At 46.9% G+C, this 126,797-nt stretch overlaps 3 protein-coding genes and 1 long non-coding RNA gene across 11 annotated transcripts; 3 read left to right on the top strand and 1 right to left on the bottom strand.

The window, feature by feature from the left end:
* The first annotated feature begins 7,839 nt into the window (after positions 1–7,839).
* CBY3 (chibby family member 3) lies at positions 7,840–10,440 on the top strand. Its single transcript, XM_047729383.1, has 2 exons — positions 7,840–7,909; positions 9,075–10,440. The coding sequence occupies exons 1-2, from the start codon at positions 7,860–7,862 to the stop codon at positions 9,760–9,762; spliced, it is 738 nt and encodes a 245-aa protein (XP_047585339.1). The 5' UTR covers positions 7,840–7,859; the 3' UTR covers positions 9,763–10,440.
* A 5,247-nt stretch (positions 10,441–15,687) lies between these two features.
* Positions 15,688–20,516, top strand: LOC125099847 (uncharacterized). The gene is made up of 2 exons (XR_007127377.1): positions 15,688–15,972; positions 20,021–20,516. It is a non-coding gene; the product is annotated as an uncharacterized LOC125099847 (long non-coding RNA).
* A 19,903-nt stretch (positions 20,517–40,419) lies between these two features.
* On the top strand, positions 40,420–49,627 carry HNRNPH1 (heterogeneous nuclear ribonucleoprotein H1). 8 transcript variants are annotated; one of them, XM_047731745.1, is made up of 14 exons: positions 40,420–40,571; positions 41,056–41,184; positions 42,451–42,606; positions 42,818–42,961; positions 44,474–44,612; positions 45,551–45,729; positions 45,812–45,883; positions 45,940–46,073; positions 46,225–46,360; positions 46,769–46,828; positions 46,921–46,980; positions 47,672–47,764; positions 48,228–48,277; positions 48,878–49,627. In XM_047731745.1, exons 2-13 carry the CDS (start codon positions 41,088–41,090, stop codon positions 48,275–48,277), a joined length of 1,320 nt encoding a protein of 439 aa, XP_047587701.1. In that variant the 5' UTR covers positions 40,420–40,571; positions 41,056–41,087; the 3' UTR covers positions 48,878–49,627. The 8 variants fall into 8 exon arrangements, with proteins under 8 accessions (XP_047587701.1, XP_047587698.1, XP_047587697.1 ...); XM_047731744.1 differs by having other exon boundaries at positions 40,421–40,571; positions 46,921–47,010; XM_047731742.1 differs by lacking the exon at positions 48,228–48,277.
* Positions 49,628–52,310: 2,683 nt separating this feature from the next.
* RUFY1 (RUN and FYVE domain containing 1) lies at positions 52,311–118,454 on the bottom strand. Its single transcript, XM_047731739.1, has 18 exons — positions 118,157–118,454; positions 108,474–108,647; positions 106,323–106,440; positions 100,998–101,099; positions 98,783–98,906; positions 90,268–90,329; positions 87,767–87,832; positions 84,432–84,501; positions 81,982–82,083; positions 80,925–81,041; positions 79,711–79,878; positions 61,975–62,072; positions 60,044–60,163; positions 59,313–59,442; positions 57,234–57,328; positions 55,036–55,084; positions 53,874–53,951; positions 52,311–52,834 (listed from the first exon to the last, which is right to left on the bottom strand). Exons 1-18 carry the CDS (start codon positions 118,428–118,430, stop codon positions 52,691–52,693), a joined length of 2,091 nt encoding a protein of 696 aa, XP_047587695.1. The 5' UTR covers positions 118,431–118,454; the 3' UTR covers positions 52,311–52,690.
* Between the last annotated feature and the right edge of the window lie 8,343 nt (positions 118,455–126,797).

The following is a 126,797-nucleotide window of genomic DNA, read 5'->3' as shown; positions in this document are numbered from 1 at the left end:
GAGAGCCTGCTTCTCCCTCTGCCTGCTGCTCCCTCTACTTGTGCTTGCTCTCACTCTCTGACAGATAAATAAAATCACTCAACAAAAAAACCCCCATAAGCTTACCATACATTCATTTCCAACTTTTTAAAAAAGATTTTATTTATTTATTTGATAGAGAAATCACAAGTAGGCAAAAAGGCAGGCAGAGAGAGAGGGAGAAGCAGGCTCCCCGCTGAGCAGAGACCCAGATGCGGGCTCAATCCCAGGACCCTGAGATCATGACCTGAGCGGAAGGCAGAGGCCTAACCCACTGAGTCACCCAGGCGCCCCATCATGTCCAACTTTTGATTATAAAAGTATAATAAATGTATAAATTACCTAGTAACCAAAAATATTCAAATTCACATTTAAGTAGGATAACCAAAAAAAATTCTTTTTTTTTTTTTTCTGCTGGAAATAAGAGCCGCGTGCCCCATCTGGCTCCAGTGCCCCAAGGCAGGTGGTTTGGGGCGCCGCAGGTACGTGCTCTGTGCGCTGAGACATGACGCTCATGCTCAGTCTACTTTTGACTCTTAGGAAAGACTTTGAACTCCACTCACCATTGGAGCTTGGCGTTCCCACGCCTGCCTGCTCGCCTTCCCTTCTCCTTAACCTCCACCACTCGAACCCAGATGCAGACTCTCCCGTTCAGTGGTACTTCCTGGTTACAAGGTGGTTATCTAGAGCGGAGAGAATATGCATGGACATTTTTTTTTCCCAGATTTTTTTTTTATTAAAACAGAAAATTTAAACATTTTTTTCATAAAGTACTTACAGATTCCAAAGAACATGATGGAACTAATTTTAAGATCCAATTTTAAGATAATTGGAGAGGCATGGGGAAGAGGGGCAAAAGGAGTAGCCACCTCTGGACCACTACCGGGGGTCCATATGCGTGCTGCCCCGCCCCCCACTCCCCAAGGTTGTCTCCGCCAAGTGCCAGAGGATGGCTGAAGGAGAAGCTAGGGAAGAAACAGGCCGAGGGAAGGGTGACAGGTGGACATCCTTTCCGGTTTAATTTGCTCTTCCTAAAAAGGCAGAGTGAAGCATGTGCCTTCTTTATAACTGTGTTCTCCGTGCTCTGTACTATCTGAATGACTTTTTATTTTTTATTTTTTTTAAAGATTTTATTTATTTATTTGAGAGAGAGACAGTGAGAGAGAGCATGAGCGAGGAGAAGGTCAGAGGGAGAAGCAGACTCCCCAAGGAGCTGGGAGCCCGATGTGGGACTCGATCCCGGGACCCCGGGATCATGACCTGAGCCGAAGGCAGTCGTCCAACCGACTGAGCCACCCAGGAGTCCCCTGAATGACTTTTTAAAAAATATTTGCCAATCAAGAAATGGGCAGAAGGGCTCCTGGATGGCTCAGTCATGATCCTAGAGTACCGGAATCGAGTCCTGCATTGCGCTCCCAGCTCTATGCAGAATCTGCTTCTCCCTCTGACCTTCTCCCCTCTCATACTCTGTCTCTCTCTCTCTCTCAAATAAATAAAATAAAATCTTTTTAAAAATGGGCAGAAGACATGAACAGACATTTCTGCAAAGAAGACATCCAGACGGCCAACAGACACATGAAAAAGTGCTCCACATCACTCGGCATAAGGGAAATACAAATCAAAACCACAATGAGATACCACCTCACACCAGTCAGAATGGCTGAAATTAACAAGTCAGGAAATGACAGATGTTGGCGAGGATGCAGAGAAAGGGAAACCCTCCTACACTGTCAGTGGGAATGCAAGCTGGTGCAGCCACTCTGGAAAACAGTATGGTGGTTCCTCAAAAAGCTGAAAATAGAGCTACCATATGACCCAGCAATCGCACTACTGGGTATTTACCCTAAAGATACAAATGTAGGGATCCGAAGGGGTACGTGCACCTGAATGTTTATAGCAGCAATGTCCACAATAGCCAAACTATGGAAAGAACCTAGATGTCCATCAACAGATGAATGGGTAAAGAAGAGGTGATATATATATACGATGGAATACTATGCAGCCATCAAAAGAAATGAAATCTTGCCATTTGCAACGACGTGGATGGAACTAGAGGGTATTATGCTAAGCAAAATAAGTCAATCAGAAAGACAATTATCATATGATCTCTCTGATATGAGGAATTTGAGAGGCAGGGCATGGGGTTGTGGGGGGAATGGAGGGAAAAATGAAGCAAGATGGGAACAGGGAGGGAGGCAAACCATAAGAGACTCAATCTCAGGAAACAGACTGAGGGTTGCTGGAGGGGAGGGGGGTGGGATGGATGGGGTGGTTGGGTGATGGACATTGGGGAGCATATGTGGTGTGGCGAGTGCTGTGAATTGTGTAAGACTGATGAATCACAGACCTGTACCCCTGAAACAAATAAAATATCATATGTTAATTTAAAAAAATTTGAGAGAGAGAAAGCACCTGTGGGGAGGGGAGAGACTGAGGCAGAGGGAGAGAGAGAGAATCTCAAGTAGACTCCCCATCCATTGTGGAGCCCAATGTGGGGCTCAGTTCCACAACCCTGAGATCACAACTTGAGCTGAAACCAAGAGTTCAACTCTTAACCTACCTAGCCACTCCAGGCTCACCCGTACTATACAAATGACTTCTGCCATGTTTTATATATATGCAGAATTCTTTTTTTTAATTCACTATCTTAGCACAGAGAACATCTCGTCGTTTCAGGAAAGGGTAAATGTCACTAACAGTGACTCAGAAACCAAGTGAAATAGCCATGGGGCAAAACAAGTTTGCTTCCTTGGCTTTGGCAGTATTCATCTTGGTTGCCAAGAGAAGGGATCACTGACATTCACAGTTCCTATGGCATTTGCCTGTGGTGTGAGGAAGTGAAAATTAATTTTTACATCCTCTTCTCCTTTCCTCTGTCCCCTTAGAAGGAACTTTATGTCCTTAAACTCAGACCTGTCAGTACCTGGCACTCCTTTCCTGAAGGGCTCGAGGTCTCACCTTTTCAGTGTTGACATCGACACAAAGTTTCTTAATTCCTCAGAACCGAGGTCTTCTTGTAAAAGGGGTTAAGGTGTTAATTGTTCTTCATCTCTCTAAATTTCTCCTATTCAAATAATCAAACAAAGACTTCCTTGGGCTTTATAGCTTTCCCTTTTTCACAAGGAAATAAGGGAAATTGAAAGTTACTGTAGACTATGGCCACGCATTACCCATCTGAAATACTGAGATTGTTAATGAAAATGAGCCTTAATAACAGAGACACAATTTGGAGAGAGAGACAGAATGAATCACTGGGTCGATTAAAATATTCCTGGGCTCTGATTCCACGTCCATCAGACAACCTTCTGAGGGCTGATCTGAGCTTTCAAGTGTCCTTGTGATAGGAAGAGAGAGCTTTGAACAGTGAACATGAGGGTTTATTTGTGGAAACTGACATTCAAATTCTAAAATTAGGATGGAAATTCAATTATATGGAATTGCAAAGGACCTAGAAAACCAAAGCAATCTTTAAAGAATATTGCTGGGGGGTGCCTGGGTGGCTCAGTGGGTTAAAGCCTCTGCCTTCGGCTCAGGTCATGATCTCGGGGTCCTGGGATCAAGCCCCACATCAGGCTCTCTGCTCAGCGAGGAGCCTGCTTTCCCCTGCCCCCATCTCTGCCTGCCTCTCTGCTTACTTGTGATCTCTCTGTCAAATAAATAAATAAAATCTTAAAAAAAAAGAATAGATAAAGAGATTAATGGAAAGGAATAGAGAGCCCAGAAATACTCGGACAGTCACAGGAAGAATGACGGCAACTTGGGAGAAAGCCTAGTCTTTACTATAATTGGTGTGAGGTCAAATGGACATCTGTATGAAAAAAAAAATCAACTCTCACCTCACACTATAAACAAAAATTAACTCAAAAAGGGGCAACTGGTTAGTGTAGTCAGTTAAGCATCCAACACTTGCTTTCAGCTCAGGTCATGATCTCAGGGCCATGAGATCAAGCCCCATGTCAGGCTCCGAGTTCAGTGCGGAGTATGCTTCTGATTCTCTCTCCCTTTCCCTCTGCCCTTCCCACTTGAAGATTAAGAAATTAATCTTCAAAAAATTAACTCAAGGGGCACTGGGGTGGCTCAGTTGGTTAAGTGTCTGCCTTCAGATCCAGTCATGATCTCAGGGTCCTGGGATCCATCCCCATGTCAGTCTCCCTGCTCATTGGGGATTCTGCTTCTCCCTCTGCCTCTGACCTGCCCCCCCCACCCACTCATGCCCTCTCTCTCTCATAAATAAAATATTTTTTAAAAATTAACTCAAAATGTAGCACAGACCTAAATGTAAAGCTAAAACCATGTAACTTCTAGAAGAAAACAGAGGAGAAAATCTTAGTGACCTTAGATTTGGCAAAGACTTCCTAGATATGAAACAAAAAGCAGGAACTACAGGACAGAAAATTGATAAGCTGGATTTTATCAAAATTAAGAACTTTCACTTTGAAAGGCAAATCCACAGAATGGGAGAAAATATTTGCAAAGCATATCCATCATATCCACATATCCACTTTTATCTAGCATTACAGAACTCCTTATACTCAAAAAGACAAACAATCCAGTTAAAAAAAGAAGAAAGAATGGCAAAAGACCTTAATTTACAAAGAGGGTAACAAAGAAGCACACGAAGACACGGCCAACATCATTAGACGTTACGGAAATATTAAAACCACAATTTAGACATACCCACTAGAATGACAAGAATTAAAAAGGTTTACCATACAAAGTGTTGACAAGTATGGGGAAGAACAGAAACTCTCATGGCTGTTGGGAATGGGGTGCAACCATTCTAGAAAAAGTCCAGTAGCTTCGTAAAGAGGTAAACACACACCTACCATATGACCCAGCCATTCCACTCCTAAGTGTTTATTCAAGAGAAATGAAAGCATATGGCTGCACCAAGACTTCTACACATACATTCATAATAGCTTTATTCGTAAAAGCCCCCAAACTGGAAACAACCCAATTTTCCATCAAATAGATGTGAAAACAAACTGTGGTATTTCCATACAATGGGAAATACTCATCAATAGGAAATTGTTGATGAATGCGACCCCATGGATAAATCTCAATTATGCTGCAAGAAGTTGGTGCCCAAAAAAGGACATACTAAATTATTCTATTTATATAAAACTCTAGAAAATGTGAACTATTATGTAGTGATAAGCGCTGAGAAAATTTCTGAAGGTAATGGATGTCTTCATTATCTTGATTTGGGTGATGATTTCATACATCAAGTTATAAAGACATACCAAATTGTACATTATAAATACATTGTTTATGGGGTGCCTGGCTGGCTCAGTTGGTAAAGCATGGTACAGCTTGTGACTCTTGATCTCAAGGTCATGAGTTCAAGCCCCACACTAGGCATACAGCTTACTTAAAAAAAATTTTTTTAGGGGCACCTGAGTGGTTCAGTGGGTTAAGCCTCTGCCTTCGGCTCAGGTCACGATCTCAGGGTCCTGGGATTGAGCCCTGCATCAGGCTTTCTGCTCAGCAGGGAGCCTGCTTCCCCTTCTCTCCTGGCCTGTCTCTCTGCCTACTTGTGATCTCTGTTTGTGAAATAAATAAATTATAAAAAAATCTTAAAAAAAATTTTTTTTTTAAAGATTTTATTTATTTGTCAGAGAGAGAGGAGAGCGAGCGAGCACAGGCAGACAGAATGGCAGGCAGAGGCAGAGGGAGAAGCAGGCTCCCCGCCAAGCAAGGAGCCCGATGTGGGACTCGATCCCAGGACTCTGGGATCATGACCTGAGCCGAAGGCAGCTGCTTAACCAACTGAGCCACCCAGGCGTCCCTAAAAAAATTTTTTTTAATTTATTTGAGAGAGAGAGCACAAGTAGGCAGAGCGGCAGGCAGAGGGTGAGGGAGAAGCAGGCTCCCCATTGAGCAAGGAGCCTGACATGGGGCTTGATCCCAGAACCCTGAGATCATGACCTGAGCCAAAGGCAGCCACCCAACCAACTGAGCCACCCAGACACCCGTTACTTAAAATTTCTTTGAAATAAAGGTTATTTATTGTCAATTAAATTTCAAAAAAAGCTTTTTTTTTTTTTAAGGTTTTACTTTTGGGGAGGGCGCCTGTGTGGCTCAGTTGGTTGGCCCTCCGACTCTTGGTTTCGGCTCAGGTTGTCATTTCAGGGTCATGGGATCGAGCCCTGTGTTGGACTCCGTGTTCAGAGCAGAGTCGGCTTGTCCCAGCCCCTCCCCATTGCTAGATCACTTGAGCTCTCCCTTTCTCTCAAATAAATAAACTCTTAAAAAGAAGATTTTATTTTTTCAAGTAATCTCTACACCCAACATGGGGCTTGAACTCACAACTCCAAAACTGAGCTGCATGCTCTTCTGACTGAGCCAGCCAGGTGCCCCAGTCAGTGATACCTTCAAAGACTGTTCAAGAAAAAAATTTCCCAGGAGGCGGTGCTACAAATACACCTGGCTCTACTCTGGGATATGAGCTCCTCTGGAGCTGGCTCTGACTCCTTGGAGGGCCATGCTGAATTAACTGGGAAGGCCTTTGGGGTCAGGAATGCCAAGCTGAGGTGACGGCAGTCAACCTGATGTGCTTGGCAGATACAGTTGACTACCTTACCTCCCATTTTCTCAACACAAGATGCTTGTCCCTCCAACAGGCCCATTTCATTTCTGCCTCCAGCCCCCAATCTTCCTGTAGTCCCCTCATCATTTAGGTCTTAGCCTGAATGTCAGGCACCTTCACTGAATACCACGTGCTAACGTCACTTTCTGTATTTCTCTATTTTTTTTATTGTGCATATCAAAGTCAAATTCTTATTCATTTATTTATTTGCATTTTTTAAAGACTTCATTTATTCATTTGAGAGAGAGCGAGTCTGGTGGGGGCGGGCAGAGGCAGAGGGAGAAGCAGACTTCCCGCTGAGCAGAGAGCCCAAGACAGAGGGCTTGATACCAGAACCCAGAGCCTGAGCCAAAGGCAGAAACTTAACCTACTGAGTCACTCAGGGCCCCTTCTATTTATTTTTATTATTTATTCTCTTTCTCCCTCCTCTATGCATTTGGGGCCCCAGATCCCTTTTCCTGGTCATGCACCCACCCCATATGTGCCTTAAGTGTTGGCTGACAGCTCACAACTGCCCTGCCAGTAACTGATGGGAAATGAGGGGCAGGAGAGAAGGGAGAGGGTGAGAAAGACTGGCATTCCTGTGGCAAGGGGGCCTAACTCTGTGGTGTAATTTATGCAGTTACCTGTGGGACGGGTCTGAAGCTAGTTTCCACTTGAGGCCACTCTCCTGCTTGTTTTTGTTTGCTTCCCTGCCCTGTCCTGTTTCCCTCACACCCTTCTCCTGAGAGCACTTCCTCAGCAAATCACTCAAACAAGAATTCTCATCTCTGGGGCGCCTGGGTGGCTCAGTGGGTTGGGCCTCTGCCTTCGGCTCAGGTCGTGATCTCAGGGTTCTGGGATCGAGCCCCGCATCGGGCTCTCTGCTCGGCGGGGAGCCTGCTTCCTCCTCTCTCTCTGCCTGCCTCTCTGCCTGCTATGTGATCTGTCAAATACATAAATAAAATCTTCAAAAAAAAAAAAAAAAAAGAATTCTCATCTCTGGCTCTGCTTCTGGGAACCTGACCCATGACACCATAGGTAAACTTCAGGAGGGACTACCTTGTTCATTCCCTTACATCAAATTCCTATCACCGGCTCTGTAGAGCTGTATCTGGAACACAGCAAACACTCAATACATGTGTTGAATGAATATGGGGAGAGCCAAGAGCCCAGAGTCTAGCAGACTCTGGGCACCCCTTCTGTCCTGGGCTAGTCTGGCCTGGAGGCATTGTGAGTCATAGCTGGTGGACCGCAGCTGAGGGGTTCAGAGATGGGGCCAGGCCTGGGACAGCAGCTCAGCACCTCCAACACACCCTCCAGGTGAGGCACAACTTGCAGTGAGGTTTCCTGGGAAAAGGCCCTCTAGGAAGATGCAGCATTAAGGGTGGGCCTGGCTACACCCTCTTGGGCCCTCTTTGGGGTTTCAGAGATGTCGCCCTGAGTCAGATCTAGGGGATAGTACCATCCACTCAGCCTAGCTATGTGCAAGAGGAATATGCATGTACTGGATTGATGTAGGCATGACAGAGTGTTCTTTCCCTTTTCACCTTCCATGGGGGAGAAGAGGAATTTAAGAGAGAACATATAGTCCTTTTCCCATAGAATAGAGTCAGCACTTTCAGGTTTTGGGGGAGACAAAGAATGAGACTTGTTATCTGTCCTTCAGCTTCCTTGAGGATGTAGTCTGCTTGTGAGAAAAGTCACAAGTAGTCTACCTAACCGCTATGACCTCGAATCCTAAGCGTAGGTCCTAATCCGTGGCAAGTGCCCCTAGGATGTCACTGAATATACTGAACTACTGTCATCTACACACACATCTGCGTTCCAAGCCGGACCAGTAGCATCTTGAGGGTGGGCACAGACTAAGAACCCCTGCCCAGACCAGGCCTGGCCCACAGCCCGTTATGCCACTGGCTATTTTACACATCCTACTGAATACTTTTCTGAATCCAGAGCTAGCCCTGGCTTTGTAATGCAGTAGTACCAGGATGAAGTTTAGGCCCTGGTCTCCTTTCTGGCTTCCTCTTGTATTCCCAGCCGAGTCCCACACACCAGCCCTACTCCAAGCTCTTCCTCACATCTGGAACATTCAGGCTGTGCCTGGCTCTTAACTCTGCCTAGAGGCTCTCTCTCTTATCTACCCCCAATTCATCCAGCAAAGCCCTGCTCAACTTTTAAGTAGCGGCTCCACCGTTCCCCTCTCCTGGGCCCATGATCCCTTCCAGCAGCCCGCCCAAGGCTCAGAAAGACAGGGATGCGGTCATTCATCCGCAAATGCATCCCCTGCGCCTGACCTAGAGCGGTCTTTGGGAAAGGTCGTTTCAGAGACTACTGTCAGCGGCAGCGTGCAGGGATGGGCTCCTTGGCGACCAGCAGCTGGTTAGCCCTGGCGCCAGCCTCAAAGCTAAGCTCTGTCCACCGGTCCTCGCGGTTTAACGGGACAGCCTGTCCAAGCAGGCTGCTCACCCGGACTCTTGCTCCCCAGTAGTGCCCCTGGCTCGCCTTCATCATTCTGGACACCGGGGCTCCGGAGGCAAGGGCGTAGCCCCGGTCGCCCACGTCCTCGAGGTTCGGCACCGGGCACCCACACGCCCAACAAGGCCCACTCGGCCCTCGCCCTGGAGGCCTTCAGGTGCCCGGCGTCGGGCCACGCCGGCCGCCTGTGGGAACAGTTGCGGCAGTTCTGGGTTGACCACTTCTCGCGGCGCTTCTCGCCGCGGCGCCCGCCGCTGCGCCGCATCTCCTCCATGTCCACCTTCTACCTGCTGGACCACCGGACGCGCCAGGCCGAGCTGGGCCTCAGCTACGGCGCGCCGCGCACGCGCCTGAGCGACGAGGACTTCGTGTTCCGCAGCGGCCGCTGGACAGCCGAGGGGCTCCCCCTGCGGTCGGGGCCGCCGCTGTCCCCGCCGACCATCTCGGGCTGGGAGCCGCCGGTGCCGCGGGTCAAGAGCCAGGTGTTGCTGGAGGAGAACAACTACTTGAAGTTGCAGCAGGAACTGCTCATGGACATGCTGACTGAGACCACGGCGCGCATGCACCTGCTGGAGAAGAAGCTGGACACCGAGGCCAACCAGACGACGGCGGCCCGCGCCTGGCAGAGGAAGATGCGCAAACGCGAAGGCGCGAGCGGCGTGCTCATGATCGAGCCGCGCGCTCTGGAGTCGCGGTGACGCAATAAAGCCCGGGCGGCGCACGCGCACTTCGCTCCTTGTCCGGGCGCGTTTGTGGGCGGCGGAGTGGGCCTGTCCAGGGCTCCCGACTCGCGGGTAGGGACCGTCACTTAGTGACCACTGTGGACGGGTGACTCAGCCAGCAGCCGGGCTCGGGAGGGCGCGATAGGGCCTTGGCGGAAGGTGTCTGCGCGGCCCGCTCGCTGGGAACGCGGGGTGGGAGCCGGACTTGCCGCGGAGAGGGGAAGGGGCGCGCGGACGGCTAGCGGGGGGCAGGCAGTGGCATTCTTGTCCCAAGCGACCGAGGACCAAGTCGGGGAGGCCACGAAAGCTTGGGCGCTCGGTGATGGAGGGTGCGGTGAGGCGGGCAGGCGGACGGGGTCGGGGACCTTGCTCCTGGCTCCCCCTGACTTAGAGGCGCGGCGCGGGCCGGAGGGGTTTCAGCCTCAGTCCAGAGTCAGTAAGTTTGACTCGGCTTTCTCGAACGTGAGCGCAGCCGCTCCCACCTGGCTGTGTGGTATTTGGGGAGTCGCTTCTCTATTACAGGCCTTTTTCTCCTCCGTAGTCTCCCCCAGAGTACAAACAAGCACTCTCCAGGGCAAAACCTGTACACAGATAGGATTTGCTCCACCCACGTTGCTTAAAAATTTTGCATTCGTTGCCAACACTTAAGAATTCGGAGATTTCGGGGCGCCTGGGTGGCTCAGTGGGTTAAGCCGCTGCCTTCGGCTCAGGTCATGATCCCAGGGTCCTGGGATCGAGCCCCACATCGGGCTCTCTGCTCGGCAGGGAGCCTGCTTCCTCCTCCCTCTCTGCCTGCCTCGCTGCCTACCTGTGATCTCTATCTGTCAAATAAATGGATAAAATCTTTAAAAAAAAAAAAAAGAATTCGGAGATTTCACATTAAATATCCAGATATCCTGTGTTCTGAAAAAGAGACTTGGCCACCACCTGGACCTCCATTCTGTCCAGCCAGCAGTTTCCTGAGCTGAAGTGTGGCTGTCACCTGCTGGTTGCTTCATTCCTACCTTGTTGCAGGTGTCTGATTTTGATATCCTCTTAGATCCCTTCTGGATCAGTGTTCTTTCCCAGGACGTGGGGAGCCCATTTCCCCAACCTCCATACGTAATACCACGAGGTATTACATAAGGTGCTTTGGGGATTGTATTGTACTTGTGATGACACTTGTCCTTGCAATATCTAACCTTTTCCCTGGAATAGAGACAGTGCATTTCTGCATCCACTGAAACTTGAGACCGGGGGTGGGGGGGACCCATCTCCTGAGGGCCATATGACAGTTGTGAGAGAAGTGGGTGTCCTGCCTCAGCCCAATTTTGTTTCAGGAGTAAACTAGGGATTACTAAACAACTACTTTGTGTGAAATTGTGGCCTTATTCAAGCAGCGAAACAACACAAAACATGTCGTTAGACACAAAGTTGAGAAACATTTCTTCTTCGCAGTGCTTTTTTGTATTTTAATAAATATATATTTACATTAACATAGATTAAAGTACTTAAAATAGTTATGAGGGTGAAATAAATTCCCCTTTTAAAACAACTAGGAAAGCAGGGAGGCCTGGCGGGCTTAGTTGGAAGAGCAAGTGACCTTGATCTCAGGAGTTTGAGCCCTGCATTGGGAGTAGAGACTACATAAAAATAAAATCTTGGGGCATCTGAGTGCTTCAGTCAGCTAAGCAGCTGCCTTTGGCTTAGATCATGATCTCGGGGTCCTGGGATTGAGCCTCCCCACCACCCTCAAGCAGGGAGTCTGCTTCTCCCTCTCACTCTGCCCCTCCCCCCCTTCTGATTTCTCTCTATTTCAACTAAATCATAAAAAATAAGTAAATAAAATCTTTAAAATAAAATAAGAAAAAATATACACAGAAAAGGAAATGAGAAGGGAATCAAAATGATAGACTAGAAAAAAGATCAAACCCAAGAGAAGGGACTAGTGGAGAAACCAGACAAGTGGAAGAAGCTAGACACAAAGGATCATGAATTTCATGTTTCTGTTTATTTTTATCTTTTTTAAAGACTACATGAGCAGGACATGGGGAGGGCCAGAGGGAGAGGGAGAAGCAGACTCCCCACTGAGGAGGGAGCCCAATGCGGGGTTCGATCCCAGGACTCTGGGATCATGACCTGAGCCAAAGGCAGATGCTCAGCCTACTGAGCCAGGACACCCCTACATGATTCTGTTTAAATAAATTATCCATAATAGGCAAATCCATAGAGAGAGGAAGCAGGTTGGTGGTTACCAGGGACTGGGGGGAGTGGGAAGGAAGGAGGGACTGCTTCGCAGGTGAAGGGTTCCCTTTTAGAGTGATGAAAAAGGTTTTGGAACTGTTTGGTAATGGTGGCACAACATTGTGAATGTTCTAAAAGCCACCGAATTGTACGCTTTTTAAAAAAAAAAAAAAGATTTTATTTATTTGACAGATGGAGATCACAAGTAGACAGAAAGAGAGAGGAGGAAGCAGGCTCCCTGCTGAGCAGAGAGCCCGATGTGGGGCTCAATCCCAGGACCCTGGGAGCATGACCTGAGCCGAAGGCAGAGGCTTTAACCCACTGAGCCACCCAGGCGCCCCCCGAATTGTACGCTTTAGTGAGTTTTATGTTAGGCGAATTTTACCACCACCACCACAACAAAATTTCAAGGAAAGTGCTTTATGTAAAAACATGGAGTAAAAACTGTATGAGGTATGGGAAAATAGCCAAAATCATAACGGTGATCCAAGAATGCTTAAAGTTTAGGGAATATTGCTTTGGCCAGACTCCTTGAAAATAAATAGTTTAGAGTATCGGGCATGCTAGACCAGCAGCAGGCAGGCAGGCAGCCCCATGTTTAGCGAAAGGCATCCAAGTGGCTAAAGGGCCCGAAATAAATGGAGCAGGATGATATTTTGAGATATCTGACTTTGTTCTTTCTGCTGTGGAATTTCACCCCTGACGAAGGCAGCCAAGCTCATAGCCCCAGGGAGGGATGTGACAGAGCAGAAAGCAGGAACAAAGGACTCTTTGTGGCTTTCCCCTCCTACAGCTCAGAACTCTCTGAGGATCAGAGCTTTGCAAAAATATTTTTGGGCTTGAAGAGGGAGGTCAAAAAGGCCACAGATTTGTCGACAGCCAGAGGGAAGATGAAGGGAAATGGGAGTAGAGAACCTGGTAGATCTTCCATCTTGGTAAACCTGTCCTTTCTTGACCCGACAAGACTTTGCAGCTACTGCCCCATTTCTCTGCTTCCCTTTGTAACTAATCTCCAAAAAGTTACTTGTATTCACTGTCCTCAATTCCTCCCCTCCCTCTTTGCTCTTAATCCTTCTCTAGCTTAGGTGTCTCACCCTCCACTCCCCCCAGCCTGCTCTCCTCACAGATGCCATCATCCTCCAGTGTTAGTGACTTTGGCCAATTCTCCATCCTCCGTCTTGGTCCATCAGCCGCATTTCCTGCTCCTCCTCTTGGAAACACTGTCTTCTCCTGGCTTCCAAGGCACTGCGAGCTCCTAGGCACTATTTCCCTCCTCCCTCCGCATTCCTCAGTGTCTGGCTGATTTTACTCACTCTTCACTTCCTTCAGGTGTCTGCTTCAGTGTCACCTTTTCAATGAGGTTTTCCCTAATGACTCTGTTTAAAGGAGTCCGTCTTCTCCCCCATCCCAACCAAGGCAGGACAACGGATCCTCCTTTTCTGTTTTGTTTTCTAACATCTGTAACCACGTGGCATGCTGTCTGTTTTATTGTCAGTCTCCTCCACACCCCTATCCCGCACCACTAGGACATATGCTCTGTAGGGCTTTTCATTGTTTTTTTCCTGTATCTCAGTGTAGAACACTGAGTAGGCCCGCTCCACATATTTCCAGAATGCACAGAGGTCTACAGAGGCAGACACCTGAGTCCCAGGGAGCCAATGGTGTTTGGCCTTTGGCATTGTCCCAGATTTCTGATCCCCTCTAAGGCAAGAAAGGTGTACTAGATGTTTTGGAACTTTTGGTTCGGCCGATCAGCCCACTCTGACCCCAGCCACAGCTAGGGTAGATGACTCCGTGGACACTGGCAGTGCCTCATTTCCAGCATCTACTATGGCTTTCTCCTCAGCCTCAGGAGCTCTCTCAACCCAGCAGGCCTAGGCTGGAGTGCAGGTGAGTGAATGCCTTCAGCCCATAAGGGACAGGAGCCAAAATACACAGTGTTGAATTTTCCTTCTGCCCTGTGTCATTCTCCTCACTCCCTCTCTCCCATTTCCTGGATTCATCTACCAAAATGAGCTGCACCCACGTTCTAGGCTCAGGCTCTGCTTTTACGGGAATGCAAGCTAAAACAGTGGGAAGTAGCCCTAGAAGGGAGACTGTAGGAATAGGAGTCTAGAACTATGGCAACAGTGACCTCTCACCACCATTGGCCAGTGGACTGGTGTTATCCCCTCTGGTCCTGGAGTGTAAGACTCTTAACTTTGGTAGATTGGAATGAGATAGAAGTTGAAGGGAGAGCTGGGCTTATGAAGTAGCTTTGGCACTCGAAAGGAAGGCAGCTGTAGCTACAAGGATTATGGAGGTGGCTATTTTTCTATACCTGCTTTAGAAACTTTCCAGAAAAAACATCAGGCTCAGGTGAGCCCCGTCAACGAAGCCCATGATATGAAAGCCAGAAAGTCTCCTGAAGCAACATAAGGAAATGCTCACTTTTGCAGCAAGGAATCAGAGCATGCTGACAATGAGGCCCACGATGGAATCATAAGGGCAGCAGAGTTGCAAACAAGACCCATCTTCCTCAACAATTCTCCTGTGCTATAAAGTCAGGGCATCCAACCAGGGGTTGGAGGGGTAGCAAGGGAGGATAGGATCCTGAGGGGATCATGGGGATGTTTGGGTGGACATACCTAAGAATCTGGAGCTCTAGAGCCCCTGAATCCTCCTGGCCAGCAGCTGGTGCTCCCTTCCCCCTTGATAAAGAAAAGTAGCCTCGTTTTGCCTGGAGGCCATGCAGAGATCTCACCTGGGCTCAGTGTCTTATGAAATGATGCTAATCACTCTCTCGAGATCCCCTCCACTCGTTGCCTCCGGACTAGCAACTAGAATTGGGTCTCAGCCTAGCCTCAGCAGTGAATCACAATCTGTGATCTAGGAGGAAATAGTTCAGTCCCCCCAAAACGTTGCAGGACAGGTCTAACCACAGGACCTAGGGGAGCACATGCAGGAATGGATTTTAAGGGTACTGATGGGGGTAGGATATCTAATATGGGGCAGCGAGTTGATTGATATGGGAGCATTTCACAGGACTCAAGACCTAAAGTCCTGCCAAGAACACCCGGAGCTTATTCTAATGACTCCGGAAGTTTGGACACAATGGGGGCCTCAGTCAATGAGCTGGAGATGCTAGGATTGCCTTGGGCGAGTTTTGAAGAAGGAGCCTGGAGCCTCAAGGGAGTGGGGATCTGAGAATGGGTTTGTTATATAAAACTGGAAGATTCACCATTTTTTCCCTTTTTTAAAAGATTTTTAAAATTTGGGATGCCCGAGTGGCTCAGTCAGTTAAGCGTCTGCCCTCGGCTCAGGTCATGATCCCAGAGTCCTGGGATCAAGTCCCAGCCTGCTTCTCCCTCTGCCTGCCTCTCCCCCTTCTTGTGCACACTCTTTCTGACAAATAAAGAAAATCTTGGGGCGCCTGGGTGGCTCAGTGGGTTAAAGCCTCTGCCTTTGGCTCAGGTCATGATCCCAGGATCCTGGGATCGAGCCCCGCATTGGGCTCTCTGCTCAGCAGGGAGCCTGCTTCCTCCTCTCTCTCTGCCTGCCTCTCTGCCTACTTGTGATCTCTCTCTCTTTCTGTCAAATAAATAAATAAAATCTTTAAAAAAAGAAAAAAAAATCTTTTTAAAAAAATTCTTTAAAAAAAGATTTTGAAAATTTATTTGAGAACATGAGCACTAGCAGTGGGGAGGGGCAGAGGGAGAGGGAGAAGCAGGCTGCCTGCTGAGCAGGGAGCCTGATGCAGGGCTTGATCCTAGGATCCTGAGATCATGACCTGAGCCAAAGTCAAATACTTTTTGTTCTTCGGCAGCTGCCCAGAGGATTCTCCCTCTGCTAAGGCAGTAGGGGATGAGACAGTGAGGGGGCCATTGAGTCATCGAGAAGCCGTTGGTGGCTGACCCCTGTGGGCCAGAGTTGACAGAAGGAGATGCAGCCATGGAATGAGGTTTCCTAGTGTCATTGGAAATGGTGAGATTCTTGAATGGCTTCCTTCTTTCCTATTTATTTATTTATTTATTTATTTATTTATTTTTGGAGAGAAAGAGTACGAGCATGGGGAGCGGCAGGCAGAGGGAGAAGCAGACTGGGACTTGAGCAGGGAGCCCCGTGCGGGACTTGATCCCAGGACCCCAGGATCATGACCCAAGCCAAAGGCAGACGCCCAACTGACTGAGGCACCCAGGGGCCCTTCAAATGGCATTTAACTGTTTGGATGATGGTGACGTGATACTTAACAGAAGATAGAAGGGCATTCTTTTTTTTTTTTTTTTCCAAAGATTTAATTTATTTATTTGACAGAGATCACAAGTAGGCAGAGAGGCAGGCAGAGAGAGAGGGGGAAGCAGGCTCCCTGCCGAGCAGAGAGCCCAATGTGGGGCTCAATCCCAGGACCCTGAGATCATGACCTGAGCCGAAGGCAGAGGCTTAACCAACTGAGCCACCCAGGCACCCTAGAAGGGCATTCTTTTTTTTTTATTAAAAGATTTTATTTATTTATTTGACACATCACAAGTAGGCAGAGAGGCAGGCAGAGAGAGGGGGAAGCAGGCTCCCTGCCGAGCAGAGAGCCCAATGTGGGGCTCAATCCCAGGACCCTGAGATCATGACCTGAGCCGAAGGCAGAGGCTTAACCAACTGAGCCACCCAGGCACCCTAGAAGGGCATTCTTTTTTTTTTTATTAAAAGATTTTATTTATTTATTTGACACATCACAAGTAGGCAGAGAGGCAGGCAGAGAGAGGGGGAAGCAGGCTCCCTGCCAAGCAGAGAGCCCGATGCGGAACTCAATCCCAGGACCTTGATATCATGACCCGAGCCGAAGGCAGAGGCTGAACCCAGGCGCCCTAGAAGGGCATTCTTAACCATACTTCGCAGCAAGATTGAGGCAGCCGCTGGGGGTGTGTTGCTTCTCAGAGCTCTCTGGCAATGCCATCGTGTCCATAGGGGCAAAATAAACGGGCAGCCGAAGGAGGCAGAGAGTTAGCAGTAGAAGGCTTTGGGGAATAAGGACGAGAGACGCACCTGCAGAGATCTGACTGACTTGCTGCTAAAGTGCCTTCGTTACAGGTCAGGATTTAGACGCATTCTAGGGAAAGGCAGGGAGAGCCCCACACTGAAGTGAAGTTTCCACCACTGGAGTAGAGCGGCAGGTTTGACAACAGAGTAAGTTACAGAGAAACATTTAAAACTGCAGTCCGTGCATCCCTGAATATGTGGAGTGAGACACGTCCTGCCTACATAGCCTAACAAGGAAACCGGCCAGTATGAGATGCTGAGAAATGTGACTGTGAGGGAACAAATTCAGCCCCTTTGGGTGTGTCTCTGTTCAGGCCGCTGTCAAAATTCCACAGACTGGGTGGCTTTTATGAGACCAAAATAGGTGAGAAGTTTAAGATCGGTGCCAGTGTGACCGGGTGAGGGCTCTCTTGCAGACGAATCTCTTCCCCTTGTGTCCTCACCTGGCGGAGGAGGGAAGCAAGCTCTCTCATGACTCCTAATCCCATCACAAGGGCTCCATGTCAGGACCTGCTCTAACCCTGAACTCCCGAGGCCTCTCCTCTCAATGCCATCACATTGGGGGGTAGGGCTTCGCCATATGAATTTGGGGGAGTTGGGGGGACACAGTCCATAACAGGAGGCAAATGCCAGAATCAGAAGCAGAATCAGCAGGCAGCAGTGAGGAGCCCCAGGACCTGCCCCTCAACCCACACCACCAGTCCAGGTGACCGATGGCAGCTGGGCTGTAATAGCAGTCGGTAAAAACGCCCAGCCGTCCCATATGAACCAGAAGAGGAGAGATCCGGGGATGGATCGTGGCGATGGTTGCACAATAGTATAAATGTAGTTAACACCACTGGACGGTACGTGGAAAAGTTCTGGAGATGGTCAGTTTTTTGTCCCATGTATCTTACAGCCAGAAAAAGGAGGAACACGTGGTGTGTAGAGATTAGGGTCCAGAATGGAATATTAGCCAGAGGATCATGCACCAACCTCGAAGAGGAGAAACAACCTATCTGAAAAATAGTGTCCAGAAGACAGCCTGCAATTCCCAGACAGACGTGCTTTCGAGAACATGTGTAGGATCACAGGGGAGAGGAGCAGACATGATCACTGCACGAGCACAGACAGCAGTCCTGTGTCCAGGGGGGCCGGTGCCCTAGCCTCATGCTGGCTAGGATAGGACTGTATACCACCCCACCCTACCCCTCCTTCCAAAGGGGACCCAGCCTGGGCTGGGTGTTTCCCACACAACCAGCTGCTTGCCTGGTGTCTGGGAGTGAAGTGGCCACAGCCTCATACCAGCGAAATTTCTACTTGTCCTGCTTCCATCTGGCTCCGTGCCCCACAGCTGTCACTTTACCCTAGCTCTTGCCTCACCTGTCAGTTCTGACGCAGGCGTGTCTCCTCTGCTGCTCCGGGGGCCACTCCTAGCAGTGGCCTGTGCTGCTCCGGGGGCCACTCCCCCCTCCCCCAAGCAGTCTGGGAGGCCATCCGCCAGCAGCACCTGGCCTGCTGTCCGCCCTCAGGCATGTCCAGAATAAGAAGGAGCACACTCAGAAGCCTGTGCCCAGAATGTCCCTTGTGCAATCTGCACACACATGGGACACGATACCACAGAAGCCTGTGGCAACCAGAGGGGACTGGGGAGGGAGCAAAGGCCCACAGAACTCGCATGGTCACCAGGAACAGTGCTGTCAGGGAGAGAGAGGAGGCCTCGCAGGGGACCCTGGGGACCAGGGTGGGCTAGGGCTGCCCCTGGCACTGCTGTCCCTGGAGCCACAGAGCAGGAGCCTTGGCCCCTTCCCCCTTGGGAGCCACCCCAATGACCTGTCTGTTGCTTTCTTTCCCCTCCTAATATATTTAGCGATACCGTAATATCACCTACTCAGTCCGTTTTCAACTGGTCCATGTCCTAGTTCTGATCAGCCAGGGCTGAACTGAAGTCCGGGGACAAAGCAATGTCTCGGGGATTCTGTGGGCTCACTGGGGGTGGGCTGGGTGTGGACCTTTGACACCCATGTCCTGGGGCTATGCCAGCGGGTGCACAACTCTCCTGAGGAAAGTGCAAGGCCAGTCAGTGGCTTGGTGGTGTGGATGACTGTGGAGGGGGGCCTGTGCATGGCCAGAGAAGTGAAAACATGGGCCTGGGGAGCATGAACCCTCACATGCTGGGCAGGCCTCTGAAGACACACATTAACCGGTCACAATGTATGGGCATTAATTGGCTCCAGGTTTTCAAACAAACTAACTGAAACAAACAAAACCACCAACCCCAACCCCCAACACATGAGACAACTGGGGATAAATGAAAACAGACTGATGATATCACAGAATTGTTCAATTTGTAGGCATGATATATAAGGGTTACGTTTTGTGTTTTTGAAATCCTTATCTTTTGGAGCACCTCGGTAGCTCCGTCTGCCTTCGGCTCAGTTCATGATCTCAGGGTGCTGGGATCGAGCCCCACAACAGGCTCCCTGCTCAGTGGAGAGCCTGCCTTTCTCATTTCCCCTCCCCCTTGCTTGTGTTCTCTCAAATCTTTTTAAAAACAGTAAAATAATAAAATCCTTATCTCTTGGAGAAAATTAGTGGAATACCCTCAGATGAAATGCTAGGATGTCTGGAATTTGTTTCCAGGTGATCTAGGAAGTGGGCAGGGGAAGTGGGTGGGGGTACAGATGAGAAGATAGGGTTATAAGCTTGATTTTCAAAGCTGGTTGAGGGCTTACCATACCATTCTTTCTACTTGTGTATGGTGGATATTCTGTAATAAAATATTTTCAAAAGGATCAGGGCACCTGGGTGGCGCAGTGGGTTAAAGCCTCTGCCTTCGGCTCAGGTCATGATCCCAGGCTCCTGGGATGGAGCCCTGCATGGGGCTCTCTGCTCAGCAGGGAGCCTGCTTCCTCCTCTCTCTCTGCCTGCCGCTCGCTCTGCCTACCTGTGATCTCTGCCTGTCAAATAAGTGAATAAAATCCTAAAATATATATATATATATTTTTTTTTTCCCCAAAAGGAAAAAAAGAGAAGCCTGAATTTTCCCTGGAACCGTTAAAGAAATCTGATTAGTCTTACAAATCTCCCCACGCTGGCTTCCTCCACGGGCTCCACCAAACTGGCATCATCTCAACCATAAAAGAACAAACTTTTCCAGAGAACAGGAGGAGAACACGTTCCTTAGCACACGCCAGTATAGCTGAGAGCAAACTGTGTCCCAAAGAAAGCCACAGGCCATTCTCACCAGGACAACGGAAGCAATTAAATTAGCTAGTAATAAAAAGATAACTGCAAAAAAAACACAAAAAACCAAACCCTGCAAATTATTAGCAAATCAATTTCAGCAGCATATTAAAAGGACGGTGTATCATGATCAAGTTGCATCTATCCCAGGAATACAGAGATGAATTAGTGCTAGAGAATCTATAAATAAGCCATGTAAACAGATTAAATGAGGAAAAACCATATAATAGATGCCAAAAAAGTATTTGATATTCCACCTGAAAAAAATTCTTTTTTTAAAAAAATATTTTATTTATTTATTTATTTCACAGACGGAGATCACAAGTAGGCAGAAAGGCAGATAGAGGTGGGGGGAGCAGGCTCCCTGCTGAGCAGAGAGTCTGATGTCGGCTGGATCCCAGGACAGTGGGATCATGACCTGAGCCAAAGGCAGAGGCTTAACCCACTGAGCCACCCAGGTACCCCTCCACCTGAAAAAAATTCTTAACAAAAACCGAGAAATAGGAATTTTTGACTCTATGGAAGATATTGGGACGCCTGACTGGCATAGCCAGTGAGGCAGTGAGGCATGTGACTCTGGACCTTGGGGTTCGAGATTGCTTAATAAAATCTTGAAAAAAGAGAGACCGCCCAAGAACTTACATTGTTTTAAAATTTTTAAGTACTGTTTATTATCTCATCCTATTTTTGAACAATTAACTGCAAATACTCAAAGTGTATAATTTAGGGACGCCTGGCTGACTCAGTCAGTTGAATGTCTGAGTCTTGATTTATGCTCAGCTCACGGTCTCAGGATTGTGCGATCGAGCCCAACGCCGGGCTCCACGCTCAGTGGGAAGTCTGCCTAAGAATCCTCCCTCCCTCTCTCCCTCTACCCTTCCTCCCGCACCTGTGCTATAAAGATATAAATATTTTTTTAAAAACCCAAAGTGTATGATTTAACAAGTTCTTATGTATTTCTATACCCATGAGACCATCCACAATCAAGACAATGAACTTATTCATCACACCCCCAAAGTTTCCTCATGCCCCTTAAGGGGCACCCCTGCCCTCCTCCCCTTGCCCCAAGGCACCACTGATCTTTTTATCATTATAGATGACTTTTCAGTTTCCAGAATTTTCTGCAAATGGAATCATACAGGATGTACTTTTGAAAGTCTAATTTCTTTTACTCTTCCAAAGTATTTCGAGATTTATCTATGCCGTTAGACACATCAGCTAGCCTTTCTACTAGGGAATAGTATTCCGTCCTGTGGAAATACCACTATGTATCCATTCCTCTGCTGGCGGAAATTTGGATTGTTCCCAGTTTGGGGTTAATCTAAATAAAGCTTCTATGAACATTTGTGTTAAAGCCCTTGTGTGGACATGTGTTTTCATTTCTCTTGGGTATATTAACTCTGTTTCAATTTTTGAGGAAGCCAGACTGTTTTCAGAGGCGACCACACCATTTACATTCTCACTAGCAATGTGTGAGTGTTCCGTTTTTTTCAAAGCTAAGTTCATACTCGTTACTTTATGGGGTGGGGGGGGATTGTTTGTTTTGTTTTTTAATGTATTGGAAATCTCAAAGATCACCAACTCTCTTTGGGGGCACCTGGCTGGCTCAGTCAGTAGACATGCAACTCCTGATCTCAGGGTTTGTGAGTTTGGGCCCCACGTTGGGTGTAAATATTACTTAAAAATAAAATCTTAGAGGGGTACCTGGGTGGTGCAGTTGGTTAAGCGTCTGACTCTTGGTTTCAGCTCAGATCATGATCGGGGGGTGAGGTCAAGTCCTATGTCAGGCTCTGCAGTCAGCGTGGAGTCTGCTTGCGATTCTTACTGCCTCTGCCCCTTCTCCCTGCACCCTCTCTCTCAAATAAATATAAAAAAAAAAAAAATCACTAGACCCTCTAAGGCTATGCTTATGGAGATTGCAGAGAAAATCCAACAAACTCTATACTAATTAAGGTTTCAAAAAATTGTGTGCACATTTACGTGTTTCTGAATGCAGATGTATAAAACATGATAGGTATGGAGATGGGGCTCAGGTGCTTAAGCATCTGCCTTTGGCTCAGGTCATGATCTCAGGGTCCTGGGATCGAGCCCCACATTGGGCTTCCTGCTCAGCAGGGAGTCTGCTTCTCCCTCTCTGTCTGCCTCTCCACCTCCCTCCTCCCCCCCAGCTTATGTACTCTCTCTCAAATAAATAAAATGTTAAAAAAAAAAAAGTGAGTATGGAGAAGTCCAGCTGCACCTCTGTCCCATCTAGCCTGAAAGGATACCCACTAGGTAAACGTATTTTTTTTTAAGATTTTTTTATTATTTATTTGACAGAGAAAGATCACAAGTAGACAGAGAGGCAGGCAGAGAGAGAGAGAGAGAGAGAGAGAAAGAGAGAGCAGCAGGCTCCCTGCCGAGCAGAGAGCCTGATGCGGAACTCGATCCCAGGACCCTGAGATCATGACCTGAGCCGAAGGCAGCGGCCTAACCCACTGAGCCACCCAGGCGCCCCCGGTAAACGTATTTTTTAAAAAGATTTTATCTATTCATTTGACAGAGCACAGACAGGGAGAGCAGCAAAAGGAGAGAGAGAGCAGGCTTTCTGCTGAGCAGGGAGCCCGATGTAGGGCTCCATCCCAGGACCCTAGGATCATAACCTGAGCCAAAGGCAGGCGCTTAACAGACTGAGCCACCAGGTGCCCACTCCTCATTCTTTTCTTTTCTGTTTTTTTTTTTTTTTCAATAGTAGTATTGTACCCTGGGTGAATGTAGCTTGATCTATTCCTCTATGAATTCAAAGTTTCTTGTCTGTTTTTGGTTTCTTTTTAAAACATTGTGAAGTTCACATAACAGAATTTACCATCTTAACCATTTTTCAGTGTACTACGCAGTGGCATGAGGTCTTTTCACGTTCTTTGGCAACCATCCCCGTTGCCCATCCCAGAACACTTTTCATCTTGCAAAATGAAATTCTGTTCCCATTTCAGCATCAACTTGCCAGTCCACCACCCTCTCCCCACCCCCTGGCAACCACCGCTCTACTTTCTATGATTTTGACTATTCCAGGTGTCTCATATAAGAGGAATCATACAGTACTTGTCCTTTTGAAGGTTCCTACATACTGTAGCATGTGTCAGAATGTCAGAATGCTTTTTATGTCTGCATTATATTTCCCATATGCTACACCACATTAAAAAAATCCAGCTTTCATGCAAATTACCATTTTTTAAAAAGATATTTTATTTATCTGATGGAGAACAAGCAGGGGGTGGCACCAGGCAGAGGGAGAAGCAGGCTTCCTGCTGAGCAGGGAGCCCGATGTGGGGCTTGATCCCAGGACCCTGAATCATGACCCAAGCTAAAGGCAGACCCTTAACCGATAGAGCCACCCAGGTGCCCTGTTTTGTTTTTTAATAGTTGTTCTGATGGTCATGAGGCAGTGATATCTCATTGTGCTTTTGTGTTCCCTGTCTTCTCTTATTACAACTAATACTGCAATGAAAAGCCTCAGTGTTGCTCATGATAATAGAAATACTAAATAAAAATGCACTAAGATGTGATGTCTCACCTGTCAGATCAGCAAACACACAAAGGTCTGCCACATACTCTGTTGGCAAGGCTGTGGGGAAGCAGGAGCTCACTAAGTTGTAGGGAAATGCCAAATGGTACAACCCCATCATATCAAGATCTGACAACATGTAGCAAAATTGCAGGTGACTTTCCCCTTTCACCAAGCAATCCCACTTCCCAGAATCTTAGACACACACCTTAGTATAAACAGCCCTGAGATGAAGAGTCTGGGTAGTTACTGTGGATGACTTCCTTAGGGTCCCCTTGTCCCCTTTGTGTCCCTTTCTCGGGTGGGGTTCTGAGGTCATGTGCCCCCCTTCAGCCCTCTTATCCTGAATCCAGCCCCAGCTGGGAGAGTGTCCTGACCAGGCTTTGCACCCATGAACTGGACAAACTCTCCTGCAGGCCTGTGCTAGAGGAGGGGGTCTTGGTAGGTAATGTATAAATCCTTCTCTCCTCCTCAGGAGGGTAGTTCTCAGACATTCTGTAAAGTGGCCCGGAATGTCCTGGGAGGCGGAGCGGGGAAGGACCACCTCAGCAATGCGGAGTTGTGTTAGCTCTCTCTCCTCGCCTGGTCGCGCCCCTTACCGTGTCATCTCCCAAAGCAACTCCCCCCAGGCTCTGCTTTCTGGGGGACCCAGGCCAAATCAGCTACAGAACAGGCACTTTCTGTCAAATGAATACGAGCTTGCCCATGTGTCAAACAGTGTGTTTATGGGCGCCTGGGTGGCTCAGTGGGTTAAAGCCTCTGCCTTCAGCTCAGGTCACGATCTCAGGGTCCTGGGATCGAGCCCCGGATTGGGCTCTCTGCTCAGCAGGGAACCTGCTTCCCCCTCTCTCTCTGCCTGCCTCTCTGCCTACTTGTGATCCCTGTCAAATAAATAACGTCTAAAAAAACAACAGTGTGTTTAGTGTTTAAAGAGCAGGGTTTAAAACGAAAATCCGGAGTCCTCACCCCGCCCCGGTGCAATGCCACAGAAGGAACAGGTGAGAACAGTTTCCAAGCCCTTTTTTCAATGCAGGAGCCAGCAAGCCAGCAAGCGGAGGACCTCGGGCTGAACTCACCTCCCCAGGCGCCGCCCTCCCGCCCGCCTTCCCGGGTTTCGGGAGGGGATCGCGCGCCCCCTGCTGGTCACGCGGGGCCGGAGCCGCTGGTGCCTCCCGGAGGGGGACATTTTCCTCGGCGCTGCTGGGGCTGGGCGTGCTCTGTGCGCTCCCGCTCGCGAGGCTGCAGCCGCCTCCCTGGGGTAGCTCACTCTCACCAGGCAGGAGCCCAAGTCCTCTCCCCGCGATGCCCCGTGCCCCCGAAGTGCGCCCCCCCCCACACTGCTTTCCCTGGAGCTTGCAGGGGCCAGGGGCCCCCAGCTCTCCGACAAGCTGGAGTGGTGGAAGCGCTTGACGCGGGACTTGGACCCGGCCTGGAGTCCAGGTCCGCTCTGCCCGCTTGCTGGATCTCTGCGCATCTCTCTGAGCCAGTTTCTTGGAGATTTGGGACTGCTGAGAGGCCCCAAGGGACAGAGATGCAAAGCACCCAGGAAGCGGGGGGAGGGTGCTGACTCGGAAACAGCCCTTGAACCCAGCTGCCTGAACTTTGTGCGTTCCCCATTCTCCTCCCGGAACCCAGGCCCCCAGCTCCTGACTGTCACTCCCCGCAGTGCTTCTTTCTGCTCAGTTGGGAAGTTCCTCACCGTCCTCCCTCCCACTGAGAGTGACTCTGTCCTGCCCTTGGACTTGACCACCGACTGCCTGTGTCTTTCCTTCTAGCCCAGGACCAAGCGATGTCTTACCTAACTCAGACTCATTTGACTCTGTAATCACACAATTATCTGCCAAATGCCAGGACCCAACAACTACGTGTTTTGTGTGTGTGTGTGTGAGAGAGAGAGAGAGAGAGATCGAGAGAGAGAGAGAGAGAGAGAGACAACACAAGCTGGGGCAGCAGCAGGCAGAGGGAGAAGCAGACTTCCTGCTGAGCAGGATGCCTGACCCAGAGCTCAATCCCAGGACCTTGAGATCATGACCTGAGCCAGAGGCAGTCTCTCAATCACTTAACAGAATGAGCCACCCAGGCGGACCCCTCCTCCCCCAACAACTCCATCTTATCAGTTGGCAGAGTCAGCCCTGACTGGGGAAAGCCCAGAGGAAGGATGTGGAAGGGGGGAAGGGAAGGGCTTTGGTGCAGTGTTACCGATGGGGCCAGTCTTTCTGGGGATGCTGCTGCCTCTCCCCTGGTTGACTGATTGATTGATTCATTGATTGGGCAGATCCTGGCAGAGGTAAAGCCTGCAAAGGCTAAATGAAACTTGTCGATTCTACCAAGCAGGTGCTCTATTTTTACAGCAAGAGGCATTGCCTCTTCCAGGTGTGTATATAAACACAGGTTTCCCGCCCCCCCCCCCCCCCAGGATGGTCATTTCTATAGTTCATGGAGATTTCCGGTTCTTTTTCTAGGACCATGGGGAAGTTTCATTTCCTGGCCTCTTGAAGAAAGGTTTGGCCATGTGACTTACTTAATGAATGAGCTGTGTGGTCTGAGCTGTGAGAAATCAAGTTTGTCGTGTAAAACTCCTGAGACGTGGGGACGTTACTGCAGCATTTCCTAGCCCATCCTGCCTAATGCATCCTAACTCCTTTCTGGCACAAAAGAGAATACAGGCAAACTAGCAAGCAGGTAGGCAGATTATTGTTTCCTTTGAGACCATAAACCCTGAGAATCTAGAATTTATTCTCGAACAATGAATGGCAGGTCAAGGGGTCTTCAAATCGAGGATGGCACTCCATACTATGGTGTGAGCTTATCTGCTCTGGCCTGGAGGCCAAGGTCACAGTCCTTCAGTTAGGACTGGTGGATTCATTGTACTCATCTGCACCGCATGCCTGGGACTCTCTGAGCCTTCAGGCCATTCCACACCACCACAGGGAGAGCCTGCTCCCCCCTACCTCCAGTCCTTAGTCAAGCCTCATCCCTATCCTGTATGGTCTTCTGTCTCATATTCCCAAGTGGATGGTCAACAATGGTCGCAGCCTTCACGATACTGCCATCCGCGCCAGCATGTGTGTAAGGGGAGAGGGTGAGCTCAAGTGGGGCAAGTGCAACTCCAATGGGAAAAAAGTAACTTGGTTTTTGACTTGTGAGCACCCCCTGCTCTGAGCCCTATTTCTATTTTTTTTTTAAACATTCAATTTATTTATTTGACAGAGAGAGAGCAGGAGAGGGAGAGGGAGAAACAGGCTGCCCACTGAGTGGGGAGCCCAATGCAGGACTCGATCCCAGGACCCTGAGATCATGACCTGAGCCACCCAGGCGCCATGAGCCCTATTTCTACTAATGGTAAATAGCAAACTTACTCTTTAATGGTGACAATCTCTCTGAATTTATTTTAGTCTCTTCTGGGCCTTCCATCCTTCTTTTTTTTTTTTTTTAATTTATTTATTTGAGAGAGAGAGAGCATGAGAGGGGAGGTCAGAGGGAGAAGCAGACTCCCCATGGAGCTGGGAAGCCCGATGTGGGACTCGATCCCAGGACTCCGGGATCATGACCTGAGCCGAAGGCAGTTGCTTAACCAACTGAGCCACCCAGGCGCCCCAAGGGTCTTCCATCTTTCAAATGTCCTTCCTTTCTCCCGCGTCATCCCTGTCCCTGGCTTCTCTGCTACCAGAACCCTGACTGTTTGGGTCCCACCCTTGCAGAGGGAGCCCCTTGCCCCAGTTCAGGGATCAATCCTGACTTGTCTAACTCAATCCCAGCAGAGCCATCTCCCTGCCCTTGGTTGGCTGGGACGGAGCAAGGGATACAAATTCTGACCCAGGGTCAGACGGGAGGATATCTACGTCCCCTTGTGGTATGCTGGAAAAAAGAAACACAGGTAAAGAAATGGAATTTCTTATCCAAACCTTCCCGGGAAGAAAAATCCAGGCCCAGACGGTGTCTCATGAACACAAAGAGTAGAGGAGAGAGAGGAACACTGACCATTCAGTTCCTTTTCTGAGGCCAGCATAGCCCAGGACAGAAAGCTGGCAAACAGATTACAAAAGAAAGTCAGAGACCACTAGGCCAGGTGAATATGGACTTGAACATCCCTGTCAGGTATTAGCAAATCGAACCCAATGTTATATGAAAGGGTAACATGTCCTGACAAAGCAGGATTTATTCCAGGAATGCAAGGTTGTTTTAATATTTGAAAATTGGCCAGTGCATGCTTCTGTTACTGTTTCCCTGCAGATTACAGAGCTGTAAGCACCTATTCAAAATCCTTACATGGGTTTCACAACATAGTACCTTTCTGACTTTAGGAAATTATATGACACCCCCTCCCCTCCCTGCCATGTAGGCTCTGAGGCAGCCCATCCTAATCAGATGCTTTTGTTAATGCTTCTGCAGCAGAATATAGAAAAGATTCTCACCAAGCAAGATGAGTCAAGACTGCAAATAGCCTCGGGGTGCCTGGGTGGCTCAGTCGGTTAAGCATCTGCCTGTGGCCTGGGTCATGATCTCAGGGTCCTGGGATGGAGTCCCACATCGGGATCCCAGCTCGGTGGAGAGCCTGGTTCTCCCTCTCGCTCTACTGTTCCCCCTACTTGTGCTCTCTAGCTCTATCAAATAGATAAATAAAATCTTAAAAAGAAAAAAGGCTGCAAATATCCTCATATTAGCTCAGGTTAAAGTCCTGCTGCTGAATGAATTGGCCTCAGACTTAGCAAAGCCAAAACATCTTTCTGGTTTTCAAGACTTTGTGAAGTTGGGGTTAAAGATCAGAGATTTTGGATATGAACTGCTCTTTAATTTTGGCCAATCCTTTTGCTACTTTAATTTGAATCTCTCTGACTACTTGTGAGAACTTTGGGCCATTTATGTGTCTTGTTTTTCTTACTTGTCTGTTAAAAATTGCATATTAGGGCTTTTAACTCTTTGTCTTTCACAAATTTTTTTTTTTTAAAGTAAGCTCCATGCCCAGCACACAGCCCAATGTGGGGCTTGAGCTCACAACCCTGAGATCAAGACTTGAGCTGAGACCAAGAGTCAGACGTGTAACTGACTGAGCCACCCATTCGCCCCACATTTCTTTTTTTTTTTTAATAATTCAATAATTCTATACATTAGAGCTCATCGTGATAAGTATACTCTTAATCTTTATCTAATTTCTCCTATCCTCCACCTACCTGCCCTCTGGAAACCATCATTTTGTTCTCTGTATTTAAGAATCTGGGTGCTGGGGCGCCTGGGTGGCTCAGTTGGTTGAGTGACTGCCTTCTGCTCAGGTCATGATCCCAGAGTCCTGGGATTGAGTCCCGCATCGGGCTCCCAACTCCATGGGGAGTCTGCTTCTCCCTCTGACCTTCCACCCTCTCATGCTCTTTCTCTCTCTCTCAAATAAATAAAATCTTAAAAAAAAAAAAAAAAAGAATCTGGGTCCCTGGGTGGCTGATTTGTTAAGCGTCTGGCTTTGGCTCAGGTCATGATCCCAGAGTCCTGGGATGGAGCCCCGCTTCAGGCTCTCTGCTTGGAAGGGAGCCTGCTTCTCCCTCTCTCTCTGACCCTCCTCCCTGCTAGTGCTCTCTCTCCCTCAAATAAATTTTAAAAAAAGAATCTTTATTGTTCATCTCTTTTTTTTCTTTGTTCATTTGTTTCTTCAATTCCGCATATGAGTGAAATCATATGGTGTTCATCTTCCTCTCTCTGGTTTATTTCACTTAGCATTGTACCCTTTAGGTCCATCCATGTTGTCACAAATGGCAAGATTTCATCATTTCGTGTGGCTGAGTGATATTCCATTAGATAGATAGATAGATCAATCACTCTTCTCTATCCATTTGTCTATTGATGATTGGGTTGCTTCCATATCTTAGCTATCTTATTGAACTAGTATTTTTGTTTTCTTTGGGATAATACCAAGTAGTGGAATTACTGGGTCATATGGCACTTCTATTTTTAACTTTTTGAGGAAACTCCATACTGTGTTCCACATTGGCTACACCAGTTTGCATTCTCCCCAACAGTGCATGAGGGTTCCTTTTTCTCTACATCCTCACCAACACTTATTTCTTGTCTTTTTATTCTGACGGGTGTGAGACGATAGCTCACTGTGGTTAAGATTTGCATTTCCCAAATGATAAGCGATGCTGAATTCTTCTCATGTGTCTGTTGCCCATTTATATGTCCTCTTTGGAAAAATGTCTATTCAGGTCCACTGCCCATCTTTTAATGGGATGATGATGATTATTATTATTGCTGTTGTTGGGTTGTATAAGTTCTTTATAAATTTTGGCTATTAACCCTATATCATCTGCAAATATCTTCTTTCATTGAGTAGATTACATACTGGTATTTTGTTGATAGTTTCTCTTCCTGTGCAGAAGCTTTTTTTCTTTTTTTAAAAGATTTTCCTTTATTTCTTTTAAGATTTTACTTATTTTTTAAAAAGGTTTATTTATTTATTTACCTGACAGAGAGAGAGAGACAGCGAGAGAGGGAACACAAGCAGGGGGAGTGGGAGAGGGAGAAGCAGGCTTCATGCTGATCAGAGAGCCCGGTGCGGTGGGGGACTCGATCCCAGGATCCTGAGATCATGACCTGAGCTGACTGAGCCACTCAGGCCCCCAGATTTTACTTATTTATTTTTTTTAATGAAAACTCTACACCCAACGTGGTGCTTGATCTCATGAGGATCATGACCTCAGCCGAAGGCAGAGGCTTTAACCCACTGAGGCACCCAGGTGCCCCTCCCCAACACAATCTTAAAGAGAAGGGGGAACCCCTGTCTTGATCCAAATTTCAGCAGAAACAAATTGGATATATCATTTAATTTGTTTTATAATTTTGGGTTCTGGGGCACCTGGGTGGCTCAGTGGGTCAGAGCCTCTGTCTTCGGCTGAGGTCATGATCCCAGGGTCCTGGGATCGAGCCCCACATCAGGCTCTCTTCAGTGGGGAGCCTGCTTTCTCCTCTCTCTCTCTGCCTCCCTCTCTGCCTAGTTGTGATCTCTGTCAAATAAATAAAATCTTTAAAAACTAATTTTGGATTCTGGTAAGTAGTCTTTATCATATTTATATTCTTCTATTTCTTTTTAGCTTAGGACTTTATTAAGAAAAGGTAGAGGAGGGTCACCTGGGTGGCTCAGTTGTCTGCCTTTGGTTCAGGTCATGATCCTGGGATGGAGCCCTGTGTCGGGCTCCCTGCTCAGCAGAAAGTTTGCTTCTCCCTCTCCCACTCCTCCTGCTTGTGTTCGCTCTCTCTGTTAAATAGATATGTAAAATCTTAAAAAAAGAAAAGATAGAGGGTTCTAGCAAGTGCCTTCCTTTCTTTCCTTTCCTTTTCTTTATCAAGTGCCTTTCTGCATATCCATAGATATAATCACAAGATTTTTCTCCTTGATTTGCAAGAAAATGAATTACCCTTTTTATTTCCTGGAATACCTTCCTGTATTGTTTTCCTGTTACTGCTATAACCACAAGCAGTAAAATTACCACAAACTAGTGGCTCTTGTGTTCGAAGAAGAGTATGTGGGTGTTGCGGGTGCCCTCCCTTACTCTCCTCTGCACCCTGCTCTGCTTTCTACCCCTTCTGCTCAACCTAACCTGCTCTTGCTAAAGGCATCAGTGACTTCCGTGTTGCCAGATTCCAGGGTCTCTGTTTCTCTATCATCTGAGTCTTCTCGCTAGAATTCGATGCTGTGGGCTGCACTTTCCCACCCAGAACCCTGTACTTCCCAGGCTTTCCCCATCTCTCTAGCCACTCATTTTCAGCCTCCTTTGCTGTCTTCCTTCCTTTCCCTCCTTCCTTTTTTCCTTCCTCCCTTCCTTCCTACTTTCCTTCCTCCCTCCCTTCCCTCCTTTTTCTTTCTTCCTTTTCTTTCATTGATGCAACGTCCCAATCTTTAGCTCGTGCGATGCCCGATGTTGGAATGGAATACCATTCTCAAGGGTAAGCGCCTTTATTCATCCCTAGGTTTTAAATACCGTCTATATCCAGTGACATCCAGATTTTTATATCCAGCCTCGACGACTCTCGTTGGCTTCAAACTCATAAAACTCCAGCTGCTTGTATGACATCTCCACTTGGCTATCTTGGAGGATCTCGAATTGAGCGTGTCCAAAATGGAGTTACTGACATGCCTCCTCCTTTCTGCCTGCCTCCAGCCCTTCCCATCTCAGAGAATGGCATCTTCATCCACTCCGGGGCACTGATCTTCACATGTCATTCTCCCTCTTCTCCTTAATCCTTCTCTCGTCCAACACTCATTTGTTGTTGCCTATTACGTGCCAGGCACTCTGTCCCAGTGCTAGCAAGGGAACCAACATTCTAGTGCGGGGAGCAGCCAAGAAAAAGTCATCACGTAAATAAACAAGATGATCATGGTGTAGAAAAGGCATGACTGATTCAAGGAGAGGAATTTGATGGCGAGACACCCAAAGAAGGAGCTGCTGCTGATGGCATCTGGGGGAGAATGCTCTGGGCAGAGGAATCCCCATTTGCAAAGGCCTGTGATGGAAAAGAGCAGAAAGGAGGTCAGTGCTGCTGGGAAGCGGGTGAAGAGATCCTGAGAAGATGGGAGATACACAGGAGTCCCATGATGGCAAAGAAATGACTTATCTCAAACTGCAGTGAGAGCCCCCAAAGAATTCAAAGCAGGGGAGTTTTGTGATCTGATTTGAGTTTTGAAAGATGACTCTGGACTGATAATGGGCAAGGGGTTTCTTTTTGTGGGCGAGGACAATGTTCTAAACTAAGAAGGTGGTGACGGGGGCAGAAGTCTGTGACTACACCAAAAAATTGTATAGTATGTGAATTATATCTCAGTAGGGAGAAAGAAAATCACTCTGTGTTGAGAGTGACCAGGCAAAGGACAAGGGGATAGCCCAGGAGATCAACTGCCCTCATCAGATGACAGAGGGATGACAGAGACTGGGCCAGAGGGTGCCTGTCTGTGGGTGGGAGGCAGGATGTGGCGAACGATGGGTAGGGGAGGAAGGAGGAGTCCTTTATCTATTGGCAGCCCCACAGCAAGAAAAGTCTTTGGACTTTTCTTTGGATCGCTGTGCAGTGTGAGCCTTGAACCATATATGGCCTCAGGCCTCCCAGCCTCAAAGCTGGGTTGCCTCTGCCAGATCACTCTGCCCTGAAGCAGGCCCTCTCACCTGTCAAATCCCAGTTTAGGTGCCACTTTCTCAGCCACTTTCCCCAACCCCAAATTACGTTATTGTCATGGAGTGAAATGCAGAATTGTTCCTTGTTTTGGGCACCTCCCTCACTCAACTGTGAGCTCCTCTGGGGGCAGGGATCTTTTCTTCTGGGATTATGCCTCCAGTGCTCAGCCCAGAGCATGGTGTATGGAACGCACTGGAACATTTTTTGGGTGAATGAGTGTGTGAAATGAATGTATATGTGAGAAGCCAGTGGGCAACGGGTCAAAGAACCTTCTGAAAAGAGAATGAACTTACAAAGATTCAAAAGTGTCAGGGAGGATGTGAGGGCGATCTGGCTGCGACATCTGTCACCCCATTGATCGCCAGGGTTGATTCAGCTGATCTGGCTGGCTAGGCGGGTGTCCCCTTCCTCCCTCACCGCTCCATGTGCGTCCCTCCCGAAGCTGCGCGCTCGGTCGAAGAGGACGACCTTCCCCGATAGAGGAGAGGACCGTTCTTCGGTCAAGGGTATACGAGTAGCTGCGCTCCCCTGCTAGAACCTCCAAACAAGCTCTCAAAAGTGTCAGGGACAGGGGCGCCTGGGGTGGCTCAGTTGGTTAAGTGGCTGCCTTCAGTCCAGGTCATGATCCTGGGGTCCTGGGATCGAGTTCCCTGTCCAGCTCCCTGCTCAGCAGGGAGTCTGCTTCTCCCTCTGCCTTTACCCGTCCTCAAGTTCTCTCTCTCTCTTTCTCTCAAATAAATAAAATCTCTCTAAAAAAATGTAAGAAATCATCCACAGAAAGAGAAAATATTTGCAAATCACATATCTGATAAGGAATTAATATCCACAATACATAAAGAACCCCTAAAACTTATTGACAAACAGCAACAAACAACCAAATTAAAAGTGGGCAAGGAGGGGTGCCTGGGTGGCTCAGTGGGTTAAGGCCTCTGCCTTCGGCTCAGGTCATGATCCCAGAGTCCTGGGATCGAGCCCCGCATCAGGCTTTCTGCTCGGCAGGGAGGCTGCTTACTCCTCTCTCTCTCTGCCTGCCTCTCTGCCTGCTTGTGATCTCTATCTGTCAAATAAATAAATAAAATCTTAAAAAAAAAAAAAAGCGGGCAAGGAACTTAAATAGACATTTCTCCAAAGGAGACAGAGGCATGGCCACTAAGCGCATGAAAAGATGCTCATCACCACTATTCTTTAGGGAAATGCAAATAGAAACCACCGTGAGATACTCTTTTGGACAGCTACTCTAAAAATACAGAAACAAACACAAAAGCCAGAAAAGAACGAGTGTTGCTGAGGCTGTGGGCAAACTGGGAGCCTTGTGCGTTGCTGGTGGGAACGTTGAAGTGGCTCAGCCTGTAGCGAAAGAAAAGAAAGAACAGTGGTTCTTCGAAAAGGAAAACATAGAATTACATATGATCTAGCAACTCCCGCTCATAGGTAGATGCCTGAAAGAAGGGAAAGCTGAGAATCTTACAGATATTTGTACCCCAAGGTTCAAAGCAGCATTATTCACAATAGCTAAGAAGCTGGAGCCCAACTCCAATGTCCACTCATGGATGAATGAATAAATAAAATGTAGTATATACACATAACAATATTATTCAGTTTGAAAAAGAAAGGAAACTTACCTATGCTACCAGGAGGGTCCACCTTGAAAACATTGCATGGGTGAAATGAACCACACACCAAGGGCAAATGTCCTACCATCCCACTTACATCGGGTACCAGGTAGAATTAAGGTCACCGGGGACCGGAGAGGGAGAATGGGGAGTTAGTGCTTAAAGGGAAGGTAGCCTTTCGGCTTGAGAAGATAAAGACCGTCTGGAGATGGACGGTGGTGACAGCTGCACCACACTGTGAATGTGTTTAATTCCACCCAATCCTATGCTTAAAAGTGGTTAACATGGTCACTTTTTTGTGATGTATATTTTACATTAAAAAAAAGTTTTTAAAAGATTTTATTTATTTATTTGACAGAGAGAGATCACAAATAGGCAGAGAGGAGGAAGCAGGCTCCCCGCTGAGCAGAGACACCCCACCCCCATGTTGGGCTCGATCCCAAGACCCTGAGATCATGACCCTGAGCCGAAGGCAAAGGCTTTAAACCACTGAGCCACCCAGGCGCCCCTAAAAAAAATTTTTTTTTCCTGAAGATTTTATTTACATTTTTGGAGGGAGAGGGACAGGCAGGCTCCTGGCAGAGCCTTCGCAGGGCTGGATCTCACACCCTGAGATCGTGATCTGGGCCGGAACCAAGCTGGGAAGCTCAACCTACAGAGCCACCCAGGCGCCCCCACTGTAAAACATCCTTCAATGTAAGGAGTGGCGTTAGCCATCTGGTGTTCTCAACACCTGGCTTCAGGATGCAACCGCAGTGGGTGCCTGGGTGAAAGCCCTGGAGACCACGGTCAAGAGGGAGAGAGTTCAAAACGCACGTGGTTGCCTTCAGCATAACAGGAGATGCGCTAAGCGCACCGGAGGGGGCGTGTTAGGATCCCCTTTTCCTGGTAGCGGCCTGCAGGGCACCCAGCTCCTCCCGGAGAGCCAGCACCCTCCCCGGGTACGCTCCGCCTCCGCCTTTGTTTCTGCCGCACCAGATACTCCAATTCAGAGCTGGTGGAGTGGTTTCCGAGTCCGCACGAGGCGTGGGAGGAGCGGTCTCGCTTAACACAACGGTGACCCCGCGGCTGCAAGGGCAGCGCCACGAGGCATGGGGGCTTGGGCGCGCAGTCCCGGGGTCCAACCACTGGGCCGCCGCGGCGTTCAGTCTCCATTTCCGAAACGCGGTGCCGGCCCCCGGGCCCGTTTGGGAGGCTGCTGGTGCTGAGCTGCTGCGAGGATGAGAAGCAGCTCCTGACCCGATGTTCTGTCTGACCACGCAGAGGACTGTGAAGTGCTCTAGCCACAAGTAACAGGTGTTGAGCATTAAAACGGTGGGAAATACCGAGAAACAAAACAAAACAGGGCCATTCACCCAGGCCCGCGCCATCTAAAGACCCTGTGAGCGTTTCGGATTTATACGTGTGTGAGGATGCATATTCCAGAAAAACTGAGCCATACGATTATTGTTCCATGAATTGTGTTTCATTCAACGAATACTGTAAACGGCTTTTCAGAAATGTACCCCTATATCACCATCATATTATTATTACTGTTAAATTTTTTAAAATATTTTATTTATTTATTTGACAGACAGAGATCACAAGTAGGCAGAAGAGAGAGAGAGAGAGGAGGAAGTAGGCTCCCCGCCAAGCAGAGAGCCCAATGTGGGGCCCGATCCCAGGACCCTGGGATCATGACCTGAGCCGAAGGCAGAGGCTTTAATCCACTGAGCCACCCAGGTGCCCCATTACTGTTAAATTTTTAAAGATTTTACTTATTTTGAGAAAAAGTTTGCGAGCAGCGGGGAGAGGCAGAGACAGAGGGGGAGAGAGAATCTCAAGCCGACTTCCCGCTGAGCACTCAGACGGATTTGGCAGGGTGGGCTGGTGCTAGATCCCACAACCAAAAGATCATGACCTGAGCAGAAATCAACAGTCACAGTTGGAGGCTTAACCAACTGAGCGAACCAGTGCCCCCGCCATTTTTAATAACTATGGAGTATTCCATTATACAGATCAGTTTTTCTCAAAAAAAAAAAAAAAAAAAAAAAAAAATTTTTTTTTTTCATCGTTGCCACCCAAGGGAGACTTTTGGACAGTTTTCCCCCTAATGCTTCCCCATATGAAATGTTAATAGCATAGATCTCTTTTTAGGTGGCCATAAACCATTGTAATAGTGAAAATGTTATTAGGCGCCCCCCCAACTCCAGAACCAGTTTTTGCCCCCTGCAGAGGAAACATCACCCCAGGCGAGAATGCACAGTAAAGCTGTACCACAGTTTATTTCCTACAATAGCCATTTAAATTGTTTCCTAAGATTTCCCTATTTCATGCTACAATGAACATTCTTGTAATTTTTTTTTTAAGGAAGCTCTTCCGGGACGCCTGGGTGGCTCATTTTGTTGAGCATCTGCCTTTCTCTCAGGTCATGATTCCAGGGTCCTGGGATCGAGTCATGCATTGGGCTCCTTGCAGCGTGGGGAGTGTCTTTCTCCCTCTACCCCCTGCTCACCCTGCTTGTGTGATTGTGCTGACAGATAAATAAAATCTTCAAAAAAAAAAAAAAAAAAGTAAAGCAAGCTCTAGGCCCAACACTGGGCTCAAACTCACCACGCCAAGATCAAGGGTCCCATGCTCTACTGACTGAGCCAGCGATGTGTCCCTCAAAAGGGACATCTATATATATATAAAAGATTTTATTTGACAGCGAGAGAGAGAGAGAGAGAGAGAACACAAGTAGGCAAAGAGGCAGGCAGAGGGGGAGAGGGAAGCAGGTCCTCTGCTGAGCAGGGATCCTGAGATCATGACCTCAACTGAAGGCAGAGGCTTAACCCACTGAGCCACCCAAGTGCCCCAAAAGGGATGCATATTTTTAAGATTTTGAATATATAATATATTGCCGATAGCCCTCCAGAAAGACTGTACCAATTTACATTCCAACCGCAATGCAATGCATGTGGGCCCCTGGGTGGCGAAGTTTGTGTATGTCACCTGCGTGCATTCTTTCCAGCTCTTTATTACTCTTTTTAACATTGATTATTTTGAAAGTCAGTGGCAAAAGGTGTTGGATTGTCATTCTATTCGTATTTCTGTGGTCACGGTGTTTTATTTTAACATTAGGATAGTTGTACATGGTCTATATACTACTTGTTAATATTGTTTTCTGCTTTCCCCACATATAGTTATATCACAAACATTACTTTACAATAGCAAAAAAATCTATAAAAACATAATTTTATTATTTTTTTTAAAAGACTGTATTATTTGAGAGAGAGAGAGAGAGGGAGTACACAATCAAGGGGGGCAGAAGGAGGAGAGGGAGAAGCAGGCTCCTTGCTGAGCAGGAACCCCAACTTGAGGCTCAATCCCAGGACACTGGGATCACCACCCAGGGATCATGACCTGAGCAGAAGGTAAGGCTTAACCGGCTGAGCCACCCAGACACCCCTAAAACATAATTTTAATGGCCCACAATGTGTCATCACAAAAATTAAAAAAGTGGAATATACCACTTTCCATCAAAACTAAAATGTCACCAATTTTAAGGCATTATTTTAGGTAACACTAAGAAAATAAATGCTGCCAATTAAAACATGCCACTGGTTTTTAAGACACATCCCTATTTTAGAGAGGATAAACTGTGAAGAAATGTTATTTTAAAATTGATGAAAGAGATAGGTGATGAATCAATACATCTTTTATCTCTGCATAGGAAGTATCTTTCTAAGCTTAAAGATGAAACAGAGTACTGGGGGGGGGCAAGGAGAGAAAGTCAGGGCTTTCATCACGAACTTTGACACATTTTGTTGTTTGTTCCTTGTTAAGGTCAATAAAGATTACCTGAATGTCAGTGCACCTGGGTGGCTCAGCAGATTATGTGTCCAACTCTTGATTTCAGCTCAGGTCAAGATCTCAGGGTTGTGGGATTGAGCCCTGTGCTGGGCTCCTAGCTCCGTGCAGAGTCTGCTTGGGATTCTCTCTCTCCCTCTTCCTATGTCCCCCCAAATGAATAAGAAATAAAATCTTTAAAAAATAGATTACATAGCTGTCATATTTAAAGAAAAAAGACAAAAAAGTAAAATAGAAAAGGTAAAAGAAACTATCCATGGCTTTGACTTCATCAAAATTAAAAACGTCCTTGTTTCTAAATACTAAAACAGGGGCTCCTGGGTGGTGAAGTTGGTTAATTGTCCCACTCATGGTTTCAGCTCAGGTCATGATCTCAGGATCATGAGATTGAGACCCAAGTCAGCTCTGCTCATCAGAGTCTGCTTGAGATTCCTTTACCCACTCTCTCTGCCCCTCTTACTCATGTCTTATCTCTAGAATAAGTAAGTCTGAAAAAAATAATTAAAACAGGTAGAAGGTAGAACCTTCTAGAAGGTAGAAGAAAAACAGGTTTTCTTCTGTTTTTCTGAAGCAAACAGAAAAATATTTAGGGCAGCTGTGGCCGAGGGCTGATAGCCTTAATAAAATCCAAAAGATCACTGAAGAAGTCAAACTGAGGGGTGCCTGGGTGGCTCAGTGGGTTAAAGCCTCTGCCTTCCGCTCAGTTCATGATCCCAGGATCCTGAGATCTAGCCCTGCATAGGGCTCTCTGCTCAGCGGGGAGCCTGCCCCCCGCCCGCCTCTCTGCCTACTTGTGATCTCTGTCAAATAAATAAATAAATAAATAATCTTAAAAAAAAAAAAGTCAAACTGACAGTCTATATACCAGGGAGTTGGCTATAAATGTATAACATTCTACCTCGCTAGGACTCAAGCAGATGCCAATTAGAGATGTGGCTTATCACATTAGCAAAGATTAGTGGAAAGGAAAATTTAGTACCAGTAAAAGAAGGGATATGGAACCCTCACACACCACAGAGAGGGTTGTCCAGTGCTGTAACCTTTGTCAGTGGCCTTCAAAAAGACTTAGCTCCTTTTTGTTGAGTAATTTACATCTGCAAATTTATGCTTAGAAATGATCTTGCCTTTTTCTCTGATCTAGCCTTTCTATGTAATCATAGAATTACATTTTTTTAAGGATTTAAAAAAATATTTATTTGACAGTAATGGTGGGACTCGCGAAACTCACTCACCTTTTGCCACATGCGCACCGGAGGAGACCCGGGGTCATCCTCCCAGTGTCTCCGCCCGGGAAACGGACCAGGCGTTACCTAGTTCGACTCGGAAGAATTGAGCGGGAACCCGCTGCGGCGAGCGGAGTCTGGCGCTCACGAGGCGCAGCGGGACGCGGCATCCGGCCACCCCTTCTCGTGCGAGCGCCCCGCGGCGTTCAGGGCCCGCCTACCCCGGGGCGCCGCAGCGGGAGTCGCGGGGTGCGAGTTCGTTAGGGCAAAAGCGGGGTACAGGACTGAGGCACGGGGACCCCGCGCGGGTCCGGGCTCCAGGCCCGACGGTGGCAGGTAAGGGGAGTGGAGGCATACGCGGCTCGGACGTGCTCCTGGTGTTGCAGCCCCCCAGGAGAGGCCCAAGTGGTCAGGGGCTGGCTCTGCGGAGAAATGGGGTACAGGCAGCGCCAGGGCCGGGAGCGGCTGTCTCTTCAGGTCCGCCCAGAGCGCGGGTAATGGGCTAAGGTAGGCGCAGCAACACGGCCCCCTCACCACAACCCAGAGCTCGGGACTGCCTTACATACGGCCGCCATGGGGAATTGATTGCCGCCATTCCCCTCCCCCACTCTGGCGGGTAAGGCGACAGAACGGTTTGAAAGAAGACGCATGCGCATGAAACTAAATCCTAAACCGCGGAGGCTCCAAGTTCAATAATCGCGGCTTGGCGCAGGCGCAAAAACGCCCAGCGGGTTTATGGAGGTGGGAGGGGAATGAGCCCAAAACGCATGTGCAAAATAGTGCGCCGGCTGTAGGGGCCCGGCTCGTGAAATTACGCATGCGTCTCAGTTCTGTGTGACTCAAGGGGGCGGTACGGGCACCTAGCTGCGCGTGCGCAGAGCTTGTTCAAAGGGCCTTATTTAGGTTGCGCAGGCGCTTGCTGGCCATTTCTTCTCAGCCACGCCGAAGTCGTGTGTTCAGGTAAGTGTTTGTCGCTCTGTGTTTGCCGCCCAGGGGTCCCCGAGGGTGCCATTTTTGCGAGGATCGCCTGCCCCTAGAGCTCTATAGAGCCTGGGGGGCCCTGGCAAGGTGCGGGCTGCCGCTTGGATCCAGGAAGAGCTGGCTGAGTAGCGGCGGGGCCGCCGAGGCCTGCAGGCCGCGTCGACTCTATTGTGTGAGATGTCGGAGGAGGCGGAGCGGAAGCGGCCGCCGCCATTTCCTTGCCTCCACGCTGGCGCTAGGCCAGGGCCCCCTCGGCTTGGGGCAGCGGCCCCTGGTGTCCAGAGTGGTTTCGGGGGCCCGGCCGCTGGCCGGAGGGGTGTTGAGCGTTGGTATCGCCGGGGTTCGGGCGTCCGCACGGGCTCGGGTCTCCGTCGGGCCCCGCGGGCGGGCGGGCGCCTTGAGGGCGGGGGGGCAGTCTATTTTGCTCCTTTTCCCGGTCTGACGCTCGTCTCCCGCCTTGCAGTTTGTGTGGACGCCAGGACGCACTAGGAGACGATGATGTTGGGCACCGAAGGCGGAGAGGGATTCGTGGTGAAGGTCCGGGGCTTGCCCTGGTCTTGCTCGGCAGACGAAGTGCAGCGTTTTTTCTCCGGTGAGTTTGAAGCGGAGGCGGGAGTTCGCCGCCGGGGCTGGCCGGCGGGCGGACTGTAGGGCCGGGGGGCGGGCGGGCCGGGCCTGGGGCGCCCCCTAGTGGGGCGCGGGCGGCAGACGTTCCCGCTGGGTGGCTCGCGCCTGGCCTGCCGCTGTTACGCAATGGAAATTGCGAAAGCCCCGCCCGCCCTCCGAGCCCTCTAGGGGGTGGGGGGAGTGCGGCCTCTCCGGCGGATTTTTTGTTCTCTTTGCCTGCCCGTAAGCACCGGTCTTCCTACGGCTGTCTTTTCTGAAGGATAAATGGGATTTTTCTCCATCTTGGGAAAATTGTCCAGCTAACTGGGCAGACAATGCTAATAACCTTTTGCGAATCCTTAAAGTACAACAACTTTACAATTTCGGTATGTACCTGAAGCGGGGCTTTCGACTTCAGAAAGTTGAAATGTCGCTAATTTCAAAAAATTTTCCTGATCCAGATAGGGTAATTGTGAAGAGTTCTTGCTCCACTAGTTCTTGATCTGGCTCACAGTAGAGGACACTGCAGCCCAGGGAAGTTCACTTGTCTACGTAGCTTTTTTCCAGTGTGCATAATTTTTTTTATGAATAATTTTTACCAAAATGTCCTCTTCCGCATTGTTAGTGTGAGTTTAGAGTGATATAGTTATATTTGGAAGAAATTTACAGGTTTTGGAAGGACACTTGTAGGATTGATTTACCATCTGAATTTAGCGTTGGTAACAGAAAACGACCTGTAAAACCAGAACCAGGTACACTGGAAGCCACCTTGCAGTGAGCAAGACTGGGTTTGGCTTCAGCTGTGCAGCTTGGAGCATTTTAGCTTGCTAACATTGATCCCCTTTTAGGTGAGTATTGGCCCTGCAATTTGGATTCGCAGGAGAGATTGTATGTTGCTGCTAGTAAGGTAAAACCATGAAGTGCCCCAGACCAAAACTTGGAACCAGACTCAGAAAATGGCATAAAATGAAAGTCCAGACTCGTGGATGTTCAATGGAGGGGACTTGGAGATAACTTTGATAAGAAATTGCCTGAAGAAAATCAATACAATGGGAAGGTGTCCAGGGAATAAGAATGATTGGGGGAAGATAAGTGTTAAAGTACTGGACGGCCCCGGGAGTTGGTACTACGGTCAATCTAGGCTTTGTGGTAGCTTGCTTTGTAGCAGGGGAGTGAATAGGCGTTTCATCTGTATCACCCAGAGGTGGTTTTTTAGTTTTAAATTCTGTATTAACGGTTGTTTTCTTTCCAGACTGCAAAATTCAAAATGGGGCTCAAGGTATTCGTTTCATCTACACCAGAGAAGGCAGACCGAGTGGCGAGGCTTTTGTTGAACTTGAATCAGAAGATGAAGTCAAATTGGCCCTGAAAAAAGACAGAGAAACTATGGGACACAGATATGTTGAAGGTTTGATTTATGTTGCCCTAGTAACAGTAAATAAAATATTAAACACATAGAGCTCTATCTTACCCCTTCTGAATTTTAGGTATTTGACCGCATGGAAATGGTCAGCTAAGGGAGTTTATGGCAGCTCTTCCTAGATTATCTAAAGACCCAGGAAGTCTGAACTTTTTTCTCTAACTTTCCAAAATTGACTAATTCTAAGCACCTTTTTCAGTATTCAAGTCAAACAACGTTGAAATGGATTGGGTGTTGAAGCATACTGGTCCAAATAGTCCCGACACGGCCAATGATGGCTTTGTACGGCTTAGAGGACTCCCCTTTGGATGTAGCAAGGAAGAAATTGTTCAGTTCTTCTCAGGTATGTAGTTGTGTTTGATGCTGAGCAGTGAGTTCTGGCTAGCTTCTGGCAACATGTGACTTAATAGACCTTAAAGTCCATTAGCTTAGATACTTAAACAGGTATGAGTATATGCAGATGAATTAAATGTTTTCTTCTTCCTGGAGACCTTCAAATAATTTAAGCCCATCTTAAAGGTGGAAATTAAGTACTTCCAAAATGCTAACTTTGCTTGTATTTAGTGTTTGTAGTTCAGAGTAGATCTTTGAGGATTGTCCTCAACAGCTTAACTACTTTTCCTCACAATGCTGTTCAGCAAGGTACTTCAAGTTAAAGGTAAGATCCCTTAACGTTAGATTAGTATCAGGTTGTTATTTCTGGCAAGTTTCTGTGTCTTAAGACACATTGGGTCGTGGGCCCAGAAATGTCTCTAATGGTCTAATTCTCTTTGTGGGAGAAAAAAAAAACTTTTAGGATTGGTTTAGACAGGGAATTATATGAACTTACTAAAAGTCAGTCTAATGTAGGAGTAGTTTGAATATAGTCTAAGTATCTGAAATACATAAAGTGTTTTGAAATTATTCTGGGCCTAAAGTATTTGAATGTTTTTATGCTGAAGAGCTGATAAAATTGCATGTTTAGCAGAATGTTAAAACTTATTTTAAGTAACTATATTAATGTGATAAAGTGGAATTAAGAACAAATCCTTTCATGGTTCAGTGTAGTATGTAATAAAATCTTAGATATGTATCAAGTCCTAATATTTTGCCAGAATTTTTGAAATCAAGTCTGTTCTGATTGTTTTTGTCTAAATTGGTGAGAATTGAATGCTATCTGTCAACGTTAAATATGAACATAATTTCATATCTTCTAGGAAAGTGCTTTAAGCCCTTTTTGTAAGCTTGGGAATGTATCCACGGAAAGGATTTTTCATAGACGGAATTTCCAGAAGTGAATCATAACTACTGTTAGAGCATAAGAGTGCATGATTGTGCTGTGTAGATCAGTTGTTTGTTGGAAAGTTTAGATTGTATGTGTGTCAATTATATGACTTAAAGCAATGTTTCAATTTGTATATAAAATGTTTAAATGTGTAACTTTTTTTAAAAGTTGAAGTTCCACTAACTTAAAACATTGAAATATAAAATGAGGTAAAAGGTGTGTTTTAAGTTTAGTAACTGTTGTATTTAATGCTTGAAACTTTATTAAATTCTTGTGTAATTCTCAACATTATTTTGCATAGATTAGAGTGTTAATTGTTGAATTCTTAATGCATCCTGTGTTTCAAGTGTTATTGTTTTTTGTTTTTTTGTTTTTACATACTATGCCATGGGGTGTGTTAAGAATTGAGTTATACTTTGTAATAATGGAACTTCATATTACTACAATGCATATGTAAAGAGTACTTGTTGAAAACATACCATTCGCCTAAAGTTAAAATTCTGGTTTATTTAAAGCTATAAGAAGAATCATTTCTGGGCTTGTGATGTTAATATTGCCCCCCTACTGGGGTTATTTGTCCTTGGGTTGAAGGGTTGGAAATCGTGCCAAATGGGATAACATTGCCGGTGGACTTCCAGGGGAGGAGTACGGGGGAGGCCTTCGTGCAGTTTGCTTCACAGGAAATAGCTGAAAAGGCTCTAAAGAAACACAAGGAAAGAATAGGGCACAGGTGGGGATGGATGGTTGGTTGGATTTGTCACTTTTCTTATGGTAAACAGTTAAATCCATATTCTCTCTGCTTAGAAGGAAGAAATCTATTTTCTAGTCCCAATTAATATTTTGCCACAATTTTCAAATTTCCTGTGTAAAGTCCCATAATGCATTGAGATGAAAGTTTAGGTTTTAAAATTGTCCCCAGTTAATTTGATCTCCCTGACAATATTGCAAGATTCCTAATTCTAAACAGTAGAGTTGAGAGACTATGGCTTTAAACAAATGTTAATGCAAACCTGGCTTTAGCTGTAATAACACCCACCCAGTAAATTAATATTACCATAAGAAAATGTGATACTTTCTGATCTTGTTTTTAAAGTTGAAATGCAACAAACTTTTCTTGCTGTATAAATATTCTGCATACGTATTAATAAGCATAGCTTTCAAGAAATTGTCACAAAAGGTTTTATTCTCTTTGCTTGTGACTATTTTTCATTGAAGCATGCGCTTACCTATGCTGATTCCTACTAAAAGCATAGGCCTGGGGTATTATTGGCGAAAGGAAATGTGTAGTGTGGGCTAGACTGTTGGTGGAGGCTGGCTTTTTAGCCCACTTGCTATACATACTGCCAATGGATTTAAGACCTGAAATGTTGAAAGTTGAGTGGAATTCTTTCCCTCCTAAGACATTTATTTCTAGTACTCCTCTCTACCCCTAAGGTTGGGCTCTCTGCCTCTGAGGAGTGAGTTTTACTCTATGAATTTTATGTTAAATCTTACAATTGAGTGAATTTCTGGTCATTGCCTATGCAAATATAAGAAATCTGGCTTTAAATATTAGTCAGTTTCATGGCTATGACTACATTGTTTTCTTGTGTAACTAAATACCTGTATGAAATGGACTAATGTTCTCTCTCCCTTCCCCATCCCCTTCCCTCATGAACAATGCTTTAGGTATATCGAAATCTTTAAGAGCAGTCGAGCTGAAGTTAGAACTCACTATGATCCACCACGAAAACTTATGGCCATGCAGCGGCCAGGTCCCTATGACAGACCTGGAGCTGGCAGAGGGTATAACAGCATTGGCAGGGGAGCTGGCTTTGAACGGATGAGGCGTGGTGCTTATGGTGGAGGTACGTGAGGACATGCAGGCATCATAAGATCTGTTCTCCTGTAATTGTTTTCATTTGGTTGATTGTACTTACTGTCTTTCAGGTTATGGAGGCTATGATGATTATAATGGCTATAATGATGGCTATGGATTTGGGTCGGATAGATTTGGAAGAGGTAAGGTAAGAATTGAATTTCTCAACTGAAGGATGCTTACACTCTCGTCAATCTAGACCTCAATTACTGTTTTTCAGGAATGTCTGATCACAGATATGGGGATGGTGGCTCTACTTTCCAGAGCACAACAGGACATTGTGTACACATGAGGGGATTACCTTACAGAGCTACTGAGAACGACATTTATAATGTAAGTGTAGGATAAACTTACCAGTTGTCTGGTTCAGGATAGCAGTAAAAATGTGGTTCTTAATCTAAGTAAGTGAAACAGTAGGTTATAAATGGTGCTTTTTTGTAATGGTAGATCTTTGACTTCGTTCTCTGAAATACCTTGTGTTTAGTTTTTTTCACCGCTCAACCCTGTGAGAGTACATATTGAAATTGGTCCTGATGGCAGAGTAACAGGTGAAGCAGATGTCGAGTTTGCGACTCATGAAGATGCTGTGGCAGCGATGTCAAAAGACAAAGCAAATATGCGTAAGTGTGGTTTTAAGTATTTTGGGGTCTCTCTAACAGACGGTTGAGTGACCAAGGTTTGTGATAAATAGTAAGGATGTATGAGAAATGCATTCTCCAAAAATGGATTAGTTTTTTGGTGTGTGTTGAAAAAGCATGTGGGTTTTAGAAATTAGTCTGATTGTGAAAAGGGGTTTGTGATAATCTGGTCTTTGAAGTATATCTTTAATTGGCAAACTTAAAGCAATTTAGGTGAATGTTTGAATCAGAAGGCTGGTTTTTGAAACCAGTGTAAGCTGAGAAGCAGCTAGAATTTTTTTTAACCAAAAGTATTGAAATTCACATATTGTTTAAGAACTTTAATTAAAGTGCTTATCTTCTTTTCTTTCACCAACAAACACTTTCAAACTTTTTTTTTTCTCATTTCAGAACACAGATATGTAGAACTCTTCTTGAATTCTACAGCAGGAGCAAGCGGTGGTGCTTACGGTAGCCAAATGCTAGGAGGCATGGGTTTGTGTAAATATCACTTTAGTGTCTTTTTTTTAAGCTAACCTTGTATGCCTTTTCTCTCATTTCAGAGCACAGATATGTAGAACTCTTCTTGAATTCTACAGCAGGAGCAAGCGGTGGTGCTTATGGTAGCCAAATGATGGGAGGCATGGGCTTGTGTAAATATCGTTAGTTTTTTTAAAAACCAAAACGTTTATATCTATATAAGTCAATTATGTAAGTTAAGTTAATTTGTATTTTAATGAGTTTAGCATAATTAAGTTAAGCAAAGAGGTTTCAATTTGAATTTTGTGTCTGGCTTGTTTAAATTCTTTTGAGTTAAAACTGTTTAGATAACTAGTTTTAAGTAGTTTTGGGGGAGGGAACTGCAGAAACTAGTTGAATTGTCTTAAGTATGAAGTAGAAGTTTAAAATGAATATTTAGTTAAAAGCACAAGGTCAGTAAAGTTTTGGGCATGGTTAATTGGGCATAATTAGGTATTCAGTGATAGCCTTTTATGACCTATCAAATTATGGGGGGAAAGCCCCACTAAATCCATTTAAGCAGTATCTTAAGGTGTTCTCAAAATGCCTCTACTTAGAGAATCGTGGATTTAGTCCTGATGTGCATACTGTTGGCCTTTTGGTTTATAAATGTTTGTTTAGTTCATATGGGTAGAAAGGTAGTTTGGTCATAGGCAATAGGCAGAAGGAGGCAGAGGGTTGTAGTGATAGGAGGTCAAGACTGGAAAAATCATAGATTTAGAATTAACAAGCCCGGTACCACCAGGTACCACATTACATATGGAACAAGGTCCTAATGTTCTCTTAACTTAACAGCAAACCAGTCCAGTTACGGCGGCCCAGCCAGTCAGCAGCTGAGTGGTGGTTATGGAGGCGGCTATGGTGGCCAGAGCAGCATGAGTGGATATGGTAAGTGTGTTTTTTTATGTACTTGAAATAAGTTTTAGGCAGGTTTCTTTAGTTTGGGGAATATGCAGGCACCTTTTTGGCAAAACTGGGTTAATGTTTGCTTTTGATCCAAATGTAACTTGTTCTTGATAGCTTAATTTTCAGCACCAATCATTGGGAGGGGGAAGTGTTTTATGTATTAAAACTAGTCATTGCAACTTGGAATAATGTCGAGCCAGCAAACATCTGCCTCCATTTATTAAAAAATTAAACTGTTGATTTTTTTTTTTCTGTCTTTTGATTAGCATTAAATCCATTTTAGATGGAGGGAGACTTTTAAATAGTAGAATGGTGGTTGGGTTTAGGACCGTATTTACTAGTCAGTTTTATCCTAGGATTGCTTTTATTTCTATTTTTTTTTTCAATTGGTCTAAAGAATGGTGATTTTGGTATGATAGTCTTACCCTACAAAATCCTTTTGCAGACCAAGTTTTACAGGAAAACTCCAGTGATTTTCAATCAAACATTGCATAGGTAAATATTTTCTCAAAAAATATAACTTAAATTCCCAATAGCAAATACTGATATGTTGTAATAACACTATTTCTATAGCAGTCAATGGCTCTGACTTAACTCCATGGAGGCTGCCATTTTGGGCACAGTGAGTTGCCTTTAGTCCCAGCTTTTGTCGTCTCACTCCCTGCCCACCGTCAGTAGGAAAAGCAAGAGACTGCCCCTGTCCTCCCTATTCATATATATGCCATTCGATGGACACATTGTGAATGTTTATGGTAAAATTTTTTTTAAAATGCCTTGCTTAGCTTTAAAAACAACATGAAGTAATTTTGCAATTTTTGAAAAACACTAGTTTTCCTTTAAACTTAATTTTCTATGTTGATCCTGAAGCATCCAATTAAATGGTAGCACAAGAGTCTGGCAAGTTGGTACTGCAGAGAAAAGGGGTTAATTGAGACTTGTTTGGAGTCGGGAGGCCCCTTTCCCAAACATGCTTCTCGCCACTTGGACAGCAGCCCTTTGTACTCGTATACTTTTTAAACTTTTTCTTGGAATGCTATATTTTGTTTGGCTGATGATCTGATGATTCTGCTGACTTGTTGATCGCTCTCTCTGCAGGCAGCCAAGGAGCAGTGAACAGCAGCTACTACAGTAGCGGAAGCCGAGCATCTGTGGGCGTGAACGGAATGGGAGGGATGTCTAGCATGTCCAGTATGAGTGGTGGATGGGGAATGTAACTGATCCTGATCACTGACTCTTGGTCACCGTTTTTTTAAAAGAGACAAAGTTTAACAGTTTTGCAATACAGGCTTGTGATTGATGCTTATCCTAAGTGGAAATCAGGATGTTTTAAAAGACTTGAGGTTCAGTATTTTTGAACACAAACATTCATCTAGGATGTAACAGCTGAGTAAACTATAACTGTTAAACAATTTTCAGCTTTTCTCTAGTTCTCTTGTAGGATGTACTTAAGCAGCAAGTGTATTTAGGTTAAAGCAGTTGAATTATGTTAAATGTTGCTCTTCTACATTACATTGAACACTGTTGGGATGCATGTTGAAAGACATGCTTTTTTTGTAAAACTCAATATAGGAGCTGTGTCTACAATTAAAAGTGAACACATTTGGCATGTTTGTTAATTCTAGTTTCATTTAATAACCTCTAAGGCACGTAAGTTGAAGCTTTTTTTTTTTTTTTTTAAGTTAATGGGGGACTTTGAGACGCAACACCATACGTTAGGATTTTGGTCTTGGTGTTTGTATGAAATTCTGAGGCCTTGATTTAAACCTTTCCTTGTATCGTGATTTCCTTTTAGGTGTATTGCGCTAAGTGAAACTTGTCAAATAAACCTTCCTTTTAAAAACTGCACTTTGTCTTGTCTGTGCTTCAGTGTCATGTGGACTGTTTCTTGGTGCTCTCTTCCTGCCTGGGGCGTAGGTGACAGTGGCCCACGTCTCTGGCTGTGGCAGAGAGGCTCGGCAGCCGAGGCTGTTGTGTAGATGTCGGCCGACTCCTCTTCCCTCCGGTGCGACTGAAGGTAAACATAGCTTTTAGGGGCCCTTGTGGAAGGGCTGCGTGTTTGGCCTGGCTGCACAGGACCTAACCCAAAGTTCTTTTGACTTGCTAAGCGCTTGCACAAAACCCAGGGAGAGGTGGCACTATTCTACTGCATGATCTGCATGTCCCCAGAGGCCCGTGGCAGGCATGGCTGAGAAGGCAGTGCCAGAGGCAAGGTGGGGGGGAACTCACTAGGTAGGTGACCTTCCCACTCCAGTGGCGCCTCTGAAGTTTTGCTTACATGGGGCATGGGGGAGGGTTCTAGGAGTTAGCTTATAAATGGCTTTCAAATGGAGTCTTTTGGTCCTATTTTTGATAGCTAAAGATCAGGTCCACTTTGGGCAGAATTCATTCCTTATAGTGTCTGAGGTAGACTACCAAGTTGCATTTCTGAGCAAGGACTAGTTTTATTCAGTAATTGAAATCCATTTGTTTTGGTAGACCTCTGAGTAGCTGGCATTAAGCACCTTTTAAAGGTGTCCTCTCCAAAGACCCTTCAGTCATCTTCCACTAAAGACTGAAGCTTAATAAGCCAAATTGAGGATCTGAATCCATTTTTCACTGACAGTGCTCAAGATTCTCCCCTTTGATCTCGGGTGAGATTTCTACGTGTCTGTATATGGCAGCGTTGCACAAGCGTGTGCCACAGGGGCCCTGGCAGACCCTGCCCTGCTCCATGGCCTCGGCCCAGGGGCATGGGGGCACTGCTCTCCTGCGTGGTGGAGGGGAAAGGTCTGCAGTGGGGCTGGGGTACCGGAGGGTTAGACTTGTCATGTGTCCTCTAGCTGGTCTGGTTTAGAGCAACCGTTTTGGGGGGAGGCACATCTGAGCGTTTGGTCTTCAGCTGTGTTCTCGACCTAGAACTGCCCCTGGGATTTTGGTGGGGTCACTCAGGGTCTGTGGAACTGACACATGTACTTGAGAAGACCCCAGGAGGGTTCCTTCCCTGGGTCCTTCGGTTTCTTTAGTATCTGTGTTGAGAAAAGGCCTGTAGATGGAAGAGGAGGAGGGACTTAACTAGAGGCGTGAGGAGGAAGGCTGAGTGTGAGCAGAATCATGCGGCTTCTGCAGAGTGAGTCTTTGGGCCATTCTGGTGCATTGGAACCTCCTGCTCTGTGGACAGACCTGCCTCAGAACTCCCCCAGGCGCTTGCTAGCCGGGACCAGGACCTCCAGATGCTGCTGGGAATTCACATTCTCAGGTGATCTCCGTCCCTGGGTAATGGCCCTGTGCGTGTCCACGAGCAGCACTGCCCCAGGCCATCTGTGGTTCCTCCGTACTCAGGAAGGTTGTCAGACCACAACCTGAGGGTTCCAAAGTCCAGGGGCATGTCTGATGTGTGAGAAGGAAAGTTCTTTCTCAAGCAGCTAAATAAATACTTGGTTCCTCGTGGCAGAGGGATACCTGTTGGCCATCTGTTGCTTGTGGGTGGGGAAGGGAGGGGAGAAGAAAACTGGTTATGATACAGGGAAGAGCACTGAGCGCTGTGTTGGGAACATCCCACTGAGTTGAACAGTCTAGGAGTCCGGTGTCTCCTGCTTGCTTTTCTGTGTGCAGATGAGCGCTAAGGCCCAGAGGTGAAGTGACGTGCCTAAGGCTCCCCAGCAAGCTGGAATCCAAATTGGGCGCAGTGAAAACAAGGTACTGACTTCTACTGCTAGACCAGCTGGGGGCAGTGCAGCAGCACGTTAAGCATTTTTGGAAAAGCTGCTTAAAGGAAGTGACGGAGGGGGAGAGGGGGGCCTCTGGCAGCTGCTTTTTTAAAATTTTATTTGACCAAGATCACAAGTAGGCAGTGAGGTAGGCAGAGAGGAGGAAGCGGGCTCCCCGCTGAGCAGAGAGCCCGATGTGGGGCTCGATCCCAGGACCCTGAGATCATGACCTGAGCTGCAGGCAGAGGCTTGAACCCACTGACCCACCCAGGCACCCCTGGCAGCTGCTCTTAATGCCATGTTCTTCCTACTTCGATGGGAAAACCAGCCCGGAAGGAAGATGGCTTTGGAGCTGGGCCTGCAGATCCTGGGACCTAACCTTCCTGAGTCAGGCAGTGGGTCGAAGCCCATGAACGGGTGAGGCACTGGGCAGTGAGCAAGGGGAGTTCACCAAGGCTCTGCAGATGGACAGACTAGTCTGGACAGCACTATGGCACTAGTTTTGGTTCCTTCACCTGAACATTCAAGACCTGGACCCGTCAGGTGGGGGTGAGCATGCGTGGAGTCTGTTTCCACAGCTGACCAGTGCCTGTCCCAGCACTGCTTGGAAAAATGGCTGCCTGGCAGGTGCTTCCCACAGGTAACACCACCTGGAGTGCGCTAGACGAAGCTCTGTCGTCTCTGGGTCAGCTTCCGGTGGCTAAAGGAACACCTTCTGAGCCGAGTGGGGGTAAGCTCACTTCCTCTGTGCCTACTGGTGGAGGTAATGGCCTGTCCTGACACGGGGGACACGGGGTGGGTCTGAGGCCTCCTGCAGAGGCTGACATTTTCTGCACCAGAGCGAAAAATAAAGGATTTTATTGCAGATCTTGAGATGCATTCACAAGGGTGTGACATGGCCAGACTTGGAAGCAGGGAAGGCACAGTGTGGGCAGGGGAGGAGGGGCACGGGGTGCTCACTACACTAGTGCAACTGCTGGAAAACTGCTCAACTGTGTGAAAAGTGAAAAATGACAGTAGCAAAATCCTGAAGTTACGTGGGAGCCAAAGCTGGTGATGCGGCCAAGGGAGAAGGAAAGAGTTTCAATCCAGACGCTCTGGAAAGGTGCGTGCCTCCCTGGCAGACCTTACGAGGAGTGGAGTCCTTCCTGTGATTCCCTCTGGCAGCAGACTCGCCCAGCCCCCGTCAGTCCCCGTCAGCTCCCGGGGACCCCTCCAACGCTCAGGAGCCGGTGGAGGAGCAGCGCTGCAGGAGCAGGGTGTGGCAGCTGTCGCAGACGCGCACCGGCCTGGGGTAGGAAGGCAGGGCCAGCTCGTTGCTAGAGCACGTGTTGCAGAAGATGTGACCACAGTGGCGGCAGTGGTGCTGGAGGACACAAGACGGGCAGTCAGGGTGGGCCAGGTGCCTGTTTGCCTAACGCCCTTAGAATCCTTCCCAAGAAGCTGGGGTCCATTGGGAAGGGGTCCTTGTAGACTTTGGCTCCTCCATGTAGAGTGTGGGTGGAGGGTGTGCAGTTAAGGCCCTAAAACGTGTCTTACCCAAGCTGCTGCACGAAGAGCCCTGCTTCACTCCCTGTCATCCCTGCGCCTGCTGGAAACTCAAGTTTCCGTGGCCAGTGCCTCCTGCTGGGCGAGGCTGGTTTTGTGCAGGCGCTGCAGAAGCCTCGGGCATGGAGGAGACAAGGTGGGGGCAAGTGTCCATGTAGCTTCTGCCAACTGGCCAGGCCATTCAGGTGTGGGGACTGTGAGGCCCTAACCTCCAGCAGGCCTTGGGCACGCATCTGATCTCAAAGGCTGCCTCAGGAGGCGGTTTCCACCTCTGGACCTACTGTGAGGCACAGGCCAGGATAGGGGAATTTTCCTTCTTTTCCAGAGAGGCCTGATGAGACGCGGACAGGGGAGAATGCACAGCCACACGGTGCGGGGTAGGGTACTTTGTGGGCTGTACAGGTTTCCAATTTTGCTAGGTATCCGTGTCCTGCTCCTGTCTTGCCCAGCTGGTCCATCAATGCCCCAAAGGCCGGGTTCAGGACCTCCTGCTCTGGAACTGGAAGGCAGAGGCCGAGGCCCTGGGGGCACGGGCCCTGCCCAGGTTGCCAGGGAGCTCTAGGTGCCATGTGGATGCCTGTCCCGAGACCCGTCAACCACAGGTTCGCTCTGGATTGTTTTTGCCTCATTTAACCAGGTTTTGGTCCTGTTGCTGACAATGAACCTTCATGTTCTGTATGTGAGCAGCCCCAACTCCCAAAGAAATCTGCCCATCCTTGAAAGGACGGACAAGCTGGGAAGCCATCTGTGTGGGCCAGCAAACCAGCGAGTGCCATGGTCATGCAGTGGCCCCGGTCCCACGGGAAAGGGTGGAAGGGGAGGCCGTGTGGGAGCTGGTGCAGGGCCACCCCATGTACCTTCCTCCGGGAGATGGAGAACTCCTTTTCACACTGCTTACAGTGCGTGGCTTCATCATCCTTCAGCCAGGTATGGCCCTGCAGGGGGAAAGACCACAACAGAATTCCATTTTCCAGCTCGGCTCTTGATGGCCCCGTAGCCATGTTCTGACTGCCCACCATCAGGGTCTTTGGAGGGGCTGGAGCTCTGGTGCTGCAGATCGCAGACCGGGGGGCGGGGGAGGCCCTGGTCCATATGCTAAGCCCCCACCCCTCCACACAATGTGGGGAGGTGGGACCTGAGGCTCTGGAGAGCTTTCTAAAGGACAGAGGATGGGCCATTTACTCAGCCGGAGAGACGGGGAGCTCAAAGGGGCCAAAAGCCTGATAAGCTTTTCTGGCTCCTTGGCATCTGGCGGCCATCACCTTCCTGGTGACAGAGTGACCTTAGGAGCTGCAGCGCAAAGCCCGACAGCTCATCCCTGTGGTGCCGCTGGCTGTCGCTGTCTGACACATCTGGGCAGGGAAGGGATGGAAAACATGCTGCTCACGGCAGTTCCGTTCAAGGAGATTTCCAGGTACAAGGCAGGGGAAGCGAGTGCAGCCAAGTTTACGTCCAGGCTGCTGCAAGTGGCTAGGACAGTCCACCGTCCCCGACCGGGCGGGCGCTAGGGTCTCCGATCCAGCGGAGAGCGGACTTGCCTGTTGCAGGTGGGCTGTCCCTCCTCTCTGAACTGCCCCCCCACTCCCATCGGCACCCTGCGCAGCGGGCCAGTCTGGCGCCCGCACCGGGTGACCTGGTCCACACGTTCCTGCTCTCCCTGGGTGGCGGGCATCCTCGAGAACGGGCCCCTCAGCTGCAGGGAGAGGTCTTATGCTCCCGGCTTAAAAATCCCTGGGTTTCTTTGGCCACTTTTCACTCCCTTCACTTGGGCACCTGTGACCTAGGCCTACTGTCCCAACTAGGGCCGAGAGGCTGGAATCAGCACCAAGGCTCCCGGCTGGGCCTCGCCGCCGTCAGTGTCACCTGTCCCCAGTTCCCATGGCTCTGAGCAGCATTTTTGGATGCCTCTGGGGCACACCCTCCCCTGACTCCGGAGAACCCGGGCACCCAGGGCAGGAGCGTGAGCTCTCTAAGCCAGGGGCAGGGGTTCTGAGGCTGACAGGGTTAATAATCCAGTACCTTCAGCGCCTTGTTCACTTCTTTGATGTCTTCCATCTTGAGCTTTGACCTTAAAAAAAAAAAAAGATAAAGATGATTTATGGCTGTGAGAGGCTCTCGAACTCAGCAAGCCCACTGGCCACTGCCTGACTAGCTGGCTTGGGGAGGGTGACCGGGAGCAGCACAGAGCAGCCCTGCACAGGAGCTGTTCCAGAACATGCTTTCTGCCTTTTACCATCCCAGAGTCAACTCATCATGTTGGCTCATGTCTGCTGCGCTCTGAGGCAGAGCCTGTGGACCAAACGGGGTCCCAAGACAGACTGTTGAGCCTGCAAGGCTTAAAAAGACTTTGAAGTAGTTACAACCCTTTAAAAATTGGAAGGGATGCCTGGGTGGCTTTGTTAGGCATCTGCCTTTGGCTTAGGTTGTGATCCTGAGGTCCTGGGATGGAGCCCCGTGTCAGGCTCCCTGCTCAGTGGAGAGTCTGCTTCTCCCTCTCCCTCTGCTGATCCCCCTGCTTGTGTTCCCTCCTTGCTGTCAAACAGGTAAATAAAATCTTTAAATTTTAGGAATAATTTCCTAAAAATCAGGTTCCTGGATTCTTTGGGCCACCATTCCTGCGTGGGACATGTGCCTAAAAGGGGCTGCAGGGACTCTCCTACGACAGGCACCCGAATCTGCAGGGCTCCCCCGGCCCCTTTTGGGCTGCCTGCTCCTTCTAGAACAGTCCTGCTCCGACGACAGGCTCCCTTGTTCTTGCTCCATTCTTGTTAGGAGAAGAACAATTCCTTACTTGTCCACCTAGAACACAGGCCTAAGCATGGTCTACATTGGCGGAATTAAACCAGAGAAAACGAAAACTTGATGTATTTGCAGTCTGGGTGACGTCAGCCTAAACTGTCACTGGATCAACCGAAGGGTCAAAGTGGCAGGGCTCTGAGACACAGACACAGACTTCCAGGCGAGGACTGGGAAACTGAGCATCGGGACCTTTGGTCTGCCCCGAGCAGCTCAGAGAGAGGCCTGCAGCCCGACAGGACTAGAAGCTGTCTGGGGGGAGACACTGGAGGACCCCAGGTCGAGACGGCAGCCTGAATGTGCAGGCAGGTCCCTGGAAAACACAACCTGGGAAGGATCCAGATGCTGCCCAGAGAGAGAAACTGGGCAGCTGCGTCTAGCTGGCGGAGGGATCTGAGGAGAGCCCTGTCCTTCTGTCACCTGGTGTTGGCTTGCAAGATGGAGAGAAGAGAGCAGAAGGCAGGGAGGAAGCACCAAGAAAGCTCCTTGGGGATCCCTGCCCACATCACAGTCCTCAACACAAGCCCAGCCCAGTCTGACTGATAATGCTTGCTGCTGCATTGTGTTTCTAGCCACTTCTCTGTTGGTCCCCGTGTCTGGACCTCTTCTGGTCACAGGCCCCATGAGACCCCCATCTCTCCAGTCACTGTGTTTGAATCAGAAGCCAGAACAGACTCTGCTAGGGGCCAGCCACCAGTGAGGGAGCAGCAGACAAGACGGCAGAGGAGGAGGGAGAGACTGAGTCCCGATGGCTTTTTTTTTTTTTTTTTGCCTTGAGACAGTCTGAGTTGGATTTCTGTCCCTCTGCAACCAGGAGTCCTGACTCCTAAGGAAGATAAAGCTCCCCAGTGGCTTTGAAAACACAAACATCAAACAAATGAGCAAATTCTACAATCTGCAGTGTGACCTATTGGACCGGCCAGAGCAACCTGGCAGGATGGGAACCCCGGGGAGGAGGGCTGTCAGGTCAAAGTAGAGACAAGGACCAAGGTCTGTGCTCCTTCAGCAGCACCCAGCAGGACAGACAGACAGATGCTGGTGGGCACAAATATCCAGAAGGGGAGATGGTGACTGCTTCCACTACAGCAGGTGGAAGCCCCCCCCGTCTGACTGTGGGCCCAGCGAGCATCCCGCTGCCGTCCCCCCGACTCGCCTAGGACCTAGAGGCTGATCTAGTGAACAGGAGAGCTCACTAGAAGGGACTTCCTAATTCATTAGTTCAACTGGCACTGTGTCTGCAAGGCCTCACTTCCTGGGGGGTGGCCCTCAAACACGTGGCCGGCCTCCTGCCTGACCACAACCCCCCACCACCCCGGACAGCAGAACTTGGTTTGGGGCCTGGTGGGCAGGCTGATGTGATTCTGGACAGGGGCCAGGTCCAGTGGTCATGATGCAGGTGGCAGGGGAGGGGGTGGGCTTACTGGCTGAGGTGCAGGCCCATTTCCTGGAGGGCTTGTTCCTGCTCATCACAAACCTTCTGCAACTCCGCCTTCTCGTCCTGGAGCTCCCGCAGCTCCTAAAATCAACCAACCAGAGGCCTGACACACTCATGTAATTGCAGCGACAAGCAGGTCAGAATGTTTTTCAAGAGCAAAAAGCAGTTTTTGTTGTGTTAATCTCATTCGAGCTGGGGTTATTTCATGGATTACTTCTCATTAGCCTGTTTCTCCAGAATGGGCACCTGCAGAAGGGACAGTGACATGGGACAGGAGAACAGCTACATGCAAAGCAGTCACCTGCACAGGACGACGAAACCCCTGCCCATCTGAGTTGCCATTAAAAGGCTGTGTAAACAGAGAACAGCTTCAGAACATGCACAGAGGAGCCTTATGCGGAAGTGGGGGACACCTGCACAGTGAAGGCTCATTTGAATAAATGTTTTGGAAAGGGCTGGTTGAAACTTCTTGAGAATGAACGAACGAGCCTGATGAAGCCAGGATGTGGGAGCTCATGCGCTGAGACCATGAGCGTGTGTGGGAAGTGAAGCTCACATGCTGATAAACACTGTAATCTGGGGCCAGTGACCCTTGAGGACACAAGCTGGTGAGGGCCCTAAGACCCAGGACAGTGATTTGGGGTTCAGGGCTGATGACAGGTAGCAACAGGGCTTAGGCCTGAGTGGTGGGCGCATCCCTCCCAACTGCCCCCTAAGCCTTCTGCCCTAGAGCCTGGAGACACAGGAGCTCAAGGGCACCCTAATGACGTCACATGTGTTGTTTCTCGTTTGTGTACTTAAGTGCGGAGGCGGGGGGTGGTACAATTCAAATCGTTGACTGAAGTGGAATAAAGGAGGCAAGAGGCAGAACTTTCTAGAAGTCCTCTTCTGCCCTCCATTTTTCCTCCCCTCTCAGAGACTGAGAGCCCTTGAGGAACGTCTCCCCTAACCAGTGGTCTCCACCCCTGGCCCACTGGGCTCCCCCGGGAGGGCTATTAGACATGTTCCCACAGGATCAAAGGCTCTTTGTGCGCCCATTCAGACCACGCAGCAGTACCCACCACCATGCTCAACTCAACGTAATCTCCAAGGAGCCTCTGCAGGTGTGTGGATGGCGTGCCGGTCCCACCGGGAGAAGCTACGGAGGCCAGACACACCCCAGGGCAGCCCAGGCCATAGCCGGCTCCCACCAGCACTGTGGGCACCTCCTGCCTTCAGGGGAGACCTTGCAGCCTGCCTGGGTTCCCCGGGAGGCCTAGTTCTGCGAGCAGACCAAGATGCTGCTCTGGGTCCCCAACACCCTCGCACTCTCTGAAGCTTTGCCACCGGTTCCAGGCCTCGCCTTCCCCAGAGGACGGAGGTGATTCCAGGGAGAGACGAGACTCGGGTCTCGTCTAGGGGAGAGGGAGGCTTTTGGTTCACTTGGCTTCCCAGGGGTGGCCCAGGACCAGGACCAGATGGCTCTGGGGAACCAGGATACCCGACCCTGGGCAGAGTGGCCAAGTCACTCTGAGGGAAGGTGTGGACTGGCACTCAGAATGTGCTCGTGCTTACTGCTCCCCTCTTGTGAGCCCCCCTCCTCCCAGGAGCTGGTGGACCCCTGCTCCGCTAGCTTCCTACTGAGCTCTGGAGAAGATCCAAATCCCTTTGCATGTCTTTGGGGGTCCGCGATCAGTCTGCCCGCCGGCAGCTCCCAATGCCTCCCTCCTGTGTGCGCCATGACTCGGCCTCACAGCCCTGCTCTTTGCTCCTTCACCGTGACAGACCCTCAAGCTTCTTGCAGTCTGCCTGAGCCGTCCTTTGCTCGCCTCTCCGCACAGCTGGCCCTTGCTCGTCCCTCGACTCGGCCTCCCTGGCACGGTTCCCGGGCCACAGCCGCCGCTGTGGGGTGTCTCCCTGTTTTATTCTCCTCACTGCGCTGCTCCCCGAGTGGCTGGTGTGCACACACCATCTGCCTCAAGCAGAGGCTCCACAGGGTGGCTTTGGCTGGGCTGAGGGGCCTCCGTGTGGCCCGGGGCTCCTGGAGATGCCAGCAACTCTTTCTCTCCCCCGACAGCTGCCTTACCTTTTTTAATCCTTCCACTTGCTGTAGTTCTGCTCGGAGTAGAGAAGAAGTGTCTTTCTCCTGCTGTAATTCTCGCTGAAGAGCCTGTCTCTGCTCTTTTTCTGATTTCAACTCTTTCTCTAGATTCGAGCTGTTTTCCCAAAATGACCTCGAGTTAGTCTTAGTGGGAGAGGTGCATGGAAAATGCACAATGTCCAACCCAGTTCTCTGGCCGGGAAATGGGGCACTGACAGGAATCAGAAGTGCCACACACACACCTAAACCCGTCAGCTCCCTCTCCGGCAGGGCCACCTGCCCCTCCAGAGGGAAGACCAGGACCCCATTAGGGGGAGCAGGGTGGACATGCACTCGACAACACATGAGCAGGCCAAGAAGGGTCTCGAAACACTTAGGACCACAGCAGGGGGATCCTCTACCAAGGTGGAGACCTGAGGGAAGAGACTGCAAAATGTCTTCCGCCTTTTTCCAACCCAGAGGCAGCTCCCACTGGAGGGCCGGTGGGGGGGGCAGGAGAAAGCTCCCACACTCCTCTCACCAGCTGAGTGGCCCTGGGATGTTCCCGAACCCCCTGAACCAGCACTCTCACTTAAAAAAGGGGGACACTGGCATTTCTCTTCATGGGGCCTGACACACACCCTGATTCCAGCCTCTGTAGGGGTAAGCTCAGGAGGGACGGGGCCTGTGCCCAATAGGGAGCTGCCCCCCGCCCCCCCAGGCCCGGCCCCGCCTACCACTGCTCGTGCAGCTGGGAGAGCTGCTGCTGCAGCGCCGAAGTCCTGCCGCCCAGCTCCTGCTGCAGCCTGTGGCTCCGCTCCTCTGCCCCGCGCCGCGCCCTCTCCGAGAGCTGTAACCTGCACCCCAAGAACCAGGTCTGTGTGAGAAAGGAGCTACCCTCGAGACTGAGGGCAGCATCTGTTCACATTCTTGTGGCTGGGGTTTGAAGACACACACAGTAAAACTGTTCTGAGGTTTAGCGCACGGAGAGACTCGTGTAACCACCGCAGCGGTCAGGAGCGATCTGGGGACAACAGCACCGTTAGCAGGAAAGCTCCCTAGTGCTGTCCTCTGGAGTCACCCCTAAACCCTGGCAACTACTGTGGTGATGATACCATGGCTTTGTCTGTTCAAGAACATCCTAGAAATGGAATTATGCCTCATACAACCTCTTGAGCCTGGCTTCTTTCGCTCAGCACGGTCTCTGAGGTCACTCCAGGTTTGTGTCTGTGGCTCATTCCTTCGGATGACTGAGTACTACTTCATGGTATAGGGTGCCAGGTTGTTCTTCCTTCAGTGATGAAAGACATCCAATTCACTTCTAGTTTTGGTAATTCAATGAACAGACCTGATCTAAACCTCTGGTCTGTGTGAACATCAGCCTTCACTCTTCTCAGGCACACACCCAGGAGAGGGGCTGTGGGGCCCTCTGGTAAGGGGATGTCTAGCTTTAAGAGACTGTTCTCCGGGGTGGCTGTACCATTTGGTAGTCCCGTTGGTACTGCAGGGGCGTTCTGGTCACTCTGGAGTCCCGTCAGCATTCAGTGGTGTCGCTGAAGAGATACTTAGCTGTTCTAATAGGTGCGCAGCAGCCCCCACCGTGACTGTAACACGCACGTCCCTGCTGGCTGGGGATACTGAACGTTTTTGTGTGCTGGTCTGCCATCCGTATGTCCTCTTTGGGGAGGTGTCTGTTCAAGCCTTTTGTCCATTTTTTTTTTAAAGATTTTATTTATTTATTTGACAGACAGAGATCACAAGTAGGCAAGGGAGGCAGGCAGCAGAGAGAGAGGAGGAAGCAGGCTCCCCGCTGAGCAGGGAGCCCGATGCGGGGCTTGATCCCAGGACCCTGGGACCATGACCTGAGCCGAAGGCAGAGGCTTAACCCACTGAGCCACCCAGGCCACCCGCCTTTTGTCCATTTTTAAACTGGATTGTTGAGTTCTGAGAGCTCTTTATACATTCTGGATACAAGTACTTTGTCAGTTATGTCATCTGCAAAAGTTTTCTCCCAAACTGTAACAGGTCTTCTTATTCTCTTAACCGTGTCTTTCACAGAACAAAGGTTTCATATTTTGATAAAGTCCTATTTATCAAATTTTTCTCCCATGGACCCCAGGCTTTCATGTCACGTTTAAGATCTCTTCGACTAACCCAAGGCCACAAACATTTTCTCTGACATTTTCTTCTAAAAGTTCGAAATTTTAAGTTTTCCATTTAGACCTGTGATGCATTTCCAGTTAATTTTTGTATAAGGCATGAGGTATAGAGTGAGATTCAGTTTTTTGCTTATGAATGTCTGACTGTTCCAACATCATTTATTAAAAAGACTTTCCTTGCTCTGCTGAACTGCCTTTGCACCTTTGTAAGAAAATCAGTTGCCATATTCATGTGAGTCTGTTTTCAGACTCTTGTGATCCACTACTGACTGATGTGGAAATGTGACCGTGATAAGGACCTCACTGTATCGGTATGATCCCGATTACGATATGATACAGGAACCCAAAAGTTGATTACGGGAATACACACTTAGTGCTGGGAATCAGCCCCTTTCAGCAAGACTAGGATCCCAAAGGACCATCACCCCCAGCTGTCTGTACTTCTAAGAGGTTCCAGGTCCAGAGAATATCCCTACCTTCTAGGGAGTATCTGTCAGGGGGACTATTACCTTTCTTCCATCTGTTTCATGCTGGACATAACTTGGTTGTTTTTTTCTTCGAAAGATGTGATGGCTTCATCCTTCTGCTGTAAACAGCTCTCTGCACTCTGCCAAGGCAAGGAAAAGGGGTCACACTTTGCCACTCCCTCACCGCCTTACCTGCTCAGGATTATGAGCAGGTGTGATTTCACCCTGTACTTTAATAGCGCTTTTAGGAGCATTTCATTAGTTGCTGCTCTTCCCCACAGCCCTGGAAGACAAACTGGGTTGAAGTGCCCAGTTTTATCAACAGAAAGAAAGGAGCAGAAGGAAGTAGTGAGCTCTCCTCTATGAAAGGTCCATGTTCCTTTTTTTTTTTTTTTTAAAGATTTTATTTGACACAGAGAGGGAGAGATCACAAGTAGGCAGAGAGGCAGGTGGTTGGGGGGGGGAAGCAGACTCCCCGCTGAGCAGACAGCCCAATGCGGGGCTCAATCCCAGGACCCAGAGAACATGACCTGAGCCAAAGGCAGAGGCTTAACCCACTGAGCCACCCAGATGCCCCTCTGCGTTCCTTTTTAAAAAGGAACTTCAGAGTGGGATCTGACAGCGTCACTGAGCTGTTCCCACATGCCCAGCACACATGTGAGTTCTCCAGCCCTGGCAGGGGTTGCTAGCCCCCCTTCTCTAGGCAAAGGGAGGGTCAGAGAAAACGCCGGGTGGGGAGACTGGCGCACATGCATGGGGCAGCACGTTCACACCTGCGCCTATGTGACTTCTGAATCCAGGGTTTAAGCCAATGCAGGTACTGAGGGACCAGGCAGGGCAAAAAGCACTATGTTCCTGCGTGACTACCAGAGACTCTTAAAAGAAAAGGGTACAGAAAGGCTGAAGATAGAAGGAAGTCCTAATAAATTCCCAAGAAAACGTATTCTTGGAGAGTAACGTGATACAATTAGACACCAACAATGAAAGAATGACTAAAAACAACTCGTATGTTGTTAACAAAACTAAATGGCGTATTACTAAAGCTACTGAGCTAAAAATATAAAGCAGAGGAAGGATTATGAAATACTCAGAGGTAAAAGCTAATGAAAACTATGCAATACTGTATGGTACTGAAGACGCACGTAAGGTGTGTCTTAATTTTCTACACCACTAAGAAAGAAAAACCTGTTACCTGGAACATGTCAGGCATTGACTGTGAGGTGCATCTAGATTTTAGAGATGCTAAGATGTGAAAAATGTGCTTCTTAGATGATATCTTTGTTAAAATTTGAGGACGACATCTAAATTAGCATCTGCAGGTAATTTTTAACTTTAAATAGCATTTCTGTTATTTATTTTTATTTTTTAAGTGACCCCGAGATCAGGAGTCACATGTTCTACTGAGCCCGCCAGGCCTCCCCAAATGACATTTTTTATTTTTAGGGGGGAAGCTAAAACAGATGAGCTAAGCATGCATTTCAACAGCCAAAAAGGAACTAGAGAGAAAACCCAAAGAAGGCTCTCCTGGGTGGCTCAGTGGCTGAGCGTCTGCCTTCCACTCAGGTCATGATCCCGGGGTCCTGGGATGGAGTCCTGCTTTGGCTTCTGGCTCAGCAGGGAGCCTGCTTCTCCCTCTCCCACTCCCCCTGCTTGTGTTCTCTCTCTCACTGTATCTCTATCAAACAAATAAATAAAATCTTAAAAAAAAGAAAACCCAAAGAAATCAGAAAGAATATAATAAAAGGAAGGCTGGAAATCAACAAAAGACATGGATCAACAGTGCAGAGTATTAGGGAAAAAAGGTGGTTCTCTTAATTACTAAAGAAGGTACACTTCTGGCAAGAATAAAGATAACAGAAAATGCAAGTAAGGAAACCTTGCACGAAAGAGTTTTAAAAACATTGTAAAAGAACATTATCAACAACCATGAGCTAAAACATTTTTTAGCTCATGTATTTTAAAACAAGATACATTTTGGGAAAAATACACCAAATTCTCCTGAGAAGAGACAGAATGTACAAGTAGGTCAGCGAGCATTTAATAACCAGAAATGCTCATCAAAGACCCCCTGCTCCCAAAGCCTCAGACCCTGGTGAATCCTATAACATAGGTGAGTTCTCAAAACTTTTTGAGACTAGACCCTTGCTACCTTGTATGAATTACTCCAGAGAAAGAAAGCTTTGAGACAGCATGAAAGCTCACAGTGCCAGCGCACCCTTGATTCTGAAGGCAAATAACGTTAATAAGAGGAAAGGTAACTAGAACTCCATCTCAAATATAAACTAATGTATTCTATAAAATATTAGCTAATAGCATCAAGAGTATATTTAAATATGCCATAATCAAGTAGGATTCCAGGAATGTTAATATAAACTACAACACAAATAAAAGGAAAAAAAAAAGAATATGATTATTAAAGTAGATACAGTGGGGCGCTTGGGTGGCTCAGTTGGTTAAGCCACTGCCTTCGGCTCCGGTCATGATCCTGGAGTCCTGGGATAGAGCCACGCATCGGGCTTCCCCTGCTCTGCAAGGAGCCTGCTTCTCCCTCTCCCCCTGCCATTCCCCCTGCTTGTGCTCTTTGTCTCAAATAAATAAATAAAATCTTAAAAACAACAACAAAATAGATACAATATAGGGGAAAAAAGCATTTAATAAATTCAACACTCATTCATGATAAAATTTCTAAGCAAACAAGAAACAGAAGTTATGTTCCTTAACTCACTGAGGATCACACAGCAAACATGGAGCATGCACATAGCTAATGGAGAAACTTAGATGCAATTCTTTTAAGAGCAGGACCACAAGTCTGCTCACTGTTTCTGCCACTGTGTAATTTAGTCTTAGAAAGCCTGGCTAATGCGCTAAGAAACAAAAATTGAGGGTAAAGAGATTAAACTCTATTTGCCAATGATGTGATCAATTACACCTAAAGGCAGGAGGATCAAGTGAAACTGTCAGCTCCGGTGGTGTGCAAGGCGGCTAACAGAAGATCAGGCCTGCAAACACACAAGCTCTTTTCTATACCAGTAAGACCTAACCTGATGATGAAGCCAAAATAAGGCACTGGCCACATGAGCAACAAGGACTACTATACAGGAACTCATCTGGAGAAAATGCAAGACCCTTACCCAGTAAAAAGGACAAAAAAGAGAAAAAAGAATTATTTGACTAAACGAAAATCCACCCCATTCTCCTGGATGGAATGACTTTATATGCTATAGAGGTAAACTTTTTCTCAAGTTAACCTATAAATTCATGTAACCCCCATTTAGGAAATCCATTTGTGTTTTGTTTTGTTTTAATAAATTTAGCCTGGGACCTCCCACCTGGATCCCGGCCTCTGCTCCAGTCTGGTCTTCCCCCCGCTGCTCATATTGCCCCTGTCTGGGGCCTGATCCCAGCTTGGTCCAGCTGGGTTTTTATTTTTAATTTTCTTTTTTTTTTTTAAAGATTTTATTTATTTATTTGACAGAGAGAGATCACAAGCAGGCAGAGAGGCAGGTAGAGAGAGAGGAGGAAGCAGGCTCCCTGCTGAGCAGAGAGCCCGATGCGGGGCTCGATCCCAGGACCCTGAGATCATGACCTGAGCCCAAGGCAGCGGCTTAACCCACTGAGCCACCCAGGCGCCCCTCTTTTTTTCTTAAAAAAGATTATTTATTTATTTATTTGGCAGACAGAGATCACAAGTAGGCAGAGAGGCAGGCAGAGAGGGGAGAAGCAGGCTCCCCGCTGAGCAGAGAGCCCGATGCTGGGCTCGATCCCAGGACCCTGAGACCATGACCTAAGCCGAAGGCAGAGGCTTTAACCCACTGAGCCACCCAGGCGCCCATTTTTAATTTTTTTTTTTTTTTAAGATTTTATTTATTTATTTATTTGACAGAGAGAGATCACAAGTAGGCAGACAGGCAGGCAGAGAGAGAGGAAGGGAAGCAGGCTTCCTGCTGAGCAGCGAGCCCGATGCGGGACTCGATCCCAGGACTCTGGGATCATGACCTGAGCCGAAAGCAGCGGCTTAACCCACTGAGCCACCCAGGCGCCCCTATTTTTAATTTTTATTAAAAACTTTTATTTTAGAGGGAGCGAGCGAAAGCGTGTGTGTGCCAGTCGGGGAGGGGCAGAGGGAGAGAGAGAGAATCCGAAGCAGACTCCCTGCCAAGCATGGGACTTGATCCCGTGACCCTGAAATCACGACCTGAGCCAAAATCAAGTCAGATGCTCAACCAACTAAACCACCCAGGCTTCCCTCAGCTTGATTTCTAAAAGGAACCTTATGAACTGTCCTAAAATTTTTACCAAGAATAAAGGTTTACAAACAGATAAGTCGATCTTAAAAAGAGGGGACAAAACAGGGGGCAAGGAGGGCAGGCTTGACCTCCGTAATGGGTTGAGTTCCATCCCTCCCAAATCCAAATGTGGAAGGCCTAGCCCCTAGTACCACGCAGTGTGACTGTATTTGGGAAGTGGGCCGCTGCAGGCATAATTAGTTAAGATGAGGTTAGGGTGGGCCCTTAATCCAGTACCTCTTGTGTCCTTATGAGAAGAGGAAATGTGGACACAGTCATGTACATGGGGAGCACAGCAAGTGAAGGATCGCCAGCGTTGGCCAGCAACCACCGGGAGCTAGGAGACAGACACGCTACCATCTTCCCCACAACCCTGTGCTGACACCCACCTGCAGTCACCTGGCCTCCAGACTTCGAGACAATGAAGCTCTGGCAAAGCCACTCAGTCTGTGGTACTTTGTTATAGCCAACTAATAGACTAGACATAAAACACACTACAAAGCTATGGTGATTAGGTAACTCAAACAGACGCAGAGAATAGACCTCAGACACAGGTCCACCTTATGGACAAACTTGATCTAGGATCCAGGTGGCACCACATACGAGAGTGAGAAGAGTGGACTAGTTTTGAAGCGGTGAACTAGATGGAGAAAGCCACACCTAGATCCCTTGGTAAGGCTGTGGAAGAAATTTAACTCTAGACATTGAAAACCTGTGTCAGGTTTATAAAACTAGCGTAGAATGTCTTTGCCACCTAAGCTTGAGAAAGGGCTTCTTAAAATCCCCAAACCACAGCCCATAATGTGAAAAGTCAGCACATCTGACTACACCAAAAATAAGGATTTAAGGATTCCAGAGAAAAGGTGGCTCAGTTGGTTAAGCATCTGCCTTTGGCTCAAGTCATGATCCCAGGGTCCTGGGATGAGTCCTGCATTGGGCTCCTTGCTCAGTGGGGATCCTGCTTCCCTTTCTGCCTGCTACTCTGCCTGCCTGTGCTCTCTCTCTGACAAATAAATAAATAAAATCTTTAAAAAAAAAAAAAGGGAGGGCACTTGGGTGGCTCAGTAGGTTAAGCCTCTGCCTTTGGCTCAGGTCATGGCCTCAGGATCCTGGGATTGAGGGCTGCGTTAGGCTCTCTGCTCAGTGGGGAGCCTGCTTCCCCCTCTCTCTCTGCCTACCTCGCCGCCTACGTGTGATCTCTCTTTCTGTGTCAAATAAATAAAATCCTTAAAAAAAAAAAAAAAGGATTCCAGAGAAGAGAGGAGATCTACTGTAGGTGAACCAGTAAGGGCCTAGTATTCATGCTATACATGTAATTACTGCTACCTCACAAGGACAAGGCAAGACAAAGAGAGGGTCTAAGATGGTGACATTGGAAGACCCTGAACTCTCCTCCTCCACAGACACACCAAACCCACACTTGCACCTATAGTGACTCTCCCTAAGAACTGAGGGCAGTCTCCACCCTAGCAGAGGGACCACCCGGAGAGAGGTAGGAGAGGTGGAGAGACAGTGAGGATGGGAACCCACCAGGGCTGCTGCATGTGCACGGGATGGGATGGCATTGTGGGGCCTGCGTGCAGATGTGTCTGCCCTGGGGCCTGGGAAGAAGCTGCAGTTCATTTATTTATTTATTTATTTTTAAAGATTTTATTTGTTTATTTGACAGGGAGAGATCACAAGTAGACAGAGAGGCAGGCAGAGAGAGAGAGAGAGAGAGAGAGAGAAGCAGGCTCCCCGCTGAGCAGAGAGCCCGATGCGGGACTCGATCCCAGGACCCTGAGATCATGACCTGAGCCGAAGGCAGTGGCTTAACCCACTGAGCCACCCAGGCACCCCAGAAGCTGCAGTTTAAAACGGCAACTAGACTGTGGGGGAACTAAACCCAGAGCACTTGCCAGGCGCTGGGGTAGTTGCTGGAATGCTTGCCTGGTAGGGAGGTGCTGGTGAAGACCACTGTTGTTGGACCCCCTCCATCTTGACAGCACAGACAGGAGCATGGTCTGGCCATTCTAGCCGGCCTGACACCTCAGTGAGCCTCAGTTCCCTAGCTTTCATCAGCCCCAGGCATTCCCTTGAGGCAGCCCTCCCATCTGAGCCCACCTAAGCTCCAGCTGTCCCACCAAGGTGGACCCAGGGCAGCACACACTGGGAAACCCTGGATGGTGCCTGCTACAGCTCCAGCTGTCTTGCCCACACAGCATGAGTGCAGAGGACCTTGGGACACCCCAGGCCCACACCTGCTTCAGCTCTACACAACCTGCCAGGACACCCGCTGCTCACCCCAAGTCTGTGCCCACTTCAGGTATCCCACCAGGCCCTCTACCGCATGTGGAGCACCTTGGGACCCCCTGGCCTGTACCCACATAAGTTCCAGCCATCCCACCAGGGCTTCCACTATGCAGAACACCCTGGGGCCCAGTAGCCTGCACCCTCTTCTCCAGCTGTTCTGCCAGGAACCCCCTGCTTTATGGAATACCTTGGGACCCCCTGGCCCCTGTCCCCCTCAGCTCCAGACTCCCATGAAGTGCCTTGGGAACCCCAGTATGTGCCTGCTACAGCTCCAGCCGAAGACACCAGGCACATGCAGACTACACAGGGCACAGTCCTAGACAAGGTCACTCACTCCTTTAAGACTGGGAGAGGTAGCCACTCTGCCTAATACACAGAAACAAGCAAGAAAGTCAAGCAAAATGAGGAAACAAAGGAATATATTCCAAATGAAAGAATAAGAAAAAATTTAGAGAAAGAACTAAATGAAGGTAAGTAATGAAGGTAAGTAATGAAATGAAGGTAATGAAGGTAAGTAATGAAATGAAGGTAAGTAATCCCCCTGAGAGAGTTCAAAGTCATGGTCATAAAGATGTTCACTGGACTTGAGAAAAGAGTGGATGAACTCAGTAAGAACTTCAAAAAAAAGAGAAATTATAGAAAAGAATAAGAGTTGAAGAACATAAGAACTGAAATAAAAAATACACTAGAGGGGCGCCTCGGTGGCTCAATGGGTTAAAGCCTCTGCCTTCGGCTCGGGTCATGATCCCAGGTTCTTGGGATCGAGCCCCACATGGGCTCTCTGCTCTGTTGGGAGCCTGCTTCCTCCTCTCTGCCTGCCTCTCTGCCTACTTGTGATCTCTGTCTGTCAAATAAATAAATAAAATCTTTAAAAAAAAAAATACACTAGAGAGAGGCAACAGCAGATTAAAGGATGCAGAATGTCTGGATCAGAGATCTGGAAGACAGATGGAAAATGGAAAGCACCCAAGCTGAATAGCAAAAAGAAAAAAGAATCCCCCCAGCCCCCCAAAAAAATTTAAAAAAGAGGTTAGGTCAAGGAACATTTGGGATAGCATCAAGCATGCTAACATCCACAGTGTAGATATCCCAGAGGGTAAAGAAGGGAGAGAAGGGGGCAGAAAACCCATCTGAAGAAATAACAGCTGAAAACTTTCCTAACCTAACCTGGGGGAAGGAAGAGAGCCCCAAACTAGCTCAAGCAATAGAGGTCCACACCACGATGCATAATAGTTAAAATGGCAAAGATGACAGAGAGATATCTTAAAAGCAGCAAAAGAAAGGCAAATAGTTACATATACAAGGGAAACCACATTAGGCCATCAGTGGATTTTTCAGCAGAAACTGCAGGCCAGAAGGGAGTGGCATGATGCATCCAAAGCACTGAAAGGCAGAATCCTATACCAAGAGTACTCTATCTGGCATGAGAGAGGAGTTTTCCAGACAAACAGAAGTGAAAGGAGTTCATCATCCCTAAACCAGCCTCACAAGAAATATTAAAGGGGCTTCTTTAGTGGAAAAGAGGAGGCCATAACTACACTAAGACAATTATGAAACGGAAATACTTTACTGGCAAAAGCAAACATTATTTTATAAAGGTAGGAGATCAATTACTTATAATGCTAGTAAAAAGCGTAAAAGACAAAACAGTACAATTATATCAAAAAGTAGTTAAGGAATACACAAAGTAAAAAGATATAAAATATTACATCATATATATAAAAAAGGAGTAAAAATGTAGTACATTTATTTATATATTTATTTTTAAAGATTTTGCTTATTTCTTTGACACACAGAGAGAAAGAGCACAAGCAGGGAGAGAGGCAGAGGAAGAGGGAGATGCAGGCTCCCCACTAAGCAGGAAGCCCAATGTGGGGCTCAATCCTAGGACCCAGGGATCATGACCTGAGCCAAAAGCAGATGCTGAGCCAACTGAGTCGTCCAGGTGCCCCAAAATGTAGTGCTTTTACAATGTGTTCAAATTTAACAGACCTTCAACGTAATATAAACTGTTATATACTCAGAATGTTATACATGAATCTCATGGTAACCGCAAATCAAAAACCTACAACAGATACACATACAGAAAGTAAAAAGAAAGGAACCTAAGCACAACACTAAAGAAAGCCATCACTCACAAGGGAAGAGAGCAAGAGAAGGAACAGAGAAGAACTACAAAACAACCAGACAATGAACAAAAAGGCAGTAAGTATATATACCTGTCAATAATGACTTTTTCATTTATTTATTTATTTATTTATTTATTTATTTATTTAAGTTTTACTTATTTGAGAGAGAAAGAGAGTGCATGTGCATGAGCAGGATGAGAAGTGACGGGCAGGGGGAGAAGCAGATTCCCTACTGAGCAGGGATGCCTGACATGGGGCTGGATCTCAGGATCCCAGGATCATGACTTGAGCTGAAGGCAGATGCTTTACCAACTGAGCCAGCCAGGCACCCCTTTATTTATTAAGTTTTATTTGTTTGAGAGAGAGGGAGCGTGTGTGCATGTATGTGTGCGCAAATGTGCAAACGAGGAGGGGCGGAGGGAGAGACAGAGACTCTTTGCTGAGCAGGGAGAGTGACTTGGGGCTCCATCTCATGACCCTGAGATCATGGCCTGAGCAGAAACCAAGAGTTGGACACAACCAACTGAGCCACCCAAGTGACCCATCAGTAGTAACTTTTAAATATTTTATTTGAGGGAGAGAGAATGTGTGCTTGAGTGCATGCACACATGCAAGCAGGGGGAAGGAGTGGAGAGGGAGGGAGAGGGAGAGGGAGAGGGAAAGACTCTCCAGCAGACCCACTGCAGGGATTGACCTCGACTCTGAGATCATGACCTGAACTGAAACCGAGAGCCAGCTGCTCAACTGACTGAACCAGCCAGGCATTCTGTCAGTAGTAACTTTAAATGTTAAATGGCCTAAATGCTCCAATCAAAAGACACAGGGTAGCAGATGGATTAAAAAAACAAAATCCATTTATATGCTGCCTCCAAGAGACTCATTTCAGACCTAAAAACATACAGACTGAAAGTGAAGGAAGGGACAGAAAAACACTGCAGCCAAATGGAGGCAAACAAACAAAAAAAAAACTGGGGTAGCAGTACCTATGTCAGACAAAACAGTATTATATAATGATAAAGGGATCAATCCAGCAAGAAAATGTAACAATTGTAAATATCTGTGCAGCAACACCAGAGCACCTAAATACATACAGCAGCTATTAACAAACATTAAGACAGAAACTGACAATGATACAACAGTAGGGGACTCTAACACCCCACTTACATCCAAGCAGATCATCCAAGCAGAAAATCTATAAGGAAACAGAGGCTTTGAGTGACACTGGAGCAGATGGACTTAACAGATCCACACAGAACATTCCATCCTAAAGCAGTAGAATATGCATTCTCTCCTTGTACCCATGGGACGTTTTCCAGGACAGATCACATGTTAGGCCACAAAAGGCATCTCAATAAATTTAAGAAAACTGAAATCTTATCAAGCATCTTTACTCACCACAACAGTATGTAACTTGAAGTCAATTACAAGGGAAAAGAGCAACAACACACACACAGAGAAGAAACACAAACATGTGGAAGCTAAACAACATGTTACTAAACAACAAATTGGTCAGCCAAAACGACGAAGGAGAAATTTAAAAAAGTACCTGGAGGTAAATGAAAAGGGAAACACAATGGTCCAAAATCTCTGGGACACAGCAAAAGCAGTTCTAAGAAAGAAGTTTAGTGATACCTCCCTACAGAAAAAGAAAAATCTCAAAGAAACAATCTAACCTTATACCTAAAGCAGCTAGAAAAAGAAAAAGCAAAAGTCCAGAATCAGTACAAGGAAGGAAATAAGAGTAGATATAAATGAAATAGACTTAAAAAACAGTAGAAAAGAACACATGGAAACAAAGATGAAAAACTGTTGTTTGAAAAGATAAATAAAACTGATAAACTTTTACTCAGACTCATCAAGAAAAAGAGGACTCATGGGGCGCCTGGGTGGCTCAGTCAGGTCAGGATCCCAGGGTCCTGGGATCGAGCCCCATATCAGGCTCCCTGCTTGGTGGGGAGCCTGTGTCTCCCTTCTCCAGTTCCCCTGTGCTTGTGTTCCCTTCCTGTTATCTCTGTCATAAATAAATAAAATCTTAAAAAAAGAAAAAAGAGGGGCGCTTGGGTGACTCAGTAGGTTAAGTGTCCTCTGCCTTCGGCTCAGGTCATGATCCTGGGGCCCTGGATGGAGCGCTGTGTCTCGGGCTCTCTGCTCAGCGGGGAGCCTGCTTCCCCCCCAACCCCCTGCCTGCTTGTGATCTCTATCAAATAAATAAAATCCTTAATAAAAAAAAAAAAGAAAGGAAGAAAAAGCAAAAGAGGACTCAAATAAATCTGTTCAGAAATGAGAGAGGAAAAGTAACAATCGACACCACAGAAATATGAAGGACTATAGGATATGCTATAAAAATCATATGCTAACACACTGAACAATCTAAAAGAAAAGGGTAAATTCCCCGAAACCTATGATCTTCCAAGACTGAACCAGGAAGAAATAACCAGTTTCTAGTGGTGAAACTAAATTTGTAATAAAAAAACTCCCAATGAACAAAAGTCCATGACCACTTGGGTTTACAGGGGAATTCTACCAAATATTTATTTAAACAGAGTTAATACTTAATCTTCTCAAACTATTCCAAAAAAAACAGAAGAGGAAGGAAAACTTTCAAATTCATTCTACGAGGCCAGCAGGACCCTGATACCAAAACCAGAACAAAGGCACTACAGAGAAAACTACAGGTCAACGTCCCGGATGAAGACTGATGCAAGAGTCCTCAACAAAATACTGGAGAACTGAATGCAGTGATCCAAGAGAAGGATTATTCACCAGAGTCAAATGGGATTTATTCCATGATGCAGAGCTGGCCCAACATCTGCAAATCAATCAACGTGATACAACATATTAACAAGATGAAGGATAAAAACCGTAAGATCATCTTAATAGACGCAGAAAAAATATTTGACAAAATATAACATCCATTCGTGATAAGAACTCTCAACAAAGTGGGTTCAGAGGGAATGTACCTCAACATCATAAAGGCCATATATGATAGATAAAGAGTTAGCATCAGATGCAATGCGGAAACACTGAGAGCTTTTCCTCCATGATCAGGAACAAGACAAGGATGTCCACTCTCCCCACTTTTATTCAACTTAGAGCTGGACGACCTAGCCACAGTAATCAGACAACAAAAAGAAATAAAAGGAATCCAAGTTGGTAAGAAAGAAGTAAAATTGTCACTATTTGCAAATACATGATACTTTAGACAGAAAATCTGAAAGATTTTAACCAAAAAAATTTTAAAACAGATAAACCAATTCAGTAAGGTTGCAGATACAAAATTAATATACAGAAGTCTGTTGTATTTCTACACACTAATAAAAATGTAGCACAAAAGAAAAATTAAGAAAAAAACCAACCCCATTTATAATTGCATCAAAAATAATAAAATATTGGGGCGCCCGGGTGGCTCAGTGGGTTAAAGCCTCTGCCTTCGGCTCAGGTCATGATCCCAGGGTCCTGGGATCGAGCCCCGCATCGGGCTCTCTGCTTGGCAGGGAGCCTGCTTCCTCCTCTCTCTCTGCCTACTATGATTTCTGTCTGTCAAATAAATAAAATCCTTAAAAAAAAAAAAAAATCTAAAAATAAATTTTGCCAAGGGGGTGAAAGACCTATCCTGTGAAGACTATTAGGACATGAATGAAAAAAACTGAAGATGACAGAAAGACCATGCTCACAGACTGGAAGAATTAATATGGTATTCATACAAAAACAGATACCCAGACCGATGAAAAAGGACGAGAGCCCAGAAGTAAACCTAAGCTCATATGGTCAATTAATCTACCACAAGGAGGGAAGAATACACAGTGGGGAAAAGACAGTCTCTTCAACAAATGGTGTTGGGAAACCTGGACAGCCACATGCAGAAGAATGAAACTGGACCACTTTCATACACCACACATACAAATAAACTCAAAAGGGATTAAAGACCTAAATGAGACCCAAAAGCATAAAAATCCTAAAAGAAAGCACAGATTGCAATCTCCTGGGACACTGGCCTTAGTGACGTGTTTCTGGCAAGGGAAACAAAAGTAAAAATAAACTATTGGGACAATATCAAACTTAAAAATTTTTGCATACTGAAGGAAACCATCAACAAAACAAAACGGTAACCTCCGGAATGGGAGAAGACACTTGTAAATGAGATGTCTGATAAGGGGTTAGTATCCAAAATATACACTGAACCCCTACAATAAACCACAGCAAAAAGTACTCTGATTAAAGATGGACAGAGGACCTCAATAGTTGTTTTCCTATGGAAGACATCCAGATGCCCAACAGACCTGTGAAAAGATGCTCGTTACTCACCAGCAGGGAAACGGAAATCAAAACCACAGTGAGGTGTCGGTGGACACTGGTGACAAAGGCTAGTGTGGGAAAGACAAGAAATAACAAGTGCTGGTAGAGGACATGGTCTGTTTGCTGGCCTAGAGGCTGCGTTAGGGATCAATCACAGATTTCTTCGGGCCTGACTCATGGATTCTTTGATAATAACAGTTCCCTCAGTCATTGTCTCTGGCTTATCGCCCCTCAACCCATGTGACCAGTTTATTGCTTCATTTATTAAACCCAGTTCTCGTGCCTGTCTCATTGCACAGTTGGGGGGAACGTACATTGGTGCAGCCACTGTGGAAAATAGACTGGAGGTTCCTTAAAAAAGTAAAAATAGAAGTATTTTATGATCCAGTAATTTCACTGAAGATGAAAATATGAATTCAAAAAGATACGTGCACCCCTATATTTACTACAGCATTATTTCCAAAGGGCCAAGATACGGAAGCAGCCCAAGTGTCCATCGACAGATGAATGGATGAAGAAGATGTGGGGTATACACACAATGGAGTATTACTTAGCCACAGAAAAGAATGGGATCTTGCCATTTGCAATGACACGGATGGATCTAGAGGATAATATGCTAAGTGAGATAAGTCACAAAGTGAAAGACAAAAACTATCTGATTTCACTTACATGTGAAATCCAGAACACAAAGCAAACCAGAAAAAGACTCAAGAATACAGAGAACTAACTGGTGGCCTCTAGAGCGGCGGCAGATGGAAGAAATAGGAAGGGGATTAGGACGTAAAATTTCTACTTGCAAATTAAGTCAGTGACAGGAATGAAAAATATAGCATAGGTAATAGTCAATAATACTGTCCTCACACTGTATGGTGACAGATGGTGCCTGTACTTATTGTGATGAGCTCTGTGTAACAGAACTGGATTCAGTCATGTTGTACACCCGCAACTAATGCTAACTGTACTTCAATTTATTTATTTATTTATTTATTTATTAAAGATTTTATTTATTTATTTGACAGAGAGATCACAAGCAGGCAGAGAGGCAGGCAGAGAGAGAGGAGGAAGCAGGCTCCCTGCTGAGCAGAGAGCCCAATGCGGGGCTCAATCCCAGGACTCTGAGATCACGACCTGAGCCGAAGGCAGCGGCTTAACCCACTGAGCCACCCAGGCGCTCCTGTACTTCAATTTAAAAAAGAAAACAAGGATGGTGTGCCTGGGTGGCTCAGTCGGTTAAGCGTCTGCCTTCAGCTCGGGTCATGGTATCAGGGTCCTGTATCGGGCTCCCTGATCACCGGGGAGTCTGCTTCTCCCTCTCCTTCTGCTGCTTATGCTTTTTCTCTCTAATAAACAAATAAAATCTTAAAAAAAAAAAAAAGAGGACAAAAATATGAACAGGCAAGAACAGGAAACACGAAAGGCTAACAAACATATGAAGGGATGTTGCTGACACTCACTAGGCCAACCAGTGCATATAAAACAAGCGTACTCAGAATACAGATGTCAGCAGACAGCCCTGAAGGGGGCAGCGTGTGCTGGTGCAGCCCTCCTGGAAAGAGATGTGGCTGGGCTTCCACAAATCAAGGACACAAAAGGAGGGTCTATCCAGCAGGTACTCCAGCTTCTGTCTGGCAGAGAGACCCTCCTGAACCCCCCCGGGGGGGGGTGCGGGAGGATGTGTAAACCAGCTGCCATGGGGGTGTTTGTGCTGTGTGCTGGTGGAGTGGCAGGAACAGTGTCCACCACAGGGGAGGGATACCCCAAACACCAGGAGTAACCACTTCGAAGCCCAAACCAGGTACACCCCCGGCTATGCGGAGCTCTGAGGGGGAAAAAAGAACAGAGCCACGCACAAGACCAAGATGATACGCATTTTGGAATGACAAATATCCATACAAAAATAAACACTCTACAACGTGGGCCCAGAGGAACAAGGATGGGAGCAGGCGTGAGGAGAAAAGAAAACAAGGGGCGTTTTATGACAGTGGACCCCACACTGAGGGGCACTCTTGAAGCCCCGTGCCAGGAAAAGTCCTGTATGTAGCAAGGACTAGGCAGTCCAGGGCTGGGCACCGTCAGAGCAGGGGTGACAATCATGGCGAACAATAAGCAGAATTACTTGCCCAAGCCTGGATGTGGAACCACACCAACCACGCCAGCGCCCGGGGGCTACGGCTGTAAAGAGCCAGAGTGCTGCTGTGGGGGCCGTGACCGAGGGGGCTGTGGGCACAGGAGCAGAGTCCAAGGGCAGGGGCCTGACCGGGTTAGGAAAGCCACCTGCTGCTTCTGCGCCCAGAAGGAAGTGAGAGAAACTGGCAAGTGAGCCCCGGAGGCCCCATGGCATCCTGCAGCAGAGGTCGGGGGTGCGGGAAACCCCTCTGCGGGCTGCTGGGGCAGCTGGCTGGCCACTGATGTGAGGGGGTGGGTGGGAGAGGCTGAGGCAGGCACGAGAACTGCGTTTAGTAAATGACGGTATACTGTGGGCACCGACACACAGACTAAGGGCAAGCACACACACACACGATGACCAAGGGGACTGCGTTGTCAAATAAAACCAGTCAGGCCTGAAGAACATCTGCGACCTTTTGATCCTTAAGAAAATCTCCAGGCCAGCAAACTGACACCAGGAAGAAGCTAGCCACAACAGCCACGCTTCCACCAGGAAGGCCCCAACCCCAAGAGCCCGCTTCCCAAGGCCATGGGGACGGCAGACCTCTCAAGGACCATGGGAGCCCGCATACAAGTTCTTCAGTCCACAGAGGAAGGGTAGCCAGAGAGGCTAACGCCTCTGGTGCCTTGGCTAGCCTTCACGGCTCCTGCCCAGAGACGCAGTGAGCGCCATGGCCAGCTGGGGTCTGCCCTGCATGTCCCTCGTTTCTCTTTGCAAACAGGTATTTGGCAGTCCTGTTTTGTCTCCCCCATTTTATGCTGGGCGGGATGGGTTAACATGAAAGACAGTTGGTCTTGTGGTGTAAACAGGCCTTATGGGCTCCGTGGAGAGTGCCGCCCAACACGCAGAGGCTGCGGACAGTGAGAAATCTGGGACTGAACTGGACTTCCGGGAGATCGGTGGGGCTGATGGGGGTAGAGACAACCCCGTCTATTAACCCATATGCTCCCCTTCGTTGGGCTGGCAGCCCAGAAACGCCAGCCCCAGGCTCCTCTCGCAGCCACGCCTGGGCATGCTGCCTCGCGTCGCCCTTCGCTGTGGAATCGGACGCAATGATGTGTTTAACTTCTGCCTCACCGTCCGGGAGGAAATCCTGCCTCGGGACTTTTGTTTTTCTCTCCCTGCCACTGGCAAGAATGGCAGCGATCAGAGTGGCCTGGGTCCCTGAGGGACCATGGGGAGCAAAAGTGCTGGTCTCGAATGCTCTGTTTTAGGGTCTGCTAAGTTATTATGGCAGGATGGCTTCCCCTAACATGCATTAAGATTACGTTTACAGAGGGACCCAAAGCAGAAGAAAACACGAACAAATTAAAAAAGAGAATGTGTTGGGAAGGAAAACAGTGAGGCCATTTTCCACTTTCTCCCTACACTTTAATTTCTAACTGCTGCTATTATGATAATGTCAGTTACACAACAGTTTAAAAACAGCCAGACAAAAGAACACGCGTGTCCGCCCTCACGCCATTTCTCACACAGATGCGTGACAGCTAAGGAAGAGGAAGTGGGACAGCCTGGGCATTAAAAACAGAAAACAGAATTTCAAAAGAAGAAAAGTTTTGAGAACGTCTTGGGTGCTGCCATAGCTTCTGGGCAAGAAAGCTTTGCGATTTTTTATTTTAAAGATTTTTTCTTCACAAGGGAGACTGGGAGGGAGCGCATGCAAGAGCAGGGCGAGGGGTAGAGGGAGAGGGAGAAGCAGACTCCCCTCTGAGCAGAGAGCCCCGATGGGGTACTCGATGCCAGGACCCTGATTTGAGCTGAAGGCCGACACTTAACTGAGCCACCCAGGGGCCCAAGCTATGTGACCTCAGATGCTAGCTTCAAACTGTGGCATGACCATTTCTTTCTGGGCTAGCTCCCCTGGAACACTCCAACATGACAGGAGACACGGCAAGCTGTGCGGCTGGAGACTTGGCAAGATGAGTGTCACAGCAAAGTTTTTTTTTTTTTTTTTTAAAGATTTTTTATTTATTTATTTGACAGAGAGAGATCACAAGTAGATGGAGAGGCAGGCAGAGAGAGAGAGAGAGAGAGAGGGAAGCAGGATCTCCGCCGAGCAGAGAACCTGATGCAGGACTCGATCCCAGGACCCCGAGACCATGACCTGAGCCGAAGGCAGCGGCCTAACCCACTGAGCCACCCAGGCGCCCCCACAGCAAAGTTTTTAAAGACAATACTAACTTATATCACTCCATACTCCATTTCTCCAGCCCCTGGGGGCAGGGAGTTAGTCACTGAAGCAGAGGCGACAGACACTGGGGAGACAGCGAGGGGAACAAGAGGCCGGTATCGGGTTTGGATTCAGAAGGCACAGTTGCATTGTCAGCTCTACTTAGGGGCTGGGCCAGCCCCGGCATGTGATGGAGTCACGGGGTTCTGCCTTGTTACTTACGTTTCCCCCACGTTATACATTTGTCTCAGGGATTGCTGGGAGGCTCAAATAAAATAAGCACAGGAATGTGTGAAAGGGCCTAGGGTCTAGGCCTGCCTCATGTGAGTGCCTCACAGAGGTGTCCTCTCTCCCCTGAAGGAAGAATGGGGACAGACTGAGAGGCGGCCTGCACAAGCAGCAGGGAAGCAGGCTGTGGCGCACAAAGCTAACTCCTACCTGGGCTTTGTGGAACATCTGCAAATTAATCGCTTTGACTTCTTCCAGCTGCTGGCGGAGGGCGACCAGGGTGTCCTGCTTCTCGTGGGTGTCCTTTTCGAGCAGCTTCATGGCAATTTCCATTTCTGTCTTCATTCCGATCTGTAACTCCAGTTCTTTTTCCAGTTCCTTAAGAGGGTATTGATAAGGAAAGTATTATTGAAATAGCCGCAGAGATGTGTTTACCTGGGGCTGTATCCTGGGCCGTGCCAGAAATAAAAAACCCAAAGTCAGAATAGGTTAGCAAGATTCAGGAGAGTTTGTCTGGAAAGGACTAGATTAAGTTTTTCCCTTTTTCTCATTGTATAATGAATACTGGCTCTGTGTGTCAGAAAGCTGGTAGGTGGCACTCGGCCTCAAGTTGCAGCAACCATGTTCTTTAAACCTGAAGACCAGAACGCGGAGACTGAAAGAACATCTGCTCGGCAATGCGGCATTGCCATATGAGTTTCTGGAATGGGGTGCTAGATTATGGCAACAGGGGTGTGACCATATCGAACCAGTTCCATCTTGGATAACTCAGGACACGTCTCCACATTGGTGCAAAGAAGCAAAGAAACAAAGCAGGTCCAAAAGCTGGGTCTAATAAAAAAACACTGGCTGGGATGCCTGGGTGCCCGGCTGGCACCCTGGACTCTTGATCTCAGGGTTGTAAGTTCAAGCTCTACGATGGGTGTAGAGCCTACTTAACACAAAAAACCAAAACACTGGTCACTGGCATGCAGACTGGGTAGAAAGAAACAGACCAGAGGTTGTGGGTGAGGGAGTTGTACTGGCAAAGCAACCATGAATCTGATCTCATGGTGATCCCTGACAAAGGTTTATAGAGATGGAAAAAACTCAGAGCTTAGTAGTAACCCTTTAAAAAAAAATTTTTTTTTTTAAAGATTTTATTTATTTGACAGAGAGAGAATACAAGCAGGGAGAGTGTGAGAGGGAGAGGGAGAAGCAGGCTCCCGGCTGAGCTGGAAGACTGATGATGGACTCCAACCCAGGACCCTGATACTATGATTTCAGTTGAAGGCAAGCACTTAACATAGTGAACCACCCAGATGCCCCCCAAGATGCATTTGTTTTTAAAAGTAGATCAAGGAACGTGTTTGAAACACGCCAACAAAGAACCTGGCGGGCTGCCAGGGAATACCTTCTCAACACACTCAGTCCTGCAAACTCACCAAACGGACTTTCTTCTCTTCTTTTAGCTGTTTCCACACATCGCTATACATTTCATCCAGACCTTGCCGAGTTTGCTTGTAAGTCTCCAGCTCAACTTTCGTGTCTTGTTTTGTTATCTGTGTCAAACAAGAACAAGAGGAACGGTTTGTTTATGGAAGTGAGCTAACTACAATCTATTTTAAAATATACCATTGGGATGCCAGCTGGCTCAGTCCATAGAGTATACGTGACCCTTCATCTCAGGATCGTGAGTTCAAAGCCCCACCGTGGGCATGGAGCCTACTTAAACTAAGAGAAAAAAAAAATTCTTCTTAATGTCACAATTTTTAAAGATGTAAGATAAATTCTATTTTTTAAGCATAACAGAAAAAGGTTAAGATATTTCAAAAATATCTTTGAAGGACGGAAGCAAGTCACCAGACTTTTGAAAGTTGGATTCGGAAAACAATTTGTATTTAATTTTTTCTTTTTTTTTAAAGATTTTATTTATTTGACAGAGAGAAATCACAAGCAAGGCAGAGAGGCAGGCAGAGAGAGAGGAGGAAGCAGGGTCCCTGCTGAGCGGAGAGCCCAATGCGGGGCTTGAACCCAGGACTTGGGCTCATGACCTGAGCCGAAGGCAGCGGCTTAACCCACTGAGCCACCCAGGCGCCCCATGTATTTAATTTTCTTTAAAGCAGAGCAGTTGTTCTCAGTGGGAAAGGCCCCCATTCAGCACGGACTTTCCTTTACCCGGCACGTTCTTCAGCACCGGGGATTTGGAGATGAACCAGATATGGTCTCTCCGTGCTCTCAGGTCATCAGGTAGGACAGCTGCCGGCCAGCAGCTCTGCAGCACAGGAAAGGGGTTCTCTATCGCAGGGACGCGCAAGCAGCTGTGGCGCCGGGGGTGGCATCCCAGCGCGGCCCAGGTGGCCCGCGAGTGGGAGGGCGGGCGCAGCGGCACCAAGTGCCGCAGCTGCGCACTGTGTGCAGCCTGCGTCACTGCCGCACAGGGGGCTCGAGGTCGGTCAGGGACGCATTCGTGCGTCTCGTGAGGCCAGCGTCACGTCTCACCTCCACACTCTTCTCACTTCTTTCGCGAATTAACTCGTTTTGTTCTCTCAGTTGTTGCTGTTCTTCTTGAAGCGAACAGATCCGGTCTGTCGCAGCTGAAAGCTGGTAAAGAAAGATGTTTATGTTTCTCGACGTCAGCACTACTCCTACCGCTCAAGTTTAAAAGCTGACGTCCGGCACCTTTGCAGGTGACGATGGATTTCCACGGATCTGATACCTTGTTTCTCGTTTCAGTTCTGGGTTTTGAATAGGTAATACACGGACATAGCTTTGAAAACACGAGAGCAAACTAGTTCAAGGCAAACATTCGCGGACACAAACTGACAGATGCTTGAATGTCCAACCCTGGAGAAGTGGTTTAACGAATGGCAGTGGGAGCATCAGACGAACACGTAGTTACTAGAAGGTCTGCAGAGGTTTTTAATGACCTGAGAACATACTTAGGGCAGAACAGCGGGAGGGGAAAAAAGTGGGTTATATAGGATGTTCTCACCTCTAATTAAAAAAAAAAAAAAAAAAATGCCCTAGGTAAAAAACGCCTAGGAAAATTTGGTGCCTATATAAACACCAATGATGAAAGTGGTCATGGTAGCTCTCACTTAGCAAAGGGATTGTGGGCTTTTGTTCTGATTCTTGGTTTTCAGTTTTGCCAGCCATTAAGCAGAAGGATATTTGATCCCCGGAGGGAGAGTGAAAGCCTTCTGGGGGAGGAATCAGAAGACAGGCCCTGAAGAGCCTCTTCCTGTCCTTGAGTGAGTTCCCATAGTTTAGGGCAAAGTGTATCGGAACAGGATGCCTAGGGAGAGGCAGGCAGAGGCGTGAGTACACTCACCAACCTCTCCTTATCCAGCCTCCCAACAGGTCCTGGCGAGAGAAGGGCAGGCTGGGGAAGGGTAAAGAAGAGGGACAGTTGGTGGCGCTCTTGGCATCACTCACCAAAGGCGGGGAGGGCCTGAAGCACCCAACTCCTTGCTCACCTTCCTCAAAAGCATCTAAGTCCAAGCGGACTAGGAACCCATGACTGGGGCTTCTAACCACGAACTGCTGCACCCAAAAAAGGAACTTCATGGCTCTAGGAGGTGCTAGTTGCTACAAGGGGAAGAAGCGGGCAAAAGCCAGACGCTAATTCCCATCCGCTCTCTGAAGACAGAGAGAGCACACCCTGAAGAGGGACTTTTCTCTAAAGCAGGTTTTCTTTTAAAACGGTTGGCCTTTGAAGAAAAAAATAACCCAGTTGTTTAGTTTCAAAAGCTAAAATTAGACCTTCACTGAAAGTATGCCACCTAGCCAGGGAGAGCAAAGAATCAAACTGTTTGATCTAAAACCAACTGATGTCTCCACACGCCAAGTGTTGTATTAGGCAAATTTACAGAATACTAATCTAATTTCTACAGCACTGCAAGGTATGGGTTATCATCCAATCTGGAGATGAGAACTGTGAGTCCAAAGACCTGCCTACCTAAACTGAGGCCCAGAGGCCCACCCCCCACCCCAGGGAAACTGGGTCCTCTAATTCTAAGTGTGGTGAAGCTGCTCCCGGGAAGCCCATCTATGAAGGCCACCTCTGAATTTCCTTCTCTCACACAAATCTGACCTCCTCTCCTTAAAGCTTTTCAGGGCTGGCCCCATGGGAGAGAGCAGTCAGTTAAAGTAAGACTTAAACTGGGCCCTCCACACAAAAGCATGCTCTGTGTCTCTCCTTTGGCCATAACCTGCCTCCACACCGAGGTGGGGGGGGTCACGCCCTGGCCCCTGTCACAGCCCTCTTCCTCCCCAGGGAGACCTGGTGGGGAGGCCCGAGCAGCCAGGGACCGCTACCTGTGGAAAGCCTCAGAAAGGCTGAGCAACCCCCCTCCTGCTAACAGGAGACAAGATGTGTCCACCAAGGAGACTGCCGGGCAGCTGGCAGCAAGCTTTCTTCCTCGGCCTCAGCCCTCCTTCTTCCTGTCCTTTCATTCTCTCTCTTCCTAGTGAGAAAGCAGAGAAAGACCACACTGTGGGGAGACTGGTTCCATACTCCTGAGAGGCCGAAACACAGAAGGGGTGGGCAAGGGTTACTTTTACCTCATAAGGGTCTGTGCCTTCTGGGCAGCAGGGGGACAGACTACATCAGAGGAAGGTGGGTAAAGAGGAAGAGAAAAGCATCTTCACCATAGGAGCTGGGCTTTCCCAAGGAGGCCTGGTCTTCCCCGGGTGCACTGTGCGGTGGTGAAACCTAAGTCACTTAGAACTGGCTCATGATCGGCTGCCCTGGCTCATGGGGAGCCCCGGCAAGGCTGAACACAGACATTCTGAGGATGCAGAACTCTGAGAACGCTGACCCCCCGCGCAGCTCAACCCAAGCTTAGCAATCCCATTCCGACCAGCGAGAAGCTCTGGTCAGATACACCAACCATACCATCTCTGCACCTCGGGCCACTCTGTTCTAAGAACTTCAGAAAGTTACAAACCTCTTCTTGAAGTTTTGAATTCGTCTTTTCCAAGCCATCTATCTTGCTTTGAAGATCCCCAACTGTGCAGCTAGAGAAAACAACACATTAAGTAACAGTGAGCTTATAAAGGCTGTCTCTCCAGCCTGTGAACAATAACAGATTCCTAGGTTTCCTGTGCAGTGGATGGAAAGCCGAGGGTCTCCAATGAACTGAGGCGAGAATTCTAAATACGTATGTGTGCGTATGTACACATTTACTGAAAAGGCTTCAATGTCTTTCCCCCCAAATATGCTATCCATTTCTTTTTTAGCCAGTTGGAAAGGAAACAGATTTTTTTTTTTTTCCCTAACACGATAGATGGGAACCAAAATGCGCCAGTGGTCATTTATCTAGATCATTATCTGTAATAAGATATTGGTACTCTGGGGTTATAGGATCAAAAGAGGTTTTTATTTTTTATTTATTATTTTTTTAAAAGATGTTATTTTATTTAATTGACAGACAGAGATCACAAGTAAGCAGAGAGTCAGGCAGAGGGAGAGGGAGAAGCAGGCTCCCAGCTGAGCAGAGAGCCCGATGCGGGGCTCGATCCCAGGACCCTGAGACCATGACCCGAGCCGAAGGCAGAGGCTTTAACCCACTGAGCCACCCAGGCGCCCCTCAAAGGAGGTTCTTAAATTGTTTTTATACTTTGCTTCATTTTTCAAATGCTCTAAGTAATCTGTACTACCTTCCTACTGAAAAACATGTCAAACTGATGTAAATTTGATAAACAATAAAAATAATGGCAACAATAACAAGCAGTAACTTCCTCTCTGGAGGATGTGCCAGGCCCTGTTTGTTCTAAGCATTTCAGTGCATTAACTCATGTGACCCTCCCAATGATTCTGTGAATAAATCTGTTACCTGTTTCACAGATGAGGAAACTGTAACTTTACATTGGAAAACTCACTCATGTTCATTCCCCACTGGTGGGGCACCGGGATCTGAACCTAGGTGGTCTGGCTCCAGGCCCTGCTGCCCCAAACTAGTGCCTTTTTTTTTTTTTTTAAAGATTTTATTTATTTGTCAGAGAGAGAGGAGAGCGAGCGAGCACAGGCAGACAGAATGGCAGGCAGAGGCAGAGAGAGAAGCAGGCTCCCCGCCAAGCAAGGAGCCCGATGCGGGACTCGATCCCAGGACGCTGGGATCATGACCTGAGCCGAAGGCAGCTGCTTAACCAACTGAGCCACCCAGGCGTCCCTTTTGCCACTGAGGCAGGGACAAAGAAACAAACCCCGGGAGACTTGTGAATCAAGGTTCAAGGATTGCAGGGATGGGGGTGGGGTGGGGTGGGGGAAATGGCAGGGTGGTGAGAAAATTATACAATGACACAAAGCAGAAAAAGGGAACACAAACAAAAGATATGGAGGTAATTACAAGGTTTTTGTTTTTGTTTTAAGTGGGTGCCACACCCAGGGTGAAACCCAATGCGGGGCTTGAAGTCAGGACTTGAGATTGAGACTTGATCCAAGATCAGGCATCAGATGCTTAACCAACTGAGCCACACAGCCTCCTTGAGAACTACAAATTTTGAAAGTATACCACTTTCAGTTCTATTCCAACTATAAAACTTAGAAAATGTCACTAAATTTATACATTTCTTAGAAAATATAGATGACCAAAAGAGAGATATCCTCAGAAGGAAAAAAATCTAAACAAACTTAGGAAAAACTGAAAAACTGAAAAGCAAAGTACTGCCTCAACAAAGGCTTTGAGCTTCACATTTTCTTTCTTTTTTTTTTTTAGAATTCCTACGCCCAACAAGGGGCTCAAACTCAAAACCCTGAGATCGAGAGTCCCATATTCCACCGACTGAGCCAGCTAGGCATCCCAAGCTTCATGTTTTTTTTTGTTTGTTTGTTTGTTTTTTTAAAGATTTTATTTATTTATTGGACAGACAGAGATCACAAGTAGGCAGAGAAGCAGGCAGAGAGAGAGGAGGAAGCAGGCTCCCCTCTGAGCAGAGAGCCCGATGCGGGGCTCGATCCCAGAACCCTAGGATCATGACCTGGGCTGAAGGCAGAGGCTTTAACCCTCTGAGCCACCCAGGCGCCCCCCAAGCTTCATGTTTTTAAGGAGCAAAGAATGCTCATGAACCTGAACTAATTCATTTTGTGAAGCTGCAAAACCCTGACACCACACTGGATAGGAAAAACCAGAGAACGATTAGATCAGTTTACATATTAAAAAATGATTATTAAGTCTACAATCAGGGTGAGCTTGGGTGGCTCATATGGTTAAATGTCTGCCTCCAGCTCAGGTCAGGACTCCAGGGTCCTGGGATCAAGTCCTGCATAGGGCTCCCTGCTCAGCCGGGTGTCCGTTTCTCCCTCTCCCTTTGCCCCTCCCCCTGCTCATGCTCTCTCTCAAATGAAAAAAATCTTTAAAAAGTAAAATACAAATACAATCATGTAGGGTTTATCCCTGTGATATAGAAATGGCTCAATATGAAGATTTCTACTAATAAATAACATCCCATCAACAGATTAAGGGATAAAAGTCACGATTGCCTCAATGAAGCAAAGGGCACTCGATAAAATCTGACACCTCTTCCTTATAAAAATGCTCAATAAGTAAGGGATCTATCAAGAATGTCTCACAATAGTAGCCAACATCACACCTAAGGAGAACTTGGAGCAGCCTTCCCCATATGGCGACACCGTGCCAGCTCCTTCAGCTGTCTCACTGGCGCTTGGGGCCAGAGGGGCCGCTCCCGTGGAGCGGGGTTAATATGCACCGCACACCCTCAGAGAGGATTCAGAGACACAGAGAACAACAGGTCTCCCAAACCCCTGACTGAGAATCTCTGCCCGCTCCCCACCACTGCCATCGGCTAGTGCTTCAGGAAACACAGCAGCAGCTTTCCAATTAAAATGAAAAAAAAATCAAGGTACAAGACGCCTGCTTTTTTGCTACTGAACTATCATCAAAAGTCTAGCCCTGAAGGGTTTTCAACCTTTTTATCCTGCCCTGGCACCCCAGAGGGATGCGTGATGACTGCCAGCCGGAACAGGGCTTCCTGCGGCTGTGACTTCTAACCAGGTGGCTGAGGGGCGAGGGGTAGAGATTCGAGGTATAATCTGGTTGCTTTCTACATTGTCTAACTACACAAAACAAAGAACCCAAGAATTCCCAAAGCTCCTTATTGAGAAATCATACTTCTCCAGTCTGCATACATAAGCATGATAAGCTTCTTTCTTGGTTTGGCAAAAGCGTCAGTTATGAATATATGGCAGTTCAAAAATGTTCCATGAAACAATTATTGGGTATTGAGACCGAACTGTAACACTGGAGAAAGGAGCGAGTCCTACCTTAAGTGCCGGTTAAGTTCTTCCACGTAATTTTTTTGATCAAGGACATCAGTAATTCTTTCGTGCCTTTTAAAAAGAGCATAAAAAGAGAGACATTCCTTTTATTTGTGGCTAATACTTTGTAACCATCCCCCAACACGTTGATCACCTTGAAGAAGTACCAAAGTCATCAGGAAACCTAGGGACAGTCAGACCTCCTTAATAACGTCTCCCTGGTCCCAATCCCGGAATAAACAGAGAGCAAAGCTGGCCAAGGGTTGGGGTGTGGCAGGGACAGTGGCCAGGGTCTTGGGAGATGCACAAACATGAGCAGACCTCTGGCAGACCCCCTCCTGCCCTGGCAGGCCGGGCATCTGGGAAGAGGAGAGAAAGCCATCTGGCACAAGGTGCCCTCCCTCGAGGTGGCTGATGAAGCAGCCCCCGTTGTGCTGAAGGGAAAGAGGGTGGCTCAAGAAAGCACACCAGAGCCCTTTTAACACATAAAGCTGACCAGTCTGGCTTAAAAACAAACAAACAAAAAACCCAAAACTTCTACATTTTAAAGTTACGCTTTCCTCCAAACCCCAGCTTCTTTACATATATATGTATGTTCACACAGGTGCATGCCACAGGTGCTGGATTGTTCAGCATGGTCAGCTGTTTCTTTTACCTGTTCTGCCCTTCACATAGGTGTGCAGGTAACCCGAGTGAATAGTCTGCTGAGCCTATAGGCATATGATCCTAATATCCCTCTGTGTCATACACATAGGTACTTACACATAGGTACCTATATATAGGTAGGGTATGTAATTGAAACATTAAAAATATATTAGGGATTTCTTAGGTTTGTCTACAAACACGATATACAGTTGACCCTTGAATAATGCAAAGTTTAGGGCCCTAACCCTTACATGCAGTTGAAAATCTGCATGTAACTTCTGACTCCTCAGAAACTTTACTAATGGCCTACTATTGACTGGAAGCCTTACCAATTACGTAATCAACACGTATTTCGAGTGTTATACATAATATATACTTTAGTCTTACAAAGAAATAAGTTAAAGAAAATCATAAGGTTGGGGGGCCTGGATGGCACAGCTGCTTCAGCAGCCGATTCCTCGTTTCGGCTCAGGTCTGATCTCAGGTTTGAGAGACCGAGCCCCACGCCAGGCTCCGTGCTCTGTGCAGAGTCGGCTTGAGATTCTCTCTCTCTCCCTCTCCTTCTGCCCCTCCTCCCCTTCTCTAAAATAATAAATCTTAAAAAAAAAAGAGAAAATCAGAAGGAAAACATATTTAAAGTACTGTACTGTATTTATTGAAAAAAAAATCTATGTATAAGTAGACTTATGCAGTTTGAATTCGTGTTGTTCAGTGGTCAACTGTATACACCTGTCAATATCATACTTTTCTCACTCAGGAATACCTTGTAGAAATCCCTTTAGATCTACTATACCCAGTAGGTGAAATTTGTTCTGTCTGCCTAATATATCACAGGGTGAATATTTTGAATGTCCCATAATTTATTCAATTATCCCCTTACTGATAATCAGTTTATTTCCATTTCTTTACATTAATTATATATGTATATATAAATTTTATTTTTAAGTAATCTTACACCCAACCTGGGGCTCAAACTTACAACCCTGAGACCGAGTTGCACGCTCTACTGACTGAGCCAGCCAGGCGCCCCAAGAATCTATTTTTGTTTAAGTCTCAACTGGGTGAATCCTTGTACCCCTGAAACATTAATGGGGTTCCCACTGACAGATAAGGTGTGCTGCTAGGGCACACAGACCGTGAGAACCCTTCTCAGAACACATTTGAAAGACAGGTGGTGAGATATTCAAACACAATCCAAAGGCTTATGGTGAAACTACCCCCAGCCTCTTCCCCGCCAGGCAGCCCATGTTAGCCGGTCCATATGCTACTCTAGAAGAGTCCATGTGCGGGGAAGTACAGCATGTAAATATGGATGTATATTCTTTATCGTAACTCAAATGGCAGCATGTTATACACAGTGCTTGCTTTGTTTACTTCTCTTCTGTCCCAGAAAAGCTCCTTTAAAAGAATGTTCTCATTAACCAGCATGAAGGAGAGCTACGTGTGGCACGAGGAGACATCTGAGACACCAGGATCAAAGAACAAGTCCCAACGGAACTTATGTCTATATAATAGCACCGTCCCACTTATATTCAAACAAACCATAAGGCAAGTTATACAACCAACAGATATGTCTTTGGCGTTTGGAAAAGCCGTGGGAGAAGACCCGAGCAGGGTCTCCCCGCTGAGGGAGGGGCGGGCAGGGCAGTGAGCTGGGGATGTGAATGGGCACATTTCACTTGTCTTCTCTATTCTGCAGAGCTCAGTTCCTTGTACGAGGGAATATTACTGTATTACTTCTGCAACTAAGACACCTGATGAGAATGAAAATGGCACACAAAGCCAACGCCAATGTAGCCTTGTCATAAAAATCAGAATTTCACGAAACCATGAAGAGCAGCAGCACGCAGGGCAGTACTTACTCTTTGCCGCCATCAAGCTCCTGCACATCCTTAAGGTAGAGGGAAAAATCAATCACGCCAACCTGATTGACATGAAAAGCACAAGTTTAAATAAGAGAGACTTGTCCCGTTCTCCACAAACCTTGTATCTTTAAAATTTAGGGTATTTATGTTCCTGTCTCTTTCCTACAAACATCTAGTTGGCCTAACCAGCTCTATAAAAGCAATTGATAGAACCCACAAACCAAGAGAAAAATAACCCTACCCCCTTCTAGAAGAAAAAGATATTAAAAAACCAGAATTTGGGGGAGGGGAGTGCACCAGCGTGGCTCAGTCGTTTAGGCAACTGACTCTTGATTTTAGCTCGGGTCATGCATGATCTCAGGGCGGGATCGAGCCCTGCATTGGGCTCCACGCTCAGCAGAGAGTCTGCCTGAGAGTCTCTCTCTCTCTCTCTCTCTCTGCCCCTCCTGCTCTCTAAATAAATAAATACATTTTTATTTATTTATATATTTATTTATTTGACAGACAGAGATCACAAGTAGGCAGAGAGGCAGGCAGAGAAAGAGGGAGAAGCAGGCTCCCTGCTGAGCAGAGCCCCCCATGCGGGGCTCGATCCCAGGACCCTGAGACCATGACCTGAGCCGAAGGCAGAGGCTTTACCCACTGAGCCACCCAGGCGCCCCAATAAATACATTTTTTTAAAAATCAGAATTTAAGGGAATTTTCTGAAGTTTTCCTCCCTTGTCAAGGTTAGTTTTGTGTATCTATTCGACAATCAAGTTGCTGACAAAGATCAATAACAACAACAACAACAAAAAAGAGGCCTGGGTTGCTAGACCAAGGTGGTAGGTAACCTTAACTGATATCCTAACTCCTTCCGTCCCTAAATTGTGGGTGAAATGGTCCTATTTCATTTTCCAGGGGACTTTCTCTGCTGCTGTGGAGAACAAGGGAGGACCCAAATCCCTCCATCTGGATGTTACGGGCTTTGTCCAGAAATAAAGCACTTGGAGAGAATGAGAGCCTGGTCTGCCACTGTCCACTTCAGTGTGAGTAAATGAAACCAGTCTTATTTGAAAAATGGGAAAACTGGGTCCATCAGTAGTACTGTTCAGTCATGTAAGAGCCCTATCACAGATCTTTACACAACCGTAAGAAAGAACGCCACGGTGGGATGTATAGCGACATGAAGAAAGCTTCAGGAGAAAATGTTAAGTCCTAGAGGGATAGGTACAGCATTAACTCTTTATAGTAACACCATTTTTTATTTTAATTTTTTTTAAAAGATTTTATTTATTTATTTGACAGAGAGATTACAAGCAGGCAGAGAGGCAGGCAGAGAGAGGAGGAAGCAGGCTCCCTGCCGAGCAGAGAGCCCGATGCGGGGCTCGATCCCAGGACTCTGAGATCATGACCTGAGCCGAAGGCAGTGGCTTAACCCACTGAGCCACCCAGGTGCCCCTTTATTTTAATTTTTAAAGAAGATTTTATTTATTTGAGAGAGAGTGTAAGCACGAATGGGGGAAAGGCAGAGAGAGGGAGAAGCAGACTCCCCGCTGAGCAAGGAGCCCGATGGAATGTGGGGCTTGATCTTAGGATCCTGGGATCATGACCTGAGCTGAAGGCAGACACTTAACCGACTGAACCACCCAGGTGCGCCATAACACCATTAAAAAAAAAAAAAGATTTATTTAAGAGAGAGAACATGTGCGCATGGGAGAGAATCTCAAGCAGACTCCATGCTGAGCACGGAGCCCAAGTAGGGCTCGATTCCACGACCCTGAGATCATGACGTGAGCTGAAACCAGGAGTCGGATGTTCAACTGATTCAGCCACCCAGGTGTCCCTATAGTAACACCATTTATGTTAAAGCCAGAGCCACGTGGGAGGGCTTCTATAACTTCTCTGTCACACCTCCTACCAATCTATATTCCCGACGCTTGAACCTGGGCAGCCTCAGTGTCTGTCTTTAGTCAAAAGCAGCAGAAACGTGGCTATGATTTCTGCAGCCACATTAATGAAGGCAACACAAGCTTCTTCCTGGCTCCTCCCTATAGGGGTGTATACCTCTGAGCTTCCACGGAGGAATTCTGGCCACTCTGGAGCTACCATGCTGGAGAACAAGTAGAGAAGACCACAAGAGGACTGAGGTGCCTGAGAGGTCTCGGCTGTTCCAGTCCAGCTCACTGAGTCCCTTCGCAGCCCAGAAGACAGACAAGCAAGACATAAGCCTTAGTGGTTGCTGCCCTGTCAGCAACCCGACTGCAATCACAGAGCCCTCAGTTAAGAAGTGCCTGCCTCTTAGCCCAGTCAACTCCCACCGGAGATACAGTGATGCCTGCTGGTTACCGGGCTGGGGATTCCTTACCCAGAAATAGGAGCAAGAAAGGATTCACTTTGAAACAAAACCTACGTAAACATAAATGCAGAGAAAAAAGGAGAACAGGTTCTAGAAAGACTTTCCCCTCGGTTTTTACTGTTCTCTGTGGGGATGAGTGAGATTGACAGGGGAAGGGAGAAAGGAGTTTGAATTTTACTTTTCATTTGATATGCTTCTGTATAAACTTTTTTCAACATGCGCACATTTCTTTTGCAATAAAATTAATAATAAAAAGAAATAAAGGCCGCCTAGCTGGCTCAGTGGGTGGAGCAAGCAACTCTTGATCTTGGGTTGTGAGTTCAAACCCCACACTGGGTGTAGAGATTACTCAAAAATAAAATCTTAAAAAAACTAAATAATAAAATTAAATAAAAAAGAAATACATTTTCAACTGCAAAAACACACACACACACACCCAACAATAGAAAGAAAGAGAGGGATGCTAGGGTGGCTCAGCTGGTTAAAATCTAACTTTGGCTCAGGTCATGATTCCAGGGTCCTGGGATCGAGTCCCACATCAGGGTCCTTGCTCAGCGGAAAGTCTGCTTCTCCCTCTCCCCTTGCTCCTCCCCGCTGCTCATGTTCTCTCTCTCTGTCAAATTAATAAAAGCTTAAAAAAAAAAAAAAGGACAGAAGGAAAGGTGAGAGAGTTAACACTCAAATAGACATTAATGGATCAGAAAGCAAATAAAGCCATTCTCCCAAAGCAAAACTGATCAATAAAAGCAAGAGCTGATTCTTCAAACTCAACACAGTAGACAAATCTCTATCAAGTATGATTGGTATTTAGTGGCAAGTACACAATACTGCAAATGAGAAAGTGAGATTTTAAGATGCTATAAAGGAATACTCTCATATAACTAATAGATCTGAATGAAATAAATGACTTCTGGAAAAATGTAAGTGACTAAAAAATCATCCCAAGCCATAGGAAACCAGTACACAGACCAAGAGCTAAGTAAAAAATTAAAGTGGTCAAAAAACTATGACCAGGGTGCCTGGGTGGCTCAGTGGGTTAAAGCCTCTGCCTTCTGCTCAGGTCGTGATCCCGGAGTCCTTGGATTGAGCCCCGCATCAGGCTCTCTGCTCAGCAGGGAGCCTGCTTCCTCCTCTCTCTCTGCCTGCTTCTCTGCCTACTGGTGATCTCCATCTGTCAAATACATAAATAAAATCTTTAAAAAAAAAACAACAAAACTATGACCAAAAGAAAAGCATAAAGCTGAAGAGGTCATACCAGGAAGAAACCTTCAAATAAAAAAAAATAATTCCTGCTCTAATAAACAGTTAGAGAAAATAAGAAAAGAACATTATCCACCTTGTTTTATGAGATTAACACAATTCTGACACCACGAAGGGACAAAGAGCTGTGAAATCTAGGCGTATGCTAGAAGAATAACGTGTGATGGCTACTTTGGGTTTATTTTAGGAATGCAGAGGTAATATCACAACAGGAAACCTATGCATGAATTCCATTATATTTATGGGATAAAAGATAAAGACATTTCAAAAGACGCCCAAAAAAGGGTATGTGATGGCACTGCATGCTCATTTTTAATAAAAATGTGAAATAAATTAGACTGGAACAGTACTTTCTAAACATTAAGAGGATCCCCTCAGACACCAGCAGCAAGTCTTCACACCTCCTGGTGGCATATGAGAGGCACTGAGCTGAAGAACAGAGCACGGAAATGTACAAAAGCCTCGAGTCACTACACTGTCCACCTGAAACTAATATAATGCTACATGTCTACTAGAATTAAAAAAAAAAAAAAATTCTACCCTGAGCACAGACACACATACAGAAATTCTTTTTTTTTAAGATTTTATTTATTTATTTCACAAACAGAGATCACAAGTAGGCAGAGAGGCAGGCAGAGAGGGTGGGGGAACAGGCTCCCCGCCAAGCAGAGAGCCCGATGCGGGGCTCGATCCCAGGACGCCAGGATCATGACCTGAGCCGAAGGCACAGTCTTTAACCCACTGAGCCACCCAGGTGCCCCGACATATAGAAATTGTATTTAAAACTAAAAAATGAGGGGCTCCTGGGTGGCTCAGTGGGTTAAGCCTCTGCCTTCAGCTCAGGTCATGATCCCAGGATCCTGGGATCAAGCCCCACATCGGGCTCTCTGCTCAGCAGGGAGCCTGCTTCCCTCTTTCTCTGCCTGGCTCTCTGTGTACTTGTGATCTGTCTAATAAATAAATAAAAAATCTTAAAAAAAAATAAACTAAAAAAATGAATGAAACAGCTGACAACTGTCATTTCAGAGGACTCTTCCAAGGTTCTCTCAGATTGTCTCTTAAATTATGGTAATTAACAATAAATAACACTACAGGGAAGCGTAGGTGGTTCAGTCAAGTGTCCGCCTTCGGCTCAAGTCTTGATGTCAGGCTCCCTTCTCAGTGGGGTGTCCTCTCCCTCTGCCCTCCCCCTCCCCCTGTGCTTGTGCTTACTCCCTCTGTCAAATAAATAAATAAAATCTTAAACAAAAAAAGACTGTTACTGATATAGGATAAAGAGATTCAGAGACTAGTAGGCCTTTGAATCCAGAAATAAACCTCAGTGGATTAGGGATAGTTCACACATAATAAAGGTGAAATTTCAGATTAGTAGAAAAATGTACTTGATACATGATACTGAGAAAACTGGTTTAGTGCTTGTAAATGAAACCCAGACTCCCATTTCACACTATGTCAAAATAAATGACAAGCATTACTTAAATGTAAAAAATAGTTGATTTTAAAAAGTAGGTTAATTTTTAGATGGGGAAGGACTTTCTAAGCACAATACCTTAGAAGGGATAAAGAAAAAGTCCATTAAATGTGACCGCTGGGGTGCCTAGCTGGCCCAGTCAGTAGAGCATGTAACTCTTGATCTCAGGGCTGTGGGTTCGAGCCCCATGGTTGGAGCAGAGATTATGTAAAAACAATCTTTGGGGAAAAGAAATAAATTTGACTGCAAAAAAACCCTTTCTTTCCTTGCAGGGAAAACAGCTGTAAGAAAAAAAACTGATAACCAAAATTCTGACAGTTAGTATCATTAATCTATAATAAAGGAGTAGAAAAAATGGAAGACTCAGAAAAATGGGAGGAACTGGAACAGGGAGTCACAAAAGGAACAGGAAGGGGGAGTTACAAAAACGGAACCACCAATGGCAAATAAAACATGTAAAAAATACTTGACCTCCAGAGTTTTCAAAAAGGTAAATTTGGTGGGGCACCTGGCTGGCTCAGATGGTAGAGCATGTGACTCTTGATCTCAAGGTCTTGAGTTCAAGCCCCATGTTGGGCATGAAGCCTACTTTAAAAAATAAATAGGGTCACCTAGGTGGCTCAATTAGTTAAGTGACTTTTTAAAATTAAGTTAAAAAAATATTTTATTTGAGAGAGAGCACACATGTGTGCACTCGCATGAAGAGGGAAGGGTAGAGCGAGTGGGGGGAAAGCAGACTCCTCATTGAATGGAGAGTCCAACACAGTGCTTGATCCCAGGACCCTGAGATCATGACTGAAGGCAGATGCTTAACTGACAACCTTCAACTGACTCTTGATTTCGGCTCAAGTCACGATCTCAGGGTTGTGAGGTCCAGCCCCACCTGGGGCTCCATGCTCAGTGGGTAGTCTACTTGAGATTCTCTCCCTCTCCTCCAGCACCTGCACACTCTCTCTAAGATGAATCTTCAAACAAAACAAAACAAACCCCCAAAACTAAACATGCTTTAAAAAAATGTAAATTTGAGAGGAGCTGTTTTGGTCTGTGAGATTGAAAAAGATCAAGGTGCTCATCATGACGTCGTCACACTCATATAGGATGTTTACTTTAACACAGAAAGTCCATAATTTATCCTAAGGAAATCAATGGACAACAGTGCAAAGAGGCATGAGGATATTTATAGTACTGTTGTAATATGGAATCAACTTCAGTTAAGAAGGCCCTGGTTAAATAAATTACGGTACGCTCATCAAACGAATCCAGGCATACATTGTTTTATTACCTTTTGCTTTACTGCACTTCCCAGACACTGCATGTTTACAAGGGGTGGGTCTATGGCAGCCATGTGTTGGGCAGGTCTATCAGCACCGTTTTTTTTTTTTTGTTTTTTTTTAAAGATTTTATTTATTTATTTGACAGACAGATCACAAGTAGGCAGAGAGGCAGGCAGAGAGAAAGGAAGGGAAGCAGGCTCCCCGCTGAGCAGAGAGCCCGATGTGGGGCTCGATCCCAGGACCCTGGGATCATGACCTGAGCCGAAGGCAGCGGCTTTAACCCACTGAGCCACCCAGGCGCCCCTCAGCACCGTTTTCTGAACAGCATTTGCTCCCGCTGTGTCTGTGTCACATTTTGGTAATCATGGATTTCAAACTTTTCCTATTACTACATTTGTTATGATGATCTGTGATCAGCCATTACGACTTGCTGAAAGCTCAGATGATGGTTAGAATTTTTTTAGCAAGAAAGTAGTTTAAAATTAAGGTATGGGGAACCTGGGTTGCTCAGTCGGTTAAGTGTCTGCCTTCAGCTCAGGTCATGATCGCGGGGTCCTGGTATTGAGCCCTGCGTTGGGCTCCCTGCTCTGCAGGGATTCTGCTTCTTCCTCTCTCTCTGACCTTTCTACCCTGCTTGTGCTCCCTCAAATAAATAAATAAAATATTTAAAAAACACCTTACATGGGGCACCTGGGTGGCTTAGTGGGTTAAAGCCTCTGCCTTCGGTTCAGGTCATGATCCCAGGGTCTTGGGATCGAGCCCCACATCGGGCACTTTGCTCTGCAGGGAGCCTGCTTCCTCCTCTCTCTCTCTGCCTGCCTCTCTGCCTACTTGTGATCTCTGTCTGTCAAATAAATAAATAAAAATCTTAAAAAAAAATGCTTAAAAAAATGAAAAACACTTTACATTGACTTTTTGTTTAGTTTACTTAGCTTAATTTATTTTTATTATTTATTTACACATTGATTTTTTTTTTTTAAAGATATGGTGCTATCCCACACTTGATAGGCTACAGTATGGTATAAACATAACTTTTATATGCACTGGGAAACCAAAGAAGGTCATGACTCGTTCTATCGAGATATTTGATTAATTGCAGTGGTCTGGAACCCAAGCCACAGTCTCTCTGAGGTATGCTTCTACTGTGCAACCATTTAAATGGCACATATCTCTACTGACATTGAGAGCCACGTGGGACACAGTGTCAAATAAAAACAAAATTACAAAACAGGTGTGCTGGAATAATCGTATTTTGGTTGAAAGGAAAGATCCAAATACCTCTAAAATATAAACACACACACACACACATGCCCCTTTATTCATGTGTTGAAAGGATAGGTATCAAAATGTAAATTTAAATCATTCCGCTGTCTCTGAGTACTGGGATTCTGAGGCGCTGGTTCTTTTCAAAAATACTTCTCTGTATTTTTTGGAACATTTCAACATGCAAAAACAAAACTATTAGGAGAAAATAGGAAGGAATGGCTTGGGTACGGAGGGATTAGGGGAAGCTTTAGATTCTGCAGATCTGAATTTGAACTTGTGGCAGGAAGCAGGCCAGGCAGTGGCCCAGCCACAGCTACATGTGTCTCCCCCACCACTCACTCACTGTCCCTGCCGCCAGGAGTTTAGGCTTCAGCCCTGGTCACCCACTCCCGGGCAGGTAGAAAGGAGGGCGGTCCTGCTCTGCTCCTTGCTGCCTGCTTTCATTTCATGTCCCCTGCACCATCTCCCTTCCCCAACCTCTCCCAACTCTATCCTCTGGTCCACATCCAACCCTGGGGACTTGTCTGCTCCGTGTTTTTGATGTCTCCACTCTTGGCCACGTCTAACTCATCTCCTGGATTGTTGCTAGATTGCTCTTTCTCAAACCCGGGCCTGATTATGCCGGCACACTGCTTACAAACCTCTAACGGCTTCTCAAAGCTCCAGGGACAAAAGCATGGCCATTAGCATGGTATGGATGGCCTGAAAACTGAGGCCGGCCTCTAACTTTGTGGGTCTCCATGCCCCGGCCTGGACCCCACCCCAGCACAACACCCGGCACAGCCCTGGGGCAAACACCCTCTGCCATTTGCCCCCAGGAAGGTTGGCCACACATCCACAGACCTGTGTAAAATCCCAGGCCCAAAGAAGGAATTCCACCTAGAGCCAAGATTCCCATCCTACCTGAGAATCCAAGTCTTCTCCTTTTAAGCAGAGATTGGCATCAAGAACATTGAGTCCCACCAGCAGACCGACAATCACCATCCCTTCTTCCTCCATCATTAATGCTTCGGGCTCATAGAACTCACTGGAACAGATTGACACAACAGGCGGCCGGCCCCTCAGGAAGGGAGGCTCACCACCCCTTCTCCCTGACCCGCCCTCCCCTTTCACCCCTCAGTGGATGGGCCAGGCTGCCAGCTTCACCAGGTACCCAGCAACTCTCTGGTGCCATTTCTTGTCCCCGCTTCAAGTGCTGCTCCTTTTTCTCTGGCCCCTCTTCTCTTCCTGTGGTTGAGGATGCGCTCCTCCCGCCTCCAGTCCAAGGCTAACTCCTCTGTCTGGACCCCGGACCCCATCCCCCCCATCTCCTCTTGGCTCCCGTGCTCCTGACCATCACTCTGCCCCACCTGTCCCCACTGGCGCCTTCTTCCGCACTGCTGTGCACTACTATGCCAGCAGGAAGCGGGATCCCACAGCCCCTCACATCTGAGAATAAAACCCCTCCCTCTTCCCTGTGTCCCGCGGAGCTACACTGGCTGCTTTACTTCCTTACCTCCCAGTTGCCTCCGCCCTTGGCAGGGGGACTCCATTCCCCATCTACTACTGCTCCTGGTCACCAAGGATGTGCTCATTTACCCACTGTGTGTGTGTGTGTGTGTGTGTGTGTGTGTGTGTGTGCGCGCGCGCGCACGAGAACTCGGTGACTTAAGAATTAGGGTATGAGGTCATGGGGATGAAAGGTACAGAACGGGGAATATAGCCAATGGTACTGTCAGAACTTTGTATGGCGACAGATGGTAGCGCACTTGTGAGCAGAACACAATAGTGTAGACTTGTGGAATCACTCTGTTGCATACCTGAAACTACTGTAACATTATGTATCAACTCTATTTCAATTAAAAAAAGTTAGTTCATCAGAACAAATCTGCACCTCAAAGTTACTCAGTGTGATTGTACTGAAAGCACAAAGTACACGAAGTATTTGAAATCCCTATTTATCATGTAAAGATATGTGCAATAAGCCATGACTTGCAAACAATGAAAAATTCTGAGTGGCAGGCCATACTATAACAGATGTTTTTAATTCAATCAGACATAAAACGCTAACTCCAGGGAGAGTCTCCCCTTCCAAATTCCCAGGTTCTAGAAAAAAATTCCTTTGTGAGGATTATTTGTGCTTAGATGTGAGTATCAAAAATGAACCAGTCAGGGGCGCCTGGGTGGCTCAGTGGGTTGGGCCGCTGCCTCCGGCTCGGGTCATGATCTCGGGGTCCTGGGATCGAGGCCCGCATCGGGCTCTCTGCTCGGCAGGGAGCCTGCTTCCTCCTCTCTCTCTGCCTGCCTCTCTGCCTGCTTGTGATCTCTCTCTGTCAAATAAATAAATAAAATCTTTAAAAAAAAAAAAAAAAAATGAACCAGTCATCAACTTCGGGGACAGCCAGTTAGTCGTTACTGATGCTAAGAGATAGAAAATTTTATAAGATGGATATGGAATCCTAAAATAGGTAACAAAGGTATCCTCTCTTATAAAAGGCAGGTTTTTATACTTTAAAATTGTCCACTGCCTCTAGTTTTAAAGGCATTTTTCCCCCTATTATCAATAAATCTAATAGATACCATATCATTGAAGTTTAATAGAGTGGGTTGTCTGCTTCTTAATCTTAGATATTTCTGAAGAATTATCTTTGAAAGGGCTTTTCAAAATGAAAAGCAGTAGGAATCTTCATTCAAAATGACTTTCAGATACCCAAATTCGAAAAACGAAATAATCTTTAAAAACTAAGCCACAGGGGACACTTGGTGGCTCAGTCATTAAGTGTCTGCCTTCAGCTCAGATCATGCTTCCACTGTCCTGGGATCCAGCCCTGCGTCAGGGCTCCCTACTCAGCAGGGAGCCTGCTTCTCCCTCTCCCATTCCCCCTGCTTGTGTTCCCTCTTTTGCTGTGTCTCTCCTTGTCAAATAAATTAATAAAATCTTTAAAAAATCAAAAAATTAAAATTAAAATCTTAAAAAAAAAACCACCCCAAAACCAAGCCACAGGATGTTTATGATGAACAATAACTCAAATAAAAGCTGTGTACATCGTACACTCCTGTTTTAATTCCAAACTATTTCTAGAACGATGTTCTAAGTATGTACAGAGCAAAAGACAACCAAAGACAGAAGGTAAAATACCTTAAGAGATGTTTATTGTCTATGAGCACTTTCAGATAATCTGCCAGTTTCTTCTGCATGAGCGCAAGATACAGCCAGGCTCTGCCTCTTCCCACAGCCGTCCTGGAATTCAGTGAAGCAGCAAACTGTTAAAGCATGACACCAAAAACCCCCAAGCCCCCAATTTAGCTGAAGAGAGACACGTATTCCCGCATGTACATGCATGTGAACACAGGGAATGCCATGGGAATAGCAACTTTGGGGCCTGGCTGCAGCAAAGTCTAGGAAGGCCCAGAAAATAGCTTTCTGCAAACCTCTGGGTACAGTTTGAATTTTGTATCACGGACATGTATTTTTGGTTTTGAGGAGAGAAAAAAACTCTCAAGCCACAAAAAAAAATCCGTTTTCTGGAACAAATACAATTAGATAAAACTTGGCATAGATTCATAAAATTTCACATGGGGCCAGGAAATAGCTGATTAGTATACTGCATAAACATTTCTTCAAAAGATTAATATATAGGGGTACCTGGGTGGCTCAGTTGTTAAGCATCTACCTTCAGCTCAGGTCATGATCCCGGGGTCCTGGAATCGAGCCCTACATCGGGCTCCCTGCTCTGCTGGAAAGCCTGTTTCTCCCTCTCCCACTCCCTCTGCTTGTGTTCCCTCTCTCACTGTGTGTCTCTGTCAAATAAATAAATAAAATCTTAAAAAAAAGTTAATATATGGAACATAGTGTTTGTTGATGTGTTGAAGTCTCACGTCCCTAGGCATTAGCTCAAAGGTGCAACTTTATTTTTAATTATGGCAAAATACACAGAACATAAAAATTCACCTTCTTACGTGTACATTTCACTAGCATTTAGTATGTTCATGCTCTTGTGCAGCCAGTCTCAAAGAGGTAATTTGGAAAAGGCCTGCTCTAAGCATCAGAAGAAACCCAAAAGCCTCCCAGCTGAGGACCTAACACAGCTTCAGGAAAGATTCTGTTCCAGGCAAAGTGACAGCATCTGTGACCTCCGAGAAAGTAGAGAAAGTAGTCGAGGTGCTCCTGTAATCAGTGTCTGCACCAAAGAGAGCTGTGGGAGCCGCTTCCAGGAGCCAGGCCCGTAAGGGTTAATCCAACTCCATCAGTACAAAAGGCTTTGAAGTCCTCCCCTCCCCACCCCCAAATAAATGAGCTTAAACAGGAGTAAAAAGGAAAGGAAGTAAAGAAAAAAAAAAAAGATACTGACTGTTGGCAATAATGCGGCAAGTCGACACAGAAGGCGTGGCGTGTCAGGCACGTAAACCCGCACCACACTTCCAGCCAGTGATTTGATCAGGGTATCAAAGCTCTAGATCTAATAATGTGTGGTAAGGAAATAATTCAGAAAATAATTCAGAATGCACATAAAAATGTATGTATGGAGAAAGCCTGCCACACTCCTCAGATAATGAAAAACTGAAGAAAAGCACAAGGCCCAAAGGGGAGTTAAGAAGATGAGCTCCATAAAGGAATGCTATGTGGCCATTTCAAAAATGACGTTGTGGGGATGCGTGGGTGGCTCAGTCAATTAAGCGCCTGCCTTCGGCTCGGGTCATGGTCCCAGGGTCCTCGGATCGAGCCCCGCGTTGGGCTCCCTGCTCAGAGGGGGTGTGTTTGTCCTCCGCCTCCCTCTCCACCTTCCCCAACTGGTGCTCTCTCTCAAATAAATAAATAAAAATCTTAAAACAAGTGAAAATGAACTTTTGGGACTTCATCAAGATAAAAAGCTTCTGCACAGCAAAGGAAACAGTCAACAAAACAAAGAGGCAACCCACGGAATGGGAGAAGATATTTGCAAATGACAGTACAGACAAAAGGTTGATATCCAGGATCTATAAAGAACTCCTCAAACTCAACACACACAAAACAGATAATCCTATCAAAAAATGGGCAGAAGATATGAACAGACACTTCTCCAATGAAGATACACAAATGGCTATCAGACACATGAAAAAATGTTCATCATCACTAGCCATCAGGGAGATTTAAATTAAAACCACATTGAGATACTACCTTACACCAGTTAGAATGGCCAAAATTAGCAAGACAGGAAACAACATGTGTTGGAGAGGATGTGGAGAAAGGGGAACCCTCTTCCACTGTTGGTGGGAATGCAAGTTGGTGCAGCCACTTTGGAAAACAGTGTGGAGATTCCTCAAGAAATTAAAAATAGAGCTTCCCTATGACCCTGCAATTGCACTACTGGGTATTTACCCCAAAGATACAGATGTAGTGAAAAGAAGGGCCATCTGTACCCCAATGTTTATAGCAGCAATGGCCATGGTCACCAAACTGTGGAAAGAACCAAGATGCCCTTGAACGGACGAATAGATAAGGAAGATGTGGTCCATATACACTATGGAGTATTATGCCTCCATCAGAAAGGATGAATACCCAACTTTTGTAGCAACATGGACGGGACTGGAAGAGATTATGCTAAGTGAAATAAGTCAAGCAGAGAGAGTCAATTGTCATATGGTTTCACTTATTTGTGGAGCATAACAAATAGCATGGAGGACATGGGGAGATGGAGAGGAGAAGGGAGATGAGGGAAATTGGAAGGGAGGTGAACCATGAGAGACTATGGACTCTGAAAAACGATCTGAGGGGTTTTTTTTGGTTTTTTTTTTTTTTTAGATTTTATTTTTATTTATTTGACAGACAGAGATCACAAGTAGGCAGAGAGGCAGGCAGAGAGAGAGAGGGGAAAGCAGGCTCACCGCTGGGCAGAGAGCCCGATGTGGGGCTCGATCCCAGAACCCTGAGATCATGACCTGAGCCGAAGACAGAGGCTTCAACCCACTGAGCCACCCAGGTGCCCCTGATCTGAGGGTTTTGAAGGGGTGGGGGGGTGGGAGGTTGGGGGAACCAGGTGGTGGGTATTAGAGAGGGCATGGATTGCATGGAGCACTGGGTGTGGTGCAAAAACAATGAATACTGTTATGCTGAAAAGAAATGAAAAAAAAAAAAATCTTAAAACAACAACAAACAAACACCATCCATGACTTGGAAACAGTGAAAAACCTTGGGTGACGGGGTCATACGGGGTCATACTACGTAAGATATTTTCATTTCAATTAGGGGAACTAACCTTGAGGGAGATTCCTCAGAATACAAAACGCACCCTGCCAAGTTTCAAACTACCCTTCCACCCCCCAAATTTTAGAACTTTTGTAACTATTTAATGAAATAGGAAAAAAGAAAAGTCCTTCCCAACATGGCCCCTGGTGAGGCTACTTCTCTGCAGGCATCAAGAGAAGGGAACTATTGTGTCCTTCCGTCTCGGGAAGACAGGGGAGGATTTTGGTACCTGAGCCTATCACCTCTTTATAGCCAAAGAGTTAAGAAGGGAACAGAGGTAGTGGGTTTGGCAGACAGTGAGCTCTTTGTTAACACAAGACTTCAAACCTGCCTCTCACGCTGAACTGGAAACAGAGGTCTGAGTGTGGGAGAAGGGACAGCCTGGGTCTGCTGAAATTTGAACGCACTGGGACTCCATCCCCCCGGCCTCACTCAGAGGGAGGGAGCTGAATGGAAGGGGTGGGCAGCAGGACCACAGAAGGAACTGCTGAAACAAAGCAGACGTGGGAAGTGCCTGAGAGCTCATCAAATAGTATCTGAAAGTTGTCATGGTGCAAAAGGCTTTCACCTTCTGTGGGCTAGGCTCAAGGGCTGAACTAGGGACAGGGACGGAGGCTTCAATTTCACCTTGAGAAGACCGCATGGCGCTCTGCAGCAATGGAGGTAATGGGACTTAGAGGCTTCTAGAATCCCACAGACCTGTGTTCCCTTCCTGGCTCCACCACTCCCTCGCCAAGGGGCCTTGGGCAGGTTACTTGGCTGCTCAACCGTGCTCAACAGCTTTCCTGGAGGCTTTGTTGTGGGGAATTCAATGAGATCCTGAAATGTCCTTAGCACAATGCCTGGCACACGGCAGGCCCCTGGTAAATGCTGGCGATTATTATCATCTGAAAACGGAAGAGGCTGCCTCCCCAGGAGAAGCATCTGAGGCTGGACAGTGGTGTCCCCCTGGGGGAGACTGCACAGTGCTCGTTTGCATGGGCCTAGGGATCTCTAGGTCCCCTTTTATTTTTTTTTTTTAATTTTTAAAATTTTTTTTTTCTTCAAAGATTTTATTCATCTATTTGACAGAGAGAGATCACAAGTAGACAGAGAGGCAGGCAGAGAGAGAGAGAGAGAGAGAGAGGGAAGCAGGCTCCCTGCCGAGCAGAGAGCCCGATGCGGGCCTCGATCCCAGGACCCTGAGATCATGACCTGAGCCGAAGGCAGCGGCCCAACCCACTGAGCCACCCAGGCGCCCTCTAGGTCCCCTTTTAAATGCAGACTTCATGATGATGCCTCGTTTGTATTCTGTCAAGTTTTTAAATTTTGAGCCTATGCATGGGGATCCCAAGAGCCAACCCAGATATGGTAAATGATTTGTCTCACCTTTTCACAAATGTCCCATATCCCAGAAGCTAAAATCTGGCCTGAACTATATTCTGAAAACTGCCCAGATGCATCCAAAACTCAGATTCTAGGGGCCTGATGATGACCCTTTTACTTTTGTAACTGCTTCTCAGGTAACAATATCTTTTCTCCCTCTCTCTCTCTCTTTTAAAGTAATCTCTATGCCTAACATGGGGCTGGAATTCATGACCTGAGATCAAGAGTTGCGTGTTCTCCTGACTGAGCCAGCCAGCTGCCTCACAACACATTTTCAAACTACATGACCTAAGTGTGACCTAAAGGAATCATGGTCCCCATCTTAAAGATAAGCAAACTGAGGCTTAGGGAGGGACAAATCTTGCTCAGCATCTTGAGGATAACGAGCAGCAGAGCTGAGACTAAAGTTTAAATGGAGTGTGGCTCATATTACAATTTGTTTGAAATTAGAAAAAGTTTTAACAGCAAGGAATTGAGAAATGGGTAAATATGAGGGAGTTGGGGTTTTTTTTTTTTTTTTTTTTTTAACATTAAATCAGGGTGCCTGGGTGGCTCAGTGGGTTAAAGCCTCTGCCTTCGGCTCAGGTCATGGTCTCAGGGTCCTAGGATCGAGCCCCGCATCAGGCTCTCTGCTCGGGAGCGAGCCTGCTTCCCTTCCTCTCTCTCTGCCTACTTGTGATCTCTGTCTGTCAAATAAATAACAAATAAAATCTTAAAAAAAAAAAAAAAACAAACATTAAATCAGTGTTAGCTACTTCTCACTCACTTTAATTCTGGCAGGTTTCTGTCAAATAAATAACAAATAAAATCTTAAAAAAAAAAAGAAAAAAACCCAAATAAACATTAAATCAGTGTTAGCTACTTCTCACTCACTTTAATTCTGGCAGGTTTCTGACGCTAGTGGCTATATCCGATGCTTCTGGGCAAAGTTTCTCCACCAGCTCCAAAGGACCGAAGAAAGATTTATTTTGGCCAATAAAACTCTTCTTAACTAAAAGGGAAAACAAAAGTGTTACTCATAAGAGCGGGTTGCAAAATGTCCTCAGGCGCCCACAGTCTCTCTCCCAAAAGCCAAATGGACAATGCACACAGCTCTACTGCTTAACCCTGATTTAGTCCTGGGTACTCAGAGATGCTAGGTAACAAACGAGCTCTCCCCTCCTCTGGTGACAGGGTTTCTGTGATACCCTGACTATATATGCTTACTCCAAGTATTTATTGCCCATGAAATCAAACAAACAAACAAGCAAATAAATAAGTTTACACACACACATGAGATATATATATATACAGTAGAAATCCTTCCCCTTTCTCCCTCCCACCTGATGTCAACATCAATGCTGGATTTCAAATCTCACCACCATCCCTCATCTGAATTGTTGCCAATAAGCTGCTAATGGGTCTCCTTACTCCTAAGAGGGACACCTTGTCACCCTCCTCCCCCTCACAATCTCTTCACACACATGGAAATTCTTTTAAAGGGGTGCCTGGGTAGCTCAGTTGGTTAAGTGCCGGCCTTCAGCTCAGGTCATGATCTCGATCGAGCTGGGATCGAGCCCCGTGTCAGACTCCCTGCTCAGAGAGGAGCCTGTTTCTCCCTATCCCTCTGCTGCTCCTCCTAATTGTGTTCTCTGTCAAATAAATTAAATCTTAAAAAAAAAAAAAAGGAAGTTCTTTTAAAAATGTTAAGTCAGGCCATGTTTTTACCTTTGCTTAAAATCCTCCAGATACACCTACAATACAATCCATCTCCTCACGTGACCTGCAAAAGCCTACATGACCCAACCTTCTCCTGCCCCCCAATCCATTTCCCTGACCTCATCTCCTCCCACTCTCACTCTGAGCCCACTGGCATCTTCCTCAAACCAAGCCTCGTCTCACCTGGGGCTTCTGCCTACCTGTTTCTTCCCCCACCAAGGAATGCTCTTGCCCCAAATCTTGGCACAGCTAACTCTTTCTCCTTTAGGTCTCAGCTCACAGTTCACCTCCCCAGTAAGACCTCACCTCTCACTCTAGCTGAAATGCTTGCTACTTCCTTGAATTTGTGGCATTTTGTAATTTCGTTTCTGCGTTCATCGTCTGTCTGGTCCCCTAGACCTGTGCAGTCCCCTAGAGTCACTGGGTACTGTGTGCTCTTGAGCACCTGAAATGTAGCCAGTGCAACTGAGATGTGGTATAAAACACCTGGTGGGTTTTTAAGCCTTAGTAGAATAAAGAAGAATGTAAAATACCTCATCAATAAGGCTTTTAATCACTGATTATGTGTCAAAAATCATAATATTTTGGATATACTGGGGTCAATAAAATGTGTTCTAAAAATTAATTTCACCTGTTTCTTTTTACTTTTTCCTTTTTTTTTTAAAAGATTTTATTTGTTTATTTGACAGAGAGAGATCACACGTAGACAGAGAGGCAGGCAGAGAGAGAGAGAGGGAAGCAGGCTCCCCGCTGAGCAGAGAGCCCGACGCGGGACTCGATCCCAGGACCCTGAGATCATGACCTGAGCCGAAGGCAGCGGCTTAACCCACTGAGCCACCCAGGCGCCCTCTTTTTTTTTTTATTTAACAAAGATTTTTATTTATTTATTTGACAGACAAAGATCACAAGTAGACAGAGATCACAAGTAGGCAGAGAGGCAGGCAGAGAGAGAGAGAGGAGGAAGCAGGCTCCCCGCTGAGCAGAGCACCCGATGCGGGGCTCGATCCCAGGACCCCGAGATCATGACCTGAGCAGAAGGCAGAGGCTTTAACCCACTGAGCAACCCAGGCGCCCCGTCCTTTTTTTTTTTTTTTTTTTTAACGTGGCTACCAAAACACTAAAAATTGCACAAGTACCTTGCGTGGCATTTCTCCTGGCCAGTGCCGCTCTCCAGGTCGGGTCTGGCGTGCTGGGACACCCCCCACCCCGTCTGTTTTGCACCCCGCCGTTACCCCAGCACCTAGAACAAGGCTAGGCACTGATGAATACATGTGGAGCAAACAGCTGGCCCGAACTCCCCCGCCCCGAAGGCCCCCTCAAGCTCACCTTTCAGCCCGTGTTTGAGGCAGTGCTCCATCACTACGAAGAACTGCTGCAAGGGGGCATGGTCCGCATCCAGGCTGCGGCCCAGGCTCAGGGCGGACTGCAGCAAGACTTTGACGCTGAGTTTCATCATGTGCATCAAGTTGGCACGCTCCTCCATCATCTGGCACCTGGAAGCTGTAGGGGCACAAACAAGGACAGCCTCGTCAGTGGACTGAGGGTGGTCCGGGGTGAGGAGGTTGGAAGATCGGCCTGGCGCGGGGCCAGGCGATCAGCTCCGAGCGCGGACGTGTGGCTGGACGGATAACTGGACTTCGTAGTCAACCGGCCTCTGAACCCAGGAGGTCACGGCTGCACCTGTGCAGCCTTACGCCGGTCAGTCTCGGGAGACCTCTCCCAGGCGGCTCCGCGCGTTGCCAGGGCGACGGCGCTACTAAGACTTGTCGCGATTGGCGTTTTCCACACGCAGTATTCCATTTTCGACCAATGGAAGGGGGAATACTCCAGGAAGCCCCGCCCCCAAGTGTTCCTCCCCTGGACATTCCGATTGGACGGATTCAGTCAGAGGCCACGCCCACGAAGCTCACGGGCGCCATTTTGCATTCTCGGCGCGGGTGGCCCTGTCCTGCGCCTCCCTAGACGGCTGTCTGAGCCTGTTCCTTTGTCCGACGGTGTCAATCCAAGTGCGTTTGGGAAAGCCTCTGCCCCTGAGCTCCAGACTCAGATTCTCACTGCCTAGCTTTAGCCCACAGTGGGTGGGCAATACGAGTTCGACGCTTTTTTGTGGTATGTGAAACCGCTACAATCAGAACTCAGCTACGTTTCCATTTCAATTCCTATTAACGCTGTCTCGGTTTCGAGAGTAAAAAGTTTGTGGGCCGTCGGTATCAGATACCCATGACAAATGTTTGCCATGTGTCCCCCTCATGCCCAGAAAGCTGCCAGCCTAGAAATTAAAAACGCATACTCCACGCGATTAACCGCGTCCTGGCGGAAAAAACCACCCCGCGCACGCCCCTCCGCACCCGCCCAACAGCTAGTCTGAAACATTGGCCGGCCAGACGGTGGTGGGGGTGGGGTGGGGATCGTAGTGGCTTCATGTTTATTGTCTCCTTGGATTCTGTGAATCCTTGCTGAATGCAATGATCTGTATATTCCGTATAAATTAATATTGATACTAATCCTTTGCTTATAGCTGTTTGATTTCACGGTCATTCATTGATACGACCATAAAGATAGTTTAAAAGAGGGCACACAGGGAGAGCTGAATCGAGAAGTAATGTATTATGGCTGAATTGATAATAAAGTTACTAAGTAAACATTACTGAGACCTGAGACAGCCGGGGCTAAAAATTCTAAAAAGTCTCAGACACCCACAAAGACAGCTACTGGGAAAGAAAAGTCGGTGGGAACATTTCATCAGAGGAAAATGGGTTGATTAAAGGGGTGGGGGCGGTATAATTATTTTTAAATTTAGAGAGAATCCTATATATTAAATGTGTAAATTTGAAAGCATTAATGAGCGGGAGGATCGGCAAAGAAAAGAAAAATTGTAAAAGCCTCATCACGAGAGGGAGAAACCCTAAGCGGACCAATAAAGACAGATGCAATTTGCGAAGATTGCTCAAGAAGCCACCACGCCCAGGTTTGCAAACCACCGCTCTACTCCTCGGAATGCAGAGCCAGGATTATGCGAAGCCAGGATTGCGCAGCGCCCGGCAAGCCCAAATGTTTGCGGGAGATGCGTTTCTAGCCCCCGAGGTTTCACGCTCTGAAACAGGTTTCAACCAACTCTATTTTCACCTCTTTATGTACTTTCTAATTAAGTTCCTTCCAGCTCATATCTTATGTCCCCGCAAGAGCCTGCGGGCCAGGCGTCCCCTGATGGGAACCAAACTACCATATGGATTGTCCTGAGCCAGCAAGACTCCGTGTATGACTGACCCCAAGACAAGGATGGACGCGGCCTTTACTGCCCACAGGACTGTACCCACCGACCTCTACCCCCACATTTTCCTTACAGAAATCTAGAGTATTTTCAGCACTTTGTAGCCCACCTTTGAGATGCTACTCCCCCTCACTGCAGTAAATTCGTTTCTTGGCTCACCCCGCCAGGTGCTCTTGCATTTCTGCGGCCTGGTTACAGATTTACTCCCTATCCCACATCTTTCTCTTGATGTGCCTGATGACGGAGCAGAAGGCAAGCTGAGGACAGGACACAAGCTCATACCCTGCCCCCAGCAGGCTACCCGCCCCCCCCCCCCAAAGGGGTTTGTGCGGCATTCCTCAGACACTCCTGGCTGCCCTAAAACTAAGGAAAGGGAAAAACAAATGGTTAACTGATAAAGATCACAGTCCTTTATAGGACTGGGGTCTTCGATCAGTTTACCACTGTCCTAGAGATTTACAAGGCAAAAGCATCCTGTTACTAATAGCCTAATATCCAGAGACCCAAAGACTCAATTTCCTGGAGCCCTAACATCACCCTCTCCTCCGTGGCAATGTGGGAAACAAAGGCAAAAGGGAATGTAAATATAATTAAATTTCCTCATTACCTGTAGCCCCACTGACAAACACTAGAGGCAGGCACAGTCTAATTAACTTGTCCGGGGAACTCCCAACTGTCTCAACACCAAAGCTTTCCTAGAGGGAAAAGCAACCTTAGTTTGACAATAGCAAGGCCTGCAGTATCCTGAGTCGTCTTTAGCATATGGAAGTCCTTTTGGACACCTCCCTTTGTCCTTATCTCCCCCAGCTCCCACGGACGTATCAGCCACTCTGCACAGCCCCAGGGCCGCAGCTCTTTCAGCCTACCTGTCCTGTCCCGTGAAAAATCACCTTTTTGCACTAAAGGCATCTCAAGAATTCTTTCGTGGCTGTTGGCTCCAGGCCCCACCAACTACGCTACTCAGAACCACATCACACCCACTTGGGATCCAGGGAGTCCCACACAGCCAAGTGGAGATTAAGCCTCCTTTGATGATTCAAGTCACCCAAGACATGAATGCCTTCCGACCTCTTGTTGCTTTATTGTACTTAGTTCAGGAAACCTGGTCTTGAGGGAGGGGGACGACGGTTTCTAGCTCTCTGCTGGCTAGCCTGAATTCAGAAAATTAAACACTTTTTTCTCCCACAGATATATAATCAATCAGCCTATCTCAATACTCCTCCCTGAGATGCACCATTAACTTGAAGGATGTGTTCCATAAATTAGATGGGCTCTAATAAATTATAGCTCCATGTTTTTTAAGAAAATGGATTTGAAGTATACATAAACTAAATCCTTTTGTCAAAAAATACTGCGTTGGCAAAGGTATAATGAAATAAGCAACACTCAGTGTCGCCAACTGTTCTGAGTGTTCTGGGTTAAACAGGGTAGCTACTGAAAGAATTACAAGTATAATTTCCATTTGATAAGTCTCGGTAAAGGCTTTTTGGGGGGAACATTTTGAGGCTGGGAAATTAATATGATTGGGTAGCATCTTTTTGAAAGTCAGGTGATTTTCATTTGTTTTAAACAAAAATAAAGGAACAAAAAATAATTTTTGACAATAGATCAATGTGACTTGGGGCATATAACTTGGAAGGGATTCAAAAGCTTGACAATGTTACTAAAACAAAACTATCCATTTCTATTTCCTGTTTATAATAACCAGGATTCTCAGGGCTCACATCTATTAAAAAAAAAAAAAAAACAACCAAAAAATGGGAATAAAATTGATGCTGAGTCCCATCATATTTTATCTGTAAATCATATATGTTCATCTCTGGATATATGCTAATGAAAAAAATCAAAGCAGCCCATTAAGAGAAACAATAACAAGAAAAGTTTATAGTATTTATGTATAAAAGTTATATCCTTATGTCAACTTTGTATTTCTTATTTTAATGATAATTCATTCCACAAGAAAAATATTTTATAAAGTAGAGCTTTAGTTACAAAAAATGTTTATTGAATTTTACTTTTTTTTCCCTAAGAGGTATGACAGGATGATAAATAAAATTTTTTTTTTAAAAGATTTTATTTGGGCGCCTGGGTGGCTCAGTGGGTTAAGCCGCTGCCTTCGGCTCAGGTCATGATCTCAGGGTCCTGGGATCGAGGCCCGCATCGGGCTCTCTGCTCAGCAGGGAGCCTGCTTCCCTCTCTCTCTCTCTCTCTGCCTGCCTCTCCGTCTGCTTGTGATCTCTCTCTGTCAAATAAATAAATAAAATCTTTAAAAAAAAATAAATAAATTAAAAGATTTTATTTATTTATTTGACAGAGAGATCACAAGTAGGCAGAGAGGCAGGCAGAGAGAGAGGAGGAAGCAGGCTCCCTGCCGAGCAGAGAGCCCGATGTGGCGCCCAAAATTTTTTTAAATAATAAAAAATTTTAAAACATACAGAAGTGGAATAGAAATTCAAGTTCAAGGAGTAAAAGGGAAAATGTACAGTTTTCAGGGGCGCCTGGCTGGCTCAGTTGGTAGAGCATGCGACTGGATCTTGGGCTTGGTTTGAGTCGCACGCTGGGTGTAGAGATTACTCAAAAGAAAAATCTTTTTTTTTTTTTTAAAGGTTTTATTTTTATTTAGTTGACAGAGAGAGATCACAAGCAGGCAGAGAGGCAGGCAGAGAGAGAGGAGGAAGCAGGCTCCCTGCTGAGCAGAGAGCCCGATGTGGGGCTCGATCCCAGGACCTTGAGATCATGACCTGAGCTGAAGGCAGAGGCTTAACCCACTGAGCCACCCAGGCGCCCTCAAAAGAAAAATCTTTAAAAAAAAAAAAAAAAAAAGTAAAGTTTTCAGGGGCACCTGGCTGGCTCAGTGGGTTAAAGCCTTGCCTTCGGCTCAAGGTCAGGATCCCAGGGTCCTGGGATGGAGCTCCGCATGGAGCCCCACAACGGGCTCTCTGCTAGGCGGGGAGCCTGCTCCCTTCCTCTCTCTCTCTGCCTGCCTCTCTGCGTACTTGTGATCTCTGTCTGTCAAATAAATAAAATCTTAAAAAAAAAGTAAAGTTTTCAAATAACTTATTTATATTTAAGATGGATGGTAGTACTTATCAAATCATTTAGGTATTTACATACCACTTAAAGAATGATGTAATGCTTTTATTTTAAAAAGCTAATATTTACAGTATACCAGAAAACAAACTTTAAAATTATGAATTAATTAATCTTAAAAGATTAAAATTAATTAATCTTAAAAGCTGATGACTTCTTGTAGGGGGTCATGTGAGGAAAAACATGAAGACTAGTGTTTCAGGTCACCAGAGGTGGGTGGCAGTGGCTTCTGTTGATGTAGGAAAGAGGTTGGGGTTCAGAGCCAATGGCCAGGAAAGAATTCCTGATCCATCTTTGATGCAAAATGGTGGTTTTATTAAAACATGGGAACAGGACCCATGGGCACTGGGGTTATCTACACTTTTAAGTTGGGAGGGGATTAGGGATAGTGTAAGTTTGTAAGGAATTTTAGAAGCAAGGTTTCCAGGACCTTGAGTGGGCTAGCTTGTTTTTGGGAAAAGGTCATTCATTTATTTTTCTTTTTAAATTTTTATTTATTTATTTGACAGAGAGAGATCACAAGCAGGCAGAGAGGCAGGCAGAGAGAGAGGAGGAAGCAGGCTCCCCGCCGAGCAGAGAGCCGGATGCGGGGCTCGATCCCAGGACCCTGAGATCATGACCCGAGCCGAAGGCAGCGGCTTAACCCACTGAGCCACCCAGGCGCCCCAGGAAAAGGTCATTTATTACCATCTAATAAAACCTTAGTCATGAGACTTTTCAGATGTATATCATGGGCTATATGCTTGGGGGGGATGATTGCCAACACGTATCTTGGGTGGGGCTGGGGAGCGGGTAGAGATAAACAAAGCTTCCAAAGGAATTTTTATATTTTAAAGTAGACTTACAGGACACGGGGTTGGGTTAAGACTGTCTTTTGTCCTTAGCCAGAGTATCAACATTGAGACAGCAGAGTTCCTAGAAGAACGTCACTGGGCCTGTTTCAAGGACTTGTCTATGGGCTTCAGGTAGTAAGGAAATTTAATTTTTCTTTTGCCTTTGTTCCCCACATCACTATCACTGTTCCTGGGTACATGGCTGTGTTCTGCAGTCATCCCACCCATCCCTCTGCTCCATGACTCACCCGTTCCCATCCATGCTCAATTTAGAGAGCAATGGAATGGATCTTCGAGCCATTCCATCTCTCAAGTTTACTGGCTTTGTGACTTTGGCCAAGCTATTCACCTCTCTAAGCTTCATTAATAATAGTTCAGCATGGGGCGCCTGGGTGGCATAGTCGTTAAGCGTCTGCCTTCGGCTCAGGTCAAGATCCCGGGGTCGTGGGATCGAGTCCTGCATTAGGCTCCCTGCTCAGCGGGGAACCTGCTTCTCCCTCTCCTCCCCACTTGCGCTCTCTCTCACATCTCTCTCTCAAATAAACACGATCTTAAAAAAAAATAATAGCCCAGCACATCAGCACACACACAGGACATCACCAAGTTCTATACTTCCTAAATTGCCAAACAAATGGTCTGTTCAGGGATTTAAATCTTGACTGTTATGCAGGGGCCAGGCCTGGAACAGAAATGAGGGCTATTGTGGGAGGACAAGCTGGAGGGGACCGGGGTCCCATGAACATCCAGGGAGTAACCCCACTGAGTACCACCCTCTGGTGAGAGGAATGCTGGTCAACGGTGTCAGACGCAGAGTTTTCAGAAGCTGGATGTCTGGATTTCTATGTAAAGCCTGCTCACTAGCTTAAAAAAAAAAAAAATTGCTTTATTTTTTATGTTATTTTTTTTAAAGATTTTATTTATTTATTTGACAGAGAGAAATCACAAGTAAGCAGAGAGGCAGGCAGAGAGAGAGGAGGAAGCAGGCTCCCCGCTGAGCAGAAAGCCCGATGCGGGGCTCGAACCCAGGACCTGGGATCATGACCTGAGCCGAAGGCAGCGGCTTAACCCACTGAGCCACCCAGGCGCCCCTTTATGTTATTTTTTTTTTAAAGATTTTATTTATTTGTCAGAAAGAGACAGAGTATGCATGAGCAAGAGGAGCAGCAGGCAGAGGGAGAAGCAGGCTCTCCGCTGAGCAGGGAGCCTGATGCGGGACTCGATCCCAAGACCCTGGGATCATGACCTAAGCCAAAAGCAGACGCTTAACCATCTGAGCTGCCCAGGTGTCCCAAAATTTGTTTTAATGCTTTATACTGTGCAGCATCTAAAATGCAACGACCAGGAGCACCGGGGTGGCTCAGTTGATTGACCGGCTGCCTTCAGCTCAGGTCATGATCCTGGAACCCAGTATTGAGTCCCGAGTTGGGCTCCCGGCTCCACAGGGAGTCTGCTTCTTCCTCTGACCTTCTCCCCTCTCATGCTCACTCTCTCTCTCTCTCTCTCAAATAAATTAATAAAATCTTTAAAAAAAGAAAATTATATAAAATGCAATGACCAGACACAAGCAGCTCACAGCTTGTTGTCACCTCTATATATAGAGGTATAGAGAGTGAGTACACAGGATGGGGAGTGGGCCATAGTGTTTTTTGTTGTTGTTGTTGGGTTCTTATTTACAGAGGAGTAAGGAGATTCTTGATAAATCTGAGTTTTAGTTTTGAGTAGCCCCTTGGTGTCTTGAAGGATCTTACAATACGATATTCCCCTCTGTGGACGAGGAGGAAAACTTTAACACTTTCCTGTCAGGAATTTTCACTTAGCATCTCAGGGGCTAACATGAGTTCAGCAACATAACTGGGAAAACATTACTGTGGTTCATTGTGAAACGAGCTGCACCGGCTGTGGAGGGCCACTTGGACACATGGAGAATAAAGTTTCCCATGGAAGAAGAACAGAGAAAGGCGTAACACATACCCCCTGTCCGATGGGAAGGAAATATATATCTGAGTATCTAAAATGGGAGAATGCTCTTGGGATGCCTGGGTGGCTCAGTCGTTAAGCCTCTGCCTCCAGCTCAGGTCCTGATCCTCCTGGGATCGAGCCCTGCATCGGGCTCCCTTCTCGGTGGGAAGCTCGCTTCTCGCTCTCCCAATCCCCTTGCTTGTGTTCCCTCTCTCAGTGTATCTCTATCAAATAAATAAAATCTTAAAACAAAACAAAAACCAACGAAGATAACAAGGATAAAGTGTGAAGCACCTCTGAGTACCCAGGTGACCACCTGGATCAAAGCCTGCACTGATGCACAGCAGGAAGCCAGTCCTGCTACCACCCAGGGTTATTCTGAAGGTTAAATGAATTAACGCAGGCACAGATCTAAGACTAATACCTGGCATCTAGTAAGTCAACAAATATTTATTATTAATTATTCTGTGCTGGGTGCTATTTTAGGCACTGGCATGGCATTTTTCAGTGAACAGCTAACATTATTTGCTTGCTACACAATCTCAGAGGCCTCTACTTCACCCTATGCCTTGACTTTTGGGACTTGCCGCCAATGGCTGGTTTGCAATCAAACACCCACAGGTGTGTGCAAAGGCAGTGAACCAGTGGGAACTAGAATCCTGTGTGAACAGGCTGCCTCATTACCTGCTAGTCCTACTTGTCACTGCCAAAATCTCAAAACAAGTCCCTGTGTAAACCTTTCTCCACTCGCTACTCCATCTTCACCCCCGAAACGCTCACAATTCACAATGCTGCGTCTGTGAGGACTTCTAGGCAGCAAAGATACCGGTGAGTAGGAGGGAATGAAGAAACTTCAAAGACACATTATGGTTCTTAGCACTACAGTCTTCCATCACCTCTGCCCCACAGCACTCTATGAAGACAGAACTGAATTTTTCATTTTTTTTTGAGACGTTATTTATTTGACACAGAGAGAGAGAGACTCCGAGAGAGGGAATACAAGGAGGAGAAGTGGGAGAGGGAGAAGCAGGCTTCCCGCGGAGTAGGGAGTCTGATGCAGGGCTGGATCCCAGGAGACTGGGATCATGACCTTAGCCCAAAGGCAGGCAGAAGATTAAGGACTGAGCCACCCAGGCGCCCCGGAATTTTAAATTTTAACATTTGAACATCACATGCGTGTTGTGGCTACTCTATTGGCGAGCACAGCTCTCAATATCCGGCTTTACAGGGCTTTCCAAGTCACACTCTTAATATCATCATTTAGTATTTCCATTATTTCCATTCTTCTAACATGCTGAAACTCTATTCCGGGTAACAAGGGCTGGAAAGAACTATAAGAGCTCACAGGTGAATCAAAAAACTACTGCACAGCCTGAGAAACGCGGTGACTGGCGCCCCTCACCCAAAAGACTTGGCGGCTCCGCTCACCTGGAACCACCGCCTCCTGACTTCCACCTCGGAGCTTGCACTCCTGGGTGGGCAGGGGCAGCCTAGGCGCGAGCCGACCTGGCATCTGGAGATTCGCGGCAGACAACGGAATTGCATTCAGTTCTTGAGGACTTTTAAACTCGTACCTTTACTTCGAGTCCCCCACCGGGGCGTTGTCTGGGGCACCCAATTACAAGGGTCTGCTAGGGGAGCCGCCCCAATCTCAGCCCGTGCAAACCCGCGCATTTATCCTGACTCGGCTTGCACGGCAGGACGAAAAGCACACGAGTACGGACGCGTGCTAACAGGTTTGTTAACAACTGGTCTGACAGGCTGCGGAGGTTCGACGCCCTCGCCAGCAGGGCTCCCACCGCCAAACGGCCACCTGTCTCGCGGGCGCGCGCGGGGCGTGCCCGGCCGCAGCCTACCTGCACGCGCCGCGCCGTCCGTGCCGCTGTCCGCGCCGCCCAGCCCCGCGGCCGCGCGCAGCGCGCTCCCGCAACTCGCCGACAGGTTGCCGGTGGCCTTTCGCGCCAGGGTCAGGATGGGCGCCGACCAGCCCTCCGGCCCGGTCCGCGGCTTGGCCGCGCTGCGCAGTTCGCCAGGGCTAGGCACCTGGCTCCGGTCCACGATCTCGAACTCTTCTCCCGACTCCGGTCCCGGCTCCCGCCCCGCCGGGCAGCCGTCTTCCCCGTCGGCCATGTTGGCCGCGTCACGTGGCCGCGACGGGCGGAGGACTCGGCGCGGGCGGGCGCGCGGGTGGGCGGCGGGTTCGGCGCGGGCGGGCATAGATTTTTTTTTTTTTTTTTTCTGTTCGCGAAGTCCTCCCTTCCTCTCACCACTCTATCCCCTCCTTTCTTTAGCCTCCAAAAGGTTCAGGAAAGTCATAACAACAAATCATAGCATAAGACACACCCATATTCCCACCAGTAGGGAAGACTCATGTCCAGAAAATTACTCTTGCCCCCGCCCCCAACCGGGGTTGCCCTCAGCCTGGCTTGGAACACAGCCCCCTCCGCTTTAGTTTCGTCGTGACTCAATTTCCTCTTTCTGATTTTCATTTCATGATGTGCTTTTTCTACTTCGCCACTTTCCGGCAGCGCGCTTCAGAGCAAGCACTAGAAGGGCGGCTGAGGGAACTGAGACAGGCGAGGCAGAAATCAGGATTTAAAAAAATAATTTAATTTATTTTAATTAATTTACTTTTTACTTAAAGATTTTATTTATTTATTTGACAGAGATCACAAGTTGGCAGAGCAGCAGGCAGAGAGAGAGGGGGAAGCAGACTCCCTGCTGAGCAGAGAGCCTGATGTGGGGCTTGATCCCTGGACCCTGAGATCATGACCTGAGCCCAAGGCAGAGGCTTAACCCAGGGGGCCACCCAGGCGCCCCAGAAGTTTTTTTTATTAAAACAAAAAACCCTACAGACATGACAGGTTGGCAGGACTGGGAATCAGAAGTTCCGGATTCTATAAATGTTAAGTTAAATGGGGATGATAAGGGAGCCTACTGCATGAGGAAGTTAGATTTTGCAGGACGCAGCGCATGGCAGACGTTAGCAACGTGAGGACTGTTACTGCCACGGGTCATTTCCACTGGGCACGGTCCACTTTGCAGGCAAGCACTGCCCCTCTGTTTCCTCACTTGGAAAAGAACGGAATCTGACTAACTGGAAGCTCACATTTCATTTGCATTCGACACTTCGGTTGCAAAGTGCCACCAGGGTCCTCATCGAACTAGGAGAACTGTTGTGTTTGGCTCCCAGAGCGTTTAAATAAAAAAAAAAAAAAAAAAAAAAAAAAGTTGCTGCAGATATTTAGAAATCGGAAGATTTGGCATGAAAATATAGATTTTTGGCCCTCTTCAAAGAGTGGAAGCTTTGGCAACTCAGAGTCTGTTCCGTGGTGTCAACAAATTGGTGAAGTGGGCAATGGCGGTCCCTTTAGAAGCTCCCTCTAAAAGCTGTCTCCACTCCACTCGATGTTTATGAACCGTCTGTCCTTGAAGGCCAGTTGTTTTCTATGGGGAGAGTGGAGTGCAGAGGTAGTAGGGGAGCTGTGGGATGGTGTTTGAGCTGTCACCGTGATGGAGGGGTTTGTTGCCAGTCTCTACTGAAATGCGGTGAGCAGGGGAGTTAGATGCCCTGAAATTACCAAGCAGCCGACCCAGATCTTTCATGACTTTTCAGTGCCATTGGACATTCTTGTAGGTGACGAGCTCATTTGTAATGGCCAGAGCCTGGATCATATTCCACTTTGCATAGAAACATAAACTCCTTTTAGAAAAATAGTTTTTTAAAAAAACTATATTTGAGAGAGAGAGAGAACAAACGGGGAAGGGGCAGAGGGAGAGGGAAAAGTAGGCTCCCTGCTGAGCAGGGAGCCCGAGGTGGGGCTCTATCTATCCTAAGACCCCAGGATCATGACCTGAGCCAAATGCAGATGCTGACCCGACTGAGCCACCCAGGTGCCCCAGAAAAATAGTTTTAACATTATATCAGACTAGGTTTTGCTGCAGTAACAAAGAACCCCCCCCCCCCCCCCCCCCCGCCAATCTCAGTGGTTTAATTTATTGAAAGTTTGCTTCTCATCATCCTCCTCTTGGGGACCCAGGCCATCGCGGGTTCTATCATTTGGAGCAGAATTTTGCATCACCACTAAGTGCCACAACCCTGATGTGATGATGTTCACTTATATACATTTCTTTCTTTCTTTCTTTTTAAATATTGTATTTATTTATTTGTCAGAGAGAGAGAGAACACAAGCGGTGGGAGCAGCAGGCAGAGGAGGAAGCAGGCTCCTTGCTGAGCAAAAAGCCTGATGTGGGACTCAATCCCAGGATCTGGGGATCATGACCTGAGCAAAAGGCAGATGTTTAACCGAATGAGCCATCCAGGCATCCCCACTTATGTACTTTTCACTGGCCAAAGCAAGTGCCTGCTCCTTTAACTTTGAGAGAGTTCAAAAGTTCAATCCTACCAGTGTCTGGAAAGGAGAGCAGGGAATACTGGTCAGCAAAATGACTACCGTAAATGTACTCTGACCCTTCCAGAATGCAGTGACAATGATTTGTTCAGAACTGAAGAGCTGTTCTCCACTTCAGAAGATCACATAGCCTACAACATTGTTGCTTTAGGTACTAAGACAATACCTGTAATGTTTGTCACAGTCATAGGGATTTTAGGTACAAGTGTCTGGCTACCTTATTTCTTTTAGTGTTAGTGGTGACTTATTTACATATTGAAATGCATTTTAGAGACTTATTTCTCCTTTATATGATAGTTAATTTTTTGAACTTTTGGGTGCTGGTAGGTTTATTATCTATGAACAGCTTTCATAGTAGACAGTGTGGCATTATAAAATATGTATTCTCTAAAAGGTGTGATGGGCCTAATTGGGTAGGCGACTGAGTTTGCATGTAACTAGTCAAGTCTAGCAACAGACATGACAGTTCTGAATTCTTTCCAATTTTACTGTAAATAAAGTCAACTTTGGAGAAAACTTGGTAAGAGAGATCTGTGATTTGGAGCACTCATGGTGAGGAGAATGTGTATGCTTATTTTCTGTACAAATAGTAAAATTTAAAAGACACCTTACCGTGTTTGTCATTTTCTCTAACTTTTCATGTGCTTGAAATATGCTATAATAATTAGAAAGTCCCACCCCCAAATATGTAGCCCAATCCTCCCTCCCCTTGTTCTCCCCCACTCCCCCACATCCTCCCTATCCTTCTCTCCAATCTTCTTCGGACCTGTTTTTCTTTTTCCTTTTAAAGATTTCATTTATTCATTTGACAGAGAGAAAGAGAGAGATCATGAGCAGGGGGAGTGGCAGGCAGAGGGAGAAGCAGGCTCCCCAGTGAGCAGGGAGCTCAGTGTGGGGCTCCATCTCAGAACCCTGGGATCATGACCTGAGCCGAAGGCAGATGCTTAACCGACTGAGCCACCCAGGCACACCTGGACCCGTTTTTCTTTTATTTTATTCTTCTTTTTTTAATGTTATTTTTTAAAAAAAGATTTTATTTATTTATTTGACAGAAAGAGATCATAAGTAGGCAGAGAGGCAGGCGGAGAGAGAGAGAGAGAGAGGGGAAGCAGGCTCCCTGCTGAGCAGAGAGCCCAATGCTGGGCTTGATTCCAGGACCCTGACACCATGACCTGAGCTGAAGGCAGAGGTTTTAACCCACCAAGCCACCCAGGCGCCCCGACCTGCTTTTCTATGCCTTGAGTTTCACCGGCTTGCTGCTTCCTCCTGAGTGTGATTCTACCCTCTGCCCATTGCCTGCTGCATTCTCCTTTCTAATCGTCCAAAGGTTTCTCACTACATTTCTCAGACTCGGTCTCTGACTTCTGGCCCTGCCCTTTGCCCGATTGCTGACCCTGCCTGCGTGGCCTCTCTCCTCATTTTGCAGACACTCTCCAAGACAGCTTGTGTTTTGGTACTTTCCTTCCTTCCTTCTGTTCTAGACACCTTAGCCTGAGGACTTCCAAAGACCCGATGCTGATCCTTTCATCTTCCTGCTTGCAGCTCTCTCCTTGCTTCCGGTTGCAGGAGACTTTGTCTCATCTGCACGCCGTACTTGCCGATGGCTCATTCTCTCCTTGATGTGCACTTTAAATTGAGTTAGGCAGCATCCCAGATGGGTGACTTGCCTGATCCCTGAACAGTATCCAGAGAGGTGGAATCTCAAGGTTTCGTTTGTTTTATGTGTTGGCCCAACAGCTGAGAGCCCCTGTATCTCCCATGCACACTTTTCACACTTTGGCATTTCAGAATCTTCAGTATCTGGACATAGTTGGTACTCTGCTGCCAGGAATGGCCAGTTAAAGCCAAATCACTCGGGATACCAGGGTGGCTCAGTTGGTTAAGCATCTGCCTTGGGCTCAGGTCATGATCTCAGGGTCCTGGGATCGAGCCCTGCATTGGACTCCCTGCTTAGGAGGAGGCAAGATGGCGGAGAAGTAGCCCGCTGAGACTACTTCAGGTAGCAGGAGATCAGCTAGATAGCTTATCTAAAGATTGCAAACACCTACAAATCCAAGGGGAGATCGAAGAGATGAAGAACAGCAACTCTAGAAACAGAAAATCAACCACTTTCTGAAAGGTAGGACTGGCGGAGAAGTGAATCCAAAGCGACGGGAAGATAGACCGCGGGGGGAGAGGCCGGCTCCCGGCAAGCGGCGGAGCAACGGAGCACAAAATCAGGACTTTTTTTTTTTTTTTTAAGATTTTATTTATTATTTATTTGACAGACAGAGATCACAAGTAGGCAGAGAGGCAGACAGATAGAGAGAGAGGTGGAAGCAGGCTCCCTGCAGAGCAGAGAGCCCGATGTGGGGCTCGATCCCAGGACACTGGGACCATGATCTGAGCCGAAGGCAGAGGCCCTAACCCACTGAGCCACCCAGGCGCCCCCAAAATCAGGACTTTTAAGTCTGTTCCGCTGAGGGACATCTCTCCAGAGGCTTAACCGGGGTGAAGCCCACGCAGGTCAGCGTGGCCTCAGGTCCCGCAGGGTCACAGAAGGATCGGGGGTGTCTGAGTGTCGCAGAGCTTACCGGTATTAGAACGGGGAAGCCGGCTACAGAGACAGAGCCAAGGAGTGACTCTCAGCGCAGGGTTACCTTGAACCGGTCGCAGGCTCGGTCAGCTCAGAGCATGGCCGGAGTCCAGGGTGACGGGAGTAATTGGGTGCTGTTCTCTGAGGGTGCACTGAGGAGTGGGGCCCCGGGCTCTAGGCTCCCCCGGGCCGGAGACCGGGAGGCCGCCATCTTCATTCCCGTCCTCTGGACTCTACGGAAAGCACTCAGGGAACAAAAGCTCCCGAAAGCGAACCCGAGCTGATTACTCAGACCAGCCCCGGGTAAGGGCGGTGCAACTCCGCCTGGGGCAAAGACGCTTGAGAATCACTACAACAGGCCCCTCCCCCAGAAGATCAACAAGAAACCCAGCCAGGAGCAAGTTCACCTACCAAGGAGTACAGTTTCAATACCAAGGAGAGCAGCGGAATTCCAGAGGAGGAGAAAGCAAAGCACAGAACTCATGGCTTTCTCCCCATGATTCTTTAGCCTTGCAGTTAATTTAATTTTTTTTTCTTTTTCAATTTTTTTTTCTTCTTCTGCTAATTTTTTTTTTAACTTTTACCCTTTTCTTTTTTAACGTTTTTAAACTAGTTTATCTAATATATATAAATATATATATTTTCCTTTTTATATTTTTTATTTATTGTTTTTTTTCTTTTCTTTCTGAACCTCTTTTTATCCCCTTTCTCCCCCCTCATGATTTGGGATCTCTTCTGATTTGGCTAAAGCATATTTTCCTGGGGTTGTTGCCACCCTTTTAGTATTTTACTTGCTCCTTCATATACTCTTATCTGGACAAAATGACAAGGTGGAAAAATTCACCACAAAAAAAAGAACAAGAGGCAGTACCAAAGGCTAGGGACCTAATCAATACAGACATTGGTAATATGTCAGATCCAGAGTTCAGAATGACGATTCTCAAGGTTCTAGCCGGGCTCGAAAAAGGCATGGAAGATATTAGAGAAACCCTCTCGGGAGATATAAAAGCCCTTTCTGGAGAACTAAAAGAACTAAAATCTAACCAAGTTGAAATAAAAAAAGCTATTAATGAGGTGCAAACAAAAATGGAGGCTCTGACTGCTAGGATAAATGAAGCAGAAGAAAGAATTAGCGATATAGAAGACCAAATGAGGGGCGCCTGGGTGGCTCAGTGGGTTAAGCTGCTGCCTTCGGCTCAGGTCATGATCCCAGGTCCTGGGTTCGAGCCCCTCATCGGGCTTTCTGCTCAGCAGGGAGCCTGCTTCCTCCTCTCTCTCTGCCTGCCTCTCTGCTTACTTGTGATTTCTCTCTGTCAAATAAATAAATAAAATCTTAAAAAAAAAAAAAAAAGACCAAATGACAGAGAATAAAGAAGCTGAGCAAAAGAGGGACAAACAGCTACTGGACCACGAGGGGAGAATTCGAGAGATAAGTGACACCATAAGACGAAACAACATTAGAATAATTGGGATTCCAGAAGAAGAGGAAACAGAGAGGGGAGCAGAAGGTATATTGGAGAGATTTATTGGAGAGAATTTCCCCAATATGGCAAAGGGAACAAGCATCAAAATCCAGGAGGTTCAGAGAACCCCCCTCAAAATCAATAAGAACAGGTCCACACCCCGTCACCTAATAGTAAAATTTACAAGTCTTAGTGACAAAGAGAAGATCCTGAAAGCAGCCCGGGAAAAGAAGTCTGTAACGTACAATGGTAAAAATATTAGATTGGCAGCAGACTTATCCACAGAGACCTGGCAGGCCAGAAAGAGCTGGCATGATATATTCAGAGTACTAAACGAGAAAAACATGCAGCCAAGAATACTATATCCAGCTAGGCTATCATTGAAAATAGAAGGAGAGATTAAAAGCTTCCAGGACAAACAAAAACTGAAACAATTTGCAAATACCAAACCAGCTTTACAGGAAATATTGAAAGGGGTCCTCTAAGCAAAGAGAGACCCTAAAAGTAGTAGATCAGAAAGAAACAGAGACAATATACAATAACAGTCACCTTACAGGGAAGAGAATGGCACTAAGTTCATATCTCTCAATACTTACCCTGAATGTTAATGGGCTAAATGCCCCAATCAAAAGACACAGGGTATCAGAATGGATAAAAAAACAAAACCCATCTATATGTTTCCTACAAGAAACTCATCTTAAACCCGAAGACACCTCCAGATTTAAAGTGAGGGGGTGGAAAAGAATTTACCATGCTAATGGACATCAGAAGAAAGCAGGAGTGGCAATCCTTATATCAGATCAATTAGATTTTAAGCCAAAGACTATAATAAGAGATGAGGAAGGACACTATATCATACTCAAAGGAACTATCCAACAAGAAGATCTAACAATTTTAAATATCTATGTCCCTAACGTGGGAGCAGCCAACTATATAAACCAATTAATAACAAAATCAAAGAAACATATTGACAATAATACAATAATAGTAGGGGACTTTAACACTCCCCTCACTGAAATGGACAGATCATCCAAGCAAAAGATCAACAAGGAAATAAAGGCCTTAAATGACACACTGGACCAGATGGACATCACAGATATATTCAGAACATTTCATCCCAAAGCAACAGAATACACATTCTTCTCTAGTGCACATGGAACATTCTCCAGAATAGATCACATTCTTGGTCCTAAATCAGGTCTCAACCATTATCAAAAGATTGGAATCACTCCCTGCATATTTTGGACTCCCTGCTCAGTGGGAACCTGTTTCTCCCTCTCTCTCTGCCCGCCGCTCCCCTTGCTTGTGCTCTCTCTCTCTCCTTCTCTGACAAATACATAAAATCTTAAAAAAAATTATAAAGCCAGATCACTCTTCTGAATGATGAGACATGAAGCACACAACATTCTGTAAGGTTGCACCTCCTAAACTTTTTTTTTTTTTTTTTTTTTTTTGCATACTGACCCGCCTAGAACATGATAATGATTACTGTGTTACACAGCATTCTTAATGGACAGAAGTAACACTTGGGGAACTTGGCTTCCTCAGACTTTACTAGGTCACCCCAGGGCCAAGAGCATCAGTATCTCTGCACAGCCAATAGTCCAGTAGCCTCACTAGTCAAGAAACTCTGCTCTGGTTTAAGGGAAATTGAAACCCGCTTGCTTCCCAGGCAGGAACATCCTGAATGCTTTTAAATTTCTGCCAAAGACTGGAACAACCAAGTAACAAATATCAATGTTTGGCTCCACCTTGTGGTCTAAAGTGGACTTGCGTTTCTAACCGTCCAGGATTGGACAATTTCCTTCCCTCCATCCATCCTCCCATTCTCTCACCCGTATAGCCATCACAGCCTACAAGGCCCTGTGTGATATGACCCCTGCCAATCTTTCTGACCCTATGTCATATCATCATCTGTAGATTTCTTTCTTTCTTTAAAGATTTTTAAAAATTTATTTGACAAAGAGAGAGCACACAAGCAGGGGAAGTGGCCAGCAGAGACAGAGGGAGAAGCAGAGGGGAGCCAGATGTGGGACTTGATCCTTGG

This window comes from Lutra lutra, chromosome 5 (assembly GCF_902655055.1).
Source record: "Lutra lutra chromosome 5, mLutLut1.2, whole genome shotgun sequence".
Classification (NCBI taxonomy): domain Eukaryota; kingdom Metazoa; phylum Chordata; class Mammalia; order Carnivora; family Mustelidae; genus Lutra; species Lutra lutra.
The sequence above is the reverse complement of the archived record's forward strand: the minus strand, read 5'-3'. Positions and strand labels throughout refer to the sequence as shown.

What these genes read in the sequence shown, in the direction of transcription:
- CBY3 (XM_047729383.1), top strand. Translation starts at nt 7,860, where the DNA reads ATGGGGCCAGGCCTGGGACAGCAGCTCAGCACCTCCAACACACCCTCC. An exon ending in ACCTCCAACACACCCTCCAG is followed by an intron (nt 7,910 to 9,074) that starts GTGAGGCACAAC and finishes CTTGCTCCCCAG; the next exon opens with TAGTGCCCCTGGCTCGCCTT.
- HNRNPH1 (XM_047731741.1), top strand. Translation starts at nt 41,088, where the DNA reads ATGATGTTGGGCACCGAAGGCGGAGAGGGATTCGTGGTGAAGGTCCGG. An exon ending in AAGGAAAGAATAGGGCACAG is followed by an intron (nt 44,613 to 45,550) that starts GTGGGGATGGAT and finishes ACAATGCTTTAG; the next exon opens with GTATATCGAAATCTTTAAGA. An exon ending in AAAAGACAAAGCAAATATGC is followed by an intron (nt 46,361 to 46,768) that starts GTAAGTGTGGTT and finishes TTCTCATTTCAG; the next exon opens with AACACAGATATGTAGAACTC.
- RUFY1 (XM_047731739.1), bottom strand. Translation starts at nt 118,430, where the DNA reads ATGGCCGACGGGGAAGACGGCTGCCCGGCGGGGCGGGAGCCGGGACCG. An exon ending in CCTCAAACACGGGCTGAAAG is followed by an intron (nt 106,441 to 108,473) that starts GTGAGCTTGAGG and finishes TTTCCCTTTTAG; the next exon opens with TTAAGAAGAGTTTTATTGGC. An exon ending in ATGGGCCTGCACCTCAGCCA is followed by an intron (nt 55,085 to 57,233) that starts GTAAGCCCACCC and finishes TTTTTTTTTAAG; the next exon opens with GTCAAAGCTCAAGATGGAAG.